Raw genomic sequence first — 144,179 nt, 5'->3', positions numbered from 1 at the left:
AGATTAAAGTCAAAATAATTACGAGATAAAAGTCAAAATAATTACAAGATAAAAGTCAAAATAATTACAAGATTAAAGTCAAAATAATTACAAGATTAAAGTCAAAATAATTACGAGATTAAAGTCAAAATAATTACAAGATTAAAGTCAAAATAATTACAAGATTAAAGTCAAAATAAATACAAGATTAAAGTGGAAATATTATGGCCATAGCCTCTCCTTGTGTTAAAATTTGTTATTCTTTTAAATAAAGAAATCTTCGATCTCCTGCACATCAGCACCAGTTTGTTATTAGTATAAGGAGCTGAAACAGCTTTGTAATGAACTGGGTTTATTTAGAAGAACGTGCAGCACCGGTGCGCTCGGTGTCTGTATCGTCAGCAGTACTTCAACCGAGCTTTATGGACTCGTACGATAAACTAAAGCCGTTCGGCATCGCTGTAAATGGTTGCATTGACATATATAGTCTTCATGTCATGTGGATGGAAGCGTACAATACAAACAGCCATCCAAAAATAATCGCGGGTTATTGGATAACCACAATAACGCGCATTATAAGCGGCCCTCGGTGCTGGCAGGCCGATCCAGGTACTGAGACCCGAGCTTCTCTGAACTGACAAGCCTACAACGGCTGCTCACTCTCTGGCCATAATATTTCAACTTTAATCTCAGAATAATGTCGACTTTAATCGTGAAAAAATGTCGACTGTAGTCTCAAAATCGAAACTTATATGACTTTATTCTCAAAACAAATAAAAAATATATTTTCCTTTAAAGTGGCCCTAATACGCCGTCAGAGTATGTGTGTATATAACAAATAAATTAATTCTGTATTCCTGTACCTGAATTTTACAAGCTCTTTAATATTATGGGAGATTTAATGTTTGACTTTACGTATTACTGCAGGTATGTTTTGCAGAATTCTGCCTTCAGGTACATATTGTGTTAAGAGAAGATTAGAGAAAATACTGAAACATTAAGATGAATTCTGTTTTTCATTATGTTATGTTAGCGCACACATAAACCCCTTTAAAATAAGAAGTAAATAAGTTTCAACTAATCGATTAATTGAAAAAATAATCGTCAGGTGCAGCCCTAAAAATAACCAATGAATTTTAGGGCATTTCTTTTACACTTGGTCAAAAATGTACATACAGGAAGTTCAATAACTAAACTAAGTTTATCACTGCCTTTAACTTCCTCATTACAGATTGAAACAGACTAAAGTTCTCTGTGTAACAATTATATCATTACAGTACATTATAATCGGAGTTCCACTATTTAAGAGTATAAGGGACAGTGATCTCTCAGCAAGGTTAGAAAAAAAAAAAAAACTGATGTCAGTGTTTTAATCATTCAGTCATAACAAGGTTCTCGGGTTTATCTTCCAATCAGAGCGATCGTTTCCTGCTATTGCCACCAGTGTTGCCAGATTGGGCGGATTTCATTGGAAACTGGTGGGGGAAAACACGCTTTGGCGAGTGGACAAAGTCTGATTGACAGGTTATTCTTTCCAGTCCAAAAAACACAGTTGCCATGCCCATCAATACACTGATTCATATGTTAGATGGCAACGGCATCGGCTTTAGTTACGTTTATTCTTATTAACTTGCACAGGGTTGTGAGTCCTATTATAAAAACTTGGTAGGTCACTTCAAAGACATGCAAGCCAAAAATAATTTGTATTTATAATTACTGATCTGTACAGAAATTAATTTGTAGGTCATGATGGTTTAACTGGTTTATTATTTTTGAAATGCTAAACATCATCTGCTTATCCTGATTTTGAGTTTTTTGGCTGGAAACTACTGCTGCAATCTGGCAACCCTGACTGGCAACGAGACAGAAAGTAACAGAACACGTTAAACAGGTCTGGTTATTCAATACTTGTCCTCATTATTCACACATGCAGTCCTCCACACCCACATTCACTAGATACCAACAAGAGATCCTTTCTTTCAGCTGCACCTGTCTGCGGGTCCGAAAACAAGTTTTCACAAGTACACAAATGTACCAAAAACAGGGTCCAAATAGATCTGGATATATATATATATATATATATATATATATATATACACCGATCAGCCATAACATTAATAAAACCACCTCCTTATTCCATTTGATCAGCTCCACTTACATATAGAAGCACTTTGTAGCTCTACAATTACTGACTGTAGCCTATCTGTTTCTCTGCATGCCTTTTTAACCTGCTTTCATGCTGTTCTTCAATGGTCAGGACCCCCACAGGGCAGGTATTATTTAGGTGCTGGATGATTCTCAGCACTGCAGTGACACTGACATGGTGCTGGTGTGTTAGTGTGTGTTGTGCTGGTATGAGTGGATCAGACACAGCAGCGCTGCTGGAGTTTTTAAACACCTCACTGTCACCGCTGGACTGAGAATCATCCACCACCTAAATAATACCTGCTCTGTGGTGGTCCTGACCATTGAAGAACAGGGTGAAAGGGGGGTAACAAAGCATGTAGAGAAACAGATGGACTACAGTCAGTAATTGTAGAACTACAAAGTGCTTCTATATGGTAAGTGGAGCTGATAACATGGACAGTGAGTGTAGAAACAAGGAGGTGGTTATAATGTTATGGCTGATCAGTGTGTATATATATATATATATATATATAAACTTAACAAATTCGTTTTTGGATTCGGTTGGATGAATCTCATTCACAATCCCAAATATACAAACAAATCGCTTTAAATTTAGTAATATTATATAATTACAGTTTAATTTAACAACAATAAACTCAACAGCGATCAACATTACTGTAACAGTTACTGCACACCAATCCAAAATGTATTAAACTTTAAACGGAGTGCACTAGATAGGGAACACCATAAACCCGCCATCTAATCCACTATCTAGTGCACTAGGTAGGGAGGATGTATGCGTTTAGGACACACAGACACTAACCGCCGGCCAAACACAAGTTTCAGTTTAACTTACCCCGTGTATCCACCGCAGAACGGAGTTAAACCTCATCAGATCAGTAGATACGTGTTCGTTATTTATAATTCTAAAGAGGAATAAATAAGTAAATATCTGAAGGAGAGAAGTAACCCGAGTACAGGCGAGCTGCTGTTCCGCTTCTGCTTTGCGCTTGTGGTCAGACCGTCGTGGCTGATATTCAGCTGCATTACCGCCACCTGCTGGACTGCAGTGGCTAGAGCAGCGTGGCTGGATGAGGTCGCACTGTCTCCATCTAGCGGTCACATACTGAATCGTTCATTTATTCAGTTATTAAATCACTCATTCGTTCATGTATTCATTTAACACCACAATGTTTCTATTAGACTCCCGTTTTCCCAGCAGGGATTCGAACTCCAGTCTCTCCGTTATCGTGTATGGAAGATTAAAGTCCCTTTCCTACACCACTTCATTCTGATCAGGGTCTTAGTGGGCCAGGTATCATCAGTGGCGTAACTAGCGGCTCATGGGCCCCAGTGCAAACAAAAACTTCTTATATATAAAATGAAACTTGATATATACGGAATGAAACCTGATATATATAAAATGAAATCTGATATATATATATATATATATATATATATATATATATATATATATATATATATACAGTGTATCACAAAAGTGAGTACACCCCTCACATTTCTGCAGATATTTAAGTATATCTTTTCATGGGACAACACTGACAAAATGACACTTTGACACAATGAAAAGTAGTCTGTGTGCAGCTTATATAACAGTGTAAATTTATTCTTCCCTCAAAATAACTCAATATACAGCCATTAATGTCTAAACCACCGGCAACAAAAATGAGTACACCTCTTAGTGAAAGTTCCTGAAGTGTCAATATTTTGTGTGGCCACCATTATTTCCCAGAACTGCCTTAACTCTCCTGGGCATGGAGTTTACCAGAGCTTCACAGGTTGCCACTGGAATGCTTTTCCACTCCTCCATGACGACATCACAGAGCTGGCGGATATTCGAGACTTTGCGCTCCTCCACCTTCCGCTTGAGGATGCCCCAAAGATGTTCTATTGGGTTTAGGTCTGGAGACATGCTTGGCCAGTCCATCACCTTTACCCTCACCCTCTTCAATAAAGCAGTGGTCGTCTTAGAGGTGTGTTTGGGGTCATTATCATGCTGGAACACTGCCCTGCGACCCAGTTTCCGGAGGGAGGGGATCATGCTCTGCTTCAGTATTTCACAGTACATATTGGAGTTCATGTGTCCCTCAATGAAATGTAACTCCCCAACACCTGCTGCACTCATGCAGCCCCAGACCATGGCATTCCCACCACCATGCTTGACTGTAGGCATGACACACTTATCTTTGTACTCCTCACCTGATTGCCGCCACACATGCTTGAGACCATCTGAACCAAACAAATTAATCTTGGTCTCATCAGACCATAGGACATGGTTCCAGTAATCCATGTCCTTTGTTGACATGTCTTCAGCAAACTGTTTGCGGGCTTTCTTCTGTAGAGACCTCAGAAGAGGCTTCCTTCTGGGGTGACGGCCATGCAGACCAATTTGATGTAGTGTGCGGCGTATGGTCCGAGCACTGACAGGCTGACCCCCCACCTTTTCAATCTCTGCAGCAATGCTGACAGCACTCCTGCGCCTATCTTTCAAAGACAGCAGTTGGATGTGACGCTGAGCACGTGCACTCAGCTTCTTTGGACGACCAACGCGAGGTCTGTTCTGAGTGGACCCTGCTCTTTTAAAACGCTGGATGATCTTGGCCACTGTGCTGCAGCTCAGTTTCAGGGTGTTGGCAATCTTCTTGTAGCCTTGGCCATCTTCATGTAGCGCAACAATTCATCTTTTAAGATCCTCAGAGAGTTCTTTGCCATGAGGTGCCATGTTGGAACTTTCAGTGACAAGTATGAGAGAGTGTGAGAGCTGTACTACTAAATTGAACACACCTGCTCCCTATGCACACCCGAGACCTAGTAACACTAACAAATCACATGACATTTTGGAGGGAAAATGACAAGCAGTGCTCAATTTGGACATTTAGGGGTGTAGTCTCTTAGGGGTGTACTCACTTTTGTTGCCGGTGGTTTAGACATTAATGGCTGTATATTGAGTTATTTTGAGGGAAGAATAAATTTACACTGTTATATAAGCTGCACACAGACTACTTTTCATTGTGTCAAAGTGTCATTTTGTCAGTGTTGTCCCATGAAAAGATATACTTAAATATCTGCAGAAATGTGAGGGGTGTACTCACTTTTGTGATACACTGTGTATATATATATATATATATATATAATGAAACTCGATATAAAAAAAAAAACTTCATATATATAAAATGAAACTCAATATATATAAAAATAACTCAATATACAGCCATTAATGTCTAAACCACCGGCAACAAAAGTGAGTACACCCCTTAGTGAAAGTTCCTGAAGTGTCAATATTTTGTGTGGCCACCATTATTTCCCAGAACTGCCTTAACTCTCCTGGGCATGGAGTTTACCAGAGCTTCACAGGTTGCCACTGGAATGCTTTTCCACTCCTCCATGACGACATCACGGAGCTGGCGGATATTCGAGACTTTGCGCTCCTCCACCTTCCGCTTGAGGATGCCCCAAAGATGTTCTATTGGGTTTAGGTCTGGAGACATGCTTGGCCAGTCCATCACCTTTACCCTCAGCCTCTTCAATAAAGCAGTGGTCGTCTTAGAGGTGTGTTTGGGGTCATTATCATGCTGGAACACTGCCCTGCGACCCAGTTTCCGGAGGGAGGGGATCATGCTCTGCTTCAGTATTTCACAGTACATATTGGAGTTCATGTGTCCCTCAATGAAATGTAACTCCCCAACACCTGCTGCACTCATGCAGCCCCAGACCATGGCATTCCCACCACCATGCTTGACTGTAGGCATGACACACTTATCTTTGTACTCCTCACCTGATTGCCGCCACACATGCTTGAGACCATCTGAATCAAACAAATTAATCTTGGTCTCATCAGACCATAGGACATGGTTCCAGTAATCCATGTCCTTTGTTGACATGTCTTCAGCAAACTGTTTGCGGGCTTTCTTGTGTAGAGACTTCAGAAGAGGCTTCCTTCTGGGGTGACAGCCATGCAGACCAATTTGATGTGGTGTGCGGCGTATGGTCTAAGCACTGACAGGCTGACCCCCCACCTTTTCAATCTCTGCAGCAATGCTGACAGCACTCCTGCGCCTATCTTTCAAAGACAGCAGTTGGATGTGACGCTGAGCATGTGCTCTCAGCTTCTTTGGACGACCAACGCGAGGTCTGTTCTGAGTGGACCCTGCTCTTTTAAAACGCTGGATGATCTTGGCCACTGTGCTGCAGCTCAGTTTCAGGGTGTTGGCAATCTTCTTGTAGCCTTGGCCATCTTCATGTAGCGCAACAATTCGTCTTTTAAGATCCTCAGAGAGTTCTTTGCCATGAGGTGCCATGTTGGAACTTTCAGTGACCAGTATGAGAGAGTGTGAGAGCTGTACTACTAAATTGAACACACCTGCTCCCTATGCACACCTGAGACCTAGTAACACTAACGAGTCACATGACATTTTGGAGGGAAAATGACAAGCAGTGCTCAATTTGGACATTTAGGGGTGTAGTCTCTTAGACTTAATGGCTGTATATTGAGTATCATGGTTTGGGCCTGTTTTGCTGCATCTGGGCCAGGACGGCTTGCCATCATTGATGAAACAATGAATTCTGAATTATATCAGATAATTGTTAAGGAAAATGTCAGGATATCTGTCCATGAATCTCAAGAGAAGGTGGGTCATGCAGCAAGACAACGACCCTAAACACACAAGTCGTTCTACAAAGAATGGTTAAAGAAGAATAAAGTTAATGTTTTGGAATGGCCAAGTCAAAGTCCTGACCTTAATCCAATGGAAATGTTGTGGAAGGACCTGAAGTGAGCAGTTAATGTGAGGAAACCCACCAACATCCCAGAGTTGAAGCTGTTCTGTACGGAGGAATGGGCTAAAATTCCTCCAAGCCGGTGTGCAGGACTGATCAACAGTTACCGGAAACGTTTAGTTGCAGTTATTGCCGCAAAGGGGGGGTCACACCAGATACTGAAAGCAAAGGTTCACATACTTTTGCCACTCACAAATATGTAATATTAGATCATTTTCCTCAATAAATAAATGACCAAGTATAATATTTTTGTCTTATTTGTTTAACTGGGTTCTCTTTATCTACTTTTAGGACTTGTGTGAAAATCTGATGATGTTTTAGGTCAGAAATATAGAAAATTCTAAAGGGTTCACAAACTTTCAAGCACCACTGTAGGTGCTACATGTCAAAGTAACGTCCACATGGATGGCAGGACCCAAGGTTCCCCAGCAGAACGTCGTCCAAAGCATCACACTGTCTCCACCGGCTCGCTTTCTTCCCATAGTGCATCCTGGTGCCATGTGTTCCCCAGGTAAGTGACCAGATGATGTAAAAGAAAACCTGATTCATCAGACCAGGCCACCTTCTCCGTGGTCTAGTTCCAATGCTCACGTGCTCATTGTTGGCACTTTCGGCGGTGGACAGGGGTCAGCGTGGGCACCCTGACTGGTCTGCGGCTATGCAGCTCCATACACAACAAACTGTGCTGCTCTGTGTATTCTGACACCTTTCTATCAGAACCAGCATGAACTTCTTCAGCAGTTTGAGCTACAGGAGCTTGTCTGTTGGATGCCACACGGGCATCAATGAGCCTTGGTCGCCCATGACCCTGTCGCCGGTTTACCACTGTTCCTTCCTTGGAGCACTTTTGATAGATACTGACCACTGCAGACCGGGACACACCCCACAAGAGCTGTGGTTTAGGAGATGCTCTGACCCAGTCATCTAGCCATCACAATCTGGCCCTCAGATCCTCACGCTCGCCCATTTTTCCTGCTTCTAACATCAACTTTTGAGGATAAAATGTTCACTCGCTGCCCCCACTAACAGGTGCCGTGATGAAGAGATAACAAGTGTTATTCACTTCACCTGTCAGTGCTCAGAGTGTTATACCTGCTCAGTGTATGTTTGGCTGTAAAATAAATTGTTCAAGCTATAAATGTTTGCAAACAATCCAGATCTTTTAGTGCTGTACCTTCCACCACATTCCCCAGGTCTAAATTCAATAGAAGAATTCCTTCCAGCATGAACATGTCGGAACACAGACCGCACGAGCATGTGCCACTGCTCCAGGCATTAAAGGAAACATGCATACCACCCACGCAGATGAATGTCAGATGAATGTTTTTCCCCTGCTGCTTGGGCAGTATTAAAACCACAGTTTATGTGGATGAGGTCCTCCAGCTTCACCAGGATCAGAGGCGGGATGCAGAGTGATCTGTTTCATCCAGCTGAACGTGTATTGCAATATCAAATAATACTGTAATACTGTAAATGCTATTTTGCATGAGGCTTCTTTTTTGCACAGTAAAGTGTTAAGTATCATTTGTGCAGTAACTCTGTACTGTAGAGCTGATAAAGGTTTGATAAACTAATCCCTCACTCATGTGGTTATATCAGCTAGTGTTGAGTGGAGGTTCTTGATGCGGCGCCGTCTGAGGGATGGAAGATCACGAGCGTTCAGATTAAGCTGCACCCTCGACCTTTACACACTGAAATTCCTCCTGATTCCTTGAATGGTTTAATGATATTCTGCACTGTAGAGGGAGAACATGCAAATCCCTTCCAATCTTTCTTTGAGGTTGATTGTTTTTAAACATTTCAATCATTTTCTCACACATTTGTGGACAAACTGGATCTTCTGATCATCTTTACTCATCAGAGACTCTCAGCCTTTCCTGGATGCTGCTTTTCTAACAAAAAACATGATCACAATCACCTGTTCACATCACATCATTATTTAGTGTTTTCACATCATTATTTGGCCCTAAATTGCCCCCGTCCCAACTTATTTTGGAATGTGTTGCAGGCCTGAAATGCAGGAATGGATATTTATTAATAAATGAAATGAAGTTGAGCAGATAAAAGATGAAATATCTCAGCGTCATCCTGTCCGACATCAAATAAACGTCAAAGTAAATGTAAGGACACTGTTTTTATTTTATTTGTATTTTCCATGCTGTCCCAACTTTATCTGATTTGGGGTTGTAAAATCTATTGAACTATATTTAAACAAATTCATGGTTGTAAGTCACATTTGAAGTAAAATAAATGGGCAGCATGCTATATGCATCTCTTCACCTACACTTTGATGAGTGCTAAAGCGGATCAGCGTTGTGTACGGAGAGACACACCCTAACACACTCTTTTCTCATCTCTGTGTAGGCGCCATCAATCAGCCAGCAGAGGTTGTAATTGCATTAGTTATGAGAGAGAGACCCCATCTGGGTTAGTCCCGCCCCTATCTGAACAACAGGCAATGTATTCGAGATCCAGCTCTGGTTCCAGCGTGTGTTTTTACCGCTGCGCCACCTGAGCACCTGTGGACAACCCTCTTGATATCTCACTGGACGTTGCTGTAAAAGGGGATTACGGGTCAGGTAAGTGGATTAGAGGATGGTGTAGGAAGTCTTATAGCAGCAGGAGTGTATTTTAAAAATTGTGCTCACCTTTAAATTAATGTGTTTAATTAGTTCATTTGATTTGGGGATCTATAACCTCATTACTGCACAGATGGAACATGCACACAACCTGCCAGCAATATACTTGCTGTGGCATTTTGAAACAGAACATGCCAGTACATGCCAGTAGATGCCATGCTTTACCCACTGATTTTGCCATTAGAAGGCGGTGGTTCCTGATTATTTCTTATAACTTCAGAGATCTTTGGATAGTAAAGACACACCGTCCTCATTCATCATCTCTCTGCTGTTGTACAGGTTGGTAATGTAAATAAGTTCATTCACTAACTAAAAAACTGTTATATAACACTTTAACACTTGGTTAGGGTAAACCATTCAGGACCTGAACCCAGTTTGTTTTGTTGTTTTTGGTCTTTGGTCATTGTCCAGCTAAACTAAACTAAACAAGTTTTTATGCTATTTTATGTTGTAAGATTCTAAAGATTATATTGTTTATATTCATGGGTGTTAGATAAACACTTAGTGAACGCAGTGTATGAAGAAGAGAGCAACACGGAGGGTGTGGCTGCACCAGCTAAAAGGAAACCAGGTAGATTAAAACAAAATGTGTCAATGTTTTTATCTTTAGTTTAGCTGGTATTGTTTAAAAAGTGAATTTTAAGTTAATTAATGGACTGTGTGACATTTTTATAGAACATTTTTATGTAACAAAGAACAGCATCTCTGGTTTCTTAACAAACAAGCCAAAATCAAACACCTAGTTAAAAACTCACATTTAAAACATTGTTAAATAGTTAAAACAATTTTTTACTAGATATTTACTAGCTACCAATCTTATTTTTCATTTTGTCAATTTATAGTAATAGAAATATTTAAACAATGTCAAAAAGATCAATAGTAATGGCTGTACTTATGTTGAATAAATAAATATTAAGTGAAATAACACAATTACTACTATTGTAATTAACCATTGTGAATGAGAAATGAGCTGTTGTGTTTGGGTGAGAACCCCGTCCAAACTGATTGCTTGTTGGATTTCTAATTCTAATTTCTAAACTAATTTAATGATTTATTTATTTATTAATCTTTTATTTATTTTTCTTAAATTTATTTTTCAGGACTTTAATAGTGGGAAAACTTTTTAGTGGGAAGATTTTTAGGGCTATTTGACAATAAAATTGTTATATTTCCAGGATAAGGTCAAAATACTATATAATATATAATAATATGAAATACACTATATTGCCAAAAGTATTCACATCATTGAATTCAAGTGTTCCAATCATTCCATGGCCACAGGTGTATAAAACCGAGCACCTCGGCATGCAGACCGCTTCTACACACATTAGTGACAGAAGTAAATGGCATAACTAAGTGGTAATAATACAAGTATAAATCTGTAGGAAACTTTTACTGGGAAATAACATGATTATCTAGAGTGGATTGAATGTTGGGAAGAACCAGGAGGTTTAGAGCCTGATTGAAGTGTATGCTATCGATTAATAGTGGAAGCGAATAAAAACATAGAGACCAACACTTCACCACGAGCACATGATAGCATGTACCTGTCAGCTGAGCAAGGAAGACTCTGCAGGGAGAGGCTTGTAGTCGAGTCACCTCACGTCTGTTGGTCTTTCTCTTGGGCCCTGGTTCAGCTGAGAAGTGGCTTTCCATGCCTCAAGACTACGCTCAGGTGCCTCGACCCAATGACTGTTTAAATCTGAGGTGTTTAAATCTGAATGAAGCACTCTCCTTTACTTCGGCCCCGAGGATGTGTAGATGTGAAGCACACCGGTCAGCACACTCGGTGCAGTTTAATGAAGAGTCAGATTCTCTAAACACAGCCGAATAGAAACTTTACTGTGGTAGAGTTCAGAAGCGGATAGTTTACGTCCAATCCAAAATTGCAAAAACACAAAATGAACAGTGAACTACTGAATCAAATGTCAGCTTGTTTGGCCTATATGTATATATATGGCTCACGAGTTAGCCAGGTACAGTTAGCAAAACAGTGTTAACTACGGTGGCAGAGAAGTGCAAAACAAATTAACATTTCAGAAAACAAAATTACAAAAAAAACAAATTTACAAGAGCTTGGGTACCCAGTGTTTGTAAATTTGTTTTGGCATATGTAAAAATGTTTCAGCAATTGTAAATTTGTTTTCGGCACTTGTAATTTTGTTTTCTAAAATGTTAATTTGTTTTGCACTTCTCGGCCACTGATTTTTGACGGAAAAGGTAGGTACAATACACCGGAAGTGAGTGTTGCTTACCTGCTGTCAATCAAACTGTTTCTCCGCGGTAAAGTGAACGGAGTTTACATACATCATAGGTACACTTCAACTATGAGAGACAAAATGAGAAAAAAAATCCAGGAAATCACATTGTAGGATTTTTAAAGAATTTATTCGTAAATTATGGTGGAAAATAAGTATTTGGTCAATAACAAACAAACAAGATTTCTGGCTCTCACAGACCTGTAACTTCTTCTTTAAAAAGCTCTTCTGTCCTCCACTTGTTACCTGTATTAATGGCACCTGTTTGACCTTGTTATCTGTATAAAAGACACCTGTCCACAGCCTCAGTCAGACTCCAAACTCAACCATGGCCAAGACCAAAGAGCTGTCGAAGGACACCAGGAAGAAAATTGTAGACCTGCACCAGGCTGGGAAGAGTGAATCTACAATAGGCAAGCAGGTTGGTGTGAATAAATCAACTGTGAAAGCAATTGTAATAAAATGGAAGACATACAAGACCATTGATAATCTCCCTTGGGGTTAAAAAAATATATATACAGTGGAACTTCGATATACATCTGCTTTGGTATAAGTCCAACTTGGTATACGTCATGTTTGGATAAGAAAAATGTATCTTGTATACGACCTTTATTTGGAATACGACTCGGATACTAGAACTTGTACGGGTCAAAATCAGTCAGGGCACCGCACACTACTCTTGTTTAACTCTTGCGAGACCAAGCCACGGGCGTAATTACGCCAGTTGCCACCATTCAGTAAACAACCCGCACTATAACTATATAGCTATAATGCGCTATATAATTTTCAGGTACTGTACTACAGGTACTGTAGTTCCGTTAACGGTGTGCCATGTTGCTAGGCAACATTAGGGCAAACATAACATTCGCAAACTGTTACACTATTTCTTGGACGAAACACTCGCTTAATGATCAGGATTACTGTTTATATTAATCTGGACATTTCCATGTATAGTACATGACTTAAAATAGTGTTCAACCAAGTTTGTACAGTTTCTTTCTGTTTTCTTTTCAGTGGCGTATTAATATGGAACGATGTGAGGTGGTCACAGGTGCGCTTTTATCGGGGATTTAACAGCGGCTTTAAACGCGGCTCAGCCAATCAGATTTTAGGACCGGAACTATCCTTTTTATAAATTATTTTATACAACCCCGTCAACGTATAATATGCCAATAACAATAGGATTTTTTTCATGGGAACGGATTAATTATTTCCTGTGGGAAAATTTCTTTGGTATACGTCCTGTTTGGTATAAGTCCAAGGTTCTGGAACGGATTAAGGACGTATACTGAGGTTCCACTGTATATATATTATAGGTCTAGTATATATATATTATATACTATAGGTCTAGTAACATTAAGCAGATGACACAGATTCCCAAAATCCCTTGCTGTGCACACTCTGTGTATTTTGATTATAAGTATATATATATATATACAGTACAGGCCAAAAGTTTGGACACACCTTCTCATTCCTGTGGTGTTTCTTAATTTTTTTAAATTTTCTACATTGTAGATTAATACTAAAGACGTCCAAACTATGAAGGAACACATATGAAATTATTTAGTAAACAAAAAAGTGTTAAACAAACCAGAATATGTTTTATATTTTAGATTCTTCAAAGTAGCATCTTTTGCTTTAATGACAGATTTGCACACTCTTTGAAATTTTCTCAACCAGCTTTATTAGGTTTCCACCTGGAACGGTTTTCAATGAATGTTTGCGCCTTGTCTAGAGTGAATTTTTGGAATTTGTTGCTTTTTTAATGTGTTTGAGACCATCAGTTGGGTTGTGCAGAGGTAGAGTTGGTAAAATATAAAACATATTCTGGTTTGTTTAACACTTTTTGGTTCACTACATAATTCTTCATAGTTTGGACGTCTTCAGTATTAATCTACAATGTAGAAAATAAAAATAATCAAGAAAAAACATTGAAGAGAAGGTGTGTCCAAACTTTTGGCCTGTACTGTATATATATATATATATATACAGTGTATCACAAAAGTGAGTACACCCCTCACATTTCTGCAAATATTTCATTATATCTTTTCATGGGACAACACTATAGACATGAAACTTGGATATAACTTAGAGTAGTCAGTGTACAACTTGTATAGCAGTGTAGATTTACTGTCTTCTGAAAATAACTTAACACACAGCCATTAATGTCTAAATGGCTGGCAACATAAGTGAGTACACCCCACAGTGAACATGTCCAAATTGTTCCCAAATGTGTCGTTGTTCCTCCCTGGTGTCATGTGTCAAGGTCCCAGGTGTAAATGGGGAGCAGGGCTGTTAAATTTGGTGTTTTGGGTACAATTCTCTCATACTGGCCACTGGATATTCAACATGGCACCTCATGGCAAAGAACTCTCTGAGGATGTGAGAAATAGAATTGTTGCTCTCCACAAAGATGGCCTGGGCTATAAGAAGATTGCTAACACCCTGAAACTGAGCTACAGCATGGTGGCCAAGGTCATACAGCGGTTTTCCAGGACAGGTTCCACTCGGAACAGGCTTCGCCAGGGTCGACCAAAGAAGTCGAGTCCACGTGTTCGGCGTCATATCCAGAGGTTGGCTTTAAAAAATAGACACATGAGTGCTGCCAGCATTGCTGCAGAGGTTGAAGACGTGGGAGGTCAGCCTGTCAGTGCTCAGACCATACGCCGCACACTGCATCAACTCGGTCTGCATGGTCGTCATCCCAGAAGGAAGCTGACGCACAAGAAAGCCCGCAAACAGTTTGCTGAAGACAAGCAGTCCAAGAACATGGATTACTGGAATGCCCTGTGGTCTGACGAGACCAAGATAAACTTGTTTGGCTCAGATGGTGTCCATCATGTGTGGCGGCGCCCTGGTGAGAAGTACCAAGACAACTGTATCCTGCCGACAGTCAAGCATGGTGGTGGTAGCATCATGGTCTTGGGCTGCATGAGTGTTGCTGGCACTGGGGAGCTGCAGTTAATTGAGGGAAACATGAATTTCAACATGTACTGTGACATTCTGAAACAGAGCATGATCCCCTCCCTTCGAAAACTGGCAGTTTTCCAACAGGATAACGACCCCAAACACAACCTCCAAGATGACAACTGCCTTGCTGAGGAAGCTGAAGGTAAAGGTGATGGACTAAACCCAATTGAGCACCTGTGGCGCATCCTCAAGTGGAAGGTGGAGGAGTTCAAGGTGTCTAACATCCACCAGCTCCGTGATGTCATCATGGAGGAGTGGAAGAGGATTCCAGTAGCAACCTGTGCAGCTCTGGTGAATTCCATGCCCAGGAGGGTTAAGGCAGTGCTGGATAATAATGGTGGTCACACAAAATATTGACACTTTGGGCACAATTTGGACATGTTCACTGTGGGGTGTACTCACTTATGTTGCCAGCCATTTAGACATTAATGGCTGTGTGTTGAGTTATTTTCAGAAGACAGTAAATCTACACTGCTATACAAGTTGTACACTGACTACTCTAAGTTATATCCAAGTTTCATGTCTATAGTGTTGTCCCATGAAAAGATATAATGAAATATTTACAGAAATGTGAGGGGTGTACTCACTTTTGTGATACACTGTATATATATACTCTGATATTGTATTTTACTTATTTTAATATCTTACTTAACGATAAATACTGTTGTGTTTTTACTTTCATTATCGCTACACTTTACCACTAGCATTAGCCACTTGCTACTGTACAGGGTCGGCTCACCTAGCCTTGTCCGGCGGGGATGCTACGGGTCTTTTGCTGCGTGCGGTGCTGGAGGTGTGGGAATAATAGGCACACGACAAGGTAGAGTCACTTTAACTGTTTAGTCAGGACTTCAATGAGCGTTACAACACTTTAGACTGCCTAGCTCCAGCAACCGAACTACCTACTGGGTTCAATATATATCGTTCATATACAAAACTCACTGCAGAAACCAGGTGCTGCATTCTGATTGGCTGAGGTGAATGTCAGTCACATATCGCCACTACAATATTGTAATAGATTAAAGTTGGTCATAACAACAACAACATTAATAATAGTAATAATAATAATAATAACAGGTTCCTATATGCTTATATTCAACAGGTAGTTCTGACCTTCCAATCTGATTGGTTGAGACGCGTTGTAACCGTGCTGATATTGGTGATAACAGCACGGCCTTTTCACACCACGACTGTATCACTCCGCTGACGCGTTGCCAGTAACGGTGAGCGAGCCGGACAGTTTGATGCCGATGCTCATCCTACAGAGCAGCTTTTTTATTCTAACTGCACAATGAAGTGTGCAGATTAACATCTACAGATAACACAATAACTCTAAATAAATAACTCAATTCTTTCTTTTAATTCTTAATTACATATTTTTTAGCTTTTTCTCCTTTTCCTTTCATCTTCGCTTATTCATATTGGCTTATTGTTTTTATTCCAAACTAGCATTACTTTGTGGTGTTAAACTAGACGCCTGTTTTAGCTGCTGTGTTAAGGCAGGGTGGCGAATTTCTTCCCTTGGCAGTCAATATTAAAACATATTCAGTATGAAATTCAGGGCTTCTTTGATGATTTTTTTTTTTTTTTGTAAAAACTGCTGTATAAAAGCAATAGAACACTTGAGGTTGTGTGTTATCGTGAATAACATCACGGCTCTGATGATCTACGAGACTCGCCTCGGCTCGTGCCTGCAACCAAATCACAGCCGTGATGTTATTCACGATAACACACGACCTCAAGTGTTCTATTGCTTAAATATGACTTTTGTTTTATTGTGGTCAAAGGTTGTTATAGGTTAAGTATCATTCAATGTACAGATACATCAACTGTGCCATAGTATTTTGGCTATAGCTGCATTGTGAGACATTTGCACACAAAAGATGAACGGTGATGCATGTAGGTAAAAAGCTAAACCCGTCAGGTGGGTTTAGCTGTTTCTCAGAGACTTGATGTCTAAAGTTTACATACACTTCTGAGGGACATTTCATCAGTTTATTTCATTCACTCATTTTACAGATTTCTGCAGAAACACACCATGAACGATCCAGTTCACACCAAGACTCAAGTGGCACAGAGGTAAAGTATGTTAGCCCAGTACTGCTGAGATCTGGGGATTCAGGGTTCAAACCTCAGTGGTGCTATCAGCTGGACATGATTGACTAATGTCTGTTAGGGCTTTTCCACCAAAGGAACCCTGGTTCTGGTTCTTGAACCGGTTCTGTTCAGGTTTCTTAGAACCTCGGTGTTCTGTAGAGAACCGACGCGCGTTTCCACCAGTTTTTGAGAACCAAGTTAGCGTCATCATCGGTGGGCATTACTTAATGAAAGTAAAGAGTAACATGATGGTGGAGCATGGAGATTAGTCAGTTGTTGTTTTCTTTAGTTCGTTGACGTGAGAAGTGTTTTGCGTTTCGCTCTCACCGAGACTCTCGGCACTAATAACCGATTTGCTCGGCGCTCGACTCGAGAGATAAAACATCATTAAAGTTCCACGACACGAACAAACATCTGTGTGAAATAACCATCTGCTCTAAAATACAACATCTGTATCTGTGAGCTGGATTTACTTCACGTGTGTTTATGCAGCTCGGGGTTCTGAATCTTCTCAGGAGAGTCGAACAAGCGCAACGTAAAAAATAAAACATAACGGGGCTGAATGTATTAAAAAAATCACACAAAAACACCAAACTTCTTTCCGTTATTACTGGTTATAAGCGCTCTGTACTGGTTAAAAGTGCTCAGAAACACAACATTTCTCTCCGTTATTAAAGGTTATAAGTGCTCTGTACTGGTTATAAGCGCTCTGTAGTGGTTATAAGCACTCTGTACTGGTTATAAGTGCTCTGTAGTGGTTATAAGCACTCTGTACTGGTTATAAGCGCTCTGTAGTGGTTATAAGCACTCTGTACTGGTTATAAGCGCTCTGTACTGGTTATAAGCGCTCTGTAGTGGTTATAAGCACTCTGTACTGGTTATAAGTGCTCTGTACTGGTTACAAGCGCTCTGTACTGTTATAAGCACTCTGTACTGGTTATAAGCGCTCATAAGAGCTCTGTAGTGGTTATAAGAGCTCTGTACTGGTTATAAGTGCTCTGTACTGGTTATAAGTGCTCTGTACTCCCCAAATTAATCAGTCGTTGCCACATTCCACTTTATATTTCACGTTAAACAGTGTTCGTTCTTCCTGGGTCGTGTTTACCGCATCATATCACACAGTTCATCTTTTTTAAGACGCTTTGAAAATATCAGCAGCAAATATATCAGCGGTTTAGCAAAGCACCCAAACCTCGACACTCTGACACGCCCACAGATGACATCACGGTTCGCTCAGAAAAACCCAGAATTCTGTGGTGCCAGATTAGACGCTAGTTCGCTATCTGGAACCTCTTTTTTTTTTGGAGGAAACACGCGGCGTCAGTGATGAGTGCTAATATGGATCAGCACTGTGTACGGAGAGACACACCCTGAGAGCACTCTTTCCTCATCTCTGTGCAGGCGCCATCAATCAGCCAGCAGAGGTCATAATTGCACCAGTCATGGGAGAGAGACCCCACCCGGCTTAGTCCCGCCCATATCTAAACAACAGGCCAATCGCTGTCATGTGGCCGCTTATCCTTAGCCGGCAGGCAGAGCCGAGACTCGATACGATGTATTCAAGATCCCAGATCTGGTGGGTTTTCACCGCTGCACCACCTGAGCGGCCGTGGACAACCCTCTTAATATCTCACTGGACGTCTCTGTAACAGGGGAATACGGGTCAGAAAAGTGGATTAGAGGTATAGGAAGCCCTATAGCAGCAGGAGTGTATTTTAAATTGTGCTCACATTTATTTTAATGTGTTTAATTTGTTTATTCGATTTGGGGATTAAATACCGTCATTACTGCACAGACTGAACATACACACAACCTGCCAGTACTACTGTATACTTGCTGTACATTTTGGAACAGAACATGCCAGTACACGCCATGCTTTATCCCCTGATTGTTTATTCCCCCCATTAAAAGGCAGTGGTTCCTGATTCTGATTCCTTTTTCTCGTAACTTCAGAGATCTTTGTATAGCAAAGACACACCGTCTTCGTCCATCATTTCTCTGCTGTTTTACAGGTTAGTAATGCAAAATAAGTACATTCACTAACTAAAAACTGTTATATAAGAGCTTTAACACTTGGTTAGGGTAAATCTGTTAACTTACACAGATTCAGGACCTAAACGTTGTTTTGTTGTTTTTGGTCATTTTCTACATCTGTTCATGTCCAGCTAAACTAAACTTATCGAGGTTTTGTGTTATTTTATGTTGTAAGATTCTAAAGATCATATTGTTTATATTCGTGGGTGGTAGATGAGCCACTTTTATTTTTTTTTTTATAGAAACACTATAGAAAGAAGAGAGCAACACGTGGTGTGACTGCACCAGCTGCACCAGCTAAAAGGATTTGATAATTATTAGATTTGCTCATTTTATTAGCGCTCTAAAATGAATCTATAACAATTACACTTGTTCCACTCTTTAATGGAATTTTAAAATGATCCATTTGCATAATTTTACCATGGTATGTGCTATGTAGTTAAAATATAAATAGAAAGATGTGTAACAAGTAGGTAGGAAAGTGGTTTTAAAAATGTATAGATTTTATTAATAACAGAAGGTCTGAATGTAATGTTTTAGATCTACATGTAGGTTGTAACTTTTCTTTCTGGTAAATGTTTGTGTATCAGAACTCCGTAGGTTTTGTATATTAAGCTGTAAAGAGCTGATTTATCCTCTTATCCACAACTGTATTACCGTAAAACGGGGTTTAGATGCACCGTAAAACTTTTAGCGCAGATAGCATGACCGCTGTAGAATTTTAAAACTGAGGGTGTTATGAATTAACTAAGAGGACTCAAGCGCGGGCAATCGGCCGCCGCTAGACAACAACGTGGTAAACCAAACTTAGAAATAAACTCAACGGAAAAGGACTGGGCCAGCCCAAGCCAACTAAAAATAATTAGTTAGCTTAATCGAGCGTGCTATAGCACCACTGGTGTGACGGGCGCCGGCTGGTAATTTAAGGACAGAAAAATGGGTTGCAAATATATTTTATAGTCCCCTACAGTCTTTATATCGATAAGTATTTAAATAGATTTCATTTAAATAAAGTTTTACAGGGTGCGCCTCTGTAAAAAGAAAGCAAGCCTGCACATGCAGCCCTTCGAGAGCGTTGAGCTCGGTTATATGCTTGCGTAACTTTTCTTAGCGGCACTTGAATTGGCAACCGCGACACCTTAACAGAGAAATAGAGAATAAGGGGTCCGGTTGTCCGTGCCGCAGAAACAAGCGCTCTTAACTCTAGATCCCCGCAGGGAGTGACGGGGTGCCAGGGACTGGCGGAAAAAACCCTTCTCCGAACAGAATGCCGGAGAGGGAAAAGATTTCAGCTCAGCCTCAGTGTGCGAGACTGAGCTAGAGAGTGTTGCTGGTACTCCAGCAACGAGAAAGGCAGAGCGAAAGAGGAGAACGATAAAGAGGGCGATTCCCCTGGTTAAATTAGGAGACCGCAGAAAATTCTCTCCCTGAATCGCTTTTATTACCTCAGCCCCGGGGCTTACCGCAAACTCTCTATGACACCTTGCGTTATTGTTTTCCCTGACCTGCCGTGCAAGAGAACACAAAAGAAAGGATGTGACGAGGAAGCCTGACTGAGCGCTTTCTTAAATACCTGCTCAGCCAGGTGTTCCTCGTCGGCGCTGATTGCCAGAGGGTGATTTGGGAACTGTAGTTCTTCTACCTCTGGTCGGTGCATGAACTGTGCGCCCTCGGGTGGCCACCTGGGGAAGTTCGCGCAGTTGGCTCCCCCTAGTGGGGGCCGAGGGAGTCGATCGGCCTCCAGCGGTGGGGAAGCTGGGAGCTGCCAAGTGAGCCGCAGGTTGGTTCCCTCCAGTGGCCACGGATATGTACCCAATCTGTGGGTACAGATTACAAATCCGTGGTACAGATCACAAAACTGTAGGTACAGATTACTACACTGAGGGTACAGTTTACAAATCTGTGGGTACAGATTACAAATCCATGGGTACAGTTTACAAATCCATGGGTACAGATTACAAATCCATGGGTACAGATTACAAATCCATGGGCATGGACATCAATTGTTAAATGAAAAAAAAAAAAATTTTCAGTTCTACCTGACTGTGTGAAAAAGTAATTGCCCCCTGAGCTACTAAATCAACCATTTGACCAAACATCCAGACATGATGACTGTCAGACCTCCTGAATCTAAACATCACTAAAATAGAACCTGTCTGTTTGGTATCATGGAGCAGAACATGATGCAACATTTCAAACAAACTTAACCCTGTTAGAACAAAGTATACGTAGATTTATTTCAAAGTCAATTTTATTTGTATAGCACTTTTTACAATACACATTATCTCAAAGCAACTTCACAGAATCCAGGACTGACAGACCAAAAGCCCTTGTTGAGCAGCCGAGGGCGACAGTGGCAGGAAAAACTCCCTTAAAATTGCAGGAAGAAACCTTGAGAGGAACCAGACTCAGTGGAGACATCCTTTCTTCTTGAGTGACCTGGAGGAAACTTTAAATAAATAGGATTTACACAAATCATAATAACACAAAATTAAACTGAACTAAAAGTTACAATTAGCAAAATAACTGGAGTTTCAGTCCAGTCTGTGATACCAGAAGAACGTTGTGTTTTTGTGCAACAGTAGTTCCAAACTTACTGGACTAGCAGTTAGAAGGTGGCTGGTTTAAGCTCCACATTTGCCTAGTCACCACTGCTGGACCTTTGGGCAATGCTCTTGAACCTTGATGGCTTGGATCAATCATCATCCAAAGTGGTCTTTCAGTTGGAGCCCAGCATTTCTTTTCTTCAGTACACCACACATTCACATTTTAAGCGACTTACAGGGGTAAGGGCCTTACTCAAGGTGGGGCTTGAACCAGCGACCTTTGGATTAGTCCTAGTCCAGTACCTTAACCACTAGGCTACAACTGCCCTCCAACCACACCTGTTTTAATTTCCACATAATCACTTCTAATCATTTATATGTTTTATAAAAAGCACATTTTCAAATCTAACCAATCAAACAAATGAAACAATTAATCTCATGTCATGGACATTAATAAAAAGACAGCAGAGTCTGCATAGTGGTGAACGTTCTTGTAACTCCTGACTTTCCTGAACGTACTTATTCCTGAAACAGTACAGTGCAATAGTGAAGTTTTTTTAATAATAATAATAATAATAAGTTAAACTTATATAGCGCCTTTAACCATGATCAAGGACGCTTTACAACAACATCAACAACAAAAAACAAATAACAATACATGCAACAAACAAATACAAACTAAAACCTATGAAAAATGCTCAGTGAAGAAATGTGTTTTAAGTAAAGATTTGAAATGTGTGAGGGAGGAAATTCCAGAGGCGAGGGGCAGCACAGCTGAATGAACGGCCACCCATAGTAGCCCACTTGAACCTGGGTGCAGCCAATAGATCGGAGCCAGAGGACCTAAGATTGCGGGAGGGAGAGTGATAAGTGAGTAAGTATACCAGGGCCAGGCCATGTAATGCTTTAAAAGTGAGTATGAGTATTTTATATTTAATCCTCAAGGAGGTGGGTAACCAGTGCAATTTAGCCAAGACAGGTGTAATGTGGTCACATTTTTTGGAGAAGGTTAGGATCTGAGCAGCAGCATTTTGGATGCGTTGAAGGGAGCGGAGAGTTTTGGCAGGAAACCCATATAAGATTGTATTGCAGTAGTCAAGCCGTGAGGTAACTAGAGCATGTACCAGAGTCTCAGCAGAGTCTTGCGAAAGCAGAGGACGTAGGCGAGAGATATTGCGCCAGTCAAAATAGGCGGATTTGGAAACCGATGCTAGATGAGAGTCAAAAGACAGGTGTGAATCGAAGAGGACACCAAGATTGCGAGCACAATTTGTAAGACAGATGACAGTGGAACCAATATTAAGAGCAGCATCTGAGAAAGTAGAGATGGCAGATTTGGGGCTAATATAAAGAAGCTCAGTTTTGTGTGCATTAAGCATTAAGTAATTGTTATGTAGCCAGGAATGTAACTTTTGTATGCAACTGGTAAGTGAGGGAGGAGGCACGGGGTCAGAGGGTTTGAAGCTAATATATGGCTGAGTATCGTCAGCATAGCAATGGAAGCTCAGACCATACTGGCGTACAATGGGGCCAAGAGGGAGCATGTAGATGGTGAAGAGGAGGGGTCCAAGGACTGATCCCTGGGGTACACCTTGTAGAAAAGGAACGGTAGCTGATGATTGGTGACCAATACGAACAAATTGACACCTGCCGGTGAGATACGACTTAAATCAGGAGAGAGCTGTTGTCCATGAGACCAATCTCAGACAGACATGGCAATAGAATGTTATGATTAATTTGGATCTTTGAATTTGGATATTTGCATCCAGGTAGTCAAGCAGCTGGGAGGCTACAACTAGATACATTCTAGAATTTTAGTGAGGAATGGAAGGTTGGAAATGGGCCTAAAACTGCTGAGTGTGGACTGGTCTAATCCAGGTTTCTTGATGACAGGGGTGACAGCAGCAAGTTTTACGTCACCAGGAACCAATCCAGAGCTAAGCGAAAGATTGACAATGTGGGAGATGGGAACAGATAGAGTAGAACAGCAGAGTTTGAGAAGGGTTCGAAGAACAAGGTTTGAAGCTCAGCGGTATACCAGGGAGAGGAATGAGAGGAGGGGACAACCCTAGTTTTAACAGGAGCAAGGACCTCAAAAGTGTTCGTGAGAGACTGATTATATATTTTCACAGCCTGATTAACAGAGTGCTGAGACGTGACAGAGATGAAGTTAGAGGTCAGTAGGGTAGCAGAGAAGGACAATGGGTTAACAGAGGAGAGATTCCGGTAGGTGATTACAGTCTTAGGTGAACAAGCGAGAGCAGGCACTGAGAGACTCAAAGTTATAAACAAATGATCCAAAACACCAATGTTGTGTCCTTTAAGATTACTGATAGTATTAGTGGTGGAACAGATGAGGTCCAGGTTGTGATGTTTATGGGTAGGAAAAGTTACATGTTGTTGTAAATCAAAGCAGTGAATTAATGACAGAAATTCAGCAGAGTTTGGGGTATTGGAGTCTAGGTGAATATTAAAGTCACCCAGTAAAACAACAGACAAAGTTAGACCACACACAGATGTCAGAACTTCAGACAAATCCGACAAAAAATCAGTAAAGGGATTTTTAGGTGGACGGTAAATGAGTATGAAAAAAGTAGGACTAGGGCTCAGAATCTTAACCACCATGTATTCAAAAGAAGAAACCTTTGGGGAGTTACAGATACAGAGATTAATAGCCTGGGAGAAGAGCACATCCAAGCCGCCGTCTCTCCCAGAGGCCCTAGGGGACGAAAGAGGTTTAAATCCCACCGGTGCAGCTGTGTTCAGATGGATATAGTCATTAGGCTGTTGCCAGGTTTCAGTCAGAAAGAGAAGGTCAATGTTTTTATGAGTAATACAATCACTGAGTAGAGCAGCCTTGTCAGTGAGTGAACGACGATAGTGCCATAGTGAGCAAGCAATTATGAGAAGACCGAGTCAGAGCAGGTGGGACGTTAGGATGAGGTATCGCACGTAGTACGCCAGGATCAGCGCCACGAGGATGCCAGGACGAACGCTTCCTGGGACGACGATCAGTAGTCCAGATGGGATTGCTGTGGCTGATGTTTGATGGGTGAGGATGGGTTGAGAAGAATGGTGAGCATAACGCCGACTCCTGCGACCACGATGAACATACCACAAACTACGAGAGATGCCAGCTTTATGACAGAGGTTGTAAGTCGCCGAGTCAAGATGATAAAAAGTTCTCAGGTCATGTAGATCAGCAGAAGTATAGCGTAGACAAGGGGAATTGGCATTATCCACGCCACGCGAGGGGCCACAAGTAGCAATCGTGAACCCAAATAATCCAAAAATTACAGTACACAGGACAAGCAAGCACAGCTGAATGGGGAGCAAACCAGTTGGAGCGGGCTCGCAGGCAGCCAGAAGCACCAACAGCGGTAGGTCGGTAACTGAAATAGTTCCTCCACATTTCACAAGTAAGGATGAAAATAGCAAAATAGCACTGATATCGTTGAATAAAAAGGGAAAAAAGAAAGTAGACCGGAGTGGAGCGGCAATCATAACAACCTTCAAAAGAGCTTGAATACAATTTTGTCCAATTTTTATTTTATTCTTATGTCGCATTTTTTTTGTTTGACAATAAATTCCAATAAACATTCAAATGTATTTAACATGTAATCATTTAATTCATCTTTATTTTCCTTCTTACAGGAGTGAATAAGTAAAAACTGCTTTTTCATTAAACACACCAAGAAACTGGAGCTGAGCTACAATAACTGTAACACAAACATCAGAACCGGATCAGTTCATACTGTAACAATGAGTCAAGATTCTGACATAACTGCAATATTAGAGGCTTCAGGAGAGTCCACTTTGGAAAGAGGATATGAAAAAGCACAAGAGAAACAGGACCAGTTGAATAATATCTCACTGGACGTTGCTGTAACTGGAGAATCAGGAGCAGGAAAGTCGACTTTCATTAATGCAATCAGAGGACTGAGTGATGATGATGAAGGTGCAGCTGCAACTGGAGTTACTGAAACCACCACTGAACCAACCCCTTACCAACACCCAACAATGCCTAATGTGACTTTCTGGGACCTTCCAGGAGTTGGAACCACAAAGATTAATGTTAAAAAATATCTTAAGAAGATGCAGTTTGCCAGGTTTGATTTCTTCATCATCATCTCCTCAGGGAGAATTGGAGAGAACGACGTCCTGCTGGCCAAAAAGATCAAAAAGAAGAAAAAGCTGTTTTACTTTGTCAGATCAAAGATAGACGTTGACGTCGCACAAGAAGAGAAGAAACAAGGCTTCAACAGAGAAGAAACTCTGGCAAAAATTAGGAACGACTGCCTGGCACATTTGAAGGACTTTAAAAATCCTAAAGTTTTTCTCATTTCCTCCTATGATGTTTCTGCATTTGATTTTGAGGAGCTTGAGGGCACACTGATGTTAGAGCTTCCAGAGCATAAACGATACGCTCTAATGAAGTCAGTACCGGTCACTTCTGAGGATATACTGAAGAGGAAAGTCAAAAAGTTTAAGATAGCAGCCTGGGTTGCAGCCGCTTCCTCTGGTGGAGTTGCAGCAGCTCTAGTACCTGATCTATCAAAAGTATGTGATGCTGGCATTCTATTGACTTTCTTTACAAGTTGCTACTTCTCGTTTGGCCTTGATGATGAATCAATTGAAAGTCTCTCAAAACGAGTCAACAAGCCACATTTAACATCTTTGATAAAATCTTCACTTGTAGAGGCACTGGTGTCAAAATCATTCACAAGATTAACTGAAGATTCATCTGAGAAGTATCTGCGCAATTTGAAACCTGGTGCAGTAAATGCTGTAGCAGCAGGATTTTCTTTTTATAGTACATATAAGGTCCTGAAGAGTGGACTGAAAGAGCTTGAAGAGGAAGCGCTGATGATATTGAGGGAGGCGGGGTTAGAGTAATGTACTGATGGTACTGAGAGAGGTGGGGTTGGAGTAATGTACTGATGGTACTGAGGGAGGCCGGGTTAGAGTAATGTACTGATGGTACTGATGGTTAGAGTAATGTACTGATGGTACTGATGGTTAGAGTAATGTACTGATGGTACTGATGGTTAGAGTAATGTACTGATGGTACTGATGGTTAGAGTAATGTACTGATGATACTGATGTTTAGAGTAATGTACTGATGGTACTGAGAGAGGCTGAGTTAGAGTAATGTACTGATGGTACTGAGGGAGGCCGGGTTAGAGTAATAAGTGTGATGAGTTAGATTTGCTTTTGTAGGAACCTCTTACAGGTTGAATATATAATCAGAGGAATTGTATCAGCAACACATCATTTTATTTTTCACAATTAGATTCAACAGAACATACTCGCTTTATTAACACATTTGATTTCATGTATTGTGAATTATAATATTGTGATCAGATTTGTTTTGTCTCGTTTGTAGTTTGTTTCAGAATGAAATCTGCTTAAAATGATAAAATAATGGCTGGGTAGCGTTTTAATCTTCTATCAGAATAACGGGATTTTATTTACCATGTTATTCCTTTATATACTTCATATACTTGTTTTAGTTGGAGTCTAGATGTGCGTTGGAGTTTAAATGTACAAATCAGTACAATGTATTTTATTATCAATAAAAATACCTTAAAACGTCGAGTGTCTGGTTTACTGACAGACCACAAAAAGTACATTTCTGATGATTCCTTTTGGTTGCTCCTGTGTTTAGGAGTCACCACAGCGGCTCATTTGTTCACATGTTCCATTTCTCAGTTTTTATGCAAGATGCATTTCAATATGTAACCCTCATACTGATCCAGGCTTGGGATCGGCACTAAAGACGCGCAGATATTTGTCCCTCAGACAGCAAGGTTTACGTAACTCCATGAGTACAAGTCACGTCATATTTGTATAGCACTTTTTATAATACATTTACATCGTCAGCATTTATCCAAAGCAACTTACAGCATTGTGATAGTAAACAATTTAGGGATTAAGGCCCAACAGCAGCAACCTGGCAGGAGTGGGGCCGAACCAGCAACCTTTTGATTACTAGTCCAGTATCTTAACCGCTAGGCTACAACTGCCCAATAGACGCCATCTCAAAGAACCTTGACAGAATCCAGGACCAACAGACCGAGCAGCCAAGAGCAACTGATCTACTGTAGTGACCCCTAAATGTGGCAGCATCAGAAAGTGCAGATACAAAATCGTCAGTGGCTGTGTTTGATATTAAACTTGAACTGATGAATCATGGGTAACCAGTAACTACCTGTCCTGTCATGAATGGAACCAAAGTGGGAACATGGAAACATGACATTAACATTCAAATGTTGGTTCTGTTTATTTAAGGTCATTTAGAAACACTGGGGGGAGAGGGGGGGGGGGGGGGGGTGTGGTCGGAGGAACTTCTAAGATACCAACACGGTTCTGTGTGACAAACATGCAAACACAGGAAATCACCGGGGGCAAATATTTCTTGGTACTGTAATATTGAAAGTCACACACACACATACATACGCGTTTATGTGAAAAATGGGGTCCTGGAAACAAAATAATACTATTTTTTGGATTTATTTACCTCACATGTCTCTCTCTGTTGATTTTTTCAATTTTTTTCTTTTTTCAAAAAGTTTATATTTTCAAGTTCATGTTAAATTTTAGGACTTAGTTTCTGGTTTATGTGAATTTTTAGGACAAAAGCACACACACTTTAAAGTCAGTTACTACTAACATTTGGGACATAAGGAAACTCAGGACCACATAGACAACAATTAAGAGAGTATGATTAAGACACAGCTTGTTCTTTTTCACTACTGCTTTACTACTGTATTATCAAAAACAAAAACCTAAATACTTATGATTTAAAACAGAGTTTTTAATATAGTGCCTTTTATAAACATGTAAAAGACATCACCATTCATCATGACTTGAGAGTAACAGACATATTGACTGCTGTTAACAAAGCTGCTTAGCGTTTAGACTATCAACATTGTAGTATGCATATGTGACGGAGCGGTGGACGTTTGGTTTGTTTGTTTAGATGAAAGTTGCTCGACAACGCCACCTAGGGGAATTTTACTCCTAGGAAATATTTATATAACGGGCACTTAAGGCTTAGAAAGAAAGACACCCAGGTTCGAACACACTTAGAGACCAGAGACGTACTTCCAATACTTAGTTAATTTTATTAACAATTGTTTACAAAAGTTTCCACATGGGACAAGCCACGTTCTGAGACACAGACACAATTAGTATAAAATGATTAGCCACATCACATTTAATACTCTATGGGTCAATTTATAATTTATAAAGACAACCAGGGCAGAAGGAACAGGGCTAATATGGAAGTAAAGGAATCTCCTACACTACACACCACACGTGACCATGCCGCACACCTCAATAACACCCAACGTGCTCTAGACTGCAGGGCAAGTGAAAAGGGTTCCACCACCAAAGTCCATCTGCCTCCTGCTTTGGCTCACAGCTCCTGTCCAGCCAAAGGAAAAGAAAAAAAACCCCAAATAATTCTCCAATACAATAAACCATAAATCAAAATAAATAAAAACAATTACATAAACAGAATGTATTTATACAAAACAATAACTCAAAATACGACTCAGACAAAACAGTAATGTAGACAAAAATGACAAAGTCCGACCAAACAATAGTTTAGGAAAAACAGTAATCCAGACAAAACAGTCGCTCAGGCAAAACAGTAGTTCCAGCAGAACACCAATGAAGGCAAAACAGCAGCACGCAGGAAACTGGAACCGAGCCAGCATGATCCAGGCTAAAAGACCTATAAAATACACAACACTTAAAATGATCGACTTACACGATGACCAATTTAAAACAGATCGTATACCTACCAGGATACAGCAATGCAGTTTTCAGCACAGTGAAGGTCAGAGTACAGACCAGCGGGTACGACAGCTATCGTAGTCACAGTAGTGTAATGTAGCCGCTATTTTCACTCGACTGAAGGCGAAACACGCCAACAGAAACGCAGAGAGAACCTGCAACATAGCACCGGTACTACAAACACGAGCCCACATGGCTTTTAATCGTTAAGAAGCGAATCACCGGGAGACACGAAGCCAAATTCGTCCATGCCGGCACTGACGTCAGGTGCCCCGGAAGAGGAAGCAGCAGGAAGTGTACCACAGGTAGTCAACCAATACCCATACTTATAGCATGGGAAAGGACCCCCCAGCAATTTAAAGGTACCTACAAATCAGCCTCAGATGGAGAGCAATTTAGATAAAATCAACACAAAACTCTATCCTGCTACACATAAATTTATAAAACAGAAACATATCTAAACACGACATAAAAGTGCAAACAAAACATCAACATATGTGCTAATTTATAAAACATTTAATATTCTCTGTATTTATTACTTGTTTTATTGGTCACTGCATTTTGTAGTTCCACTATTAGACTGTTGTCCATCTGTTTCTCTCTTTCTTAGTTCCCTTTACTCTGTTCTGTAACGGTCAGGACCCCCACAGAGCAGGTATTATTTAGGTGGTGGCTGATTCTCAGCACTGTGGTGACACTGATGGTGGTGTGTTAGTGTGTGTTGTGCTGGTATGATGGGATCAGACACAGCAGCGCTGCTGGAGTTTTTAAACACCTCAGTGTCATTGCTTTGTTTATTAGGATTGTAACATCATGTTTTACACGTTGGTTACATTCATGACAGGAACGGTAGTTACTCATTACACAAGATTCATCAGTTCACAAAATTATAACAAACACAGTCGTGGACAATTTAGTATCTCCAGTTCACCTCACTTGCACATCTTTTGACTGTAGGAGGAAACCGGAGCAAACCCACACAGACACGGGGAGAACATGCAAACTCCACACAGAAAGGACCCGGGACCTCCCCACCTGGGGATCGTACCCGGGACCTCCCCACCTGGGGATCGAACCCAGGACCTTCTTGCTGTGAGGCGACAGTGCTACCCACCGAGCCACTGTGCCACCAGCAGCACTACACACACTAACACACCACCACCATGTCAGTGTCACTGCAGTGCTGAGAATGATCCACCACCTAAATAGTACCTGCTCTGTCCTGGTAATTGTAATAGGAAATTGTAAAGCTGCTTTGAGACAATGCTCCATTGTAAAAAGCGCTATAGAAATAAATTTCACTTTGACTTTGGTCTTGTGGTGATCCTGACCATTAGAGAACAGAGTAAAAGGGACTAACAAAGAAACAGATGGACTACAGCCTGTAATTGTAGAACTACAATTAGTGAAGTGACCACTAAAATGTAATTAAAAATAAGCAGAACAAAAAAAAACAAAGAAAAAAAGTCTTTTACACAGTACTGTAGAAACAGTGCTTTCTTTTAAGTGTGGTCATTCTGTTTTTGACATAGTATTTAACAGCTGTCCAGTCCCGATTTCTGAGTGCATTTACTTCTTCATTGCTCCAGTTTTTCATGTCCTTCAGGATACCTGACAGAAAGGAAATGTGTGCTTTGTTAATATCGTAATAATATGGACTTAATTTACAGTGCCTATAAAAAACATTATACCCTATTCAAATTCTTTTCTTTTTTCCACATCATACCATGAAAATACTGAGAAAATAGTACTACCATGACAATAGTACTGAGAGATGAAGCTTATATTACAAATATAACTTTTAAACATACATGCTAAAATGTATTTAACAAAAATATTATTTTATTGTGTGAAAAAAGTTAGGACACCCTATGCCCCAATAGCTGGCAAGCAATATTTCCACCTTTGGCTGAAAAACCTTAATTATACGTTTCCTACAACGTTCTTGCAGTCTCTGACATTGACTGGGAAAAGATCCAGGCTTTGACTTGACTTAGTCATTCTAGAACTCTCCATTTCTTTTTTCTAAACTATTCCTTGGTGGATCTACTGAAATGTCTTGGGTCACAGTCATGGTGCATGGTCCACCTTCACTTCAGCTTCAGTTTTTGGACAGATTGTCTCACATTTTCCCCAAGCACCCTCTAATACAGTGAATAATTCATAGTGGATCCTATGATGGAGAGCTTGCCATGACCTGCTGCAGCATAGCTGCCCCAAACCAAGACATTTCCACCTCCATGCTTCACAGTTGGTATGAGGTTCTTGTGCTCAAATGCTGTGTTTGGTTTGCACCAAACATGTCTTCTGTTACTGTGCTCAAATAATTCAACTTTCTATTCTTCTGTCCAAATAGTCTTTTTGACAGCAAGGGTTTCATCCATGCACACCTCTCTTTCTGATGGTTGATGATTATACCTTGACGTTAACTGTGGTAAGATCTTCCTGTAGGTCCCATGATAACATTTTAGGATTGTTAAAAACTTCTTTATGCATCTTGCAGTCTGCTATTGGGCTGAACTTGCTATGACTGCCTGACCTGACCATGTTGACTGTTGTTTTAAAGGTTCTCCACTAGTAAACTATTATTCTGACAGTGAAATGGCTGACTTCTTTTTTGAGATCTTTCTAAATCCCTTTGCAGACTCATATGTATCTACAGCCTTCTTTCTAAAGGCCTTAGAGCGCTCTTTGGATCTCAACATGGTGATAACACTCGCTTCAACAATCAAGACCAAAATAAACTAATGTCTGAGGTTTAAATAGGACAGCCTCCTCCAATGTTCTCTCTAACTATGGTCTAATCATTTGCAGCTGATTAGGTGCACCTGATTCTAATTTTAGACATTATAAATAGTAATAAATGTACTAGTGTTCTTCTTTGTTTATTACATTTTACAACTTATGTTGAAAAGTATTTTTTCAGTTTTATTTTAGTTATATACATGAGGACAGAATAATTAGCCCCCTATGAAATTTTAAAGTTATTTCAAAATTCCTTTTATAACGGAGAAAGGATTTTCCACATAGCATTTCTAAACATACAAGTTTTCTTTAGAAAGCATACATTATTTTAATTGCGTACTATAACGGAACTGTTTTAAAATAAACAAAAATCACCGGGGTCAATATTATAAGCCCCCTTAAGAACTGACTTTTTTTATTGAGCCATAGCACAACCACTGAAAGCCTGTTAAATCAAGTGACCGCTGAGGGTTATCTCCCAATTTACACAAATTATAAAAACTTCAGTAAGCATTTGAGCTGTCACTTGAGAAATCATCATGCCAAAAAACCAAAGAAATCAGTTTAGACTTGAGAAAAAGAATCATTGATGCTTACAAAGCAGGAGAAGGATATACAAAGTTATCACAGCGTTTCCAAGTGTCAAGAACTGGAGTGAGAAGTTTTATCAAGAAATTCAACATTTTTATCAACAAAGAGAGCCACACAATACAGAACAAACCTGGCAGATATAGGAAGTGCAAGATATCAAAGACCCTGGAAAAAAAATAGTAAAAGATATGTCTAAAGACCCAGGAACAAATGCCAAGACACTAGCAAATGACTTAGTCAGGAAATGTTGTCTCAAAAAAGTCAGTAGAGCCCTGCACGGGAATGAATTGTGAGGTTGCAGACCAAGTAAAACTCCACTTCTGTAGTAAATACATCTTCAAGCCAGACTAAAGTATGCTAAGGACAACCTGGAGAAAGATTATGCATACTGGAAGCATGTCCTTTGGTCAGATGAGACAAAGCAAGTTTTTCGGCCTTAGATAGAGTCAAGGTGTAAGAAATCATAAAGAAAGAAGGAGATTTGGAGATTTTGAAAGAAAACCTTAAGCAGTCAGCAGCAAAACTTGGTCTGGGTCGCTTTCTCTTCCAACATTCTGTGGGGTGAACTGAAGAAGATTCAAGCCAAAAGGCCATCAGATCTGGAGGAGCTTGAGAGATTTGCCAAAGAAGAATGGGCTAGGATTCCTCAGGAGATGTGTCAGAGACTTGTTGAAAACTACAGCAAAAGACTGCAGGCTGTTATCCAGCAAAAAGGATGCACAGTTGACTGTTAGCACCAGGGAGGATAACAATTTTGACAATTTTTTTTTTTGTATAATAATTTCATTTCTGTGGGCAAAATAAAATAATGCAATCATTCAAATTAAAATTGATGTTTGAAAAAGTTCTTTGCTCTTTTTATCATGATATTAATTTTTGCTGCTATGCAGATGATACCCAGCTGTACAGATCAGCCAAACCAAATGATGTCCTTACAATCAGTAAAATTAAAGACTGTGTAAAGGAAATAAAAGATTGGATGTCACTTGACTTTCTTTTTCTTAACTCGGATAAAACAGAGGATTTATTAGTTGGACCCAAGGCTGCAAGAGACAAGGTTATCTATGTCTATCCTACACCTTGATGGCTGTTCAGTACCGCCCAGTCCATCTGTAAAAAACTTAGGAGTTATATTTGATTCTGATCTCTCCTTTGATAGGCACATTAGCAACATTTCCAGAATTGCCTTCTTTAATTTGTAAACATAAGACAAAGAATCGAGAAAACAGTGTCCAAGGACCTTTGAGCAAGCCGGAGGCGACAGTGGCAAGGAAAAACTCCCATAGCTGGAGAGGGAGAAACCTTAAGAGGAACCAAGTCTCAAAAGAGGAACCCATTCTCCTCTGGTTTACACCAATATATATCTTACGTTAAAAACAAGTGGAGTCAATTAAATGTCCAAGCAGTTTAATAATAGAGAGGCAAAGTCATAACCCTCAGACGCAGGGTCAAGAGTGAAAAAAATAAGAATATTAATAATAAATATAAAAAAATAAATATCAGAATTTAACAAGAGAAAGTTGTGCATCATCCAATTTTTGATTTCATTTACACAATTTGTTATTTCATTGAGACATTAATCATAAATTGGTCTAGCTGATATATAAAGCTGGGTGTCATCAGCATAGCAATAAAAATCGATACCATGCTTACAGATTACTACCCAGTGGCAGCATTTAAAGGGTGAACAATAACGGCCGTTTCGGTGCTGTGATTGGGTCTAAACCCCAACTGAAAAACCTCATGAATGCTATTCTCATGGAGGTAGGTGCACAGCTGCTGTGACAATCCTCTTTCTAAGATTTTTGCTATAAATGGGAGGTTTTTGACCGATAGTTAGCCAGCTCATGGGGGTCAGGGTTTGGCTTTTTGATAACAGGTCTAATAATGGCAGATTTAAGATATTTTAGTATATATCCTAAGCTGAGGGATGAGTTTACCGAAATAATGGTTCACTTATCTTAGGTACAGCCTGTTTAAATAATTGTGTCGGTAGGGGGTCCAGGATACAGGAAGATGGCTTAAGGGAACTAATTAAGCTAAGTAGTTCATAGTAGTACTCTAGTTTGGAGCTAGTACACCACCCATCGACATATTCAACTCGGGGGTGAGACTGGCTTTGAATAGTTAGCCAAAGGTTCTCAATTTTACAGTGGGGCCAAAAAGTATTTAGTCAGCCACTGATTGTGCAAGTTCTCCTACTTAGAAAGATGAGAGAGGTCTGTAATTTTCATCATAGCTACAATTCAACTATGAGAGACAAAATGAGAAAAAAAAATCCAGGAAATCACATTTATTTGTAAATTATAGAATAGAATTAAATAGAATCTTTATTAAATCTTTATACACAAGTACAATGAAATTTCGAGTGGCATCTCTCCAATAGAGTAGCAGCAGTAGAAGAAAGAAAGACAGTAGTAGTAATCACAAGTCATTAAAATTATTTACACAGAAAAATGTTTTACACTCTAAAAAATAAAAAATAAAATCTTGTAAAGTGAATTTACATTTTTGCTTTAAATGTTAAATATTAACTGTGTGTGTGCAGATGCTGCATAGTCCGTGTGTGTCACACACGGACATAGTGACTCCGTGTGTTTGTGTGTGTTTAGTCTTTTCCAGTTCTGTGGTGTGTGATGGAGGCCACAGCTCTAGGATAAAAGCTGTTCCTTAGTCTATTTGTGCGTGCTTTTATTGTCCTGAATCGTTTGCCTGATGGTAGTAGCTGGAACAGTGTGTGTCCGGGGTGTGTGGTGTCTTTGATGATGCTGCTAGCCTTCTTCCTGAGTCGGCCAGCATACAACACGTCCAGGTGTGAAAGTTCTGTGCCAATAATCCGTTGAGCTGTTTTCACTATGCGATGCAGATCCTTACGCTCGGCGGCAGTGCAGCTTGAATACCACACTGTGAAATTGCTGGTCAGAATACTTTCAATTGTGCTCTTGTAAAAGTTTACTAGTAGTTTCTGCCGTAGTTTGGCCTTTTTCAGCTTCCTGAGAAAAGAGTCTTTGTTGAGCTTTCTTAATCAGGCGTGAGGTGTTAACAGTCCACGTCAGCTGGTCAGACATGTAGACTCTGAGGAATTTCAGGCTTTCCACCATCTCCACCTTGTCTCCATTGATGTGCAGGGGGAGGTGGTCTATCTCCTTTGTTCTTCGAAAGTCAATGACGATCTCCTTTGTCTTTGAGGTGTTAAGAACCAGGTTGTTTAATCTGCACCAATCAGACAAGTGAGCTACCTCCTGCACTGTAGGCCATCTCCTGATTGTTGGAGATCAGTCCGACTATTGTTGTGTCATCTGCAAATTTAATTATTCTGTTGGAATTGTGAATGGGGGTACAGTCCTGTGTAAAAAGTGTGAAAAGCATAGGGCTTAACACACAACCCTGCGGAGTTCCTGTGTTTACGATGAGGGTGGAGGAGGTGTGGTTTCCAATTTTGACCTTTTGTGGACGTCCAGTGAGAAAATCCATAATCCAGGTACACAATGAGGAAGTCAGGCCCAGGTTCAACAGTTTGCTGACCAGTTTCTTGGGGATGATCATGTTAAATGCGGAGCTAAAGTCCACAAATAGAATCCTTACATAGCTGTCAGGTTCCTCCAAATGTGTTAGTGCGGTGTGGAGTGCTGTTGTGATGGCGTCCTCTGTGGAGCAATTTGGTCGGTAGGCAAACTGATACATGTCCAGGCCAGGTGGGATGAATGTTCTGATGTGTGAAAGCACCAGCTTCTCAAAGCATTTCATGACTATGGGTGTTAAAGCCACTGGACGATAGTCATTCAGGCATGATGAAGCTGATTTCTTGGGTACAGGAACGATGGTGGAGGATTTGAGACACGTTGGGACAGCAGCTTGTTTAAGTGAGAGGTTGAATATGCTGGTAAACACCTCTGTAAGCTGGTCGGCACATGCTTTCAGCACCCGGCCGGGAACTCCATCTGGACCTGCCGCTTTGCTTGCATTGACTTTTCTCAGGGTGGTTCTCACCTGATGGTGGTTTAGAACCAGTGTTGGTCCTCCAGCAGTTGGGTTGCTGGGTGGCGGGATGGGCAGAGCCACATTCTGAGTGTCAAAGCGGGCAAAGAATTGGTTCAGAGCATCGGGCAGTGTCAGATCATCATTAGGCAGGACATTGGTGGTGTTATAGTCGGACAGTGCCTTTATACCATTCCACATGCTGTGTGCATTGTTGTTGCTGAAATGGTCCTCAATGTGCTGTTTGTATTTCCGTTTTGCCTCCCTGATGCCTCTTTTAAGTTTCCCTCGTGCTTCACTGTAGGTTTGTTTGTCACCTGACCTGAATGCTGCATCACGCTCCTTAAGTAGTGTCCTCACCGTGCCATTTATCCATGGTTTTTGATTGGGAAACACCTTTATTGTTCTTTGTGTTAGCACATTTTCTGTACAAAAGTTTATGTATCCTAGAACTGAAGCAGTGTATTCCTCCAAGTCTGTCCCCTCTGTGAACAAGTCCCAATTTGTGCTATCAAAGCAGTCCTGTAGCATTGAGGTGGCTTCCTCAGACCACACTTGTACTTTCCTGATAGTTGGTTTTGTTCTGCAGATCTTTGGTCTGTAAGCTGGGATCAGAGTGAGAGAAATATGATCCGATTGTCCTAGATGTGCAGATGGAGAGGTTTTAAACATCCCTGAGATGTTTGTGTACACTTGGTCCAGGGTTTTGTTCTCTCTCGTCGGGAAATGTACATTCCTGTGGAATTTGGGCATGACCGATTTTAGAGCCGCATGATTGAAGTCCCCTGCTACAATAATAACACCGTCCGGGTGTGCAGTCAGCTGGTTATTAATGCTGTCGTGTAGCTTTTCCAGTGCTAACCTGGCATTAGCGTCTGGGGGGATGTATACTGCCGTGATTGTTATTGTGGTAAATTCCCTCGGTAAAAAGAATGGTCGGCACCTTACCGTTAAAAGTTCCAGGTTTTGGCAGCAGTGCATGTCGCTGATGACTGGCTGTACACCAGTTGTTGTTGACATAAACACACAGTCCACCTCCTCTGCTTTTTCCGGAGTCTTGGGTCCGATCCGCTCTGTAAACTGTGTAGCCGGCGAGTTCAATAGCAGCGTCCGGGATGTTGGAGTTCAGCCAGGTCTCTGTGATGATCTTCGCACAGTGAGGAGTTGTTTTCGCTCTAATCTCGTCCATTTTATTGACGAGAGACCTGCAGTTGGCAAGGAACAAGCTTGGAAGTGCCGGTCTGTAGGGTTTTATTTTCAGCCTTGTGCAGAGTCCAGCTCATTTTCCACGTTTCTGTTTCCTTTCCCTCAGCCGCCTGCGTCGCCTCACTGGTGGGATAGCGATACCGAGAGTCTCTGATGTGTTCCATATCTCCGGTGGGATGAAAGTTGTATTAAATGGAAAAGCGATGTGATTATCCCTTATAAAAAATAACTCCGATCTAGAGTAACTGTTAAGAGCTACTGCTCTGCTGATAAAAGAAAAGGTAAAAACGAAAAGTAAAAGACTAGAATAAAGAGTAGAGAGAGCCGAGCCGCTGCGTCCGTGTGCGCCGCCATCCTGAATCCCAAAATTATGGTGGAAAATAAGTATTTGGTCAATAACAAAAGTTCAACTCAATACTTTGTAACATAACCTTTGTTGGCAATGACAGAGGTGAAACGTTTCCTGTAAGTCTTCACCAGGTTTGCACACACTGTAGCTGGTATTTTGGCCCATTCCTCCATGCAGATCTCCTCTAGAGCAGTGATGTTTTGCGGCTGTCGCTGGGCAACACAGACTCCACAAATTTTCTATGGGGTTGAGGTCTGGAGACTGGCTAGGCCACTCCAGGACCTTGAAATGCTTTTTATGGAGCCACTCCTTCGTTGCCCGAGCAGTGTGTTTGGGATCATTGTCATGCTGGAAGACCCAGCCACGTTCCATCTTCAATGCTCTCACTGATGGAAGGAGGTTTTGGCTTAAAATCTCACGATACATGGCCCCGTTCATTCTTCCCTTAACACGGATCAGTCGTCCTGTCCGCTTTGCAGAATAACAGCCCCAAAGCATGATGTTTCCACCCCCATGCTTCACAGTAGGTATAGTGTTCTTGGGATGCAACTCAGCATTCTTCTTCCTCCAAACATGACGAGTTGAGTTTTTACCAAAAAGTTCCATTTTGGTTTCATCTGACCACATGATATTCTCCCAGTCCTCTTCTGGATCATCCTTATGCTCTCTGGCAAACTTCAGACGGGCCTGGACATGTACTGGCTTAAGCAGGGGGACACGCCTGGCACTGCAGGATTTGAGTCCCTCTCGGCGTAGTGTGTTACTGATGGTAGCCTTTGTTACTTTGGTCCCAGCTCACTGCAGGTCATTCATCAGGTCCCTCCGTGTAGTTCTGGGATTTTTGCTCACCGTTCTCATGATCATTTTGACCCCACGGGGTGAGATCTTGCGTGGGCCCCAGATCGAGGGAGATTATCAATGGTCTTGTATGTCTCCATTTTCTTACAATTGCTCCCACAGTTGATTTATTCACACCAACCTGCTTGCCTATTGTAGATTCACTCTTCCCAGCCTGGTGCAGGTCTACAATTTTCTTCCTGGTGTCCTTCGACAGCTCTATGGTCTTGGCCATGGTTGAGTTTGGAGTCTGACTGTTTGAGGCTATGGACAGGTGTCTTTTATACAGATAATGAGGTCAAACAGGTGCCATTAATACAGGTAACGAGTGGAGGACAGAAGAGCTTCTTAAAGAAGAAGTTACAGGTCTGTGAGAGCCAGAAATCTTGCTTGTTTGTGGGTGACCAAATACTTATTTTCCACCATAATTTACAAATAAATTCTTTAAAAATCCTACAATGTGATTTCCTGGATTTTTTTTCTCATTTTGTCTCTCATAGTTGAAGTGTACCTATGATGAAAATTACAGACCTCTCTCATCTTTCTAAGTAGGAGAACCTGCACAATCAGTGGCTGACTAAATACTTTTTGACCCCACTGTACAATTAAAAACATTAATAAAAACTACCTATAACACTGAAAAAATAGCATTTTTTATCTGTCCCCGCTCTCTAACTATACACTTTACCATAAAATATAATTATTAAAATCCTTCGGAGATGTAATTTTTTTTGCATTGTTGTGTGACTTCTTTTTGCATTGTTGTGTGACTCATTGTTGAGGTGTCTTCTTCTTACTTTTAGAACTTGGATACATCTTTATGGTCGTTTCCGCTTGTCCCATTTCTATTATTTGATCATTCTCATTTCTGATTTGATAGTTACCTTCCTGACTGATCACTGGGAGCTGGGGATAAATATCCTCAAACTTCACATTCTTCTGATAGGGAGGGGGTTTCTTTACTGAGTCCACATGTGAGAAAGGCACATTGATTTCTGCCATTCGTTTTTCTATTTCTTTTGTATGTTTTTCTTCTGCACCGTTATCTCTCTTCTCTTTTGCAGCTTTCATCCGCTTCTGCCCCTCATTCTCAAACAACTAGAGAATGCCAAGCTCTTCTTGTCTTTTTTTTTTAGGTTTTTCACCTTTTTTCCCCTTTGATCAGCTTTATATGTAGACACAAGCACCTGCATTGTATTGATTACATCTGGATTAAATGTTCCCTCCAACGGCCAAGGTTGGTTAATTTCAGGCCAACGCTTATTCCACTTTTCCATCATTTTTGGGATGCCTTTAACTAAAGAATTATTCTTCTGCACCACATCAACAGGAGTAATAACCTTCATAATTTTAGCCTCCTTTTTCGACATTGTAATGACTTCCTTATGTACCCTTATTGTAAAATGAAACTAATTACTAAGACCACTCGATACTATTTCAATTACCACTCCTTTATTTTCCTAAGCCACTGATTTGTCACAGTCAGTAGAAATAAAATAATTTTGCCAATTCCAAAGGAATCTAAAGCTCATCAATGTAACAACCATCCACAACACTAAGTACCCCCTATTATAATAACCACACACACAATGAATCTATCAAATTGTTAAGCAAAATGTTACTCTATTAGTCTATTCCTCCAATAAAAGAAAGTCCAATCCCATATAAAGCTCAAAAATCACACACTCCCACAAGGGACCAACTATCATCCAAATATATTCCTATCCGCAACAAACAATCACCTATTTATCACCCAATACACACATTCATTCACTTCAAATCAACAAATAGTCTCAATATCGAAACCCCAACACAACTCAAATCAAAAATCATGCACAGACAATAAAACTCACATTAGCAATGAAAGCTTTAAACCCAGCATGTATTTTCCTATGAACCGATCAGTCTGTTGCCAAGCTTTACTAAAAAACTATATTATTTAATATAAACAAATGAATATACACTTGTATAAACAAATTAATGTAAACTGAAAAATATTTTTATAATAGCCTATATTGTAAAACCAGACTAAATATGTACTAACAATGATAACCATAAATATACGTTCACAATGCAGGTATTGGATAACAGAGTTTGTGCATAAAAAAAAACAGCACTAGCCTGATTGAATGAATGATGTCAGCACACTTCAGCCCTCTTTGGATAACAGTTCTTCCACTCCACGTCTGCGCACACAAGGGAGGAACTGCCTCTCCTTCTCTTCCCCTTACAGAAACCCTCTCTGTAGTCGTCTCATATGGAATCACATAAGAATCGGAAAACAGGACAGATTTTATAAAACTTTATAAAACTTTCACTTTGTTTTAACTTTTACACAATCACGGGCACTTGCATTCAAGCTACCTTTTACACACACAACCGCTAAGCATTGCAGTTACACACATTTTTTCTTCTTAAATTTACTCCTTCTTAATTAGGTTGTCTTAAACTCCTTTACATTTAATTTTACTCCTCGAACTATAAGTCTCAATTACATGCATTTTATTTTCTCTACTACCTCTTGATTGTAACAAACCTCTCTTTACCACACTTAGCACCATCTGGTTTCCATCATTACTCATATTACACACGACCTCTACACTAGACGGATTCCTCCAATCACTAAAGAAAAAGGGGGAAACACCCCTTCTCTTTTCTCTCTCTCACACACAGGGATCAGGAAAAAACAGAACTTCATGAATTCTTCTTTCAACACAATTTATCTGTCAGCACTTCATCTACAACAAATGTCTACATTTAAACACCAAGTCATAATTTCATAGTTTACTTCATCAATAAAGAAACATTACACTTCAAAATGTCCTCATCATTTCTGAGGCTCATGAATTATTTAATTATGTAATCTCCCAAAGAAAGCTCATTAATTATTTTTAATTAATTAGCATTAGCTGTCCTCTTAAAGAAGCTCATTATCTTTAACATTAATTTATTCAAAAAAAGTCTTCTTCAGAGAGGCTCGTTTGTATTTAATATTAAAACACGACATGACTTTTCACATAAATACCTTATTCTACTTACGATGATTACACAAACACAGACAGACGCCGTACACACACACATAGGCACACACACATGGATCTCCCATGTGTCTATCTCTCTCTCTCTCTGGCACAGATACACACACACACACACACACACACACACTTAATCTCAAATCTAAAGAACATTTAATGCTACAAAGTTGACTAATTCATATTTTCCTTAATGCATGCTTCTTCCTTACACTCATTTACTCATTTTAACTCTTTTAGCGCTATTTCTCTATTTCTCTTTCACCTTTATTTCCTTATTTCCAGTTTCTTCACTGTCCTCTTATTTACCGCTGTATTCTCTATTTCCTCTCTTGTTCCTTTTAACCACAATTTCTCTTAATCCTTAACATTACTTAATTAGCACCTTATTAATTCCTAACAAGAGAGGTTAATGCTCACGTCTTATAGTCAACAAAGCTAACAGGCCTGTGCTATGTCACTCGCATGGCACCAATTAACACTTTTAATCGTTAATAATTAAGGCTATTCCACACAGGAGGAAATGACAGAACGAGCTGAGTGTCATCTGCATAGGAGTGGTAGGAGAAGCCATGGGAGGCTATGACCTTACCCAGAGAGCGGGCGTAGATAGAGAAAAGAAGTGGACCAAGTACAGAGCCCTGAGGAACACCGGTTGAGAGAGTGCATGGGGGAGTTATGGATCCCCTCCATGACACTTGGTAGGAGCGCCCTTCCAGGTAGGAGGCCATCCATTGTCATGCTGAACCTGTTACTCCAAGGTTGAAGAGAGTGGTCAGGAGAATGCTGTGATTCACTGTGTCGAAGGCTCCTTCTTAAGAAGGAGAATGACCTGAGCCTTCTTAAAAGCAGTAGGGACAACACCTGATGTCAGGGAGTTGTTGATGATGGGTGTGATGAAGGGGATTAGGTCCTGTGAGATGTCTTTGAGGATGGTGGATGGTATAGGGTCGAGTGCGCATGTGGTGGGATTGCTGGATGAGAGGAGCTGTGTAACCTCATCCATTGTGAGTGGGGTGAAGCTGGTGAGTGTGTTGGTGGGTTGACGGTCAGTTGAGAGTGGGTCAGTCGGAGAGAAGGATTGACTGATTTTGTCGATCTTGTCCTGAAAGAATGTTGAAAAGTCAGTAGCAGTGAGAGAGGCAGATGGGGGAGGAGGAGGAGGAGGGTTCAGAAGAGAGGAAAAGATAGCATGAAGCTTACGTGGGTCAGCAGCAGATTGTTCAAGCTTGGCTTTGTAAAAAGATGTTTTTGCAGCAGTCACGTCAGATGAGAACCTGGACAGCAGATCGTGGTAGGAGTGGAGATCAACACCAAGCTTAGATTTCCTCCACTTTCTCACTTGCCCTTAGTTCTTTCAGAGGTTGAAAGATGAAAGAAGAGGAAGAAGACAGGAGGACTGAAGTGTTGGGAGATTAAAGTCACCAAGAAGAGTCAGAGGAGTTCCATCTGAAGGGAAGAAACTCAGAAGAACATCCAGCTCTTCTATGAAGTCTCCCAGTGCGCCAGGTGGTCTGTAAATGACAATGACATGAAGAGTAATTGGAAAAGTAACAGTAATAGCATGAAATTCAAAAGATGAAACGTTAAGGTGAGAAACATTCACAGTAGTGAATTGCCATTTCCTGGTCAGGAGCAAACCTGTACCACCACCCCTACCAGATCCTCTCGGTGTATGAGAGAAGGTGTAGGCAGAGGATAAGGCTGCTGGTGTTGCTGAGTTCTCGGTGGTGATCCATGTCTCAGTCAGTGCCAGGAAGTCGAGGCTGTGAGAAAGTGCAAAAGCTGAGATGAAGTCAGCTTTCTGGATGGCTGATTGACAATTCCAGACCCCACCTACCACCACTGTTTGAGACTGTTGCAACAGTTGGGGGTAGATGAGGTTGCTGGCGTTGCTGTTCCTGTAATGTGACTTCTGATGTCTGCAGGGTCTGTGAGATATAAGCACAGGAATGTTTGAGTAGCATTGAACAATGTCAGAGACTGATAGTACTTACCCAAAGTTAGTTTAGTTTAGATTAGTAGTAAAAGTTAGATAGATTGAACAATGTCAGAGACTGATAGTACTTACCCAAAGTTAGTTTAGTTTAGATTAGTAGTAAAAGTTAGATAGATTGAACAATGTCAGAGACTGATAGTACTTACCCAAAGTTAGTTTAGATTAGTAGAAAAAAACCTAGTGATAGAAAAGACCAGATTTAATTTTATACTAAGCTTAGCCCTGCCCCTCAATTCACACCTAGGCCTCTAACAATAGGCACCTGAAGCCACTTTAACCAATCAGCAAAACACAGATTAATGCATCAACAGACTATCTTATACTGGCTGTATGTACAGAACACATCTGGAATGTATTAAACTGTACATCCTTACTTCATGTTAAGACACAGGGACCACTACTTCCAGTACATCCCTCAACACCAACCTCCATCTTATCCTGCAGATCCCATACCAGCCTCTCCTAGGGAACCCTATATTTCCCAGACCATACGTTGAAATCAGACTGGCCTCACAGGGATGTATTCCAGATGTGGTGGGCCTCTCATGGAATGCCTTCTACACAATTGTGCTTTCTGGAAAGTTTGAACAGACACGAATAACGCACATGAACTGATATGTTCTAAAAGAGGTTTTCTGAATAAAATATTTTGTATAAAACTTCCAGACACCTCAACTCCAAATCCCATCTATGCGTTAAAAAAAATGTTTTTCATAAAAAATCCATAATATTTAAGTTAAAATACACATTTTAGTTGTGTCCCTAGGTTTTCACTCAGTCCTGTTACCATAACACATTACCCCATCTGAAAAATTTGGAACATTCCACAAGTCACATGTTCAACAGGAAGTTGCATCAGTTGGATCTTCTGAAGGCCATGGGAAGACCAAAAGTAAGTTCCCTCCTTTTTTTCTGTATATTTGATCATTTTGTAAGTATGACTGAGGAGGTAAATCTCAACGATCTCTCCTGTTACCTTAATTAATTCCTAGATGTTATTTGTTTATTTTTAAAATAAAATTTTAGGAAAATCACTAAAATGTGCTTAGTGTCCTCGTGCTAGTAGCATAGCTGCCATGTAGCTATATTTTATGTTTTTGCTAATTTTATGCTAAAAATTCAGTCCTGTCACTTTCAGTCCTGTTACTCATATAAAGAGTAACAGGACTGAGTGCCAGTAACAGGAGTGAGTAGAGTCCTCTGGTTTATTGATCTATTAGTGTGAATATTAGTCAATGTAATACTATTCACCTTTTTTAAGGTTTACAGTTGAAATGACTGAAGTTGTTGAGATTTAATATCAGTTTCACAATGTGGATACCATACTTACAGGGTGCCAATCCACCACTAAGTGCTGCAGAAAAGCAACGACGCTATCGTGCTCGACCTGATGCTGACCCAGAGAGGAGAGAAAGATATTTAGAGAAGGAACGAGAAAAATACAGGGAGGATCTAAAATCAGGCAGGAAGAAAAGGATCAATAACCTAAGTGAGAGAGAAAAGTGCAGACAACGCAAAAAATGGAGGGAAACATACCATAGAATCAAGGACAGGAAAGAAGCTCTACAACACCTCATCACCCCTTCACACAGTCCCCAGTTATCACCAGCACAAGCTGTAGATCCACAACCAAGCACTTCCAGGTGTAGTTTATGAAATGGGTCAAGTGTCAAAGAAAATGTGCAATGGAGTATTCTGATTCAAACTTGACTGGATGTAGTGTGTGGGCTCAGATGCAGTATTGTGGCTGTAGTGAGCAGGATTATAGAAATGATCTGTGCATGTGATAGAAGAATGACCAGTGCAGGAGAGAAATTAAACAACATATAAGTTCCCTGTTAAAGGCTAACTTGCAACTTTGCACATTTCTAGTTTATTCCAGTTAATTCCTATGGAAAGTTTCCAACTTTGAATTTTGCAACCTTAGTTGTGCAATTCCACAAAGTTGAATCAGTTCATCTGGACACAAGTTTGTTGTAGAGATACGTTTCGTCACTCAATACGAATGACTTATTCAGCTTAGTTGTGCAACAACCAAATGTTAGAATTTATTTAGAAGTAGCTGATGGAAATAGACATTATTGCATTATAGTACTAAATTCTGCTTATCGAGTCACAGAGATAATGTAACAGTACATTTAACCAACTGCAATGTGTTATTTAATGTGATGCATGTGTGTTTTAGGCAACACAATCAAGGGCAGAGAAGAAGACGAAAAAAACAAAAGAATCTTCAGAAGAAAATTCAAGAATTACAGGTTCTGTTGAAGAAACAAACCCAAAAAATAGAAAAGTACAAGAAACAAGTCTAGCGCATGAAAAAGAATACTGCTTCTCCGCGCACAAAAGTAAAAAGGCAGATGAGACAGCTTTCATGTGCAGCTATTCAGAAGACTCTTTTGTTTCATGAGGCTCTGATAGAGGACATCCGAAACAAATACAAAGCAGCACAGGGGGGGAGGGAAAGGCAAATAATTTCAAAAATAACAACAGGAAAAGTTCTGAAAAAGTACAGGCTGCAGCGCTTGGCTCAAAATTCATTGGGCTTTTCAAAGAAAAGATGGAAGAATGAGAAAAATGGAAAGGTTAACTACACCTACCAGCAGAAGCGGAACAACAGGGTTGGAGATAGTTTGGTAAGCAGAGTGAGAGCTTTCTACTCAAGGGATGATGTGAGTCGCATCACAACTGGGAAGAGGCAGACCATCACTTGGAAAAAAAACAAAAAGCAAAAACGTTTCCTTTTGGATACCATGAAAAATTTGCACATTAAATTTTTGGCTGAAGAAGAAAGCTCCATCTCTTACTCACTCTTCTGTTTGCTTCGACCTTTTCGGGTTGTTCATCCAACTCTGAGTGACCGGGACACATGCATGTGCAAGGTGCATGAGAATCTGGGTTTTATTGTGCAGAAGCTCCACCACTTGAAAGTGATCAGCACCGTCAGTCTGCATGACCTGGTGAAAGCCATCACATGCGACACAGAAAACATTAAATGCATGTATGGAGAATGTTCTGAATGCAAGGACCTCTCTTGCCCAGTCTCTAGCCAGTACAATGCAGAGAGTCAAGTGACTTATCTCCAGTGGGCAATAGTGGATAAGGAACACAAGAATGACCCCAATGGCAAAACATCTAAAATCACAATAAAAAAAGAGTTCCAGACCACACAAGCAGAACTGCTGGAACTGCTGAACCTGCAACTGCATAGGTTTATGAGACACACTTACAACATCAATAATCAGTTTAGACACTACAGGGCACTGAGACATGGCTTGAAAGCACATGAATGTCTAATTCATGTTGACTTTTCCGAAAATTACCTCTGCAAGTACAGCACAGAAATACAGGCAGTCCACTTTGGAGCATCACACCAACAGGCAACACTGCACACGGGTGTGCTTTATGTGCATTCATCACCCCGCCCAATGTCCTTCTGCACAGTGTCCCCCTCAAGGCAAAAGGGCCCACCAACAATTTGGCAGCACTTGTCACCAGTGCTTAATTACGTGCAGAGTGCACATCCAGAGGTCTCCACGATCCATTTTTACAGTGATGGCCCATGCACTCAGTATAGACAGCGAGGGAATTTTTTCCTGTTTTGTACTGAGCTGTTCAGACAAGGATTCACTGCTGGGACGTGGAACTTCTTTGAGGCGAGCCATGGGAAGGGTGCCCCAGATGGTGTGGGAGGAGGACTGAAGAGAAGGGCTGACAGTCTGGTCAGCAAAGGGACAGACATTCCTAATGCTGCAGAGCTGTATGCTGTGTTGCAAAAGGCAGAAACAACAATCAAGTTGTTTTTTGTCAACGAGGAAGCAGTTGAGAAAGCAGTTTTGGAGATGCCCATGATGTGCCACCAATTCCATCCACCTTGAGGATGCATCAGGCAGTGACCCTAGCCCAAGAAGAACTGACATACATCATTTATCCATTTGTTTAATAAATTACATGATAAAAAATTTGATCAATTTCAGGTTAGGGTCTTCTTGAAAAGATAAAAATGGCTTTGCATCTTTTAGAAAAGTACATCGTGCATGCATATGTAGTGATTTTTTTAGTTAAAAGTATTAATTATTTGAACATGTATTCAACTATTTCTTTAAAATAAACACTTTCTTGAGGGAAAATCAAAGGAATTAGTTGACATGCTTTTACACATGCTTTTTTAAATGTCACATGAGTTTTGGTAACAGGACTGAAAAAAAATGTAACCATCTTCGACTTGTAAAAAATTAAATAAAGCTGCCTGAGATTGACCAATACATGTTTTGAATAGTTCAATATATGTGTTATTACATTCAGAGTTGAAAAAAGTTTTTAAGTTTAATTTGGAACAGTTACAACAAGCAAATGGCACCCATTCGGTGGAATGGCCCGGATACAGTGTGTAAAACTATCAGCAGATCCAGATTTCTTGGGCCTTCTACAGGCCACCAAATGTCCCTTACCCTCATCTGCTACAGCAGTATTATGCAAAAAAATTGCCCCTGCTTTTTAACAAACGTAAATGTTGTCTTCTTGCTTTTGATTTCTTGTCAAAGGCAAATGCTTTTGCCACTTCAGCTTCTCCAGAATGTACAGACTGTAAATGTCTTGCTATTTTAGAATAGGGTCGTTTACAATAAAGGCAATATTGCTTCTTACCATAACGCCAAGTTGGATTTTCTAAGTCTGGCATTGGAGAGACATTAAAAGATCTCTTAACTGAAGGATCATTAATGTCAGTATCTTCTGAAGAATTCTGACCTAAAACATTGTCTGTGCTTCCTGAAGACTTATTTTCTGCTGGTGTCTTTTGCTGGTTCTTTCTTGCTTCATTTTTGCATTTATTTAGCTTTGCTCCTTCGTGTAGAATTGTGTCAGTATGTGGATCATTAAAAGTAACAGAGTCAGAGAAGTCACTGTTGAAGTCACTGGAAACATCTGTTTCTGGTACATAGTCCTTGTCACTGTAGTCAGTTATCTCAGAACACTCGGAGCAATCATCAAAATCAGTAGAAATCTAAAAAAAAACAAGTCATATGCCATGTTTAGATTATTTTGAAATTTATTTATGTTATTTCGATAATATTTATGTTATTATCGAATTTAAGCATAATTATGCCTTATTTATCATTTCAATTATCAAATGTCAGATAAAAAACAAACTTTTAACTGGTAACCAATTACATGGTGAGTAAAAGAGATAAAGGTAATGCCAGAGTTACAGTTTATTAAATAAATGTGCTTGTGCTTTAGCTTTACGAATATTCATACACTCAAATTAAATGACTTAAAATGACTAATTTAACTGGCACAGCTGCATTTAATATAGAAAAGGTTTAGCAAGTTGTGTATTACCACTAGGTAGAAACAACAATTTTACCTCTGCTTTAGTCAGGTCTTCCCTCTCCTCATCAGTATCCAAGAAAGAATCGTGATCAGAAACTGCTCTTTACGGTCTGAAGATCAGCATTTACATTCTAATAGAAGAAAGATATTTAAACTGAACATCAAATTACAAAATATAAAACTTACTATGAACTAAATAGAAGATTGATTTTTTTAATTGAATTTTAATTATGCTAAGCTACAATATCAGGACTCGACACACACACACTTTCTGGTAATGACATTATCAGGACCTTTTACACCTGAAGTAGAAAATCAGCCTTCACCCCAAAAAGTGTCTAAGAAAGTCATTTTCAGGACCTCCGTTTACTGACTGTTTAACTGGTTTAAAGTGTTTATTAAGGTGGAATTATTTACATTGTATGTGTTTAAACTGTGTTTAAATAACGCATGTTTACCTTCACCGCTCTGATTTCTCCTCTCTGCCCATCAGAACAGTCAGGTTCAGCAGGTGACTTGCTGGTTTTTGTCTTTTCCTAAAAAGTTAGAATGAAATAAGACATGAATACATTACAGTAGCATTAATAACACCAATCATATAAAGGGAGGCATATTCATTTCATAATGTTACAGTACACAAAGTGGTTAGAGTTATTCGGTCATGAATGAGTATATTACAAATTATATTTTTTTAATGTATTTCTTTTAATTAATAGCTTCAAGTTGGATTTACATTTACATTTACATTTTCAGCATTTAGCAGACGCTCTTATCCAGAGCGACTTACAGAAGTGCTTCTATAGTGAACATTTCATTTCTCAAGTTTAGGTAAACAACAGTCAAAGAACACAAATCTGCTAAAACCTGTTAGAACCAAAGTGTTTTTTCTTTTTTTTTTTTTGGAAATGGAAAAGAATGGAACAAAATGTTAGTAAATAAGTACAAGTCAGCCTAAGTGTTTAGTAAAAAGGTGATGAAGGTTTTTAATCATTTTTTAAAGACAGCAAGAGACTCAGATGTTCGGACAGACAGAGGAAGTTCATTCCACCACTTCAGCGCTAGAACAGAGAACAGCTTTGATGCTTGTCTTCCTTTAGTCCTGGGTGGAGGCTCAAGTCGAGCGAGACTAGAGGCTCGGAGGTTGCGTGGTACAGAGCGGGGTTTGATTAGACCATGAAGGTAGCTTGGGGCTGGTCCATTTTTGGCTTTGTAGGCGAGCGTCAGTGTTTTAAACTGAATGCGTGCAGCTACAGGAAGGCAGTGAAGAGAACGCAGCAGTGGGGTGATGTGGCAGTGTTTGGGCTGGTTAAAAACCAGACGGGCAGCTGCATTTTGAATGAGCTGTAAGGGTTTAATCGTGGACATGGGAGCTCTGTATTGTATTCTGTATAGTATTATTTTACAGTCTCTTTCTTTAAAGTAGTGGTAAATCGACTAAATGGGTAATATGCCTCCCTTTATCCTTATTGATGATGTGAGTACAGAAGTACACTCTGAACCCCAGTAAACATGCATTACATTTACTGAACAAACAGTGAACACAAATTACTGTATTACCGACCTGACAGGGCGTAAAGATTAAGCATCAAATTTGCAAGGTTTAGGCCCTGTTCCTGCATATGCTTATGTAGCAGGATAGAGTTTTGTGTTGATTTCATCTAAATTGCTCTCCAGCTGAGGATGATTTGTAGGTACCTTTAAATTGCTGGGCGGTCCTTTCCCATGCTATAAGTATGGGTATTGGTTGGCTACCTGTAGGGCACTTCCTGCTGCTTCCTTTTCCGGGGCATCTGACGTCCGTGCCGGCGGTGTTCAGCATGGACGAGTTTGGCTTCGTGTCTCCCGGTGAATCGCTTCTTAACGATTAAAAGCCATGTGGGCTTGTGTTTGTAGTACCGGTGCTATGTTGCGGGTTCTCTCTGCGTTTCTGTTGGCGTGTTTCGCCTTCAGTCAAGTGAAAATAGTGGCCACATCACGCTACTGTGACTACGGTAGTCACTGTGCCTGCTGGTCTGTACTCTGATTTTCACTGCGCTGAAAACTGCATTGCTGTATCCTGGTAGGTATACGATCTGTTTTAAATTGGTCATCGTGTGAGTGAGCGTTTTAAGTGTTGTGTATTTTATAGGTCCTTTAGCCTGGATCGTGCTGGCTCGGTTCCAGTTCCCTGAGTACTACTGTTTTGCCTGATCGACTGTTTTGCCTAAAGAGACTGTTTTGCCTTCATTGGTGTTTTGTTGGAACTACTGTTTTGTCCATCGCCTGGATTAATAGTCTATTGGTTCACATTTAAAGACAAGACTATGTCTGTGCTATGTTTATCTTTTTCTTAATTCGCGCTAAAGCATAGCCTGATATGCTAATGCATGTTAGCCTGCTAACATTCATGTGTATTGCAAGCGTTACTTCGTGACGTCAGGAAGAGACGCCATCTTGTTATCTCTGCAGACCGGAGCCAGCCGTAAGTGGGCGGGGCTTATACCGCAAGTGGGAGGGGCTTATACAAAAAGTGGGTGGTACAACTCAAAACGGGTGTTACAAAACCGTTCCACAAGTTTCCGTTAAGCGTTTTATATTCATATAAATATTCCAATGTTATGTTACCAGTGGTGTATAAAGTACCTGAAGTCCATACTTGAGTAAAAGTACAAGTATCTTACCAGAAATTTACTTTGATAGAAGTAAAAGTCACCTTTTAGAATATTACTTGAGTAAAGGTCTAAAAGTATCTGATATTTAATGTACTTAAGTATCAAAAGTAATTCGATTTTAAATGTACTTAAGTATTAAAAGTAGAAGTAAAAGTAAATGCTGTTAGTATAAACTGAAGCGGTCATTTTAAATATAAAGATTGTTCTTTTAAGACTGTAAACCACCTTAACAATTAACCTGTTTTCTTCCTTTCATCTGAACATGATTTGTGCCAATTCATGATCATAATCAACTGTTGACATCACCTGTTTGAAATCATGACATTATTTAGTTGTTTTTTTTAACTTATTACTCGCCCTAAATGTTCCTGTTCCAATGTTTTTAGAATGTGAGTCGATGTAAGTGTAAGAAACACTGCAGCTCTTTTATTTGCATTTTCTATACTGTCCCATTTTTTTATTTGGGTAGTATATTTCAATAACAAAAAAATAATTTTGGCATAATTAATTTAAAGCAAAACTCAAGTGTGGCACTTTTAACCCTTTAATGATCTGTTGAACCATTATTTTAAATCAAATTATTTGAGTAAAATAAGCTGTGTTTAAATAATCTTTTTGGGCTGTATCTACTCACTGTATGGCATGTGTTCAACTAAAAAAAAAATGGTATTCTTACTTTAAGAAAACACCATTTCTAACTTGAAGCCAACAGCTGAAAAATCATTTATAATAAGTTGGATCAGTTGAGTTCTTGTTGAGATGATTAAAGGGTTAAAGACGTGCTGCATGTTCCTCAGCACCATGAATCTCTCCTCTGCCTGTTAGGATTTTTGGAACTTAATATCATTATTAAACATCATTATTAAACATAAATTTAATACGGGGAGTTTTACGGCATTTTACGACAATTTCCCCGCTTTACGGCAAACATGCCGCATGTTTCTTTGTGTACAATGGCGTCTGCCCTGTTCCCCTGCCGAAGGGGGGAGGCGGAGCTTGGGCCTTTTTTAGCACATTTCATTGGCTCCACCAGTAGCGGAGGAGGAGGAGCCTAGTCTAGTTTAAAAGGACATGCTACCAGACGCTCGGTCTCTTCTCTTTGTTGGTGGTTTTCCAGATTGCAGGAGAAAGGAGTGCCGATCGGCTTAGCTCTGGCATATTTTCACAGATCATTTTACACTTAATAAAGTGTTTTTGAAGAGTACTTTCTGGACTCACTGACTGCTTCTTCAGGGCTCCTTGACAAAAAGATTCGTCACAACACTGTCTAATACAGAAGTGAGTTTTTAAAAATAATGGACGTGTGTTCATGAGTTTTGCAGTCAATGAATTCCAAACAAATGTAATGATTTATAAAACGTTTTATTTGTGGTTGGAATGTAATGGGTAAAAATGGTAGGTAGATATCTGAACAATGTTAATGCTAATAATATTAAAACACCGCTGATGCTGCAGCTTTACTTTGTTAATCATTGTTAACTTACATCAGTGTGTTGGAGCTTCTGAAATCTCCATATTTGCGGGTCTTTGGGTGAACGACGCACTTTTAGAAAACTCCTATAGCATTTAGAGCACAATTGCACATGCGCATTAATGTGTTTAACCACCGTCTAACTTACAGGTGCAGATTCACCAAACCAGTTACTATACACCACTGTATGTTACACAGTATGATTCAAAACTGTCTGTGTGTGATCATAAAATAAACAAGGTGAACATTTTTATTTGAGACCACATACAATGTGTCCTACAAGGGGGGAAATGTCTGCATACATATAGGCTACTACTCCCTTTTTATAAAAAGATTTTTTTATTTTTATTTTTAATAGTTTATTTAACAGGGACAATACAAATAAACATTGTTACATAAAATGCACCAGATGTATAAGAGGCTTCTAGCATAAGCTAATTTGCAGCCCAGTCCCTGCTTAGGCTTTTATAACAAAAAAGTACAAAATGTAAATACATAAAATACATAAAACAACATACTGATCTGATCTGAGCAATTACATTTATGATGAGTCCATCTTTATATCTGTTTATCAACTAATACTTACAGAGTGTTCACACGTTGGATTCTGTTTAAACCATTGCTTTAAATTTATATTAAAAACTTTTAATTCATTTTGGGTTTTAATTTCTGAAGGTAATAAATTCCATAATCGTACACCTTTAACTGTAAAACATGACTGACCAAAAGTTGCTCTATAGACCGGCATTCTACAGTTGCCACTTACTTCTCCCCTGGTCGTCACTCCTTTGTTTTCCTGCTTTGTAATAAACTGGCACAATATTTTTGGTGCAAGATTATTTACGCACTTAAAGACAAGCTTTAGGATAGAGAATCTTATAAAATGATCAAAACTCAGCAAGTTGTGTCTTTTTAGAATTTCACAATGATGCCATCTCATTGATTTTCGATCCATCACTTTTAACACCTGTTTATATAATGACATTATAGGTTTAATTGTTGTTTGGGAAGTTTGACCCCATACAGTTGCACATATGACATGAGATAGAATCATAGCATGCACATACATCTTTGCAGCCTTCAGTGAAATGCAAGGTCTTATCATTCGAAAGCAGTTTAAGTTAGTTTTAATAGTTTTGGATAATTTCTTTATGTGAGTATCATATTTTAATTGAGAATCCAAAGTCACTCCTAAATATTTGAACTCACTAACTTTCTCAATTTCCTTTTCATTAACATATATCAAAAAATCTTTTTGTTGTTTTTCTTAAGGTGAAACACATCGATACAGTTTTAGTATGATTTAAAGACAAACAATTGTTATTAAGTCCCTGAGAAACACCAGTCATTTGCCTATTTAATATTTCTGCTGCTTTCTGTGGAGTCTTTGCCGACACATAAATGATTGTATCGTCAGCATACATTTGACACTCTGTGCCTTTGCATATTTCAGGCAAATCATTTATGTATTTTTTCGGTTAATATGGGTGGGGAGGAACCCATGGGAATTGCCTGTAAATATATGGAAGTGTAACAGTGTACACGTTTTCTCTAATGAAAGCACAATGGACTCACTAATATCAAGTAGAGCTATAATAATCTATTATTTATACAAAAGTTATATACACTCAAAAAAATGAATCATTGAATTTAATTAATATTATCATGTCAACAGGTTCCACGTAATTTAATTAAGTAAATGGTAATTAAGAATTATATGTTTTGTTTAAATTATTAAATTATTTAATCCCAACCACATTATGTGCCATATTCATGTAGATGTAACAAGATTTTTTCAGTTACTACTAATGAAATGTATTTGATTAAAATAAACACAGTTTAAATTAGTTGTCTCAAATTAATCAAAATGTGTTGTGTTAAAATAATATATACGAACAATTTTAATTTAATTCTGTATTTAACTAAAAGTTACTGTAATTAGTTTAACTGAACTTGAAACAAATATGTTCCACTCATTTCAATTAAGTAGACCCAACAAAATATAACTTTTCTTTTTTATTGAAACAAGATTGCTCTGAATGATGAGCTGGTTACTTAACCATTTCAACAACCTTCTGACAAATGTTTTACAACATTCTGTAAAATCTTACAGTAGCAGACTTAACAGACCTATAACAGCAAACATGTCAATCTGAATGCACAGAAATCAATCCTTTGTAGAAAGGTAGTAATCTAAAATAACATTATACATCTTTAAGTACGCATAGATCTGCAAAGGCTGTTCTTACAAAATCAAACCCTGGATGTCCAGCCTGGTTACATGTTTACTTCAGGTGTTTAATGCAGTGAAATAAACCCTAATTTCAATATTTCAACACAGCATTTGAAAACACAACTGGGCCTTATTTTAAAAAGAACTAGGTAAATTAACAACCAATGTGAACTTTATATTGTTCTCAATTATAAAAAAAGGGGTAGAAATTAACTGAAAGTGGATAACATCTAACAGTTTTATTCACAGAGTTTCGTTTTCAGTGCATGAATCTTAGGAGAAAGCCGGCCGGCATCCAACTCCATGACCACCTTCTGAATCACCTCAAAGGTGAATTTCAGGTCCTTTGGATAACTAAGGTTCAGTGCATATATTACACCAAAGAGCATGGCACATGCACAAGCTACATTACCCAGATTGTGAATCACATCTGTACCTTCAACAATAATTCCAACATCTTCAGGGGGGCGTGTTGCATCGGCTCCCTCTCTTCTTATGACGTAAATGCCAATGACAGTTTGTTGAAGGTTCTTCTGAACTTCAATTCCTTCTGTGTCCTTTAATGAATAATTAGCATAACAATATAATTGTTAATAAAGACCATAAATGAATAATTAACAAATCATTTGTGTCTAATGGACCAACAGATATTCTTCAAAATGACTTATAATTAAATATTTTTACATCGACCTTTATTAAACATTAAAATGTCAACTGTAAAAATTGCTTAGTTGGATACACCCATCTTGTACTAAACTGCAGTCCCCAACGTACACTTTCTGCAGTGTTCCTATATTGTAGGTGTAACATGAAATTGTCAGTTTACACACTAATTTCTTATTAAAATAAAAAGTAGGCCAAAGAAAAACATTTGATTCTCTAATGACATTTTAATGCAAAAGGCTGCAGGTAAAATTTACACCTATGCAGAACATTTTTTTCTGCCTACGTTAGTGGTACTTGTAGTAGTTGTTTCAAGTTTGTTTTTGCAATACACTAAATTGCCTGCATATTATGTTCATCTTCCTTAGAGCCATACTGTAGCCATTTTAACATGAATACCAAGCACATACTTGTTACTTTGTAGATTTACAGTTTTAGATTGCAGCTTATATTTTACTGCACAACTTAACAGCACCTTCCAGCAAATTCATTAGTGGAAAGGGACATTCAGAGGAATATTTGGAAGATATCTACACACTACCATGTCAGTATTACCACTGTCTTAAAAATGTTCCCCCACCTAAATAATATCTGGCCAGCAGTGGCCCCAAGGTTCTTTTCCATTTAAGTATGTTGTAATGAGTGGCTGAAAAATTATGTAATACAGTCAATATTATTGGATGAGCTTTTACAAGTGCATATGTACCAACTACACTGACAACATGGGGTATACAGTACTAGCCCCTTACAATGAGTAAAAAAACAACTGCTATTTAAAGTACATACCAGGTACTCTTTGACAAGCTTGCTGGGGTCTTCATTCAAGTAGATGCAAAGTCCTTTCAAGACACATTCTCTTTTGTGTTCAATGCTGTCATCCTGAAGGACACACACCACATTTTTACATAGACATTACCCTTCACAATTATTGGTTTAAATTTTTCTTCTCAGCATAAATGTACTTTAATTGTAGGGGACATATGGAAAAGGTTCCATAGTTTTTGTTCAGTTTTTGTGTACAGTCATTTGTGTATCTGGACAGCCTAACAACCCACAGACTATGAACTAAAATTACCCAGTTAATTTTGTGTGGGTTGACTAGAAAAGAAAACATGGGAACCAGTCATTCTGAGTTTGCAGAAATTTCTACGTCACACAGGGCCCTCATTAGAGCAATCCTACCCCTCTGAAAATCACCTTTGTGAAAAAGTCAATTTGTTTTTGTTTATTTATGTCATGGGTCGCAGATGCTCCAACTTTAAACACATACCTCCCTTATGCCTGCCAAGATGGTCTTGAGTGTCTGTCCTGTAGAGCCACCTTTCTTTTTGAACATCTTCATAAATCGATCAGAATAACTGTCAAGCTGAGACAGGAACCTTGACTGGAGAGGAACTGTTGTGATTCTTTGAAACTCTGTATTCAGCTGAAACAGCAAAGTTTACCTTATGAATAAACGGCTTTATGCTTGATTTATACAGTATACTAATTTGTCTGATGAACATTTTGACATGTAAATATAAGACTCAACAATAACCAATGTGGCTGTGAACAGGAGTTTTATACAGTTATATGTATAACTTACCTCACTCAAAGTGAACAATGCTGGCCATCTAGCCTTGAATTCTGCAACCATGGGTTTATCTTGTACCACTTCCTGCCTTCTATAAGCAAAGGTTTTTGCCATCTTGTCTTTGACAACTCGTTCATTGTTTTTTTTCTTGGTTTCAGTTATTAGTTCGAGTCTTTCCTGTTCAAGACTGTCTTTGGTTTGCCCCAGTGGGAAACTGGGAAAAAAATGTACCTCTGCCTTTCTTGGTTTTTTGACATCGTGGGCAGCTTGGCATTTATCAGCAGGTTTGTGCTTGAGGGAATTGATGCTTAACTCAGGGCATCCTAGGTTTCTTAACTTCGTTCTATAATTAGCCATCTTGTATTTCAAGCTTATTTTCCACCCATAAAAACCGCAAGCAGAATTCCGTTCTCTTAAACATGGGTGTTTTTTGATTAATGCTTCTGCAACAGCCTCCAAATCTAAATTTGAAGGATATGCCCGAAACTGCATAATCTGCTCAGCTAAACTTTCCAAGATTTCAGATTTAAGCTTTGGACTGGGAACCAGGAGCGTTCCATCTGTTTGAAATGCCTGATTTCCTCTTTCAAGCTGCATCTCTGCATCAAACGGGAACCGTGGGATCGGGAACTCTCTAGGCCAAGGAGATCTGGTTGTAGTGGATTCAGGGGATGACAACAACACAGTGTCAGCAGATGAAAGTGAAACAGAGTCCTCAGTGATATGGCTGTCATTAGGACAAGTCATCTCCATACTTGCCAAGTAGAGTACCTTCACTGTGCTTTTGTCTTGAATATCACTTATTAAATTCAAGTTAACAAAATCATTTCCAAAATCACTGTCCATGTACTGGAGTCTTATGTCCCCATCAATAGTGAAATGTCTTTTGATCTCTTGAGACAGGTCATCCACAGAACTAGGCATTCCAGAGTAAAGAACCAACTTTTCAACATTGTTTTCACCAAGTATCACACGCAGTTTAACTGGATCAGCCATCTCCAGAATGTTTTAGTCTGAGAGAAAACCAAACAAAACAGGGTAAGCATAATCAGGAATGACACTGTAGAAATATAAAAGTGTTCAGAGTGAATTGATGTATTGATTCTAGAGAAGCATACAGAAGCATACTGTTTAGTAGCAACAGTAACCAAAAGCTTGCATCACTTACAGTACTGTTTCTCAACCCAATTCTCCGTGCCAACCTGGTGTTTCCACATTTTTGCTCTAGAGCTAAAATGTGGAACTGTGTGGTGGATCCAAGGACTGCTTTGAGAAACACTGGTTTAAAGGAATGTAGTTTTAACCAATTAGCCAAGTCACGACTGTCCAAAAAATGTTTAATCTTTATTGTAACCTTGATGCTGTGGGGCTAAATTAGCAAATAAAGAGTAGAAGAATCTGCTAAAAAATACATCCCTAAAACATCCCACAAGTCAAACTGCATCCAGATCTTAAATGAGAGTTTGCTTGTATTTTGGGACAGTTCAGTTTTACTGAAGACCACTCACCTTTCAAGTGAGGATGTCTTTTGAGGGTTACCATCCGAGTGGGTCCAACGAAATAGTCAGCTAGTGGATACCTATCGGTCAGCTCATTCAGGTCAATCAGAAACACCTCACTGGTTGGACATGGGTGTAGTTCAAAAGCCTGGTAATGCTCCCTAAACCAGGAAGAGAATCTCCTGACAATAAAACTTAAGGTACCCTCCAAAATGCAGATCCTGATTATCTCACCATATTCAGGCAGTCCATCAACAGTTCCATGAATAACAACCATTCCATTTCTATAATTAATACCATTGCTAGACACGTTTTTGGCCAAATTAATTTCTGCCACATTTGGGTATTTCTTTCTAATAGCCAGTGTTATCTCATCTTTCATTACTTCAATGGGAACTGTTGAGACACTTGAGGCTTCAAATGCAGCCTCTTTATGATTTGATGCAAACAAATGATAACCAATCATTAACTGATGTTTAGTTGCTAACGAAAGAGCAATGTTTTTAAAACACTTTGTGTGGCAAACTACTTTGTGGCAAACTAAAGCTGTGTTTTGCCTCAAACCTCATTGTCCAAAGACCAGAAAGAGGACCAAAGAATTGTATCATCTGCGGATAATGCTCTAAATAATGATGCTTTGGCATCAGCTTTTGGCCTGGATATAGCTCTTGGTATAGCTGCCTGTGATCAGTGATTTTACAGTCAAGGTATGCAATGGACTCTTCAGTGTGAATGTGGGCAACTACAAGTTCAACAATCTCTTTTAGAATCGAGATTAACTGCCAAGCAGGTTCACCTTCAGGTATGAAGGGCCCAACCAAGAATGGTAGTAATCTCAGCAGAGTCCAATTCTCAACTGCATTGCCACCTATTGACTTTTTGCTCAAAAATGTGCATGGAACCACATGTGGCCGATTAGTCTTATCATCCCACTTGTAAGGAAAGTGCAGAATTCTCTCATTTAAGCTGTCAAGCGAGAAATATTTCTTTGAAATAAGCATTCCTAGGCAGAGCGCAAGCTCTAGTGGTACAATACCTTCAAATAAATATCTGGGGGATAGCCTGCTGTAACATCAAAATGTGAAAGTCTTTCAGTTAAGACACAGGAGCGTTTTACTCCAAAGCAATGCACTCCATTTTCCTTGGCAGTTTTTACATGAAGTTTGTGACTTTCTTGGGACCTAAGGGTAAATGCACCGGAAGAAACATGCTCACACTGAATTTCACATGCAAGGCCAATACAAAATCGACATATGTATGCCCCAGAAAAATTCTCCACAAATCCAGCTAGCCCATGGGCACCAAGATTATCAGCCACTACACACTGCACTGTACCTTTAACACTTTGTCCTAACTGTGGGATGAAAATTCCATGGTCTTCCAAGGTCACAAGGTCCTGAACAAGAGGTTCCAGCACTTTCTCATAGCCATAGGTTTTCACATAGACACTGTTGCATAAGACACTGTTGCCAAATAAATGGATGATAAAGATGAATGCGACCCTGGTGGCAAGTTGCTTAAAACCCAGTATATTCCACAAAGCTTGTGCTTTTTGCGAGATGTACCTAGTGGGTTACAAATCTCAAAATCATCAACATACAAAGTCACAGAAATTCTTAATTCTCCTTCAGACAGAAATTTATTTCTTTTAAAATGTAGCCCATCCTCATATGACTTGTACTGCTTTGGTTCACTTACATCTTGCTGTTTTCTACAGTTTTCAGTGACTTTATCAAGTACTTGTTTGTGACTTAAAAGCTGCTGCAGCAACTGCAGTAAGGGTACATACTGATATGTGTGTTTGTTTTTCTGATCTAACATATATTCTATTGGTTGAACAACTCTGAATGTCTCTATGTAATATTTCTTACGTTTAAAAGCAGTGTTAAGTATCCCATCATCACCTACTGTTTTTATCAAAGGATTAGAGCACACTGCAACAGCAATTTCATCAATTACTGACTGTTCAAGATGGAGGTTATTGTTTTGGCAAATTTCACTAATAATGCTTTTTGACACTGGTACAGAGGCAGAGCTTACTAAAAAGTGCAATTCTTGGAGAAACTCGTCAAGAGCTGTGCTAGGGGTATGGAAAATGTTTTCCAACTTCAACAGAAGTGCTGCAAACTTCTGTTCTATTGTTATTTGCAAATTCTCTGTACATTCTATATATTGCTGAGCACTGTTTTGGACATCTAAATGTTCAGCAGGAGTTTCCTCAACTGAGACTTCTGATACAATCGGGGAATTTTCAGTGAATGAAATTACTCCAGGTTTAAAGTCACTGAAACAATGCGAATAGTGCTTTCTGTTTTTATGCGATTTAAATGTTCCATAAATGTTAGTTTGGAAAGCACAGCCCTTGAACATACAAATTACAGTTTCATGCCTCTTGAGATGTGCATTTATATGGCCAAAATAATCTCTTTCATTACCAATTTCACGGCACAAGCACACATGACAGTTAAAATTAGTTAATTCTGTCGATATCTGCTTTGCATGACCTCGACAAAGATGAGAACGAAGTGCATTCCATGATTTAAAAGTACATGGACAATCTAAATATGTACATGGATATGGCTGGTGACGGCCAAAATGAGGATGTTGTAATCTATAATGTTTTAATAATTGAAACCTTGTGGTTGTGGTTGTATTGCAGTCTTTACAATGCCACATGCCTACCTAGGGAAGAAAGAAAATACATTTTCAGTTACACATTTTACACATATATTCAGTTGACAATTTTAATTTGTTGAGATTTTTCATATTGTAATTAACTTACCTATTTCACTGGCCTAGACAGTAAACCACATGTCCAACAGGTGAATGATTTTTGAAGAGGTGCCTTTAAGAAAAACGACAGCAACTTAAGTTTATAAAAAAAAAAAGAAAATGGGATTTGCAAATCATTGTAGGCTGAGCAAAGGAAACTTTGGTTATGCACCTTTCTATCTTTCAATATTATTAAAAAAGATCCTGTGCTTTATTTGACGTTGACATGTCTGGTATTCATCTTGGACACTTCAAGTTCATGCGCATGCTCAGCATGACTCCTGAAAGCGCGGTAGCAGGAGAACGTGCAGGTCCGAAGCTGCAGGCGAATAACACTTTCTTATTGCGCCTAATACCACACTGTGATAAAATCACTACACACGGCGTCAAGTGACATTGTTTTTATAAAACGGGGATAAAAACAATAAGACCAGTGCTTAATAAATAATGAAATGTATTATTAACAATTTATTAAGCAACACAACTCCAATGATTTGTCTGAGTAATGGTTTTTATTGTTTAATAGTTTTATAAGTAAAGTCATCACATTTTAGGACCGGAACTATTTGATAAGGTGCTAATTCACTTCCCAAACTTTAATAATATTTTAGAGTATAGATATTTTATAGAGACAATGAGCCTAGCTTTGATACAAGCGAACACGATATTTAATAACATATCCAAGCTCTTTCTAACTAACTAATGTTACTGAACACCTAGGGGCATGAAAACATGTAAAAACATACCATTATGCATTTTTAAAAAAATTCTCAACTTTTAGGTAATTTAGTTATGCATTGACACATTGTCGATAAGTATTGCTAATGTATAACGTTACATACATTTTATTTTTTTAATTGACTCAAGTTATAACGTGGGTCTAACAGCTTAGCTAGCTAGCCATCTAGCCACCTTAAATAATATATTGCTCACTCATAACAGAACTTAATATGACAGACATTACTAACAAACTGAGCAATATAAAGTTTTTACTGTAAGATATGAACGGATGGCAATAAAATTATACAAATACCTGTTTAGCTGACTGGAAGAAATGGTAGAGAACCGAGAAATCCGAATCCTTTTGCCGCCAGTACCATGACGTCATCACGTTACGTTCGTCCCCACGCACATGAGCAGACGGCTGATTTAACTTAATTAAATCACTTCGTGTGAAATTAAATTTTACATAAAGGTAGACGTACATCAGTTCAACTTGAATAAAACAATTTAAATCAACAATGACATTTATTGTAAGTTAGTTGAACATGATTTAATTGATTAAATTAAACAACTTCACTGAATCATTTTTTTGAGTGTAATACTTTAACACACTGCAATTAACTTATATCTGAAATGAACTATATGAAAGCATAATCATCAAAACCCTAGTCCAACTTAACCCTTAAGAGCCATTTTTTTATTCAAACCATTTTGGCTGTGTTGAATAAATACAGCCCATATTTGCCAGAGGTTATTCATTATTAAGAGGAGCTGCTCAGATGGAATCTATGCTCATCAGCTGCTGCAGGAACAGTAATTTATCTTACTTGCTCTCTCTCTCTCTCTCTCTCTCTCTCTCTCTCTCTCTCTCGCCCTATATATATTTTTACAGCAGCTTTTGGGAAGTAGTCATTTTTTGGCCTTGAGTGTGAGTTTTTCTTTTAATCTGACACTGCAAAAAAAAAAAAAAAGCACCAAAATCAATGTTGCTGCCAATCATTGACCCATCTCAGGGCCTAATAACAGTAAGAATCAAATGCTCCTTGAAATGTATTTTATGGAAATTATTTTAGTTTTTTTTTTTTTTTCAATAAAAAACAATGGTGCTATGTAACATACCAGCATTTAAAAGGTTAAAGAAAAGTAATATTTGATATGTATATTTCAGGCAGAAGTAGTTTAAAAGTTTTATAGTCATGCATAATATTTTTACAGCAGTTTTGCAAAGAGGCAATTTTTTGTCCTTAGGGACAAATGCATTAGAATATTAAGGACCTCTTAAAGGTTAATTATTTGGGTTTTAGATTTACAAGAAGGGGGTTATAATGTTATGCCTGATTGGTGTATGCTATTACTAATATTGTTTAGTAATACCTCTTATCCAAAATCAGAATGTAAATGCATTTTATTTAACTTTTACCTGTAACCTGTACCTGACAATGATATTTGAACAATAACAGGTAACATATACTATTTTAATTGTATTTTTATTATGTTTCCGATGTGAAAGTTATTAAATAGTGGGTTAAGACCGGAAATTCATTGAATCCTACTCCTTTTGCAAAGATGTTCTTTCGCTGATATCCGCCCACTTGCGGTATAAGCCCAGTTCTCCGGTCTGCAGAGATACATACTTGTGAAGTGAGGTAAAACTTTTTCGAGCGTCCACTAGTTGGCGTGCACACTCGTGAGCCAAAAGTGCCACACCCACATTCCAGTATGTTTCAGCAACGAGGGAAATTTTAGGACATCAAAACAAAAAAAAATCCCTCAGAGCAGATACGTTTTAGAGCATTCTGAACACGATAGCGTGGTCAGAAAAATCAGGACCTCATTTTAGGTCCTAACATGCGCCGAGGTCCTGATAGTGTTGGTGTGATTAAAGTCCTGACTTTTCACAAAAACACACACACACACACACACACACACACACACAGAGCTTTCTTCGTATTTTTTTTTTTTTGTGGTCAAGACTCGAGGCAAGTAAAGCAGAAAACAATAGGAACTGAAGACAGTCTTTGTTCAGCAGTAAAAGAGGTAAGTGCACGTTTACTTATTTACTGAAAAATGTCAAATATAAAAATACAGTTAAAAATATTTATATTAATATAAATATACATAAATATGTATAATTTATTAATAATATTAATGTACATAAATGTTAATTTCTGTGTATAATGGCAGTGCTGAGATATCAGTAAGTTTCCTGTGACTGAATGGTGATTGTCTGAGTTCTGAGTTGTTCGATTTTTAGAAAACTCACAATAAACGTCTAAAAGAACCAAAAAAGAAAGAAACAAAATGCTGTAAAAAGTATGATTGTATTTGCCCTGTTCTATTTTTTCTATTCTTTCATGTATATCACTCTTCTATGTTTCAGATCATCAAACTAGTGTTAATATCAAATAAACCTCAATAAACCCAAAGTTTATACTGATTTCTACAGAGGGGTCACTAACAAAAAAAATATGTGAAGAGCAAAATCCGTACCCACGGTTTAGTAATCTGTACGGTCCGTGTACCTTTGGTAATTCGTTTTTCATCTCAAATCCCAAAGTTGAAAAGAGAAAAACAAGAAAACGGGTCGTTTTTCGTTTCAAAAACCAATAAGGGAAAACGGGGCGTTATTCGTTTTTCGTTTTAAGATCAAAAATCAAATAACAAATAAGCAGAAATTGAAAAACGGGTCGTATTTTAATTTTCCAAAATCAACATTTTTTATCAGTTCAACCAGAAATAAAAGTGCGAGCGCGTGCACGTGCTGACGTGCGTATACATGCTTCATATATAAAGTTTAAATCAGGTACAAGTGTTGAGAAGACGGAGCAGAAAGTCGTAATAACGTTACACCGCGTCCCCTGTTATATTACCGTATAGAACTCAATTCTGTAATACAGGCATGTCGCACATGTCACGGTGAAACTATTACAACATCTAATGCTTTTTTTTAATCAGCGTTCTGCTTATTATTTACCAAAAAACTTTTTGAAATATATTTGATTGTTGTTGCTCCTTGTTTACTGCAGAGTTAGTTAGTGCAATTTTATTAATTTTTGGATGTTTATTGGCCGAGAACAAGAAATATTGATTCGCCTCGGTTAAGGATTCGAATCTTCGTACTGAATCAGGAATCACGAGTCAGAGATCTGAATGAACCCGGATCCTATGAGTCCTCTGATTGGCCCTGGCTCTAAGAGCATGGAAGATAAGAGATATCTGGATGCATTTTCATGCAGTAAATCAATCGCAATCAAGATGTACAAGAGACTCAAGTGAACCGAATCACATTACTGAGTGACTCAGACTAACCCGAGTCCACAAAAGAACCGAATTTACCACCACTATGTGACATGTGACGGCGTTGATATCTCAAACTTTCAAAAAATTTATGGAAGTGAATGGGGACAAAAACCAGGCGTGGCAGGTGGGCGTGGGTTAGAATCCCCATGCTGTATCTGAGTCAGGGTTATATCAGTGGGCTTTACGATTTAGAGTTGGAACGGCGTTGATATCTCAAACTTTCAAAAAATTAATGGAAGTGAATGGGGACAAAAACCGGGCGTGGCAGGTGGGCGTGGGTTCAAATCCCCATGCTGTACCTGAGTCGGGGTTACATCAGTGGGAAGTGAGCGTATCTAAATGCTGTATGTGAGTGGGGTTACATCAGTGGGAAGTGAGCGTATCTAAATGCTGTATAGAAGAGCTACAGTGTGTGTTGGGGGGGGGGTAAATACTTTATCTGTCTAAATCCTAGCTCTCGATTTGAGCCGAGGGCCGGTATAGGAAAATGGCATGCTAAAAATGAATGGAAGTCAATGGGACCAAAAAATGCTACAAAAGCGGGCGTGGCGGGCAAACGGGCGGGCGAATCAAAAACCTGTATACAAGCCGTCCATTCCCGTATGGGCCGGACGATTTGGCGTTGGAACGGGGTCGATATCTCGAAAACTGCGGACCAAGAAGCGGAGACAAAAAACGGGTGGAATAATAACTAGAGTGCATTTCCGGAGAAAATGCGAGTGTGATTGCCGAGTGCAGGTCGGCGGGCCGGACGTTTCAGAGTCGGAACGGTGTCGATATCCGAACGTCTCAGAAACGGGCGTGGCGGGTGGCCGGGGGCGCCTATCCGAAATCCGCATCCGCGTCCCGGTGTCATGGACGGGCCGAACGGTTCAGAGTCGAAACGGCGTCGATCGCAGTGCAGCGGATGGACGGGCGTGCGCAGGTCGGGGGTGCGCATGCGTTTAGAAGTGGTGCGGTGCGTGGGGAGTGAATACTTTCTCCCAGACAGGCCACTGTATCACAAGCTGTGGTGTGAGCACAAGTTCACTCTGGGTGTGTTTGAAAAGCCAAACCTGTAAATAAATGCATTTCTGCATGTTTCTACTGCTTACAAATCAGTACTCATTCATTTACATGTGATTATCACTGTAGGGGCCATGGTATTGCGCAATCTATGACCGGCTGTGTCTCATTTACAGCTTTCAGGCACAGTGCACTCACACTTCGGTCCCTACTTTAGCATATTAGCCATTCCCATTGATTTTAATGCATTCGTTAGCCTTAAAGCTAACGGATATAATATCTTTTTTTCTGTTGCAACGTGAACTGTTCACTGTTAAGTGTAAATGGACTATAATTTCATTCTGTGCAGGGTTTTCACCTTAAAAATCACTAATACTTTAGTTATAGACCAAAATAAGTCAGATATTTTGACGGCGGCCATTTTCTGCTCTCAGAACGGCCTGAACAGGTCGGCTACGTCATCACGTTGACGTTGTGTGGAAAGCCAAAGGTGTCAAGATTTTTGTCCAAAAATTCGGGCAAAAACGGGCATAAATGCCACACTGATGGGCGTATCCGGATGTTTTTTTGGATTTGGGTGCTAATTAATGACCCGGTCGATCAAGAGTTGGAATGGCGTTGATAGCTCGAAATTTTTTTCAAAATGAATGGGAGTCAATGGGGCAAAACGGGCACCTTAAAACGGGCACTCTGGGCACAGTGTTGGTTCGATCCAAAAGCTGTATACAAGCAGTCCATTCCCGTATGGGCCGGACGATTTGGCGCTGGAACGGGGTCGATATCTCGAAAATTGCGGACGAAGAAAGGGAGACAAAAAACGGGCAGAATAGTAATATTTTATTGAAAACGAAAATAACAATATCAATAGTGTGCTTGCCTTTAGGCAATCACACTAACTAGAGAGTGCATTTCCGGAGAAAATGCGAGTGTGATTGCCGTGTGGCGGTCGGCGGGCGTGCGCAGGTCGGGGGTGCGCATGTGTTTAGAAGTGGTGCGGTGCGTGGGGAGTGAATACTTTCTCCCACACTGTAAACCCTAACATTGTATGTATTTAAAAAAATAAGTTGAAACTAGAGAGTGCATTTCCGGAGAAAATGCGAGTGTGATTGCCGTGTGGCGGTCGGCGGGCGTGCGCAGGTCGGGGGTGCGCATGTGTTTAGAAGTGGTGCGGTGCGTGGGGAGTGAATACTTTCTCCCACACTGTAAACCCTAACATTGTATGTATTTAAAAAAATAAGTTGAAACTAGAGAGTGCATTTCCGGAGAAAATGTGAGTGTGATTGCCGTGTGCCGGTCGGGCGGGCGTGCGTATCCCAATGCTTTATCCAACTTAGGGTGTCATCAGTGGACTTTACGATTTAGAGTTGAAACGGCGTTGATATCTCAAATTTCCAAAAAATGAAGAAGTGAATAGGACCAAAAACCGGGCGTGGCAGGTGGGCGTGGGTTCGAATCCCCATGCTGTACCCAAGTCGGGGTTACATCAGTGGGCTTTACGATATAGAGTTGTAACGGTGTTGATATCTCCAACTTTCAAAAAATGAATGGAAGTGAATGGAGCCGAAAAACGGGCGTGGCAGGTGGGCGTGGGTTAGAATCCCCATGCAATACCCAAGTCGGGGTTACATCAGGGGGCTTTACAATTTAGAGTTGGAACGGCGTTAATATCTCGAACTTTCAAAAAATGAATGGAAGTGAATGGGACCAAAAACCGGGCGTGGCAGGTGGGTTTGGGTTCGAGTCCCCATGCTGTACCCAAGTCGGGGTTACATCAGGGGGCTTTACAATTTAGAGTTGGAACGGCGTTGATATCTTAAACTTTCAAAAAATGAATGGAAGTGAATGGAGCCGAAAAACGGGCGTGGCAGGTGGGCGTGTGTTCGAATCCCCATGCTGTACCCAAGTCGGGGTTACATCAGGGGGCTTTATGATATAGAGTTGGAACGGTGTTGATATCTCAAACTTTCAAAAAATGAATGGAAGTGAATGGAGCCGATAAACGGGCGTGGCAGGTGGGTGTGGGTTCGAATCCCCATGCTGTACCTGAGTCGGGGTTACATCAGTGGGCTTTACGATATAGAGTTGGAACGGCGTCGATATCTCGAACTTTCAAAAAATGAATGGAAGTGAATGGGACCAAAAACCGGGCGTGGCAGGTGGGCGTGGGTTCGAATCCCCATGCTGTACCCAAGTCGGGGTTACATCAGTGAGCTTTACGATATAGAGTTGGAACGGCGTCGATATCTCGAACTTTCAAAAAATGAATGGAAGTGAATGGGACCAAAAACCGGGCGTGGCAGGTGGGCATGTGTTCGAATCCCCATGCTGTATCTGAGTCGGGGTAACATCAGTGGGCTTTACGATATAGAGTTGGAACGGCGTCGATATCTCGAACTTTCAAAAAATGAATGGAAGTGAATGGGACCAAAAACCGGGCGTGGCAGGTGGGCATGTGTTCGAATCCCCATGCTGTATCTGAGTTGGGGTTACATCAGTGAGCTTTACGATTTAGAGTTGGAACGGCGTCGATATCTCGAACTTTCAAAAAATGAATGGAAGTGAATGGGACCAAAAACCGGGCGTGGCAGGTGGGCATGTGTTCGAATCCCCATGCTGTATCTGAGTCGGGGTTACATCAGTGGGCTTTACAATTTAGAGTTGGAACGGCGTCGATATCTCGAACTTTCAAAAAATGAATGGAAGTGAATGGGACCAAAAACCGGGCGTGGCAGGTGGGCATGTGTTCGAATCCCCATGCTGTATCTGAGTCGGGGTTACATCAGTGGGCTTTACAATTTAGAGTTGGAACGGCGTCGATATCTCGAACTTTCAAAAAATGAATGGAAGTGAATGGGGACAAAAACCGGGCGTGGCAGGTGGGCGTGGGTTCGAATCCCCATGCTGTACCTGAGTCGGGGTTACATCAGTGGGCTTTACAATTTAGAGTTGGAACGGCGTCGATATCTCGAACTTTCAAAAAATGAATGGAAGTGAATGGGACCAAAAACCGGGCGTGGCAGGTGGGTGTGGGTTCGAATCCCCATGCTGTACCTGAGTCGGGGTTACATCAGTGAGCTTTACGATATAGAGTTGGAACGGCGTCGATATCTCGAACTTTCAAAAAATGAATGGAAGTGAATGGGGCTCTTATAGGTTAAATAAAGGTTGTAGAAGTAACCATTAAAGAACCATTCAACAAAAATGAATGGTCGAAAAATCGGTATAAAAGCGGGCGTGGCGGGTGAACGGGCAGGCGGATCCAAAAGCTTTTTTCAAGATTTGTTGGCAATAACGGGCTGGACGATTTAGAGTTGGAACGGTTTCGATATCTCGAAAATTGGAAAAAAAAAAAACCCAGAATGATTGTCCAAAACCGGTAAAAAACGGGCGTGGCGGGCGAACGGGCGGGCGGATCCTAAAGCTTTCTTCAAGAAGTGACGTCAATAACGGGCCGGACGATTTAGAGTTGGAACGGCGTCGATATCTCAAAATTTTTCGAAAGCGAATGGAAGTCTATGGGAAAAAATTTTCGGAAAAACGGGCGTGGCGGGCGGACGGGCGGGCGGATCCGAAAACCTGTATACAAGCGCTCTATTCCCGTATGGGCCGGACGATTTGGCGCTGGAACGGGGTCGATATCTCGAAAACTGAGGACGAAGAAACGCGGACAAAAACGGGCAGAATAATAATAATAATATGACTTTCGGATAACGAAAGTAATTATAACTAGAGATGTGCATTTCCGGAGAAAATGCGAGTGTGATTGCCGTGTGCTGGTCGGGCGGGAGCGCGTAACCCAGTGCTTTATCCAAGTTGGGGTGTCATCAGGGGGCTTTACGATTTAAAATTGGAACGGCGTCGATATCTCGAACTTTCAAAAAAAGAATGGAAGTGAATGGAGCCGGAAACCGGGCGTGGCAGGTGGGCGTGGGTTCGAATCCCCATGCTGTACCCATGTTGGGGCGTCATCAGTGGGCTTTACGATATAGAGTTGGAACGGCGTTGATATCTCGAACTTTCAAAAAATGAATGGAAGTGAATGGGACCAAAAACCGGGCGTGGCAGGTGGGCGTGGGTTCGAATCCCCATGCTGTACCCATGTTGGGGCGTCATCAGTGGGCTTTACGATATAGAGTTGGAACGGCGTTGATATCTCAAACTTTCAAAAAATGAATGGAAGTGAATGGAGCCGAAAACCGGGCGTGGCAGGTGGGCATGGGTTCGAATCCCCATGCTGTACCTGAGTCGGGGTTACATCAGGGGGCTTTACAATTTAGAGTTGGAACGGCGTTGATATCTCGAACTTTCAAAAAATGAATGGAAGTGAATGGGACCAAAAACCGGGCGTGGCAGGTGGGCGTGGGTTCGAATCCCCATGCTGTACCCAGGTAGGGGTTACATCAGGGGGCTTTACAATTTAGAGTTGGAACGGCGTTGATATCTCAAACTTTCAAAAAATGAATGGAAGTGAATGGGGACAAAAACCGGGCGTGGCAGGTGGGCGTGGGTTCGAATCCCCATGCTGTACCCAGGTAGGGGTTACATCAGGGGGCTTTACAATTTAGAGTTGGAACGGCGTTGATATCTCGAACTTTCAAAAAATGAATGGAAGTGAATAAGACCAAAAACCGGGCGTGGCAGGTGGGTGTGGGTTCGAATCCCCATGCTGTACCCAGGTAGGGGTTACATCAGGGGGCTTTACAATTTAGAGTTGGAACGGCGTTGATATCTCAAACTTTCAAAAAGTGAATGGAAGTGAATGGGGACAAAAACCGGGCGTGGCAGGTGGGTGTGGGTTCGAATCCCCATGCTGTACCTGAGTCGGGGTTACATCAGTGGGCTTTACGATTTAGAGTTGGAACGGCGTTGATATCTCGAACTTTCAAAAAATGAATGGAAGTGAATGGGGACAAAAACCGGGCGTGGCAGGTGGGCGTGGGTTCGAATCCCCATGCTGTACCTGAGTCGGGGTTACATCAGGGGGCTTTACGATATAGAGTTGGAACGGCGTTGATATCTCGAACTTTAAAAAAATGAATGGAAGTGAATGGGACCAAAAACCGGGCGTGGCAGGTGGGTGTGGGTTCGAATCCCCATAATGTATCTGAGTCGGGGTTACATCAGGGGGCTTTACAATTTAGAGTTGGAACGGCGTTGATATCTCGAACTTTCAAAAAATGAATGGAAGTGAATGGGGATAAAAACCGGGCGTGGCAGGTGGGTGTGGGTTCGAATCCCCATGCTGTATCTGGGTCGGGGTTACATCAGTGGGCTTTACGATATAGAGTTGGAACGGCGTCGATATCTCGAACTTTCAAAAAATGAATGGAAGTGAATGGGACTCTTATAGGTTAAATAAAGGTTGTAGAAATAACCATTCAACAACCATTCAGAAAAAATGAATGGAAGTCAATGGGACCAAAAAACGGTAAAAAAGAGGGCGTGGCGGGTGAACGGGCGAGCGGATCGAAAAGCAAAAAACAAGAAGTGACATCAATAACGAGCCGGACGATTTATAGTTGGAACGGCGTCGATATCTCAAAATTTTTTCAAAAATGAATGGGAGTCTATGGGAAAAATTTTCCGGAAAAACGGGCGTGGCTGGCGACCGGCTAGGCGAATCGAAAAGCTGTATACAAGCAGTCCATTCCCGTATGGGCCGGACGATTTGGCGTTGGAACGGGGTCGATATCTCGAAAACTGCGGACGAAGAAAGGGAGACAAAAAACGGGTGGAATAATAATAATAATAATATGACTTTCGGATAACAATAGTGTGCTTGCCTACAGCAATCACACTAACTAGAGATGTGCATTTCCTGCAGAAAATGCGAGTGTGATTGCCGTGTGCCGATCGGGCGGGCGCGCGTAACCCAATGCTTTATCCAAGTTGGGGTGTCATCAGTGGGATTTACGATTTAAAATTGAAACGGCGTCGATATCTCGAACTTTAAAAAAATGAATGGAAGTGAATGAGGACAAAAACCGGGCGTGGCAGGTCGGCGTGGGTTCGAATCCCCATGCTGTATCTGAGTCGGGGTTACATCAGTGGGTTTTACGATATAGAGTTGGAACGGCGTTGATATCTCGAACTTTCAAAAAATGAATGGAAGTGAATAGGGACAAAAACTGGGCGTGGCAAGTGGGTGTGGGTTCAAATCCCCATGCTGTACCTGAGTCGGGGTTAAATCAGGTAGCTTTACGATATAGAGTTGGAACGGCGTTGATATCTCGAACTTTCAAAAAATTAATGGAAGTGAATTGGGACAAAAACCGGGCGTGGCAGGTGGGTGTGGGTTCGAATCCCCATGCTGTATCTGAGTCGGGGTTACATCAGGGGGCTTTACGATATAGAGTTGGAACGGCGTTGATATCTCGAACTTTTAAAAAATGAATGGAAGTGAATGGTGACAAAAACCGGGCGTGGCAGGTGGGCGTGGGTTCGAATCCCCATGCTGTACCTGAGTCTTGGTTACATCAGGGGGCTTTATGATATAGAGTTGGAACGGCGTTGATATCTCGAACTTTCAAAAAATGAATGGAAGTGAATGAGACCAAAAACCGGGCGTGGCAGGTGGGCGTGGGTTCGAATCCCCATGCTGTACCCAAGTCGGGGTTACATCAGTGGGCTTTACGATTTAGATTTGGAACGGCGTTGATATCTCGAACTTTCAAAAAATGAATGGAAGTGAATGGGGCCGAAAATCGGGCGTGGCAGGTGGGCGTGGGTTCGAATCCCCATGCTGTACCTGAGTCGGGGTTACATCAGGGGGCTTTACGATATAGAGTTGGAACGGCGTTGATATCTCGAACTTTCAAAAAATGAATGGAAGTGAATGGGAACAAAAACCGGGCGTGGCAGGTGGGTGTGGGTTCGAATCCCCATGCTGTATCTGAGTCGGGATTACATCAGTGAGCTTTACGATTTAGATTTGGAACGGCGTTGATATCTCGAACTTTCAAAAAATGAATGGAAGTGAATGGGGCTGAAAACCGGGCGTGGCAGGTGGGTGTGGGTTCGAATCCCCATGCTGTACCTGAGTCGGGGTTACATCAGTGAGCTTTACGATTTAGATTTGGAACGGCGTTGATATCTCGAACTTTCAAAAAATGAATGGAAGTGAATGGGAACAAAAACCGGGCGTGGCAGGTGGGTGTGGGTTCGAATCCCCATGCTGTACCTGAGTCGGGGTTACATCAGTGGGCTTTACGATTTAGAGTTGGAACGGCGTTGATATCTCAAACTTTCAAAAAATGAATGGAAGTGAATGGGGACAAAAACCGGGCGTGGCAGGTGGGTGTGGGTTCGATTCCCCATGCTGTACCTGAGTCGGGGTTACATCAGGGGGCTTTACGATTTATAGTTGGAACGGCGTTTATATCTCGAACTTTCAAAAAATGAATGGAAGTGAATGAGGACAAAAACCGGGCGTGGCAGGTGGGTGTGGGTTCGAATCCCCATGCTGTATCTGAGTCGGGGTTACATCAGTGGGCTTTACGATTTAGAGTTGGAACGGCGTTGATATCTCAAACTTTCAAAAAATGAATGGAAGTGAATGGGGACAAAAACCGGGCGTGGCAGGTGGGTGTGGGTTCGATTCCCCATGCTGTACCTGAGTCGGGGTTACATCAGGGGGCTTTACAATTTAGAGTTGGAACGGCGTTGATATCTCAAACTTTCAATAAATGAATGGAAGTGAATGGGGACAAAAACCGGGCGTGGCAGGTGGGTGTGGGTTCGAATCCCCAGGCTGTACCCAAGTCGGGGTTACATCAGTGGGCTTTACGATTTAGAGTTGGAACGGCGTTGATATCTCGAACTTTCAAAAAATGAATGGAAGTGAATGGGACCAAAAACCGGGCGTGGCAGGTGGGCGTGGGGTCGAATCCCCAGGCTGTACCCAAGTCGGGGTTTCATCAGGGGGCTTTACGATTTAGAGTTGGAACGGCGTCGATATCTCGAACTTTCAAAAAATGAATGGAAGTGAATGGGGACAAAAACCGGGCGTGGCAGGTGGGTGTGGGTTCGAATCCCCATGCTGTATCTGAGTCGGGGTTACATCAGGGGGCTTTACGATATAGAGTTGGAAAGGCGTTGATATCTCGAACTTTCAAAAAATGAATGGAAGTGAATGGGACCAAAAACCGGGCGTGGCAGGTGGGCGTGGGTTCGAATCCCCAGGCTGTACCCAAGTCGGGGTTACATCAGGGGGCTTTACGATTTAGAGTTGGAACGGCGTCGATATCTCAAACTTTCAAAAAATGAATGGAAGTGAATGGGACCAAAAACCGGGCGTGGCAGGTGGGCGTGGGTTCGAATCCCCATGCTGTACCCATGTTGGGGCGTCATCAGTGGGCTTTACAATTTAGAGTTGGAACGGCGTCGATATCTCGAACTTTCAAAAAATGAATGGAAGTGAATGGGGACAAAAACCGGGCGTGGCAGGTGGGTGTGGGTTCGAATCCCCATGCTGTACCTGAGTCGGGGTTACATCAGGGGGCTTTACGATTTATAGTTGGAACGGCGTTTATATCTCGAACTTTCAAAAAATGAATGGAAGTGAATGAGGACAAAAACCGGGCGTGGCAGGTGGGTGTGGGTTCGAATCCCCATGCTGTACCTGAGTCGGGGTTACATCAGTGGGCTTTACGATATAGAGTTGGAACGGCGTTGATATCTCGAACTTTCAAAAAATGAATGGAAGTGAATGGGGACAAAAACCGGGCGTGGCAGGTGGGCGTGGGTTCGAATCCCCATGCTGTATCTGAGTCGGGGTTACATCAGTGAGCTTTACGATATAGAGTTGGAACGGCGTCGATATCTCGAACTTTCAAAAAATGAATGGAAGTGAATGGGGACAAAAACCGGGCGTGGCAGGTGGGTGTGGGTTCGAATCCCCATGCTGTACCTGAGTCGGGGTTACATCAGGGGGCTTTACGATTTATAGTTGGAACGGCGTTTATATCTCGAACTTTCAAAAAATGAATGGAAGTGAATGAGGACAAAAACCGGGCGTGGCAGGTGGGTGTGGGTTCGAATCCCCATGCTGTATGTGAGTGGGGTTACATCAGTGGGAAGTGAGCATATCTAAATGCTGTATAGAAGAGCTGCAGTGTGTGTGTTTGGGGGGGTGAAGACTCACACAGGCGACTCTGTCTAAATCCTAGCTCTCGATTTGAGCCGAAGGAATGGAAGTCAATGGGACTCATTGGTTACATAAAGGTTGTAGAAATAACCATTCAACAACTATTCAAACGGTAAAAAGAGGGCGTGGCGGGTGAACGGAAAGGCGGATCGAAACGCAAAAAACAAGAAGTGACGACAATAACGGGCCGGATGATTTAGAGTTGGAACCGCGTCGATATCTCAACATTTTTTCAAAAATGAATGGAAGTGTATGGGAAAAAATTTCCGGAAAAACGGGCGTGGCCGGCGACTGGGCGGGCGGATCGAAAACCTGTATACAAGCAGTCCATTCCCGTATGGGCCGGACGATTTGGCGCTGGAACGGGGTCGATATCTCGAAAACTGCGGACGAAGAAAGCCGGACAAAAAACGGGCAGAATAATAATAATAATAATAATAACTAGAGAGTGCATTTCCGGAGAAAATGCGAGTGTGATTGCCGTGTGCCGGTCGGCGTGCGTGCGTGCTTATCCGAACGCCGTATCGAAGCTGGGAGCAGCGTCGACGGGCCGGACGGCTCAGAGTCGGAACAGCGTCGACGTCCGGACGTCTCAGAAACGGGCGTGGCAGATGGGCGGGGCTGCGTATGACCATGCTGTATCCAAGTCAGGGTGTCATCAGTGGGCTAAACAAATTAGAGTTGGAACGGCGTTGATATCTCGAAATATTAAAAAAGTGGGCGTGGCAGGCGGGCGGGGCTGCGTATGACAATGCTGTATCCAATTTGGGGTGTCATTAACTGGCCAGATGATTTACAGTTGGAACGGTGTTGATATCTCGAAATATAAAAAAATGGGCGTGGCAGGTGGGCGGGGCTGCGTATGACCATGCTGTATCCAAGTTGGGGTGTCATCAGTGGGCTAAACAAATTAGAGTTGGAACGGTGCTGATATCTCGAAATATTAAAAAGTGGGCGTGGCAGGCGGGCGGGGCTGCGTATGACCATGCTGTATCCAGGTTGGGGTGTCATTAACTGCCCGGATGATTTACAGTTGGAATGGCGTTGATATCTTGAAATTTCCAAAAAATGAATGGAAGTGCATGGGGCTGAAAACCGGGCGTGGCAGGTGGGTTTGGGTTCGAGTCCCCATGCTGTATCTGAGTCGGGGTTACATCAGTGGGCTGTACAATTTAGAGTTGGAACGGCGTTGATATCTCGAACTTTCAAAAAATGAATGGAAGTAAATGGGGCTCTTATAGGTTAAATAAAGGTTATAGAAATAACCATTAAATAACCATTCAAAAAAAATGAATAGGAGTCAATGGTATTGCGCAATCTATGATCGGCTGTGTCTCATTTACAGCTTTCATTCATAGTGCACTTACACAGTGCTCACACTTCGGTCCCTCCTTTAGCATGTAGCCATTGCCATTGATTTGAATGCATTTGTTAGCCTTGAAGCTAACGGATATAAATATCTTCTTTTCTGTTGCAACGCGAACGATTTGACGCTCACTGCTAAGTGTTACTGGCTTATAATTTCATTCTGTGCAGCGTTTTCACCTTAAAAATCACTAATACTTTAGTTACAGACCAAAATAAGTCAGATTTTTTGGCGGCGGCCATTTTCTGTTCTCAGAACGGACTGAAGATGCCGCCTACGTCATCACGTTGACGTTCTGTGGAAAGCCAAAGGTGTCAAGATTTTAGTCCAAAAATTCGGGCAAATACGGGCATAAATGCCACACGGATGGGCGTATCCGGATGATTTTTTGGATTTGGGCGCTAATTAATGACCCGGTCGATCAAGGGTTGGAACGGCGTTGATAGCTCGAAATTCATTTCAAAATGAATGGGAGTCAATGGGGAAAAACGGGCACCTTAAAACGGGCACTGTGCCCACAGTGTTGGTTCGATCAAAAAGTTGTATACAAGCGCTCTATTCCCGTATGGGCCGGACGATTTGGCGCTGGAACGGGGTCGATATCTCGAAAACTGCGGGAGAAGAAGCACGGACAAAAAACGGGCAGAATAATAATAATATATTGAAAACGAAAATAACAATAACAATAGTGTGCTTGCATTCTGCAATCACACTAACTAGAGAGTGCATTTCCGGAGAAAATGCGAGTGTGATTGCCGTGTGCCGGTCGGGCGGGCGCGCGTAACCCAATACTTTATCCAAGTCGGGGTTACATCAGTGGGCTTTACGATTTAAAATTAAAACGGCGTCGATATCTCAAACTTTCAAAAAATGAATGGAAGTGAATGGAGCCGAAAACCGGGCGTGGCAGGTGGGCATGGGTTCGAATCCCCATGCTGTACCTGAGTCGGGGTTACATCAGGGGGCTTTACAATATAGAGTTGGAACGGCGTTGATTTCTCGAACTTTCAAAAAATGAATGGAAGTGAATGGGGACAAAAACTGGGCGTGGCAGGTGGGCGTGGGTGTGAATCCCCATGCTGTACCTGAGTCGGGGTTACATCAGTGGGCTTTACGATTTAGAGTTGGAACGGCGTTAATATCTCAAAATTTTCAAAAAATTAATGGAAGTGAATGAGACCAAAAACCGGGCGTGGCAGGTGGGCATGGGTTCGAATCCCCATGCTGTATCTGAGTCGGGGTTACATCAGTGGGCTTTACCATTTAGAGTTGGAACGGCATTGATATCTCAAACTTTCAAAAAATGAATGGAAGTGAATGGAGCCGAAAAACGGGCGTGGCAGGTGGGTGTGGGTTCGAATCCCCATGCTGTACCTGAGTCGGGGTTACATCAGTGGGCTTTACCATTTAGAGTTGGAACGGCGTTGATATCTCGAACTTTCAAAAAATGAATGGAAGTGAATGGGGACAAAAAACGGGCGTGGCAGGTGGGCGTGGGTTCGAATCCCCATGCTGTACCTGAGTCGGGGTTACATCAGGGGGCTTTACGATTTAGAGTTGGAACGGCGTTGATATCTCGAACTTTAAAAAAATGAATGGAAGTGAATGGGAACAAAAACCGGGCGTGGCAGGTGGGCGTGGGTTCGATTCCCCATGCTGTACCTGAGTCGGGGTTACATCAGGGGGCTTTACGATATAGAGTTGGAACGGCGTTGATATCTCGAACTTTAAAAAATGAATGGAAGTGAATGGGAACAAAAACCGGGTGTGGCAGGTGGGCGTGGGTTCGAATCCCCATGCTGTATCTGAGTCGGGGTTACATCAGTGGGCTTTACGATTTAGATTTGGAACGGCGTTGATATCTCGAACTTTCAAAAAATGAATGGAAGTGAATGGGGCCGAAAATCGGGCGTGGCAGGTGGGCGTGGGTTCGAATCCCCATGCTGTACCTGAGTCGGGGTTACATCAGGGGGCTTTACGATATAGAGTTGGAACGGCGTTGATATCTCGAACTTTCAAAAAATGAATGGAAGTGAATGGGAACAAAAACCGGGCGTGGCAGGTGGGTGTGGGTTCGAATCCCCATGCTGTATCTGAGTCGGGATTACATCAGTGAGCTTTACGATTTAGATTTGGAACGGCGTTGATATCTCGAACTTTCAAAAAATGAATGGAAGTGAATGGGGCTGAAAACCGGGCGTGGCAGGTGGGTGTGGGTTCGAATCCCCATGCTGTACCTGAGTCGGGGTTACATCAGTGAGCTTTACGATTTAGATTTGGAACGGCGTTGATATCTCGAACTTTCAAAAAATGAATGGAAGTGAATGGGAACAAAAACCGGGCGTGGCAGGTGGGTGTGGGTTCGAATCCCCATGCTGTACCTGAGTCGGGGTTACATCAGTGGGCTTTACGATTTAGAGTTGGAACGGCGTTGATATCTCAAACTTTCAAAAAATGAATGGAAGTGAATGGGGACAAAAACCGGGCGTGGCAGGTGGGTGTGGGTTCGAATCCCCATGCTGTATCTGAGTCGGGGTTACATCAGGGGGCTTTACGATATAGAGTTGGAAAGGCGTTGATATCTCGAACTTTCAAAAAATGAATGGAAGTGAATGGGACCAAAAACCGGGCGTGGCAGGTGGGCGTGGGTTCGAATCCCCAGGCTGTACCCAAGTCGGGGTTACATCAGGGGGCTTTACGATTTAGAGTTGGAACGGCGTCGATATCTCAAACTTTCAAAAAATGAATGGAAGTGAATGGGACCAAAAACCGGGCGTGGCAGGTGGGCGTGGGTTCGAATCCCCATGCTGTACCCATGTTGGGGCGTCATCAGTGGGCTTTACGATATAGAGTTGGAACGGCGTTGATATCTCGAACTTTCAAAAAATGAATGGAAGTGAATGGGGACAAAAACCGGGCGTAACAGGTGGGTGTTGGTTCGAATCCCCATGCTGTACCTGAGTCTGGGTTACATCAGTGGGCTTTACGATATAGAGTTGGAACGGCGTTGATATCTCGAACTTTCAAAAAATGAATGGAAGTGAATGGGGACAAAAACCGGGCGTGGCAGGTGGGCGTGGGTTCGAATCCCCATGCTGTACCTGAGTCTGGGTTACATCAGTGAGCTTTACGATATAGAGTTGGAACGGCGTCGATATCTCGAACTTTCAAAAAATGAATGGAAGTGAATGGGGACAAAAACCGGGCGTGGCAGGTGGGTGTGGGTTCGAATCCCCATGCTGTATCTGAGTCCGGGTTACATCAGTGAGCTTTACGATATAGAGTTGGAACGGCGTCGATATCTCGAACTTTCAAAAAATGAATGGAAGTGAATGGGGACAAAAACCGGGCGTGGCAGGTGGGTGTGAGTTCGAATCCCCATGCTGTACCTGAGTCTGGGTTACATCAGTGGGCTTTACGATATAGAGTTGGAACGGCGTCGATATCTCGAACTTTCAAAAAATGAATGGAAGTGAATGGGGACAAAAACCGGGCGTGGCAGGTGGGTGTGAGTTCGAATCCCCATGCTGTACCTGAGTCGGGGTTACATCAGTGAGCTTTACGATATAGAGTTGGAACGGCGTTGATATCTCGAACTTTCAAAAAATGAATGGAAGTGAATGGGGACAAAAACCGGGCGTGGCAGGTGGGCGTGGGTTCGAATCCCCATGCTGTATCTGAGTCGGGGTTACATCAGTGAGCTTTACGATATAGAGTTGGAACGGCGTCGATATCTCGAACTTTCAAAAAATGAATGGAAGTGAATGGGGACAAAAACCGGGCGTGGCAGGTGGGTGTGAGTTCGAATCCCCATGCTGTACCTGAGTCTGGGTTACATCAGTGGGCTTTACGATATAGAGTTGGAACGGCGTTGATATCTCGAACTTTCAAAAAATGAATGGAAGTGAATGGGGACAAAAACCGGGCGTGGCAGGTGGGTGTGGGTTCGAATCCCCATGCTGTATCTGAGTCGGGGTTACATCAGTGGGCTTTACGATATAGAGTTGGAACGGCGTTGATATCTCGAACTTTCAAAAAATGAATGGAAGTGAATGGGGACAAAAACCGGGCGTGGCAGGTGGGCGTGGGTTCGAATCCCCATGCTGTATCTGAGTCGGGGTTACATCAGTGAGCTTTACGATATAGAGTTGGAACGGCGTCGATATCTCGAACTTTCAAAAAATGAATGGAAGTGAATGGGGACAAAAACCGGGCGTGGCAGGTGGGTGTGGGTTCGAATCCCCATGCTGTACCTGAGTCGGGGTTACATCAGGGGGCTTTACGATTTATAGTTGGAACGGCGTTTATATCTCGAACTTTCAAAAAATGAATGGAAGTGAATGAGGACAAAAACCGGGCGTGGCAGGTGGGTGTGGGTTCGAATCCCCATGCTGTATGTGAGTGGGGTTACATCAGTGGGAAGTGAGCATATCTAAATGCTGTATAGAAGAGCTGCAGTGTGTGTGTTTGGGGGGGTGAAGACTCACACAGGCGACTCTGTCTAAATCCTAGCTCTCGATTTGAGCCGAAGGAATGGAAGTCAATGGGACTCATTGGTTACATAAAGGTTGTAGAAATAACCATTCAACAACTATTCAAACGGTAAAAAGAGGGCGTGGCGGGTGAACGGAAAGGCGGATCGAAACGCAAAAAACAAGAAGTGACGACAATAACGGGCCGGATGATTTAGAGTTGGAACCGCGTCGATATCTCAACATTTTTTCAAAAATGAATGGAAGTCTATGGGAAAAAATTTCCGGAAAAACGGGCGTGGCCGGCGACTGGGCGGGCGGATCGAAAACCTGTATACAAGCAGTCCATTCCCGTATGGGCCGGACGATTTGGCGCTGGAACGGGGTCGATATCTCGAAAACTGCGGACGAAGAAAGCCGGACAAAAAACGGGCAGAATAATAATAATAATAATAATAACTAGAGAGTGCATTTCCGGAGAAAATGCGAGTGTGATTGCCGTGTGCCGGTCGGCGTGCGTGCGTGCTTATCCGAACGCCGTATCGAAGCTGGGAGCAGCGTCGACGGGCCGGACGGCTCAGAGTCGGAACAGCGTCGACGTCCGGACGTCTCAGAAACGGGCGTGGCAGATGGGCGGGGCTGCGTATGACCATGCTGTATCCAAGTCGGGGTGTCATCAGTGGGCTAAACAAATTAGAGTTGGAACGGCGTTGATATCTCGAAATATTAAAAAAGTGGGCGTGGCAGGCGGGCGGGGCTGCGTATGACAATGCTGTATCCAATTTGGGGTGTCATTAACTGGCCAGATGATTTACAGTTGGAACGGTGTTGATATCTCGAAATATAAAAAAATGGGCGTGGCAGGTGGGCGGGGCTGCGTATGACCATGCTGTATCCAAGTTGGGGTGTCATCAGTGGGCTAAACAAATTAGAGTTGGAACGGCGCTGATATCTCGAAATATTAAAAAGTGGGCGTGGCAGGCGGGCGGGGCTGCGTATGACCATGCTGTATCCAGGTTGGGGTGTCATTAACTGCCCGGATGATTTACAGTTGGAATGGCGTTGATATCTTGAAATTTCCAAAAAATGAATGGAAGTGCATGGGGCTGAAAACCGGGCGTGGCAGGTGGGTTTGGGTTCGAGTCCCCATGCTGTATCTGAGTCGGGGTTACATCAGTGGGCTGTACAATTTAGAGTTGGAACGGCGTTGATATCTCGAACTTTCAAAAAATGAATGGAAGTGAATGGGGACAAAAACCGGGCGTGGCAGGTGGGTGTGAGTTCGAATCCCCATGCTGTACCTGAGTCTGGGTTACATCAGTGGGCTTTACGATATAGAGTTGGAACGGCGTCGATATCTCGAACTTTCAAAAAATGAATGGAAGTGAATGGGGACAAAAACCGGGCGTGGCAGGTGGGTGTGAGTTCGAATCCCCATGCTGTACCTGAGTCGGGGTTACATCAGTGAGCTTTACGATATAGAGTTGGAACGGCGTTGATATCTCGAACTTTCAAAAAATGAATGGAAGTGAATGGGGACAAAAACCGGGCGTGGCAGGTGGGCGTGGGTTCGAATCCCCATGCTGTATCTGAGTCGGGGTTACATCAGTGAGCTTTACGATATAGAGTTGGAACGGCGTCGATATCTCGAACTTTCAAAAAATGAATGGAAGTGAATGGGGACAAAAACCGGGCGTGGCAGGTGGGTGTGAGTTCGAATCCCCATGCTGTACCTGAGTCTGGGTTACATCAGTGGGCTTTACGATATAGAGTTGGAACGGCGTCGATATCTCGAACTTTCAAAAAATGAATGGAAGTGAATGGGGACAAAAACCGGGCGTGGCAGGTGGGTGTGAGTTCGAATCCCCATGCTGTACCTGAGTCTGGGTTACATCAGTGAGCTTTACGATATAGAGTTGGAACGGCGTTGATATCTCGAACTTTCAAAAAATGAATGGAAGTGAATGGGGACAAAAACCGGGCGTGGCAGGTGGGTGTGAGTTCGAATCCCCATGCTGTACCTGAGTCTGGGTTACATCAGTGGGCTTTACGATATAGAGTTGGAACGGCGTTGATATCTCGAACTTTCAAAAAATGAATGGAAGTGAATGGGGACAAAAACCGGGCGTGGCAGGTGGGTGTGGGTTCGAATCCCCATGCTGTACCTGAGTCGGGGTTACATCAGGGGGCTTTACGATTTATAGTTGGAACGGCGTTTATATCTCGAACTTTCAAAAAATGAATGGAAGTGAATGAGGACAAAAACCGGGCGTGGCAGGTGGGTGTGGGTTCGAATCCCCATGCTGTATGTGAGTGGGGTTACATCAGTGGGAAGTGAGCATATCTAAATGCTGTATAGAAGAGCTGCAGTGTGTGTGTTTGGGGGGGTGAAGACTCACACAGGCGACTCTGTCTAAATCCTAGCTCTCGATTTGAGCCGAAGGAATGGAAGTCAATGGGACTCATTGGTTACATAAAGGTTGTAGAAATAACCATTCAACAACTATTCAAACGGTAAAAAGAGGGCGTGGCGGGTGAACGGAAAGGCGGATCGAAACGCAAAAAACAAGAAGTGACGACAATAACGGGCCGGATGATTTAGAGTTGGAACCGCGTCGATATCTCAACATTTTTTCAAAAATGAATGGAAGTCTATGGGAAAAAATTTCCGGAAAAACGGGCGTGGCCGGCGACTGGGCGGGCGGATCGAAAACCTGTATACAAGCAGTCCATTCCCGTATGGGCCGGACGATTTGGCGCTGGAACGGGGTCGATATCTCGAAAACTGCGGACGAAGAAAGCCGGACAAAAAACGGGCAGAATAATAATAATAATAACTAGAGAGTGCATTTCCGGAGAAAATGCGAGTGTGATTGCCGTGTGGCGGTCGGCGGGCGTGCGCAGGTCGGGGGTGCGCATGCGTTTAGAAGTGGTGCGGTGCTTGGGGTGTGAATACTTTCTCCCAGACAGGCCACTGTATCTGTGCACAAGCTGTGGTGTGAGCACAAGTTCACTCTGGGTGTGTTTGAAAAGCCAAACCTGTAAATAAATGCATTTCTGCACGTTTCTACTGCTTACAAATCAGTACTCATTCATTTACATGTGATTATCACTGTAGGGGCCATGGTATTGCGCAATGTATGATCGGCTGTGTCTCATTTACAGCTTTCAGGCAGAGTGCACTCACACTTCGGTCCCTACTTTAGCATATTAGCCATTCCCATTGATTTTAATGCATTCGTTAGCCTTAAAGCTAACGGATATAATATCTTTTTTTCTGTTGCAACGCGAACGATATGACGCTCACTGCTAAGTCTAACTGGCTTATAATTTCATTCTGTGCAGTGTTTTCATTTTAAAAATCACTAATACTTTAGTTACAGACCAAAATAAGTCAGATTTTTTGACGGCCGCCATTTTCTGCTCTCAGAACGGTCTGAACAGGTCGCCTACGTCATCACGTTGACGTTGTGTGGAAAGCCAAAGGTGTCAAATTTTTTGTCCAAAAATTCGGGCAAAAACGGGCATAAATGCCACACGGATGGGCGTATCCGGATGATTTTTTGGATTTGGGCGCTAATTAATGACCCGGTCGATGAAGAGTTGGAACGGCGTTGATAGTTCGAAATTTTTTTCAAAATGAATGGGAGTCAATGGGGCAAAACGGGCACCTTAAAACGGGCACTGTGGGCACAGTGTTTGTTCGATCCAAAAGCTGTATACAAGCAGTCCATTCCCGTATAGGCCGGACGATTTGGCGCTGGAACGGGGTCGATATCTCGAAAATTGCGGACGAAGAAAGCCGGACAAAAAACCGGTGGAATGGTGATATTTTATTGAAAACGAAAATAACAATATCAATAGTGTGCTTGCCTTTAGGCAATCACACTAATAACTAGAGAGTGCATTTCCGGAGAAAATGCGAGTGTGATTGCCGTGTGCCGGTCGGCGGGCGTGCGCAGGTCGGGGGCGCGCATGCGTTTAGAAGTGGTGCGGTGCGTGGGGTGTGAATACTTTCTCCCAGACAGGCCACTGTATCTGTGCACAAGCTGTGGTGTGAGCACAAGTTCACTCTGGGTGTGTTTGAAAAGCCAAACCTGTAAAAAAATGCATTTCTGCACGTTTGTACTGCTTACAAATCAGTACTCATTCATTTACATGTGATTATCACTGCAGGGGCCATGGTATTGCGCAATCTATGATCGGCTGTGTCTCATTTACAGATTTCAGGCATAGTGCACTCAGACTTCGGTCCCTCTTTTAGCATTTAGCAATTCCCATTGATTTCAATGCATCCGTTAGCCTTGAAGCTAACGGATATAAATATCTTTGTTTCTGTTGCAGCGCGAACGATATGACGCTCACTGCAAAGTCTAACTGCACTATAATTTCATTCTGTGCAGCGTTTTCATCTTAAAAATCACTAATACTTTAGTTACAGACCAAAATAAGTCAGATTTTTTGGCGGCCGCCATTTTCTATTCTCAGAACGGCCTGAAGATGCCGTCTACGTCATCACGTTGACGTTCTGTGGAAAGCCAAAGGTGTCAAGATTTTTGTCCAAAAATTCGGGCAAAAACGGGCATAAATGCCACACGGATGGGCGTATCCGGATGATTTTTTGGATTTGGGCGCTAATTAATGACCCGGTCGATCAAGGGTTGGAACGGCGTTGATAGCTCGAAATTCATTTCAAAATGAATGGGAGTCAATGGGGAAAAACGGGCACCTTAAAACGGGCACTGTGCCCACAGTGTTGGTTCGATCCAAAAGTTGTATACAAGCGCTCTATTCCCGTATGGGCCGGACGATTTGGCGCTGGAACGGGGTCGATATCTCGAAAACTGCGGGAGAAGAAGCACGGACAAAAAACGGGCAGAATAATAATAATATATTGAAAACGAAAATAACAATAACAATAGTGTGCTTGCATTCTGCAATCACACTAATAACTAGAGAGTGCATTTCCGGAGAAAATGCGAGTGTGATTGCCGTGTGCCGGTCGGCGTGCGTGCGTGCTTATCCGAACGCCGTATCGAAGCTGGGAGCAGCGTCGACGGGCCGGACGGCTCAGAGTCGGAACAGCGTCGACGTCCGGACGTCTCAGAAACGGGCGTGGCAGATGGGCGGGGCTGCGTATGACCATGCTGTATCCAAGTCGGGGTGTCATCAGTGGGCTAAACAAATTAGAGTTGGAACGGCGTTGATATCTCGAAATATTAAAAAAGTGGGCGTGGCAGGCGGGCGGGGCTGCGTATGACAATGCTGTATCCAATTTGGGGTGTCATTAACTGGCCAGATGATTTACAGTTGGAACGGTGTTGATATCTCGAAATATAAAAAAATGGGCGTGGCAGGTGGGCGGGGCTGCGTATGACCATGCTGTATCCAAGTTGGGGTGTCATCAGTGGGCTAAACAAATTAGAGTTGGAACGGCGCTGATATCTCGAAATATTAAAAAGTGGGCGTGGCAGGCGGGCGGGGCTGCGTATGACCATGCTGTATCCAGGTTGGGGTGTCATTAACTGCCCGGATGATTTACAGTTGGAATGGCGTTGATATCTTGAAATTTCCAAAAAATGAATGGAAGTGCATGGGGCTGAAAACCGGGCGTGGCAGGTGGGTTTGGGTTCGAGTCCCCATGCTGTATCTGAGTCGGGGTTACATCAGTGGGCTGTACAATTTAGAGTTGGAACGGCGTTGATATCTCGAACTTTCAAAAAATGAATGGAAGTAAATGGGGCTCTTATAGGTTAAATAAAGGTTATAGAAATAACCATTAAATAACCATTCAAAAAAAATGAATAGGAGTCAATGGTATTGCGCAATCTATGATCGGCTGTGTCTCATTTACAGCTTTCATTCATAGTGCACTTACACAGTGCTCACACTTCGGTCCCTCCTTTAGCATGTAGCCATTGCCATTGATTTGAATGCATTTGTTAGCCTTGAAGCTAACGGATATAAATATCTTCTTTTCTGTTGCAACGCGAACGATTTGACGCTCACTGCTAAGTGTTACTGGCTTATAATTTCATTCTGTGCAGCGTTTTCACCTTAAAAATCACTAATACTTTAGTTACAGACCAAAATAAGTCAGATTTTTTGGCGGCGGCCATTTTCTGTTCTCAGAACGGACTGAAGATGCCGCCTACGTCATCACGTTGACGTTCTGTGGAAAGCCAAAGGTGTCAAGATTTTAGTCCAAAAATTCGGGCAAATACGGGCATAAATGCCACACGGATGGGCGTATCCGGATGATTTTTTGGATTTGGGCGCTAATTAATGACCCGGTCGATCAAGGGTTGGAACGGCGTTGATAGCTCGAAATTCATTTCAAAATGAATGGGAGTCAATGGGGAAAAACGGGCACCTTAAAACGGGCACTGTGCCCACAGTGTTGGTTCGATCAAAAAGTTGTATACAAGCGCTCTATTCCCGTATGGGCCGGACGATTTGGCGCTGGAACGGGGTCGATATCTCGAAAACTGCGGGAGAAGAAGCACGGACAAAAAACGGGCAGAATAATAATAATATATTGAAAACGAAAATAACAATAACAATAGTGTGCTTGCATTCTGCAATCACACTAACTAGAGAGTGCATTTCCGGAGAAAATGCGAGTGTGATTGCCGTGTGCCGGTCGGGCGGGCGCGCGTAACCCAATACTTTATCCAAGTCGGGGTTACATCAGTGGGCTTTACGATTTAAAATTAAAACGGCGTCGATATCTCAAACTTTCAAAAAATGAATGGAAGTGAATGGAGCCGAAAACCGGGCGTGGCAGGTGGGCATGGGTTCGAATCCCCATGCTGTACCTGAGTCGGGGTTACATCAGGGGGCTTTACAATATAGAGTTGGAACGGCGTTGATTTCTCGAACTTTCAAAAAATGAATGGAAGTGAATGGGGACAAAAACTGGGCGTGGCAGGTGGGCGTGGGTGTGAATCCCCATGCTGTACCTGAGTCGGGGTTACATCAGTGGGCTTTACGATTTAGAGTTGGAACGGCGTTAATATCTCAAAATTTTCAAAAAATTAATGGAAGTGAATGAGACCAAAAACCGGGCGTGGCAGGTGGGCATGGGTTCGAATCCCCATGCTGTATCTGAGTCGGGGTTACATCAGTGGGCTTTACCATTTAGAGTTGGAACGGCATTGATATCTCAAACTTTCAAAAAATGAATGGAAGTGAATGGAGCCGAAAAACGGGCGTGGCAGGTGGGTGTGGGTTCGAATCCCCATGCTGTACCTGAGTCGGGGTTACATCAGTGGGCTTTACCATTTAGAGTTGGAACGGCGTTGATATCTCGAACTTTCAAAAAATGAATGGAAGTGAATGGGGACAAAAAACGGGCGTGGCAGGTGGGCGTGGGTTCGAATCCCCATGCTGTACCTGAGTCGGGGTTACATCAGGGGGCTTTACGATTTAGAGTTGGAACGGCGTTGATATCTCGAACTTTAAAAAAATGAATGGAAGTGAATGGGAACAAAAACCGGGCGTGGCAGGTGGGCGTGGGTTCGATTCCCCATGCTGTACCTGAGTCGGGGTTACATCAGGGGGCTTTACGATATAGAGTTGGAACGGCGTTGATATCTCGAACTTTAAAAAATGAATGGAAGTGAATGGGAACAAAAACCGGGTGTGGCAGGTGGGCGTGGGTTCGAATCCCCATGCTGTATCTGAGTCGGGGTTACATCAGTGGGCTTTACGATTTAGATTTGGAACGGCGTTGATATCTCGAACTTTCAAAAAATGAATGGAAGTGAATGGGGCCGAAAATCGGGCGTGGCAGGTGGGCGTGGGTTCGAATCCCCATGCTGTACCTGAGTCGGGGTTACATCAGGGGGCTTTACGATATAGAGTTGGAACGGCGTTGATATCTCGAACTTTCAAAAAATGAATGGAAGTGAATGGGAACAAAAACCGGGCGTGGCAGGTGGGTGTGGGTTCGAATCCCCATGCTGTATCTGAGTCGGGATTACATCAGTGAGCTTTACGATTTAGATTTGGAACGGCGTTGATATCTCGAACTTTCAAAAAATGAATGGAAGTGAATGGGGCTGAAAACCGGGCGTGGCAGGTGGGTGTGGGTTCGAATCCCCATGCTGTACCTGAGTCGGGGTTACATCAGTGAGCTTTACGATTTAGATTTGGAACGGCGTTGATATCTCGAACTTTCAAAAAATGAATGGAAGTGAATGGGAACAAAAACCGGGCGTGGCAGGTGGGTGTGGGTTCGAATCCCCATGCTGTACCTGAGTCGGGGTTACATCAGTGGGCTTTACGATTTAGAGTTGGAACGGCGTTGATATCTCAAACTTTCAAAAAATGAATGGAAGTGAATGGGGACAAAAACCGGGCGTGGCAGGTGGGTGTGGGTTCGAATCCCCATGCTGTATCTGAGTCGGGGTTACATCAGGGGGCTTTACGATATAGAGTTGGAAAGGCGTTGATATCTCGAACTTTCAAAAAATGAATGGAAGTGAATGGGACCAAAAACCGGGCGTGGCAGGTGGGCGTGGGTTCGAATCCCCAGGCTGTACCCAAGTCGGGGTTACATCAGGGGGCTTTACGATTTAGAGTTGGAACGGCGTCGATATCTCAAACTTTCAAAAAATGAATGGAAGTGAATGGGACCAAAAACCGGGCGTGGCAGGTGGGCGTGGGTTCGAATCCCCATGCTGTACCCATGTTGGGGCGTCATCAGTGGGCTTTACGATATAGAGTTGGAACGGCGTTGATATCTCGAACTTTCAAAAAATGAATGGAAGTGAATGGGGACAAAAACCGGGCGTAACAGGTGGGTGTTGGTTCGAATCCCCATGCTGTACCTGAGTCTGGGTTACATCAGTGGGCTTTACGATATAGAGTTGGAACGGCGTTGATATCTCGAACTTTCAAAAAATGAATGGAAGTGAATGGGGACAAAAACCGGGCGTGGCAGGTGGGCGTGGGTTCGAATCCCCATGCTGTACCTGAGTCTGGGTTACATCAGTGAGCTTTACGATATAGAGTTGGAACGGCGTCGATATCTCGAACTTTCAAAAAATGAATGGAAGTGAATGGGGACAAAAACCGGGCGTGGCAGGTGGGTGTGGGTTCGAATCCCCATGCTGTATCTGAGTCCGGGTTACATCAGTGAGCTTTACGATATAGAGTTGGAACGGCGTCGATATCTCGAACTTTCAAAAAATGAATGGAAGTGAATGGGGACAAAAACCGGGCGTGGCAGGTGGGTGTGAGTTCGAATCCCCATGCTGTACCTGAGTCTGGGTTACATCAGTGGGCTTTACGATATAGAGTTGGAACGGCGTCGATATCTCGAACTTTCAAAAAATGAATGGAAGTGAATGGGGACAAAAACCGGGCGTGGCAGGTGGGTGTGAGTTCGAATCCCCATGCTGTACCTGAGTCGGGGTTACATCAGTGAGCTTTACGATATAGAGTTGGAACGGCGTTGATATCTCGAACTTTCAAAAAATGAATGGAAGTGAATGGGGACAAAAACCGGGCGTGGCAGGTGGGCGTGGGTTCGAATCCCCATGCTGTATCTGAGTCGGGGTTACATCAGTGAGCTTTACGATATAGAGTTGGAACGGCGTCGATATCTCGAACTTTCAAAAAATGAATGGAAGTGAATGGGGACAAAAACCGGGCGTGGCAGGTGGGTGTGAGTTCGAATCCCCATGCTGTACCTGAGTCTGGGTTACATCAGTGGGCTTTACGATATAGAGTTGGAACGGCGTCGATATCTCGAACTTTCAAAAAATGAATGGAAGTGAATGGGGACAAAAACCGGGCGTGGCAGGTGGGTGTGAGTTCGAATCCCCATGCTGTACCTGAGTCTGGGTTACATCAGTGAGCTTTACGATATAGAGTTGGAACGGCGTCGATATCTCGAACTTTCAAAAAATGAATGGAAGTGAATGGGGACAAAAACCGGGCGTGGCAGGTGGGTGTGAGTTCGAATCCCCATGCTGTACCTGAGTCTGGGTTACATCAGTGGGCTTTACGATATAGAGTTGGAACGGCGTTGATATCTCGAACTTTCAAAAAATGAATGGAAGTGAATGGGGACAAAAACCGGGCGTGGCAGGTGGGTGTGGGTTCGAATCCCCATGCTGTATCTGAGTCGGGGTTACATCAGTGGGCTTTACGATATAGAGTTGGAACGGCGTTGATATCTCGAACTTTCAAAAAATGAATGGAAGTGAATGAGGACAAAAACCGGGCGTGGCAGGTGGGTGTGAGTTCGAATCCCCATGCTGTAACTGAGTCGGGGTTACATCAGTGAGCTTTACGATATAGAGTTGGAACGGCGTTGATATCTCGAACTTTCAAAAAATGAATGGAAGTGAATGGGGACAAAAACCGGGCGTGGCAGGTGGGTGTGGGTTCGAATCCCCATGCTGTATCTGAGTCGGGGTTACATCAGTGGGCTTTACGATATAGAGTTGGAACGGCGTTGATATCTCGAACTTTCAAAAAATGAATGGAAGTGAATGGGGACAAAAACCGGGCGTGGCAGGTGGGTGTGGGTTCGAATCCCCATGCTGTACCTGAGTCGGGGTTACATCAGTGGGCTTTACGATTTAGAGTTGGAACGGCGTTGATATCTCGAACTTTCAAAAAATGAATGGAAGTGAATGGGACCAAAAACCGGGCGTGGCAGGTGGGCGTGGGGTCGAATCCCCAGGCTGTACCCAAGTCGGGGTTTCATCAGGGGGCTTTACGATTTAGAGTTGGAACGGCGTCGATATCTCGAACTTTCAAAAAATGAATGGAAGTGAATGGGGACAAAAACCGGGCGTGGCAGGTGGGTGTGGGTTCGAATCCCCATGCTGTATCTGAGTCGGGGTTACATCAGGGGGCTTTACGATATAGAGTTGGAAAGGCGTTGATATCTCGAACTTTCAAAAAATGAATGGAAGTGAATGGGACCAAAAACCGGGCGTGGCAGGTGGGCGTGGGTTCGAATCCCCAGGCTGTACCCAAGTCGGGGTTACATCAGGGGGCTTTACGATTTAGAGTTGGAACGGCGTCGATATCTCAAACTTTCAAAAAATGAATGGAAGTGAATGGGACCAAAAACCGGGCGTGGCAGGTGGGCGTGGGTTCGAATCCCCATGCTGTACCCATGTTGGGGCGTCATCAGTGGGCTTTACAATTTAGAGTTGGAACGGCGTCGATATCTCGAACTTTCAAAAAATGAATGGAAGTGAATGGGGACAAAAACCGGGCGTGGCAGGTGGGTGTGGGTTCGAATCCCCATGCTGTACCTGAGTCGGGGTTACATCAGGGGGCTTTACGATTTATAGTTGGAACGGCGTTTATATCTCGAACTTTCAAAAAATGAATGGAAGTGAATGAGGACAAAAACCGGGCGTGGCAGGTGGGTGTGGGTTCGAATCCCCATGCTGTATGTGAGTGGGGTTACATCAGTGGGAAGTGAGCATATCTAAATGCTGTATAGAAGAGCTGCAGTGTGTGTGTTTGGGGGGGTGAAGACTCACACAGGCGACTCTGTCTAAATCCTAGCTCTCGATTTGAGCCGAAGGAATGGAAGTCAATGGGACTCATTGGTTACATAAAGGTTGTAGAAATAACCATTCAACAACTATTCAAACGGTAAAAAGAGGGCGTGGCGGGTGAACGGAAAGGCGGATCGAAACGCAAAAAACAAGAAGTGACGACAATAACGGGCCGGATGATTTAGAGTTGGAACCGCGTCGATATCTCAACATTTTTTCAAAAATGAATGGAAGTCTATGGGAAAAAATTTCCGGAAAAACGGGCGTGGCCGGCGACTGGGCGGGCGGATCGAAAACCTGTATACAAGCAGTCCATTCCCGTATGGGCCGGACGATTTGGCGCTGGAACGGGGTCGATATCTCGAAAACTGCGGACGAAGAAAGCCGGACAAAAAACGGGCAGAATAATAATAATAATAATAATAACTAGAGAGTGCATTTCCGGAGAAAATGCGAGTGTGATTGCCGTGTGCCGGTCGGCGTGCGTGCGTGCTTATCCGAACGCCGTATCGAAGCTGGGAGCAGCGTCGACGGGCCGGACGGCTCAGAGTCGGAACAGCGTCGACGTCCGGACGTCTCAGAAACGGGCGTGGCAGATGGGCGGGGCTGCGTATGACCATGCTGTATCCAAGTCGGGGTGTCATCAGTGGGCTAAACAAATTAGAGTTGGAACGGCGTTGATATCTCGAAATATTAAAAAAGTGGGCGTGGCAGGCGGGCGGGGCTGCGTATGACAATGCTGTATCCAATTTGGGGTGTCATTAACTGGCCAGATGATTTACAGTTGGAACGGTGTTGATATCTCGAAATATAAAAAAATGGGCGTGGCAGGTGGGCGGGGCTGCGTATGACCATGCTGTATCCAGGTTGGGGTGTCATTAACTGCCCGGATGATTTACAGTTGGAATGGCGTTGATATCTTGAAATTTCCAAAAAATGAATGGAAGTGCATGGGGCTGAAAACCGGGCGTGGCAGGTGGGTTTGGGTTCGAGTCCCCATGCTGTATCTGAGTCGGGGTTACATCAGTGGGCTGTACAATTTAGAGTTGGAACGGCGTTGATATCTCGAACTTTCAAAAAATGAATGGAAGTAAATGGGGCTCTTATAGGTTAAATAAAGGTTATAGAAATAACCATTAAATAACCATTCAAAAAAAATGAATAGGAGTCAATGGTATTGCGCAATCTATGATCGGCTGTGTCTCATTTACAGCTTTCATTCATAGTGCACTTACACAGTGCTCACACTTCGGTCCCTCCTTTAGCATGTAGCCATTGCCATTGATTTGAATGCATTTGTTAGCCTTGAAGCTAACGGATATAAATATCTTCTTTTCTGTTGCAACGCGAACGATTTGACGCTCACTGCTAAGTGTTACTGGCTTATAATTTCATTCTGTGCAGCGTTTTCACCTTAAAAATCACTAATACTTTAGTTACAGACCAAAATAAGTCAGATTTTTTGGCGGCGGCCATTTTCTGTTCTCAGAACGGACTGAAGATGCCGCCTACGTCATCACGTTGACGTTCTGTGGAAAGCCAAAGGTGTCAAGATTTTAGTCCAAAAATTCGGGCAAATACGGGCATAAATGCCACACGGATGGGCGTATCCGGATGATTTTTTGGATTTGGGCGCTAATTAATGACCCGGTCGATCAAGGGTTGGAACGGCGTTGATAGCTCGAAATTCATTTCAAAATGAATGGGAGTCAATGGGGAAAAACGGGCACCTTAAAACGGGCACTGTGCCCACAGTGTTGGTTCGATCAAAAAGTTGTATACAAGCGCTCTATTCCCGTATGGGCCGGACGATTTGGCGCTGGAACGGGGTCGATATCTCGAAAACTGCGGGAGAAGAAGCACGGACAAAAAACGGGCAGAATAATAATAATATATTGAAAACGAAAATAACAATAACAATAGTGTGCTTGCATTCTGCAATCACACTAATAATAATAATATGACTAACGGATAACAATAGTGTGCTTGCCTACAGCAATCACACTAATAATATGACTTTCGGATAACAATAGTGTGCTTGCCTACAGCAATCACACTAATAATATGACTTACGGATAACAATAGTATGATTGCCTTTAGGCAATCACACTAATAATTAACTTCAACTGGTAACACATAAATGAATTAAGTTTTATTTAATTAAGTTTGAAAGTTAGATTAACACAATTTTTTTTGTCAGATCAGTGTACTTTTTTGGTTGTTTTCAAATCAATAGTTTGCATTAATACAACTTAAATTTAAAGTCAACCTGAACAAAGTTTTAAAATTTTTCAACTCAATTATTTATTTTATTTAAAAGTGAAATGCTACTCCTTACCAATGCACTAGTATGGTTTCAGGTAATGGCAGTTTTGTACTAACCATAGTGTGTCATTTTAGTTTGGTACATGTAATTAAAAGAAACAAAAAACACTTGAATGTAATGCATTTTTTAAACTTTATTTAGCATTCTTTATATATAGACTTCATAAGTCACCAACATGGCACCAACACATAAGCATAAATGACATAAAAGGATGCAACAAGTTGTCAACAAGTGCACTTTGGTTACATTCATGACAGGAACGGTAGTTACTCATTACACAAGATTCATCACTTCACAAGGTTAATATCAAACACAGTCTTGGACAATTTAGTATCTTCAATTCACCTCACTTGCATGTCTTTGGACTGTGGGAGGAAACCGGAGCACCCGGGGTAAACCCACGCAGACGTGGGGAGAACATGCAAACTCCACACAAAAAGGACCACTCAACCTGGGAATCGAACCCAGGACTTTCTTGCTGTGGGGCAACAGTGCTACCCACTTAGACACCGTGCCACCCAAAAGCATTATATGTAAAGATTATACATGCTATGACATTTCATTTAAATTGTCATCAGTGATGTTACCTGCATACATTAATATTTATGGTAGGACTGTCCCGAATACCAATTTGTGAGTTCAAGTGCTTTATTTAAATCAGCAGCAAATATTTGTAGCGTTGTATGCTGCGCGAACAAAATGAATCAAGCTCTAATTTGTAATTAACAGATATAACCCACAACAAGCATATTAACAACACAGCGAGTTCTTGGTGACACAGTGACTAAGTGGGTAGCACTGTCGGCTCACAGCAAGAAGGTCCTGGGTTTGATTCCCAGGTGAGGTGGTCCGGGTCCTTTCTGTGTGGAGTTTGCATGTTCTCCCCATGTCTGTGTGGGTTTCCTCCGGGTCCTCCGGTTTCCTCCCACAGTCCAAAGACGTGCAAGTGAGGTGAACTGGAGACACTAAATTGTCCAGGACTGTGTTCGATATAATCTTGTGAAGTGATGAATCTTGTGGAATGAGTAACTACCGTTCCTGTCATGAATGTAACCAAAAGTGTAAAACATGACGTTAAAATCCTAATAAACGAATAAACAAACAAACAAACTGAATATAAGATGTACACCAATCAGCCATAACATTAAAACCACCTCATTGTTTCTACACTCACTGTTCATTGTATCAGCTCCACTTACCATATAGAAGCACTTTGTAGTTCTACAATTACTAACTGTAGTCCATCTGTTTCTCTACATGCTTTGTTACCCCCTTTCACCCTGTTCTTCAATGGTCAGGACCCCCACAGAGCAGGTATTATTTAGGTGGTGGATGATTCTCAGCACTGCAGTGACACTGACAGTGGTGGTGTGTTAGTGTGTGTTGTGCTGGTATGAGTGGATCAGACACAGCAGCGCTCCTGGAGTTTTTAAACACCTCAGTGTAACTGCTAGAGTGAGAATATTCCAGCAATCAAAAATATCTGGCCGACAGCGCCCCGTGGGCAGCGTCCTGTGACCACTGATGAAGGTCTAGAAGATGACCGACTCAAACAGCAGCAATAGATGAGCGATCGTCTCTGACTTTACATCTACAAGGTGGACCAACTAGGTAGGCGTGTCTAATAGAGTGGACAGTGAGTGGACACGGTATTTTAAAAATCCAGCAGCGCCGCTGTGTCTGATCCACTCATACCAGCACAACACACACTAACACACCACCACCATGTCAGTGTCACTGCAGTGCTGAGAATCATCCACCACCTAAATAATACCTGCTCTGTGGTGGTCCTGACCATTGAAGAACAGGGTGAAAGCAGGCTGAAAAAAGTATGTAGATGGACTACAGTCAGTAATTGTAGAACTATAATAAACAAACAAACATGCTATATAAACACTTCGCTGCGTTCATTACACGACATTAATCCATTTCTTTTGGCTTAAAGACAATTGCATTAGTGTGGTTACAGCAGGGTTTGAATTCTGCCATACAGATTTTGGACTTTGGGGGACATCTTGTGCTGCTCAAGCTGCATGATGATTTTCTGGAGCACTTCAAAAGTGAAATGAAGGGATTTTGGATAAGCTAGGTTAAGTATGTATATAAGACCTAAAAGCAGAGCACAAGCTGAGGAGACAGAGGTCAGTTCATGCAACACCTCCACTCCCTCAATGACTATGCCAATGTCTTCAGGTGGCTCCTGAATTCCTTCTCCCTCCCTCCGAACAAGAAACACTGCCATGGTGAGCTGCTCAAGGTCCCTCTGAACATCACCTGCACCAGAATTCTAAAGTACAGAATATGATAAAGACTAGCATTACTTTACACTGTAATGCAATAGCTGTGAAATAGGTAAAGAACTGTACAGAAATTTACCACAAGTTCACTAGCACACTAATCAACAAGTTAGCTCATAGGCTAAACAGGACCCCCCACAAGACCACCACAGAGCAGGTATTATTTAGGTGGTGGATGATTCTCAGCACTGCAGTAACACTGACATGGTGGTGGTGTGTTAGTGTGTGTTGTGCTGGTATGAGTGGATCAGACACAGCAGCGCTGCTGGAGCTTTTAAATACCGTGTCCACTCACTGTCCACTCTATTAGAAACACCTGCCTTGTCAGTCCACCTTGTTGATGTAAAGTCAGAGACAGTAGCTAATATGTTGCTGCACAGTTTGTGTTAGTGTGAAACTGAGGTGTTTCAAAACTCCAGCAGCACTAATGTTTCTGATCTAATCATACCAGCTCAACACACTAAAAACACACCACCACATCAAGGTCACTAAAGTGCTGAGATTGATCCACCACCCAAATACCTGCTCTGGGGAGGTCCTAAGGGGGTCCTGATCATTGATGAACAAGGTAAAATGAAACTAACAAAATATACAGAGAGAGAGACAGACAGACTACAGTCTGATATTGCAGGTATTTGATCCAATTCACTATTTTTTTTGTTCCTAAGCATTAGATTTTGTCCAAGACAACTTCTTTGTGGGGAAAAAACTAAATTAATCCAACTAAACTATAGGTGTTATGATTTTTACAGCTGAGAAAAACCTATTTCACAGAATTACTATAAATCTGTGATATTATACTTTTGAAACTTACAACATATTCCTTGATCAGGTCATCTGCATTTTCTCCCAGGAATATGATGAGAGCTTTCAAGAGACACTCTCTCCAAAGATGAATGTCGTTAGTCTAGAACAACATAATCTTGATTAGAAAAGCAGTCTCAGCACCTTTTTAAATCAATATTGTGCAGCACTACAGATATGTAACCCCTAAATACCCCTAATATTTTTTTCGGTAAAATAAAATAGCATATTTTCTAAAAACCTGTTTTCACTTCGTAGTTATTGGGCATTATGTGTAGATGTTTGGCAAAAAATTAATGTACTGTTGAATAAGTCTGTAACATAAACATAAAGTGTGGAGTAGGTGAAAGGGGTGTGCAGACTTTCCGGCTTGACTGTACATTAACAGTTACAGACCTGTAAACCTTTTCTTATAATGCAGAATTACACAAAGAATTACAACTTGTATAGCTTACACCAAAATGAATTGCAAAACAGATATCCTTACTACTACATCTAAACTACATTTGCTTCATTTAAAAACTGATTAACATAGAATTGTAATTTTAAAAAGTGATGATTTTCTGCTTTTGAGTCGCTGAAAACATGCCTTGCATATAAAAGGCACAGTCAACACTATACTCTATGGGTGTAGTCGAAAAGCTAGGAAGCTCTCTACATAGGCAGCATTTTACGTCATCTGAAGCGCTCTCGAGAAGGAGGCTGTTCGAATTCCTAGATGCCTTAATAAGCTGTCTAGTTAGGCATCTTAAAATTTTTATGTTATTTTGACTCAAGAACGATTGAGCATCAGAAGCATCCTTAGTGATCAAGGCAATCCCAGCATTCAGTACGGCAGCTCTTCTCTCCCAGAAAAATAATGAAAACATGGCTGACGGGGCGGAGAAACAAACTGAGTTATTTTAAAACGTAAATAAATTATTATTGTTTTTTAACTTGTATAAACTTGCACAAGTGTTTTTATTTGCAAGTTCGGGCTTGTCAGCGAATGTAACCGTTTTTCGTACACGGAGGAAAATGTTAGTTCACATACTAGTGCACTGTGCCCCCATCCCATAGGTTTGAATGACAAGATGCTAAATGCGAAACCCGATGGAATCGCTGTCTAAGTAGTGCGTTCGAATAACCTGACTTATAAGTCACTGACTTATTAGAATCCTCGCTACTAAGGAAGCTGCCTATGTAGGCAGTAAGACAGCAAGGCAGCTCACTAGGTTTTCAAACACACCCTATAAGTATACAGATAAAGTGACATCACTCTTAGCTATGGAAACTCAGGGTCCGCTTTGACAGATCTACCTGGCCCAGTGCGTCTAAGATATCAGCAGTCTTTTGGCGCGTTGCTCCTCCTCTGATTAGCTGATTTGAGTACAGGTCTAACTGGGCCATGAACTTCTCCTCAAGAGGAACAGCCATGAGCCTCTTGAACTCTGCATTGATCTGAAACAAAACAAATGACACTGGATATAGAATGGACAAAATCTCAGTAAACCAAGAAGTCCTGACAAATATGGAAACTGAAAATGTAAACTGTCAGTAAGCAGTGTTCTACTTAATCTTAATTACATCAACCCATGACCAATTAATAAACGCTCAACATATCAAAACATAGATACAGAGATCTATTACTTCATGAAAGTGACTATTACCTCTTTCTGTTGGAACAATGCAGGCCATCTGTCCTTGAAGTCCTTAATGCTTGGCTCTTGGTTCACCACCTCCTGTCGTCGGTAGGCAAATGTAAGAGCCATTTTGCCTGCAATTACCCTTCCATTGTTCCTTATCCAGATATCTGTCAGCAGTTCCAGTCTCTCTTTTTCAAGGCTTTCCAGAGTCTGGCCAACAGGAAATGATGGATAAAAGTTAGCTTTGTTTCGTTTTGGCTTCTTCACTTTCTTAGCAGGAAAAGCATCTGTAGTAGCTTTGGATTTGAGGGAATTTACTGACAACTCTGGACATCCTTGCAACTTGAGCTGAGTCCTGTAGTTTCCCATTTTGTACTTCAGACGCTGTTTCCAACCGTAGCAGCCATTGAATGAGCCAGGTTCTGCCAAACAAGGGTGTTTCTTTAGTAAGGCCTCTGCAACTAGACAGAAATGTGCATCTTCTGGGTAGGCTTTGTATTGGTAAATTTGTTCTGCTAATCTATTTAAGATATCAGACTTGATTCGGGAGCTAAGAATCAACCTTTTGCAACTCACTTTGTACTCAGAATTACCTTTCTGTAGTTGCAGCTCTGCATCATATGAAAATTGGGGAATTGGAAAGTCATCTGGCCACTGCTGTTTTCTAGATAATAGAGATTCGGGAGATGAGAGGATTATTGTGTCATCTGATGTCAAAGATCTACAGTTGTCAGAATCATGGGAAAGAGAATGGGATAATGTAGTCTCAGTGGCACAGCGCAAAGGTGGATTTGTTTGCTGGTGGATCACCTTGACTGTCCCCAAATCCTGAAGTTCAGTGGTAGAATTAAGATTAAAAAATTCATTGCCAAAATCATAGTCCATGTATTGCAGTCTGGTGTTGCCCTTTAATTGAAAAGTAGTCTTTATCATGCCGAGAAGGTCATTTAGTGACTCTGGTATGCCATTTGGAAGTGTCATTTTTTCAATGTTGCTGTCCCCCAAAATCACCTTCAGTCTTGCAAGTCTTGAACCAGCCATGGTAGTTTGAGAAAAGAAACAACTTAGTAAGACTCAGCATGAGGCAAATCGTCTCAAAACTTCAACTGATTATTTTTTTTAGAGAATTTATGTAGGATTGTAGTAGTAGATTGCAGTAGTTTTATCCAAATTGGCCTAAAACTGGCAACTGAGTAGATAGTAAATGATAATATAGGACTAAACTGTAGCAGACATAGTGAATAATTAATTATTATTCACATGGTTATTTTACCATCTTTTTAACAAATATGTACAGTGGCCTACCTTAAACATTGGATTAAATAAAAATAAATAAATAATAATAAAATTTTTTTTAAAGTGGCAGTAAAAGAAAACTTGGATAAAAATGCAAAAATGAGAATAACAAAAACACGAAGGGTAACTGGTTTTAAAATGCATTTGCTTTTTTTAACTGAAAGTTGAAAACATTAAGTGAAAACTTAACTGAAACATATTCTGACTTTCAGTATTATTTTCAATTATTTTTGAAAGCACAATAGTAGAGCAGTGAATCTAGCTTTTGTTTTCATGCATAATAAAATAACTTAATCATAGAGCTCACCCTTTAAATTTGTATGTATCTCTTCAATGTAACAAGACGCTTGTAACTTTCATTGTTGTAACTTCCATGTTGTAACTTCCATGTTCATTTGTATTCCTCAGTAAGGTAAGCCTCTGGTTGAAGTATATTCTTTGCTGTAACTTGTTTTAGAATCTATCTTTGTAACTTTGACTATCAACTTGCTTAACTGTGCTAGAATTGAACTATTTGTAGAAACTATACCTAGTCTGTTGATGCATTAATCTGTGTTTTGCTGATTGGTTAAAGTGGCTCCAGGTGCCTATTGTTAAAGGCCTAGGTGTGAATTGAGGGGCAGGGCTAAGCTTAGTATAAAATTAAATCTAGCGGCCGGTCTTTACCGTCACTGGTTTTAATGTCTGTCTGAACTGTTTAATCTATCTAACTATTACTACTAATCTAATTGTGGCGAGACGGTAAAAGGGAAGGTCGACAACGCCACCCCAGGTATTTATACCCAGGGAACAAACACCATTACTTAACCCAAAATAGGGCACACAGATTCGTTATACAAGAAAAGAAGGACAGAGACTTGTCTCCAATCAAAACAGTGGGTTTTTATTTATACAATTACTCATTATGAACCAAATTACGAATAAAATAAACACAAAAAAAACACAGACAAGAAAAAAACAAAAAAACAATTCACACAGAATCACTTAACCAGAATCAAGAAAAAAATAAAATAGTAGTAGTACAAAAAAAACCGGATGTGACACTCAAGGACTTACCAGTCAGAAGGCCGACTCACTCACCTATAAGGAGACGCTGATGAAAAGGCAAAGCATAGCACAAGCCACACATACACGTGCTCCACATACACACACACACACACACTAAAGACAATGACAAACAAGTAACTAACACACACACCGTGAAAAACCCCACACTACACACCTATGCATCTCCAGCTAGATGGTGGTCTAACCCGCCCCAGTAGGCCCTCTATCTAATTCACAATACTGATTACAAATAATAAAATAATCCAGTAATAACCAATTATTATAGAATAACCAAGCCACAAACCATACAATACCAATTATAACTTAAATCTACTACTACTACTAACACACTCAACAAAGCAGACAAACAACAATCAAAGCAAAACAATTAAGACAACAATGCAAGAAGACAAAAACAAAACAATACAAACAGAGAAACAAAACAGTACCAAACAATAAGAGTAACAAAACAATACCAAACAATAAAGGAAACAAAACAGCAGGAGCCAGTCGATTACTGTTACTCCGTTTATCCAAACGGAACACAGGAAACACGAAGATAATTCAGCTCACGCTAAAAAGAGAGAAAAACCCGCATTCACATAATCTATTTAAAAAAAATCATGAATTCTTAATACTATTTAAAAACCAACCATACCTGGCAAACATCAGACCTCGTGTCGTAGCGTGAATAATGGCAACACCCACCTAAAAGCAGTCAGTCGCAGAAAGCGCAGACGCCAGTCCTAAACCATAATGCTTACAAAAGTTAAATTATCTTAGTCTAGGCTTTCTTTAACAAAGCGCTTTATCTATACATGACCAAACAACCCGTAACATACCTGAAGACAGTTTATTAGCTCCCAATCCAGCCACCGGCACAAACAATCAGCCACAACTTCACGACCCGGAAAAACAGGAACCAAACCTCGAATGGAACCCCCTCGGCGGAAGTGATCACCCAGGTAACAGACGCCATAGCGTACTAGATCCCCTCTATTTATAGCCACTAAACATACCAATCAAATTCTGATTGGACGGGTGGCAAAACAGGTGGCAGAAGAAAAATAATATAATACCATAATACCACATAAACTAAACTAACTTTGGGTAAGTACTATCAGTCTCTGACATTGTTCAATGCTACTCAAACATTCCTGTGCTTATATCTCACAGACCCTGCAGACATCAGAAGTCACATTACAGGAACAGCAACGCCAGCAACCTCATCTACCCCCAACTGTTGCAACAGTCTCAAACAGTGGTGGTAGGTGGGGTCTGGAATTGTCAATCAGCCATCCAGAAAGCTGACTTCATCTCAGCTTTTGCACTTTCTCACAGCCTCGACTTCCTGGCACTGACTGAGACATGGATCACCACCGAGAACTCAGCAACACCAGCAGCCTTATCCTCTGCCTACACCTTCTCTCATACACCGAGAGGATCTGGTAGGGGTGGTGGTACAGGTTTGCTCCTGACCAGGAAATGGCAATTCACTACTGTGAATGTTTCTCACCTTAACGTTTCATCCTTTGAATTTCATGCTATTACTGTTACTTTTCCAATTACTCTTCATATCGTTGTCATCTACAGACCACCAGGCTCATTGGGAGACTTCATAGAAGAGCTGGACGTTCTTCTGAGTTTCTTCCCTTCAGATGGAACTCCTCTGACTCTTCTTGGTGACTTTAATCTCCCTACACTTCAGTCCTCCTGTCTTCTTCCTCTTCTTTCATCTTTCGACCTCCTCTTTAACCACAGCCCTCCGACACACAAAGGTGGCAATCTTCTGGACCTGGTCTTCAGCCGTCCAGCTTCTGTTCTGGACCTCACTGTCACCCCACTTCACCTTTCCGACCATCACTTTGTGTCCTTCTCTCTCCATCTCCCAACTCTCTCTACCTCCAACCACACATACACTCTTAAAACACGCCCTAATCTTCACTCTTTATCTTCCTCCCTGTTGATCTCCACCATCCTAACGTCACTACCTAACCCTGACATGCTTGCTACCCTTCCACTCAACTCTGCAACTAATACTCTACTCCCTTCTCTTTCAACATCCCTCGATCAGCTCTGTCCTCTTACCCTCAAACGAGGAAAACCTTCTCACCCTGCTCCTTGGCTTTCAGATGCACTGCGCAGCAACAGAAGAGAATTAAGGGCAGCTGAGAGAAAGTGTAGGAAATCTAAGCTCAGTGTTGATCTCCACTCCTACCACGATCTGCTGTCCAGGTTCTCATCCGGTGTGACTGCTGCAAAAACATCTTTCTACAAAGCCAAGCTTGAACAATCTGCTGCTGACCCACGTAAGCTTCATGCTATCTTTTCCTCTCTTCTGAACCCTCCTCCCCCTCCCCCATCTGCCTCTCTCACTGCTACTGACTTTTCAACATTCTTTCAGGACAAGATCGACAAAATCAGTCAATCCTTCTCTCCGACTGACCCACTCTCAACTGACCCTCAACCCACCAACACACTCACCAGCTTCACCCCACTCACCATGGATGAGGTTACACAGCTCCTCTCATCCAGCAATCCCACCACATGCGCACTCGACCCTATACCATCCACCATCCTTAAAGACATCTCACAGGACCTAATCCCCTTCATCACACCCATCATCAACAACTCCCTGACATCAGGTGTCGTCCCTACTGCTTTTAAGAAGACTCAGGTCATTCTCATTCTTAAGAAACCTACACTAGACACTACAGACATTAACAACTACAGACCTGTCTCACTCCTCTCTTTTCTATCTAAAATTCTTGAACGTGCTGTCTATAACCAACTATCTGCCTTTCTTACTCAGAATGACCTCCACGATCCGTACCAGTCTGGCTTCAAGGCAGCACATTCTACGGGAACAGCACTTGTAGCTGTTACTGAGAAGCTTCATGCAGCCAAAGCAGCCAAACTGTCATCGGTCCTCATTCTTCTTGACCTCTCTGCAGCCTTCGACACAGTGAATCACAGCATTCTCTTGTCCACTCTCTCCAACCTTGGAGTAACAGGTTCAGCATGGCAATGGATGGCCTCCTACCTGGAAGGGCGCTCCTACCAAGTGTCATGGAGGGGATCCATATCTCCCCCATGCACTCTCTCAACCGGTGTTCCTCAGGGCTCTGTACTTGGCCCACTTCTTTTCTCTATCTACGCCCGCTCTCTGGGTAAGGTCATAGCCTCCCATGGCTTCTCCTACCACTCCTATGCAGATGACACTCAGCTCGTTCTGTCATTTCCTCCTTCAGACACACAAGTCTCAGCTCGCATCTCAGCATGTCTGCGAGATATCTCACAATGGATGTCAGCTCATCATCTGAAACTTAATCCCAGCAAGACAGAGATGTTGCTCATTCCAGGAGATCAGTCTCCAACCCAAGACCTTCTCATTTCTCTTGATGACTCCCAGATCAGACCATCTGATAAGGTAAGAAGTCTTGGTGTTGTCCTGGATAACCAGCTGACCTTCTCTCCTCATATAGCCAACATGACAAGATCGTGTCGGTTCCTCCTGTACAACATCAGGAAGATTCGTCCATTTCTCTCCAGGGAAGCTACCCAGATTCTGGTGCAATCACTTGTAATCTCACGGTTGGACTACTGCAACTCCCTCCTGGCTGGAGCTCCCATGTCCACTATTAAACCCTTGCAGCTCATTCAAAATGCAGCTGCCCGTCTGCTTTTTAACCAACCTAAACACTGCCACATCACCCCACTGCTGCCACATCACCCCACTGCTGCGTTCTTTTCACTGGCTTCCTTCCTGTAGCTGCACACATTCCGTTTAAAACACTGATGCTCACCTACAAAGCCAAAAATGGACCAGCCCCAAGCTACCTTCGAGGCCTAATCAAACCCTGCTCTGTACCACGCAACCTCCGAGCCACTAGTCTCGCTCGACTTGAGCCTCCATCCAGGACTAAAGGAAGACAAGCATCAAGGCTGTTCTCTGTTCTAGCACCCAAGTGGTGGAATGAACTTCCTCTGTCTGTCCGAACATCTGAGTCCCTTGCTGTCTTCAAAAAACGATTAAAAACCCACCTTTTTACTAAACACTTAAGCTGACATACCTATTTACCAACATTTTTTCTATTTCAAAAAAAAAAAAAAAAACACTTTGGTTCTAACAGGTTTCAGTAGATTTTTGTTCTTTGACTGTTGTTTACTAAAACTTGAGAAATGAAATGTTTACTATGGAAGCACTTCTGTAAGTTGCTCTGGATAAGAGCGTCTGCTAAATGCAGAAAATGTAAATGTGAATGTAAGACGCATCCCTCCAATTTTGTAGTCTGCCAGTGGATATGCGTCAAGCAGTTCTTGTGGCTCAGCAAGTTCCACTTCCTTGCCTGGTGAGGTTTTAAGATCATATGCTCGATAGTGTTCAATATACCATCCACTGAGCTTCTTCACAATATAAATCAACTTGTCCTGCAGAATCACCATATGGATGATTTCACTAAACTCTGGCAGTCCCCCTAGTGAGCCATGTATCAAGATCATCCCACACTTGTAGTTTTGTCCATTATAAGTCACACATTTGGCCAAACACACCATGTCCATCCCTGAAGACTTCTGTCTCAGGGCATTTGAGATTTCCTTGTTAAGAACATCAATGTGAAACATTTGTCATTTCCAATGGAGGTCTGGTAAAGGTACATGTGTGCAAATTATGTGCAATCTGATACTGATGCCTCTCTGAAAGTGAAAGCAGCACATTTTTGAAGCACCTGATATTTCGAACAACCCTTTTAAAAAACCATGTTTGGCTTCAAAACGCATTGTCCATAGTGCAACCAATGGACCAAACTGACGGAACAGGTGTGGATAGTGCTCCAAGAAATGGTAGTTTTGGTTTAAGCTGACAGTCTGGAAAAACCTCTTGAAATCTAACTCTGTGCTCAGATATCTTAAAATCAAGATATGCAATGGAGCCCTCAGTATGAACGGGACAGACAACAAGATCTACAATGTCCTTCAGATCTGTTAAGATCTGCCAAGCTGGCTCATCGCAAGGACTCTCTTTCCAATCAGCAAAGGCGATAATCTAATTAGAGTCCAGTTCTCATGCGCATTTCCCCCAACAGTTTTTTTTTTTATTCAAAATTGAGAGCAACAGGATGAGGTCGGTTAGTTTTGTCAGCCCACTTGAAATTAAAAGATGATATTTGTTCGTTTAATGTAAATAATGTGAAATACTTTTTTTGACAAATACACTGAGGCACAGAGCAAGTTCAAAAGGAACAATTCCTTCAAAAAGATCGTGAATGATATCTGGAGGAAAACCAGTGGCAACAGTAAAATATGAGAGGCGCTTTGACAAACTACAAGTTGATTTCACACCACAATAACTGGGCAGTTCATTTTCTTCAAGTATTTTTAAATGTTCTGCATGAACGTTTTTGGTTCTTAAGGTAAAGACTCCACTGCTGACTTCTTTAGTCTGGAACTCTGACTTTTCTGCAGTGCAAAATCTACATACATAGGACCCTGAAAAATTTTCCACAAACCCAGCAATACCATGTGCTCCAAGGTTGTCAGCGACAACACACTGAACTGTGCCTTTTACTGTTCTGCCCAACTTTGTTACAAATATCCCATGCTGTTCCAAGACTAGAAGATCATTAATTATTGGTTCTAACACTTTCTCATACCCATAGAACTTCAGATCATTACTTTTGACTAAAATAGCCAGAAAAATGGAAGACAAAGCAGAGTTGCAAGCTGGTGGCAAATTACCCAAAATCCAATACAAACCACAAATTTTATGCTTCCTTCTGGAAGTACCAAGGGGATTACATATTTCAAATTCATCAATGTATAAGATCAATGAAATGCTTTCCTGCGCAGACAACAGCCTATTTTCTTTAAAAAAGGCACCATCAAAAAAAGATTTGTATACATGCACAGAAGTTGGCTGCTTATGTACAGTACGTAAATTAACTGTTTGATCCAATATTGCCTGGCAGTCAAGAATTTGCTGCAAAGACTTTAAAATTGAAATATACTGGAATTACTTTTTTTTCTTTTGGTCAAGTATATATTCCACAGGGCTCACTACATTAAAGTGTCTCTTATAGTAAGCCTTTCGCCTCCAAGCACTGGGAAGTGGACCTTTATCATCAATTGCTTTTTTAACAGGGTTTGTCTCACAGAGTGCACTGGCTAGCTTTTCAACGACTGACTTGTCAAATTGGCATCTATGATCTTGTAATATCTGGCTAATAGTCTTTTGAGTAATCAGCAAAGAATGACAACCAATCAAATTGTTTAACTCCTGCAAAAGCTCATCTACAGCTGCATTAGATACAAGATGGACATTTTCTAACTTAAGGAGGACTGAAGCAATTTTAAACTCAATATCCTTCTCTAAGTTTTCAGAATACTCAATGTAACAGAAAAAAACATAATTTAACTCAACATTGCTCTCTATACTTTCCCCATCTGAAATATCACAAGCAGCAGCAGATTCTTCAACAGAATTTATTCCAATCTTGAATACATTTTCTGTGCCAGAGTGTTTATGACTTTTAAAGTTCTCATAGATATTGGTTTTATATTCACAGTTTTGGAACACACAGGTTACAGGCTCCTTATTTTTTAAGTGCTGAAAGAGGTGCTGAAAATATTCCCTTTCTGTAGAAAGCTGATTATAACCACAAACCTGACATTTGAATTTGGATACAGGTTTGGATTTTTGGGCAGGGTGATTTCTTGACAAGTGGCTCAGTAAGGCATTCCAGGTCTTGAATCTACATGTGCAATTTAAATAAATGCATGGATAGGAATGGTTTTGTCCATAATGCCCATGATGCAGTTTGTAGTGCTTGAGCAGTTCAGATCTTCTTGAAAACGCCGTCCCCCAGTTTTTGCAACTCCACATAGAGCACAATGCTGGAAATACAAAGAGATGGATTTTACTGTGCATATCTGGGTAGATATGAATAATTTGGGGAAATGTTGAGCCAATCATTTAAACACAAAAATCCATCATTTTGAACAAAAAGCCAGCCCACTGAAGAGACGATAAGGGATAACTTAACAACAACTTAAGGGATAACTTCAAGTTTGTCTCAGCAATACACAAAATATATACATAAAAAGCATTTTTGGCCATTGCTTCTTGTTACTACTGGTTGTAAAGATTACTCCTTCCTAAAGAAATTTTGATTAATAAAACGGATAGTTCCGGTCCTAAAATCTGATTGGCTGAGCCGCGTTCGATATACACACACCTACCACCTCACATCATTCCATATTAATACGCCACTGTCAGAAGAGAAATACAAAAACAACAACAACCAAAAAAAAAATAACTGTTAAATAATAACGGAATAACTTGGTTAACAGTTGGTTAATAACTATTTTAACAGCTATTTTAAAAACTTTAATATCCAATCCACGTGTATACTTTTATATCTAACATCTAACACACTAACAAAAAAATATATATTTTTTATATCTTGTATTAGACTTACGTTTTTTATGAGAAGCGAGAGAAAATGGCTGCTGGACTGCAGGTGGAAAACTCTGGAAAGGATGATGTCAGGCACACAAGACAAACTTAACTGAAGTGCTTTTACTGGAACAAGAAAAGCGAGTTAGAGGAAAAAAGTGTATTTTTTAAGTTGATTTAATCCACAAAATTACACTGCTATCAGTAAAAAATCTAAATTTAGAAATATCCACTTGTTTGTCTCTCAGACTGAAAGTGGAGCAAATAAAATTGCACACGCGGACTCCCTAACTAAAGTGGCGGCAAGCTAATGTAAAACTTACCCACCTCAACATAAATACACCGCTTTTAGTAATGGGATTAAATAACGACCTAAACTCCCGTAAATTCGCTATAGAACTAAAGTAAAAACTGTTAATAATAACGGAATAACTTGGTTAACAGTTGGTTAATAACTATTAACTATTGGCTACAGCAGATTGTTTCACAAAACAGCAAAATTTAATCGATGATTATCCGGGATAGATGCTCTAAAACTTTAATATCCAATCTACGTGTATACTTTTATATCTAACATCAAACACACTATTTAACAAAAAAAAATTATATCTTGTATTAGACTTACGTTTTTTCTGAGGAGCAAGAGAAAATGGCTGCTGGACTTCAGATGGAAAACTCTGGAAAGAACGTTCACGTCACAGCATTGACGGCATGACGTCAGACGCACAAGAGAAACCTAATTGAAGTGCTTTTAATGGAACTAGAAAAACGAGTTGGAGGAACAAAGTGTATTTTTTAAGTTGGTTTAATCCACAAAATTACACTGCTATCAGTAAAGTATTATTAGATTTGCTCATTTTATTAGAGCTCTAAAATGAATCTATAACAATTCTTTCTATCTATCTATCTATCTATCTATCTATCTATCTATCTATCTATCTATCTATCTATCTATCTATCTATCTATCTATCTATCTATCCCAGAAGAACGTTGTGTTTTTGTGCAACAGTAGTTCCAAACTTACTGGACTAGCAGTTAGAAGGTGGCTGGTGTAAGCTCCACATTTGCCTAGTCACCACTGCTGGACCTTTGGGCAATGCTCTTAAACCTTGATGGCTTGGATCAATCATCATCCAAAGTGGTATTTCAGTTGGAGCCCAGCATTTCTTTTCTTCAGTACACCACACATTCACATTTTAAGCGACTTACAGGGGTAAGGGCCTTACTCAAGGTGGGGCTTGAACCAGTGACGTTTGGATTAGTCCTAGTCCAGTACCTTAACCGCTAGGCTACAACTCATGTCATGGACATTAATAAAAAGACAGCAGAGTCTGCATAGTGGTGAACGTTTTTGTAACTCCTGACTTTCCTGAACGTACTTATTCCTGAAACAGTACAGTGCAATAGTGAAGTTTTTTTATAATAATATAATAATAATAATAATAAGTTAAACTTATATAGCGCCTTTAACCATGATCAAGGACGCTTTACAACAACAAAAAACAAATAACAATACATGCAACAAACAAATACAACAAGAAACCTATGAAAAATGCTCAGTGAAGAAATGTGTTTTAAGTAAAGATTTGAAATGTGTGAGGGAGGAAATTCCAGAGGCGAGGGGCAGCACAGCTGAATGAACGGCCACCCATAGTAGCCCACTTGAACCTGGGTGCGGCCAATAGATCGGAGCCAGAGGACCTAAGATTGCGGGAGGAAGAGTGATAAGTGAGTAAGTCTGCTAAGTATACCAGGGCCAGGCCATGTAGAGCCTTAAACGTGAGTAGAAGTATTTTATATTTAATCCTCAAGGAGGTGGGTAACCAGTGCAGTTTAGCCAAGACAGGTGTAATGTGGTCACATTTTTTGGAGAAGGTCAGGATCCGAGCAGCAGCATTTTGGATGTGTTGGAGAGGACGGAGGGTTTTGGCAGGAAGCCCATATAAAATTGTATTGCAGTAGTCAAGCCAGGAGGTAACTAGAGCATGTACCAGAGTCTCAGCAGAGTCTTGCGAAAGCAGAGGACGTAGGCGAGAGATATTGCGCCGGTGAAAATAGGCGGATTTGGAAACCGATGCTAGATGAGAGTCAAAAGACAGGTGTGAATCGAAGAGGACACCAAGATTGCGGGCACAATTTGTAAGACAGATGACAGTGGAACCAATATTAAGAGCAGCATCTGAGAAAGTAGAGATGGCAGATTTGGGGTCAGTATAAAGAAGCTCTGTTAAGTAATTGTTAATTAGCCAGGAATGTAACTTTTGTATGCAACTGGTAAGCGAGGGAGGAGGCACGGGGTCAGAGGGTTTGAAGCTAATATATAGCTGAGTATCGTCAGCATAGCAATGGAAACTCAGACCATACTGGCGTACAATGGGGCCAAGAGGGAGCATGTAGATGGTGAAGAGGAGGGGTCCAAGGACTGATCCCTGGGGTACACCTTGTAGAAAAGGAACGGTGGCTGATGATTGGTGACCAATACAAACAAATTGACACCTGCCAGTGAGATACGACTTAAACCAGGAGAGAGCTGTTGTTCATGAGACCAATCTCAGACAGGCATGCCAAGAAAATCATATGATTAATTATGTCGAATGCTTACAAGAGATCAAGTAGAAGGAGGATAGAGACAAGACCATTGTCCGAGGCTAGAAGAAGATCATTCATAACACGGATGAGGGCCGTTTCAGTACTATGTTTAGAATGGAAGCTTGACTGAAATATTTCAGATAAATTATTAGCATCCAGGTAGTCAAGCAGCTGGGAGGCTACAACTCTTTCTAGAATTTTAGCGAGGAATGGAAGGTTTGAAATGGGCCTAAAATTGCTGAGTATGGACTGGTCTAAACCGGGTTTCTTAAAAACAGGGGTGACAGCAGCAAGTTTCAAGTCAACAGGAACCAATCCAGAGCTAAGCGAAAGATTGACAATGTGGGAGATGGGAACAGATAAAGTAGAACAGCAGAGTTTGAGAAGGACAGTAGGAGCAGGGTCAAGGAAAGAGGTGGCAGATTTCGATGTGGATATAATTCTCTCAAAGGTACCGGCGTCAACAGTGGAGAAACATGGGAACGAGCAAGAGGAAGGAGAAATGTAAGAACCGGATTTTGAGAAGACAGATTCCGAAACAGAGAGTTCACTATATATGCCAGACACTTTATCTTGAAAGAAAGTGAGAAAAGAGTTACAGAGATCAGACGAGGCAGTGACAGAGTTGGATGGGGGACACAGGATCTTATTAACAATAGAAAAAAGTTGAGACGAGTTATTGCCAGCTTTTTTAAACTCGGAGGTGAGGTAACTTGAACGGGCAGCATTTAAAGCCACTCTATAATTGGCTAAGTGGTCCGCGAGTGCCAAGGCAAGAACATGCAGCAACATTTTTTTATACAGACGTTCAAGCCGGCGACCCTGGGTTTTTAAGGTTCGAAGCTCAGGGGTATACCAGGGAGAGGAATGAGAGGAGGGGACAACCCTAGTTTTAACAGGAGCAAGGACCTCAAAAGTGTTTGTGATAGACTGATTATATATTTTCACAGCCTGATTAACAGAGTGCTGAGACGTGACAGAGATGAAGTTAGAGGTCAGTAGGGTAGCAGAGAAGGACAATGGGTTAACAGAGGAGAGATTCCGGTAGGTGATTACAGTCTTAGGTGAACAAGCGAGAGCAGGCAGTGAGAGACTCGAAGTTATAAACAAATGATCCAAAACACCAATGTTGTGTCCTTTAAGATTACTGATAGTATTAGTGGTGGAACAGATGAGGTCCAGGATGTGACCATGTTTACGGGTAGGAAAAGTGACATGTTGTTGTAAATCAAAGCAGTGAATTAATGACAGAAATTCAGCAGAGTTTGGGGTATTGGAGTCTAGGTGAATATTAAAGTCACCCAGCAAAACTACAGACGAAGTTAGACCACACACAGACGTCAGAACTTCAGACAAATCAGACAAAAAGTCAGTAAAGGGATTTTTAGGTAGACGGTAAATGAGTATGAAAAGAGTAGGACTAGGGCTCAGAATCTTAACCACCATGTATTCAAAAGAAGAAACCTTTGGGGAGTTACAGATACAGAGATTAATAGCCTGGGAGAAGAGCACATCCAAGCCGCCGTCTCTCCCAGAGGCCCTAGGGGACGAAAGATGCTTAAATCCCACCGGTGCAGCTGTGTTCAGATGGATATAGTCATTAGGCTGTTGCCAGGTTTCAGTCAGGAGAAGGTCAATGTTTTTATGAGTAATACAATCACTGAGTAGAGCAGCCTTGTCAGTGAGTGAACGACGATAGTGCCATAGTGAGCAAGCAATTATGAGAAGACCGAGTCAGAGCAGGTGGGACGTTAGGACGAGGTATGGCACGTAGTACGCCAGGATCAGCGCCACGAGGATGCCAGGACGAACGCTTCCTGGGACGACGATTAGAAGTCCAGATGGGATTGCTGTGGCTGATGTTTGATGGGTGAGGATGGGTTGAGAAGAATGGTGAGCATAACGCCGACTCCTGCGACCACGATGAACATACCACAAACGACGAGAGATACCAGCATTATGACAGAGGTTGTAAGTCGCCGAGTCAAGATGATAAAAAGTTCTCAGGTCATGTAGATCAGCAGAAGTATAGCGTAGACAAGGGGAATTGGCATTATCCACGCCACGCGAGGGGCCACAAGTAGCAATCGTGAACCCAAATAATCCAAAAATTACAGTACACAGGACAAGCAAGCACAGCTGAATGGGGAGCAAACCAGTTGGAGCGGGCTCGCAGGCAGCCAGAAGCACCAACAGCGGTGGGTCGGTAACTGAAATAGCTAGCGTAACCAGCTAGCATAACCAGCCGATGCCAAAAAAAAAAAGAAAACGAAAGCAGCAGATGACAGCGTCTCAGAGAATCCAGAGTCGGTATGATCAAGAAGCAATCCTCTGTATTTCACAAGTAAGGATGAAAGTAGCAAAATAGCACTGATATCGTTGAATAAAAAGGGAAAAAAGAAAGTAGACCGGAGTGGAGCGGCAACCATAACAACCGGCGCGCGTCATACCCAAACCGGAAGGTAGCTTTACCTTCAATAAAGCTTGAATACAATTTTGACCAATTTTTATTTTATTCTTATGTCGCATTTTTTTGTTTGACAATAAATTCCAAAAAAGATTCAAATGTATTTAACATGTAATCATGTAATTAATCTTTATTTTCCTTCTTACAGGAGTGAATAAGTAAAAACTGCTTTTTCATTAAACACACCAAGCAACTGGAGCTGAGCTACAATAACTGTAACACAAACATCAGAACCGGATCAGTTCATACTGTAACAATGAGTCAAGATTCTGACATAACTGCAATATTAGAGGCTTCAGGAGAGTCCACTTTGGAAAGAGGATATGAAAAAGCACAAGAGAAACAGGACCAGTTGAATAACATCTCACTGGACGTTGCTGTAACTGGAGAATCAGGAGCAGGAAAGTCGACTTTCATTAATGCAATCAGAGGACTGAGTGATGATGATGAAGGTGCAGCTGCAACTGGAGTTACTGAAACCACCACTGAACCAACCCCTTACCAACATCCAACAATGCCTAATGTGACTTTCTGGGACCTTCCAGGAGTTGGAACCACAAAATTTAAGGTTAAAAAATATCTTAAGAAGATGCAGTTTGCCAGGTATGATTTCTTCATCATCATCTCATCAGGGACACTTGGAAAGAACGATGTCCTGCTGGCCAAAAAGATCAAAAAGAAGAAAAAGCTGTTTTACTTTGTCAGATCAAAGATAGACGTTGACGTCGCACAAGAAGAGAAGAAACAAGGCTTCAACAGAGAAGAAACTCTGGCAAAAATTAGGAACGACTGCCTGGCACATTTGAAGGACTTTAAAAATCCTAAAGTTTTTCTCATTTCCTCCTATGATGTTTCTGCATTTGATTTTGAGGAGCTTGAGGGCACACTGATGTTAGATCTTCCAGAGCATAAACGATACGCTCTAATGAAGTCAGTACCAGTCACTTCTGTGGCTATACTGAAAAGGAAAGTCAGAAAGTTTAAGATAGCAGCCTGGGTTGCAGCCGCTTCCTCTGGTGCAGTTGCAGCAGCTCTAATACCTGATCTATCATTAGCATGTGATGTTGGCATTCTAGTGACTTTCTTTACTAGTTGCTACTTCTCGTTTGGCCTTGATGATGAATCAATTGAAAGTCTCTCAAAACGAGTCAACAAGCCACATTTAACATCTTTGAAAAAATCTTCACTTGTAGAGGAACTGGTGTCAAAATCATACACAAGATTAACTGATGATTCACCTGAGAGGGATCTGCGCAATTTGGAACCTGGTGTAGTAAATGCTATAGCAGCAGGATATTCTTTTAATAGTACATATAAGGTCCTGAAGAGTGGACTGAAAGAGCTTGAAGAGGAAGCGCTGATGATATTGAGGGAGGCGGGGTTAGAGTAATGTACTGATGGTACTGAGAGAGGTGGGGTTGGAGTAATGTACTGATGGTACTGAGGGAGGCCGGGTTAGAGTAATGTACTGATGGTGTTGATGGTTAGAGTAATGTACTGATGGTGTTGATGGTTAGAGTAATGTACTGATGGTACTGATGGTTAGAGTAATGTACTGATGGTACTGATGGTTAGAGTAATGTACTGATGGTACTGATGGTTAGAGTAATGTACTGATGGTACTGATGGTTAGAGTAATGTACTGATGGTACTGATGGTTAGAGTAATGTACTGATGGTACTGATGGTTAGAGTAATGTACTGATGGTACTGATGGTTAGAGTAATGTACTGATGGTACTGATGGTTAGAGTAATGTACTGATGGTACTGATGGTTAGAGTAATGTACTGATGGTACTGATGGTTAGAGTAATGTACTGATGGTACTGATGGTTAGAGTAATGTACTGATGGTACTGATGGTTAGAGTAATGTACTGATGGTACTGATGGTTAGAGTAATGTACTGATGGTACTGATGGTTAGAGTAATGTACTGATGGTACTGATGGTTAGAGTAATGTACTGATGATACTGATGGTTAGAGTAATGTACTGATGGTACTGAAAGAGGCCGGGTTGGAGTAATGTACTGATGGTACTGATGGTTAGAGTAATGTACTGATGGTACTGATGGTTAGAGTAATGCACTGATGGTACTGATGGTTAGAGTAATGTACTGATGGTTAGAGTAATGTACTGATGATACTGATGTTTAGAGTAATGTACTGATGGTACTTGAGGGAGGCTGGGTTAGAGTAATAAGTGTGATGAGTTAGATTTGCTTTTGTAGGAACCTCTTACAGGTTGAATATATAATCAGAGGAATTATATCAGCAACACATCATTTTATTTTTCACAATCAGATTTAACAGAACATACTCGCTTTATTAACACATTTGATTTCATGTATTGTGAATTATAATATTGTGATCAGATTTGTTTTGTCTCGTTTGTAGTTTGTTTCAGAATGAAATCTGCTTAAAATGATAAAATAATGGCTGGGTAGCGTTTTAATCTTCTATCAGAATAACGGGATTTTATTTACCATGTTATTTCTTTATATACTTCATATACTTGTTTTAGTTGGAGTCTAGATGTGCGTTGGAGTTTCAATGTGCAAATCAGTACAATGTATTTTATTATCAATAAAAATACCTTAAAACGTCGAGTGTCTGGTTTAAAAAGTACATTTCTGATGATTCCTTTTGGTTGCTCCTGTGTTTAGGAGTCACCACAGCAGCTCATTTGTTCAGATGTTTAATTTCTCAGTTTTTATGCAAGATGCATTTCAATATGTAACCCTCATACTGATCCAGGCTTGGGATCGGCACTAAAGATGCGCAGATATTTGTCCCTCAGACAGCAAGGTTTACGTAACTCCATGAGTACAAGTCACGTCATATTTGTATAGCACTTTTTACACTACATTTACATCATCAGCATTTATCCAAAGCAACTTACAGTACTGTGACAGTAAACAATTTAGGGATTAAGGCCCAACAGCAGCAACCTGGCAGGAGTGGGGCTTGAACCAGCAACCTTTTGATTACTAGTCCAGTATCTTAACCGCTAGGCTACAACTGCCCAATAGATGCCATCTCAAAGCACCTTTACAGAATCCAGGACCAACAGACCGAGCAGCCATGAGCAACTGATCTACTGTAGTGACCCCTAAATGTGGCAGCATCAGAAAGTGCAGATACAAAATCGTCAGTGGCTGTGTTTGATATTAAACTTGAACTGATGAATCATGGGTAACCAGTAACTACCTGTCCTGTCATGAATGGAACCAAAGTGGGAACATGGAAACATGACATTAACATTCAAATGTTGGTTCTGTTTATTTAAGGTCATTTAAAAACACTGGGGGGAGAGAGGGGGAGAGAGGGGGGGGGGGGGGGGGGGGGGGTCGGAGGAACTTCTAAGATACCAACACGGTTCTGTGTGACAAACATGCAAACACAGGAAATCACCGGGGGCAAATATTTCTTGGTACTGTGATATTGAAAGTCACACACACACACATACGCGTTTATGCGAAAAATGGGGTCCTGGAAACAAAATAATACTATTTTTTGGATTTATTTAGCTCACATACAGTGGTGTTCAAAAAAATAGCAGTCCAACACCATTAACCTGATAAATTACTGTTTTTAGTAAAAATGCTATTTCTACATAGCAAATAATTTACTTGATAGTGTAGTAGAGTAATGAAAACAAAACAAAGCCAACAATTAGGACATGCATGCCGCTCATTCTGAGTAATCGAAGCATTGATTAAAAGGGGCTTGTTCAAAATAATAGCAGTGAGGAGTTCAGTTGGTGAAGTCGTTCATTTTGCAGAAGAACGGGTGTCAATTTTGGCCCTTATTTAAGGTAGGAGGGGGGCAGATGTTGCACAGGTTGGTCATAGCACATGAAATACTGGGTAAAATGGGTTGTTCCAGACATTAATCTGATGAACAGCGTACTTTGATTAAAAAGTTGATTGTAGAGGGAAAAACATACAGAGAAGTGCAGCAGACTGCTCAGCTAAAATGATCTCAAATGCCTTGAAGTGAAAACCAAAACCTGAAAGACACAGAAGGAAGCGTGGAACTACTGTTCGAATGGATTGAAGATTAGCCAAAATGGCAAAGGTTCAGCCAGTGATCACCTCCAGAAAGATCAAGCAACATCTGAAGTTCCCAGTGAGTACAGAAGATGATTAAGTGAAGACAATTTACCAGCAAGAATCCTTACAAATTCCCGTTGTTAAGAAAAAGACGTCCTGAATGGGTTCAAATTTACCAAGGAACACACTGACTGGTCCAAAGAGAAATGGCTCAACATTTTGTGGACTGGTGAAAGCAAAATTGTTCTTTTTAGGTCTAGTGGCCGTAGACAGTATGTCAGACGACCCCCCGAGCACTGAATTCAAGCCAAAGTACACTGTGAAGACAGTAAAGCATGGTGGTACAAAATGATGATATGGGATGTTTATCATACCGTGGTGTTACACCTATTTATCACAGACGAGGGATCATGGATCAGTTTAAATATATCAGAACACTTGAGGAGATCATGTTGCCCTATGTCGAAGAAGAAATGTCCTTAAAATGGGTGTTTCAACATGACAATGACCCAAAACATCTTGGTTACAGACAAACAAGATTGAGGTAATAGAGTGGCCAGCACAATCCCCTGACTTCAATCCCAGAGAGAACTTGTGGGCTGAAATCTGAAACGTGTTTTTTTGAGGCAAAACCCAAAATAACAGAAGAACTGTGGAATGTATCTGATCATCCTGGACTGGATACCTGTTCTGAGGTGCCAGAAGTTGGTTGACTCCATGCAACACAGATCTCGGAAACAATTGTTCTGCCACTAAATATTAGTTCAGTAATTTAAAGTAAATTGAAACTTTAAACATTTTCAGTTTATAGATACAGTTTTTAAAGAAAAATGCTGCACTGCTATTTTTTTGAACAGCCGAATATTAATTTTTCTTAATTTTCTGTAAAGGATGAACACACACTTGCTAAATTTTGTTAATGTTTTTATTTAGAATTGAAAGTGGAGTATTTTCAGTGCATTTGCATTTATGGAAATAAAAGTTATTATAATGATTTTGTGCTTTATTCACTTTTTTAAAATCACTGCTATTTTTTTTTAACACTACTGTATCTCTGTCTGTTGCTTTTTTAATTTTTTTTCTTTTTTCAAAAAGTTTATATTTTCAGGTTCATGTTAAATTTTAGGACAATTTCTGGTTTATGTGAATTTTTATGACATAAAAGCACACACACTTTAAAGTCAGTTACTACTAACATATTTGGGACATAAGGAAACTCAGGACCACATAGACAACAATTAAGAGAGTATGATTAAGACACAGCTTGTTCTTTTTCACTACTGCTTTACTACTGTATTATCAAAAACAAAAACCTAAATACTTATGATTTAAAACAGAGTTTTTAATATAGTGCCTTTTATAAACATGTAAAAGACATCACCATTCATCATGACTTGAGAGTAACAGACATATTGACTGCTGTTAACAAAGCTGCTTAGCGTTTAGACTATCAACATTTTAGTATGCATATGTGACGGAGCGGTGGACGTTTGGTTTGTTTTTTTAGATGAAAGTTGCTCGACAACGCCACCTAGGGGAATTTCACCCCTAGGAAATATTTATATAACTGGCACTTAAGGCTTAGAAAGAAAGACACCCAGGTTCGAACACACTTAGAGACCAGAGACGTACTTCCAATACTTAGTTAGTTTTATTAACAAGCCCCGTTCTAAAACAGACACAATTAGTATAAAATGATTAGCCACATCACATTTAATACTCTATGGGTCCATTTATAATTTATAGAGACAACCAGGGCAGAAGGAACAGGGCTAATATGGAAGTAAAGGAATCTCCTACACTACACACCACACGTGATCATGCCGCACACCTCAATAACACCCAACCTAGACTGCAGGGCCAGTGAAAAGGGTTCCACCACCAAAGTCCATCTGCCTCCTGCTTTGGCCCACAGCTCCTGTCCAGCCAAAGGAAAAGAAAAAAAAACCCAAATAATTCTCCAATACAATAAACCATAAATCAAAATAAATAAAAACAATTACATAAACAAAATGTATTTATACAAAACAATAACTCAAAATACGACTCAGACAAAACAGTAATGTAGACAAAAATGACAAAGTCCGACCAAACAGTAGTTTAGGAAAAACAGTAATCCACAGTAAAAAAACAGTAAAAAAAAGGGGCCAGTGATAGCTCAGTGGTTAAGGTACTGGACTAGTAAACAGAAGGTTGCCGGTTCAAGCCCCACTGTTGGGTCCCTGAGCGAGGCCCTTAACCCACAATTGCTCATCGTGTAAGTCGCTTTGAATAAAAGCGTATGCTGAAAATGTAAACGTAATCCAGACAAAACAGTCGCTCAGGCAAAACAGTAGTTCCAGCAGAACACCAATGAAGGCAAGACAGCAGCACGCAGATAACTGGAACCGAGCCAGCATGATCCAGGCTAAAAGACCTATAAAATACACAACACTTAAAATGAACGACTTACACGATGACCAATTTAAAATAGATCGTATACCTACCAGGATACAGCAATGCAGTTTTCAGCGCAGTGAAAGTCAGCTGTCCAGTCCCGATTTCTGAGTGCATGTGGTTCAGCAATGATGCATGAGACACTGTCTCTCTTTCCGGGGACCCGACAACTCTGAATAAATGTCAGAAGATGTTTCTCAACAGCATTTACTTCTTCATTGCTCCACTTTTTCCTGTCCTTCAGGATACCTGATAGAAAGGAAATGTGTGTTTTGTTAATATCGTAATAATATGGACTTAATTTACAGTGCCTATAAAAAACATTATACCCTATTCAAATTCTTTTCTTTTCTCACATCATACCATGAAAATACTGAGAAAATAGTACTACCATGACAATAGTACTGAGAGATGAAGCTTATATTACAAATATAACTTTTAAACATACATGCTAAAATGTATTTAACAAAAATATTATTTTATTGTGTGAAAAAAGTTAGGACACCCTATGCCCCAATAGCTGGCAAGCAATATTTCCACCTTTGGCTGAAAAACCTTAATTATACGTTTCCTATAACGTTCTTGCAGTCTCTGACATTGACTGGGAAAAGATCCAGGCTTTGACTTGACTTAGTCATTCTAGAACTCTCCATTTCTTTTTTCTAAACTATTCCTTGGTGGATCTACTGAAATGTCTTGGGTCACAGTCATGGTGCATGGTCCACCTTCACTTCAGCTTCAGTTTTTGGACAGATTGTCTCACATTTTCCCCAAGCACCCTCTAATACAGTGAATAATTCATAGTGGATCCTATGATGGAGAGCTTGCCATGACCTGCTGCAGAATAGCTGTCCCAAACCAAGACATTTCCACCTCCATGATTCACAGTTGGTATGAGGTTCTTGTGCTCAAATGCTGTGTTTGGTTTGCATCAAACATGTCTTCTGTTACTGTGCTCAAATAATTCAACTTTCTATTCTTCTGTCCAAATAGTCTTTTTTGACAGCAAGGGTTTCATCCATGCACACCTCTCTTTCTGATGGTTGATGATTATACCTTGACGTTAACTGTGGTAAGATCTTCCTGTAGGTCCCATGATAACATTTTAGGATTGTTAAAAACTTCTTTATGCATCTTGCAGTCTGCTATTGGGCTGAACTTGCTATGACTGCCTGACCTGACCATGTTGACTGTTGTTTTAAAGGTTCTCCACTAGTAAACTATTATTCGGACAGTGAAATGGCTGACTTCTTTTTTGAGATCTTTCTAAATCCCTTTGCAGACTCATATGCATCTACAGCCTTCTTTCTAAAGGCCTTAGAGAGCTCTTTGGATCTCAACATGGGGATAACACTCGCTTCAACAATCAAGAGCAAACTAAACTAATGTCTGAGGTTTAAATAGGACAGCCTCCTCCAATGTTCTCTCTAACTATGGTCTAATCATTTGCAGCTGATGTGGTGCACCTGATTCTAATTTTAGACATTATAAATAGTAATAAATGTACTAGTTGTTATGGTGAGCAGAGAGGGAGGACCCAAAATGCGGATAAAACAGAAAATACTTTATTAAATAAAATTATAATAAACAACAAAAGATGTCAAACAGTCAACAAAAAACAATTCGGGAACCCCGAACGCTGCCGAAGACGTCTTGGCACTGAAAGAGAAAAAAACAGAGAAAAACAAAAAAACGAAACACCAAAACGTGAGCCGCAAACCGCGGTCGCTGGCTCGCCGGTCCTAGACCATTACACCTCGCTATGGCGAAACTGAATGGAGGATGAGAGCAAGCGCTTATGAGGAGCGCCGAACGCTATGTATCTCTGGGGGGAACCCCAAGAGACTGACGACACACATAAAAGAAGAAAAACAGAGTTCCGGGAAAGCCCGGACGGCACTGTCACCAGCGAGGAGCTGGGAAGGGGCCGTTTACAAAAAAAACGCAACACTAAATTGCGGACCCCGGACGCGAACCCGGGTCGCTCCGGTAAAGACGCGGCTCTGAACAGAGAGAGCCAATCGCGCCGTGAAAAGCCGGAAGACCGGAATCGCTATTAAGCACGGCAGTGCGCAAGCAGCGGCGCTAGCATTAGCCAGCAGCTAAGCGGCTGCTGACAGAGAGATGCGGCGCAAATGAACCGCAGCGCGAGGACTGCACGAAATCGCACCAGCTTAATAATACAAAAAAATCTAGACCTATTTACCTCAGTCTTACAACTTACACACCCCACCGCTGTACAGCGCCAGGGGTACCCACTAAGCCCTACGAAAGAAAAAGGCTGGTACGATGCAGCCGAAAGCCGGTTACAAAAAAAAAGGTGCGATGCCGGCAACCTGATGACGCCCACTTAAATAGTGAGCGCGCAGGTGCCGGTCGTACGCACTAATCAGCGGACCTCCTATTTGAGGCCACGCTGTTCTTTGTTCTGTAACGTCTGCGACGCTGAGAACAGGTGGTAAGTTCATCAGACGCCGCAGACACCCTAACACTAGTGTTCTTCTTTGTTTATTACATTTTGCAACTTATGTTGAAAAGTGTTTTTTCAGTTTTATTTGTTTAGTTATATACATGAGGACAGAATAATTAGCCCCCTATGAAATTTTAAGTTATTTCAAAATTCCTTTTATAACGGAGCAGGGATTTTCCACATAGCATTTCTAAACATGCAAGTTTTCTTTAGAAAGCATACATTATTTTAATTGCATACTATAACGGAACTATTTTAAAATAAACAAAAATCACCAGGGTCAATATTATAAGCCCCCTTAAGAACTGACTTTTTAATTGAGCCATAGCACAACCACTGAAAGCCTGTTAAATCAAGTGACCGCTGAGGGTTATCTCCCAATTTACACAGAGTATAAAAACTTCAGTAAGCATTTGAGCTGTCACTTGAGAAATCATCATGCCAAAAAACCAAAGAAATCAGTTTAGACTTGAAAAAAGAATCATTGATGCTTACAAAGCAGGAGAAGGATATACAAAGTTATCACAGCATTTCCAAGTGTCAAGAACTGGAGTGAGAAGTTTTATCAAGAAATTCAACATTTTTATCAACAAAGAGAGCCACACAATACAGAACAAACCTGGCAGATATAGGAAGTGCAAGATATCAAAGACCCTGGAAAAAAAAAAATAGTAAAAGACACTAGCAAATGACTTAGCCAAGTCAGGAATTGTTGTCGCAAAAAAGTCAGTAGAGCCCTGCACAGGAATGAATTGTGAGGTTGCAGACCAAGTAAAACTCCACTTCTGTAGTAAATACATCTTCAAGCCAGACTAAAGTATGCTAAGGACAACCTGGAGAAAGATTATGCATACTGGAAGCATGTCCTTTGGTCAGATGAGACAAAACAAGCTTTTCGGCCTTAGAGCGAGTCAAGGTGTAAGAAATCATAAAGAAAGAAGCATATTTGGAGATTTTGAAAGAAAACCTTAAGCAGTCAGCAGCAAAACTTGGTCTGGGTCGCTTTCTCTTCCAACATTCTGTGGGGTGAACTGAAGAAGGTTCATGCCAAAAGGCCATCAAATCTGGAGGAGCTTGAGAGATTTGCCAAAGAAGAATGGGCTAGGATTCCTCAGGAGATGTGTCAGACACTTGTTGAAAACTACAGCAAAAGACTGCAGGCTGTTATCCAGCAAAAAGGATACACAGTTGACTGTTAGCACCAGGGAGGATAATAATTTTGACAATTTTTTTTGTATAATAATTTCATTTCTGTGGGCAAAATAAAATAATGCAATCATTCAAATTAAAATTGATGTTTGAAAAAGTTCTTTGCTCTTTTTATCATGATATTATTTTTTGCTGCTATGCAGATGATACCCAGCTGTACAGATCAGCCAAACCAAATGATGTCCTTACAATCAGTAAAATTAAAGACTGTGTAAAGGAAATAAAAGATTGGATGTCACTTGACTTTCTTTTTCTTAACTCGGATAAAACAGAGGATTTATTAGTTGGACCCAAGGCTGCAAGAGACAAGGTTATCTATGTCTATCCTACACCTTGATGGCTGTTCAGTACCGCCCAGTCCATCTGTAAAAAACTTAGGAGTTATATTTGATTCTGATCTCTCCTTTGATAGGCACATTAGCAACATTTCCAGAATTGCCTTCTTTAATTTGTAAACATAAGACAAAGAATCGAGAAAACAGTGTCCAAGGACCTTTGAGCAAGCCGGAGGCGACAGTGGCAAGGAAAAACTCCCATAGCTGGAGAGGGAGAAACCTTAAGAGGAACCAAGTCTCAAAAGAGGAACCCATTCTCCTCTGGTTTACACCAATATATATCTTACGTTAAAAACAAGTGGAGTCAATTAAATGTCCAAGCAGTTTAATAATAGAGAGGCAAAGTCATAACCCTCAGACGCAGGGTCAAGAGTGAAAAAAATGAGAATATTAATAATAAATATAAATAAATAAATAAATAAATATCAGAATTTAACAAGAGAAAGTGCATCATCCAATTTTTGATTTCATTTACACAATTTGTTATTTCATTGAGACATTAATCATAAATTGGTCTAGCTGATATATAAAGCTGGGTGTCATCAGCATAGCAATAAAAATCGATACCATGCTTACAGATTACTACCCAGTGGCAGCATTTAAAGGGTGAACAATAACGGCCGTTTCAGTGCTGTGATTGGGTCTAAACCCCAACTGAAAAACCTCATGAATGCTATTCTCATGGAGGTAGGTGCACAGCTGCTGTGACAATCCTCTTTCTAAGATTTTTGCTATAAATGGGAGGTTTTTGACCGATAGTTAGCCAGCTCATGGGGGTCAGGGTTTGGCTTTTTGATAACAGGTCTAATAATGGCAGATTTAAGAGATTTTAGTATATATCCTAAGCTGAGGGATGAGTTTACCGAAATAACGGTTCACTTATCTTAGGTACAGCCTGTTTAAATAATTGTGTCGGTAGGGGGTCCAGGATACAGAAAGATGGCTTAAGGGAACTAATTAAGCTAAGTAGTTCCTAGTAGTACTCTAGTTTGGAGCTAGTACACCACCCATCGACATATTCAACTCGGGGGTGAGACTGGCTTTGGATAGTTAGCCAAAGGTTCTCAATTTTACAGTGGGGCCAAAAAGTATTTAGTCAGCCACTGATTGTGCAAGTTCTCCTACTTAGAAAGATGAGAGAGGTCTGTAATTTTCATCATAGGTACACTTCAACTATGAGAGACAAAATGAGAAAAAAAAATCCAGGAAATCACATTGTAGGATTTTTAAAGAATTTATTTGTAAATTATAGAATAGAATAGAATCTTTATTGAATCTTTAAACAAATACAATGAAATTTCGAGTGGCATCTCTCCAATAGAGTTGTCACGCGTGCCTCTTTCCCTATAGACTCTTCCATCACAACGAACTCCGATTCCCAGAATGCTTCTCTTAACCCCGTGACTTCATCAACCAATCCCAATGCGATTACCAGATCCGATTCACCTGTGTACTGAATTACTTCCTGTATAAATAACAGTCTGTTTGTATTGCATGTTGCGAAGTATTGCCTCTGTTTTTCTACAAGCGTACCGAGCGTTATTTCTGATTGTTTATATCGTGTTTTGACCCGTTTCTTGTATTTCCACTCTGGTTTTTGGATTGCCCTTTTGTACCGTGTTTTTCTGACGATTGCTCTTGGTTATTGATCTTACGTCTGGCCTACGACTTCTCTTTTGGACTGTGTTTTGGTTTCTATGCCGTGGTTTATTGATTTCATGGTTTTGACCCACGCATGGTTTCTGACTACTGGTTTTGGATTTGCGATCTATATTAAAGCTTCCATTTATTTTTACCGCGAGCGTCTCGACTTAATCTGTAACGTTACAGAATACTTCGCCACCATGGAGACGGCGGATTTTGAGGCTTTAAAGTTAGCAGTTAGTAATCAAAGTAAAACCCTACAACAACATCAGCAGCTGTTTGAGGGTTTTCATCAGTCTGTCGGCGCTATGGCCCAACAACAAGGAGAGCAACAGAGACAACTTTCCGAACTCATTGAAGGTATGAAACAATTATCGGCTCAACTTCAAGCTTTGGGTTCCTCTGCTGCGGTAACTTCTGCTACGGTAACTTCAGCTGCGGTTATACCTACTCCTGTCTCTAATATTCCTGTCTGCCATAGTGAACAAGTTTTTCCAGTTAGTATGCCCGATAAGTTTGATGGCTCTCCTGATTTATGTAAGGGCTTCTTGTTACAATGTTCAATTTACTTTAGCAATTCTCTGCCTAGTTCAGACCAAGCACGTATAGCTTTTGTGGTATCTCGGATGACCGGTAAAGCTCTAGATTGGGCAACAGCAGTTTGGTCTCAGTTTCAGACCTATACTTATGATCAGTTTATTAATGAGTTGCGCACTGTTTTTGATCATCCCCATGAGGGCAAGTCCAGTGGAAATTTTTTGAGCAAAATTCAGCAAGGCAACAAATCAGTAGCTGAGTATGCCCTTGATTTTCGCACATTAGCTGCTAGTAGTGGGTGGAATGAGCCAGCATTGTTAATAGCGTTCAGAAATGGTCTTAATTCAGACGTACTAACCGAATTAGCATGTAAGGATGATGAATTGTCTTTGGACGCTCTTATTAAGCTTGCTATACGGCTTGATCAATTGTTACGTGAGCGAAAAACAAAAAAATCAGTTCCAGTGTCTCGTCAAGCCTTTTCAAGAGACTTTGCTACAAGTCAGTCCTCTCGCACTACTGGTGGATTCTACCGGGAGGAGAACGGTACTGAACCTATGCAGTGTGATTCGTCTCGTCTGTCGCAAGAAGAAAGACGTCGTAGATTACATGGTGGACTATGCATGTATTGTGGTAATGCTGATCATCTTCTCCGTGATTGTCCGTCCCGGCCACGTAAACATCAGGCTGCGACCCAGGGAAAGCGCGTGGAGCAGGCTTCACGCGCTAATGTGGTGAGTGTTCCAACTATGGGATTGGTTTCACGGTCCTTTTTGTTACCAGTTATCCTATACTGCCGTCAGTCTGTTTCTGTCTTTTCAGCCTTAATTGATTCAGGAGCTGAGGGAAACTTCATCCACAAGAATTTGGTGGATCAACTTAACATCTCCATTCAACCATTAAAGTCTTCACTAAGGGTGTCCGCTCTGGATGGAGGTCCCGTTGGAGCAGGGACTATTTCATTTGTGACTGAGCCTATTAAAATGGCTACCAGTGCTCTTCACGAAGAACTTCTCAGCTTTCTGGTTCTGGACTCGTCCGAATTCTCTGTTATTTTAGGTCTACCTTGGTTAGAAAAACATGACCCACATATCTCTTGGCCTGATCAGGAATTGTTAGCCTGGTCCCCATTTTGTATGAAAAACTGTTTAAGATCTGCTGTTAGGTCAGTTAGATCCACCTCTATTGAAAGCCCTGAGGACTCAGTTGAAGTAGAAATACCTCTGGACTATCTTGACCTCCAAGAGGTATTCAGTAAGAAGAAAGCTACCCATCTACCGCCTCATCAATCTTATGATTGTGCTATTGAATTGACCGAAGGAGCTACCCTTCCTAAATCCAGGGTTTACCCTCTCACTCAGGCTGAGGAGAGGGCTATGGAGGAATATATTTAAGAAACTTTAACTCAGGGTTTCATACGTCCTTCTACGTCTCCTGCTGCTTCCGGTTTCTTTTTTGTGAAAAAGAATGATGGAGGTCTTCGTCCTTGTATTGACTACCGTGCTCTGAACCTTGTTACCAAAAGACACACATACCCCCTTCCGTTAATTCCTGTAGCATTAGAACAATTGCGTGGGGCCACTATCTTCACTAAATTAGACCTTAGAAGTGCGTATAATCTCATTCGTATCAAGGAAGGAGATGAATGGAAAACAGCATTTGTAACCACTAGGGGGCACTATGAATATACTGTGATGCCTTTTGGACTCACTAACGCCCCCTCTGTTTTCCAAGCTTTCATAAATGATGTTCTCAGAGACATGATCGGTCAATTTGTCATTGCTTATATCGATGATATTCTAATTTATTCTGACAATCTTCATAATCATGTTCGTCATGTCCATCAGGTTCTCAGTAGACTGCTGGAACATCAGTTGTACATCAAGAGGGAGAAATGTGAGTTTCACTTAACTTCTACTTCTTTTCTAGGCTACATAATAAGTCCCTTTGGTATCACTATGGATGACCACAAGGTGGAAGCTGTTAAGAGTTGGCCCAATCCTAGATCGGTTAAAGATCTTCAAAGGTTCTTGGGGTTTGCTATTTTTTATCGTCGCTTCATACGTAATTTCAGTAGTATAGCTGCCCCGCTTACATCTCTTCTCAAAGGAGCTACTAAAACCCTTGTATGGACTTGCCAGGCAGCACAAGCATTCAAAAATCTCAAAGACTCTTTCACATCAGCACCTATCCTCAAACATCCAGATCCCAGCCAACCTTTTGTAGTTGAAGTCGATGCTTCTGAGACTGGTGTGGGAGCTGTATTATCTCAGAGGGTGGGGATTCCACAGAAGTTATACCCTATCGCGTTCTTCTCTCACAAGCTTACTCCCACCGAACGTAATTATGGTATTGGGGATAGGGAACTTCTTGCTATGAAACTGGCTCTTGAAGAATGGAGACATTGGTTAGAAGGAGCTAACCACATATTTCTTGTATTAACTGATCATAAGAATTTCTTACAGGCCAGGATCTCGTAATGGTAAAGCTGATGCTCTATCACGCCTGTATGACGATGACATTTCGCAGAGCACCGCTTCTGAGACCATTCTTCAACCTGGGGTGGTATTATCCTCCATTAGGTGGGAGGTCGATGATGATATTAAGAATGCTCTGAGAGAGGTTGAAATTCCTGTCCAGTGTCCTTCGGATAAAGTATACGTTCCAGTGTTATTTCGTGATCGTCTTATCACCTGGGCCCATTCTTCCATATCATCTGGTCACCCTGGTGAGACACGTACTTTACAACTCTTAAGTAATCGTTACTGGTGGGAGAGTATGTCTAATGACATCCATAAGTTTGTATCCTCCTGTTCTACCTGTTCTCAGTGTAAAACACCTAAAACTTTACCTGCTGGTAAATTAGTACCTCTGCCTGTTCCGGCACGGCCTTGGTCCCACATAGCTATAGATTTTATTACTGATCTCCCCGTTTCACAAACTTATACTACTATACTCACTATAATTGATAGATTTTCACGGGGCGTTAGGTTCATACCATTTTCATCATTGCCTACAGCTTTTCAGACAGCCGAAACCCTGTTTAACTTTGTATTCCGGTTCTTTGGTATACCTGAAGAGATCTTGTCAGACAGAGGTCCCCAGTTCAAATCTCAAGTCTGGTCTGCTTTCTTCGAACATCTTGGAGTGTCAGTTAGTCTTACCTCAGGGTATCACCCGGAAACCAATGGTCAATGTGAACGAATGAACCAAGAATTGGGTAAATTTCTAAGACTTTATTGTTTTGAAAACCAGAAAGAAAACCCGTTTTCTTCCTTGGGCAGAAATAGCACAAAACTCTCTAACCAGCTCGGTCACAGGAATGACACCATTTCAGTGTACTTTGGGTTATCAACCTCCACTCATGCCTTGGTCTGGAGCTCAGTCGGATGTACCAGCTGTCAACGAATGGATGAGACGCAGTGAAGAAGTATGGGAATTTGCTCATCAACGTATTGAAGCGGTCCTACATCGGCAGAAAACTAAGGCAGATCGTCATCGTGGTGAAAACCCCTTGTTTAATCCTGGAGACAGGGTGTGGCTATCGACTCGAAACTTCAGACACACAGAGGGAAGTAAAAAATTATCACCTAAATATGTTGGTCCATATAAGATCCTTAAACGGATCAACGAGGTTACTTATAAGTTGAATCTACCAAACCAGTCTCGTATGTGTAACTCTTTTCATGTCTCTTTATTGAAACCTGTTGTCTCAGGTCCCTTGGACGAGGTCACACCTAGTGAGACCCCCCTACCTCCAGTAACTGTCGATGGCACACCCGTCTATGCTGTTCTTCTGTTGCTGGACTCTAGGAGGCGTAGGGGCGTCCTGCAATACCTGGTTGACTGGGAGGGGTATGGACCAGAGGAGCGCAGCTGGGTTCCTGCTTCTGATGTTCTAGATCCTGGGCTCATAGCCAATTCCATCAACAGCACCCAGAGAAGCCTGCACCTCGCCCTAGGGGTCGTCCTAGACTCAGATCTCCCAGTTCGGCCTGTATTTGCCCGGGTAAACGTCCTAGGGGTCGTCCCAAGAGATCCGGTTCTGTCAGCAAGGTGTCGAAAGACATTGCCGGAGGTCTGGTTTGTGGTGATCACGGGCGTCCTCATTCCTCGGCCTGCCTGGACTCTTCAGGAGAGGGTACTGTCACGCGTGCCGCTTTCCCTATAGACTCTTCCATCACAACGAACTCCGATTCCCAGAATGCTTCTCTCAACCCCGTGACTTCATCAACCAATCCCAATGCGATTACCAGATCCGATTCACCTGTGTACTGAATTACTTCCTGTATAAATAACAGTCTGTTTGTATTGCATGTTGCGAAGTATTGCCTCTGTTTTTCTACAAGCGTACCGAGCGTTATTTCTGATTGTTTATATCGTGTTTTGACCCGTTTCTTGTATTTCCACTCTGGTTTTTGGATTGCCCTTTTGTACCGTGTTTTTCTGACGATTGCTCTTGGTTATTGATCTTACGTCTGGCCTACGACTTCTCTTTTGGACTGCGTTTTGGTTTCTATGCCGTGGTTTATTGATTTCATGGTTTTGACCCACGCATGGTTTCTGACTACTGGTTTTGTATTTGCGATCTATATTAAAGCTTCCATTTATTTTTACCGCGAGCGTCTCGACTTAATCTGTAACGTTACAAGAGTAGCAGCAGTAGAAGAAAGAAAGACAGTAGTAGTAATTAAATTTATTTACACAGAAAAATTTTTTACACTCTAAAAAATAAAATCTTGTAAAGTGAATTTACATTTTTGCTTTAAATGTTAAATATTAACTGTGTGTGTGCAGATGCTGCATAGTCCGTGTGTGACCCGTAGTCCTGTGTTTGTGTGTGTTTAGTCTTTTCCAGTTCTGTGGTGTGTGATGGAGGCCACAGCTCTAGGAAAAAAGCTGTTCCTTAGTCTATTTGTGCGTGCTTTTATTGTCCTGAATCGTTTGCCTGATGGTAGTAGCTGGAACAGTGTGTGTCCGGGGTGTGTGGTGTCTTTGATGATGCTGCTAGCCTTCTTCCTGAGTCGGCCAGCATACAACACGTCCAGGTGTGAAAGTTCTGTGCCAATAATTCGTTGAGCTGTTTTCACTATGCGATGCAGATCCTTATGCTCGGCGGCAGTGCAGCTTGAATACCACACTGTGAAATTGCTGGTCAGAATACTTTCAATTGTGCTCTTGTAAAAGTTTACTAGTAGTTTCTGCCGTAGTTTGGCCTTTTTCAGCTTCCTGAGAAGGAAGAGTCTTTGTTGAGCTTTCTTAATCAGGTGTGAGGTGTTAACAGTCCATGTCAGCTGGTCAGACATGTAGACTCCGAGGAATTTCAGGCTTTCCACCATCTCCACCTTGTCTCCATTGATGTGCAGGGGGAGGTGGTCTATCTCCTTTGTTCTTCGAAAGTCAATGACGATCTCCTTTGTCTTTGAGGTGTTAAGAACCAGGTTGTTTAATCTGCACCAATCAGACAAGTGAGCTACCTCCTGCCTGTAGGCCATCTCCTGATTGTTGGAGATCAGTCCGACTATTGTTGTGTCATCTGCAAATTTAATTATTCTGTTGGAATTGTGAATGGGGGTACAGTCCTGTGTAAAAAGTGTGAAAAGCATAGGGCTTAACACACAACCCTGCGGAGTTCCTGTGTTTACGATGAGGGTGGAGGAGGTGTGGTTGCCAATTTTGACCTTTTGTGGACGTCCAGTGAGAAAATCCATAATCCAGGTACACAATGAGGAAGTCAGGACCAGGTTCACCAGTTTGCTGACCAGTCTCTTGGGGATGAGCATGGTAAATGCGGAGCTAAAGTCCACAAATAAAATCCTTACATAGCTGTCAGGTTCCTCCAAATGTGTCTGTGCTGTTGTGATGGCGTCCTCTGTGGAGCGATTTGGTCGGTAGGCAAACTGATACATGTCCAGGCCGGGTGGGATGACTGTTCTGATGTGTGAAAGCACCAGCTTCTCAAAGCATTTCTTGACTATGGGTGTTAAAGCCACTGGACGATAGTCATTCAGGTATGATGAAGCCAATTTCTTGGGTACAGGAACGATGGTTGAGGATTTGAGACATATTGGGACAGCAGCTTGTTGAAGTGAGAGGTTAAATATGTTGGTAAACACCTCTGTAAGCTGGTCGGCACATGCTTTCAGCACCCGGCCAGGAACTCCATCTGGACCTGCTGCTTTGCTTGCATTGACTTTCCTCAGGGTGGTTCTCACCTGATGGTGGTTTAGAACCAGTGTTGGTCCTCCAGCAGTTGGGTTTCTGAGTGATGGGATGGGCAGAGCCACATTTTGAGTGTCAAAGCGGGCAAATAATTGGTTCAGAGCATCGGGCAGTGTCGGATCATCATTAGGCATGACATGGTGGTGTTATAGTCGGACAGTGCCTTTATACCATTCCATTGTTTTTTGCACAAAGGACTCTAGCCTCTCGATCCCTTGATCCCCCGCTCCCCTGTTGTGAGCCACTTAGTACCCATTATCATGGTAATGACCCACAGCCTGTCTACACACAAACACCTATCATCCCCCTCTGCCCTAATTTTAGACAGGCCTGAGTTACAGGTCTGTGAGAGCCAGAGATCTTGCTTGTTTGTGGGTGACCAAATACTTATTTTCCACCATAATTTACAAATATGGTTTTTAGATACATTTAATGTTTTATTTGCTTTAGAAATATTTATAGAACCACGTAGTCCAGATTAGTCTGTAAGACCTTAATCAACCAATAAAGCTGTAAACAGGTATTACCTAGACTCTGGGTTAGATGGCATTCTTGAGTGCATCTTTCCTCAATAGACCGTTTTCTCTTCGGTCCTTCATTCAGCCGGGCTATTAAAAACAATAACAGATAAAAAAACCCAAAACTTGATGCCACCTTGAATTACTTTGAGGGACACTCCTGTTCTAACTTAATACTGAAGACGAAACTTTACAATATCCAGTCAACCTTAGTGAAATTACCATCTGGTTCAGGTTTTTTTAATTCTGCCTCGTCACTTGAAATCTCCCCACTGGACTCTTCGATTTCATCTGATAATGTTGAAGACAAAAAATCCAATGACAAAACAATCATTACACATGGATTTAATGTTTAGTCCTAAAGCTGTGCCAATAACCAAGCCCTTATATGAGCAAATCTTGTATAGAGACAACAGGACTTCACATACATAGCAATTTATATGCAGTTAGTTATCAGAAAAAGTGGAAAATAGCACTAATAGCTCTTACCTTCAGGATTTATTGCAATGTCATCTAAACAGGCACCCAGGAGTTTTGACAGTGCTCCTTTCTCCATTGCTATAAGAAGTTTGCTCATTTTGGCAAGCTGGAGTGTACTTTCAGGTAGACGATAGAAATGCCGATGAACTCTGATGTCATGCCCCAAAAAATTGGCTAGCTGGTCCATCTCATTGTCTTTCAAATTCAACACTGTTGACAATGTTGCAATTTGTTTTCGTAACTTTGTTGATGAAAGGGCTGTTGGATTTCTTGCACCACACGCTGCCGCATACTCACGGAGAACATCTGAGCCACGATAAGAAGTCAGAGCATTTGGTCGTGCAAAAACGTACACATTTTCTGTTGGAACTTGACATGCTTCTCTTTTTTGGATAAGGAGATCCATGCATCTGATCATCTCGGGTGTAAGCAGCACAGGAACAGCCCTATCCCTCTTGCCACGAATTTCAACTCTTTGGAAATGCTCACAAAGCCTCTTTTCAAATTCACTTAGACCGGTTGCAATGTCTTCATGAGTATTTGACTGTTCTCTTGATACATAGGACTCAAGTTTCATCCTTGCAGTTTCACCACTTCTTCTTCTATTGAAGAGAATGACTTTAGTGAGTGTCAGCTTACACAAGTTTGTATAGCTCTTGATCTCGGACATTTTATTAAGAGCATCATAAAATGGTCATTTCTGAATTTAAAAATGAGTGCAAGGTTTTGACATCTTCTGTGAAGGGTAAAACTTGTGTCTTGTTCATTTTTGCCTCACTGAGGGTTGTACATGCTGCGGCTGAAATTGATTCATTCCATTTGTACTCGTGCAAAACCCTGAAGTTGCGTGCAAATTTTGCAAGGTCATCTCGGCCCGTTATGATGCCATTGCATTCCACTGAAGTGGCAATTTTACCCAAACTGTGACCAAGCTTCAGAGCAAGCGATGGAGTCTTGTAACTGTTGGTCTCTTCACAGTAACCAGCAGTGGCTTTCACAGCCTTAATAAGATGGGGGAAATTTGAGGGCTTGACAAAATCTTCAGTACACCTAATTGGCGTCAGTCTTCTCACCTCCAGAAGCAGGCGTCCCACCTCACGCATCTTCTGTCTAATGTAATCATTTTTAGTGGCACTTGGCTTTAGTTTATTAAACATCTGCTCACCGAGCAAAAGGATGTATTTTTCATTTTTTACCAGAGTACTAACTTTATCGTGCTTACTATCACAGATAATTTTCTGAAATCCTTTAGTGATGTCAGCAGGAAGTTTGTAGTTTAGTGACTGCACTCTTGTTTTGACAGCTGTAGACTCATTACCTTTGGGGTTCTGTGGACAGTTCTTAATGTGCCTATAGAGTGACTTCCTTGCATATAAACCTTGACAGTGGATACAGTGTGTAAAACTATCAGCAGATCCAGATTTCTTGGGCCTTCTACAGGCCACCAAATGTCCCTTACCCTCATCTGCTACAGCAGAATTATGCAAAAAAATTGCCCCTGCTTTTTAACAAACGTAAATGTTGTCTTCTTGTTTTTGATTTCTTGTCAAAGGCAAATGCTTTTGCCACTTCAGCTTCTCCAGAATGTACAGACTGTAAATGTCTTGCTATTTTAGAATAGGGTCGTTTACAATAAAGGCAATATTGCTTCTTACCATAACGCCAAGTTGGATTTTCTAAGTCTGGCATTGGACAGACATTAAAAGATCTCTTAATTGATTGATCATTAATGTCAGTATCTTATGAAGAATTCTGACCAAAAACATTGTCTGTGCTTCCTGAAGACTTATTTTCTGCTGGTGTCTTTTGCTGGTTCTTTCTTGCTTCATTTTTGCATTTATTTGGCTTTGCTCCTTCGTGTAGAATTGTGTCAGTATGTGGATCATTAAAAGTAACAGAGTCAGAGAAGTCACTGTTGAAGTCACTGGAAACATCTGTTTCTGGTACATAGTCCTTGTCACTGTAGTCAGTTATCTCAGAACACTCGGAGCAATCATCAATATCAGTAGAAATCTAAAAAAAGAAAGTCATATGCCATGTTTAGATTATTTTGAAATTTATTTATGTTATTTCGATAATATTTATGTTATTATCAAATTTAAGCATAATTATGCCTTATTTATCATTTCAATTATCAAATGTCAGATAAAAAAACAAACTTTTAACTGGTAACCAATTACATAGTGAGTAAAAGAGATAAAGGTAATGCCAGAGTTACAGTTTATTAAATAAATGTGCTTGTGCTTTAGCTTTACGAATATTCATACACTCAAATTAAATGACTTAAAATGACTAATTTAACTGGCACAGCTGCATTTAATATAGAAAAGGTTTAGCAAGTTGTGTATTACCACTAGGTAGAAACAACAATTTTACCTCTGCTTTAGTCAGGTCTTCCCTCTCCTCATCAGTATCCAAGAAAGAATCGTGATCAGAAACTGCTCTTTACGGTCTGAAGATCAGCATTTACATTCTAATAGAAAAAAAATATTTAAACTAAACATAAAATTACAAAATATAAAACTTACTATGAACTAAATAGAAGATTGATTTTTTAAATTGAATTTTAATTATGCTAAGCTACAATATCAGGACTCGACACACACACACTTTCACCCCAAAAAGTGTCTTAGAAAGTCATTTTCAGGACCTCCGTTTACTGACTGTTTAACTGGTTTAAAGTGTTTATTAAGGTGGAATTATTTACATTGTATGTGTTTAAACTGTGTTTAAATAATGCATGTTTACCTTCACCGCTCTGATTTCTCCTCTCTGCCCATCAGAACAGTCAGGTTCAGCAGGTGACTTGCTGGTTTTTGTCTTTTCCTAAAAAGTTAGAATGAAATAAGACATGAATACATTACAGTAGCATTAATAACACCAATCTATTTAGTATAGATAAAATTATATTTAATATATGGGATTTTTAAGTTAAAATCAGAAAACTAAACTAAACTAAATTTTTGTTTAAAACTACTATAGTGCTTGCTTTACATTTACCTGTGAACGCCATGGCCAAGATGAATCTCCATAATTAAATGTTAATTCTTCCCCTGGAGCAATGTTCTGAACCGCAAACAAGCACAAGTGTGGCCTTCCATTAACGATTATTTTCTTTATGTTACAGTTTGGGTTTCTGTGAGCATCATTTACTAATCTTCCCAGATTCTTCTCTATAGAAGCATCCAAGCTGAAAAAAGTTTTATAATCAAAAACTGTAAACACAATTGAAGGTTTATTTTATGGATAATAAATTGCACAGGTTATTCTGAAAAAAATAAATCTTAATTCACAGCTATATATTTTTAAATGCCTTTCATTTGTTTAAACCTTTGTACAGTATGGTTTACTGTAATGTAAAAGCTCAGAAACAGCTAAACTAAGCCTAAATAAATACTGTAAATAGCAGCAACTTACCAGAAATTCTGTCTATTCCATTCAAAGTCAAACAAAAAACTATTTTGTCTTTCTGAGTATCTTCTTTGTCTTTCAAAGGTCTCCTGTTGCGAAATAAGGTCCCCTCGATATTCGAGGACAAAGCTTCCTTTTTCAATAAGCACAAGAGCAAATACTCCCCTTCCTAGCATAAAAATCAGATATTATTTACTCTAAGAAAAAAAAAAAAACTGTTTAAATGTCATTCATATTAACCATTCAGTCGATTTACCACTACTTAAAAGATAGAGACTGTAAAATAATACTGCAAAACTACTGTAAAGAAAGAAAAATTAGACCTACCTTTATACTCGTTAATAAATCTCTCTTCAAACCATGGTTTATCTGTGCCTGAAAGAATGTGTTCAACAGCATCTTTTGTGGGGCTACGCCTAGTTCTTCTTGACATCGTTCTTCCATACAGAATCCAACTTGAAGCTATGAATTAAAAGAAATACATTAAAAAATATAATTTATAACATACTCATTCATGACCAAATAACTCTAACCACTTAGTGTACTGTACAATTATGAAATGAATATGCCTCGCTTCATCCTTACTGATGATGTGAGTACAGAAGTACACTCTGAACCCCAGTAAACATGCATTACATTTACTGAACAAACAGTGAACACAAATTACTGTATTACAGACCTGACAGGGCATAAAGATTAAGCATCAAATTTGCAAATGGAAACAGATATCCTCAAATTGGTTCTCCCACCCAGCCTATCTGTGTGTGCTGCACTCTGCCCACCCCAACCCTCCAAATCTGCAAAAACTTTTACTGTGTGCTTTACTCAGGCCTTTAATCCACTACCCTCTCTGTACATGTTCCACTTACATGTTTACACATGTTTAAAGTTTAAATACATGTTTAGGTCATGTTAAGTCCCTTCTCTTACTGTGTGCTTTACTCAGGCCTTTTAATCCACATGTTCCTCTCCTACATCACTGACTGATATTCTCCTTCTGCCTTATAAAATATATATATACCATTTTGTCTTCATTCCCTTACAACATTTTTGTCTCCTCCATTTTTAACACAGTTTGTATAACTTTGTTTTACATTGAGCGTTTTCTCTCCTTTCTTTCTATAACGCTAAGAAGTGAGCACACAGTATGCTGTTTCCACTCTTTTAAACAGTCCTAACACCTTATATTTCTTTGTAATTAATAAAACGAAACACTAATGTAAATTATGCCGTTTTAAAACATTTAAAACACAAACTCGTTTGTACTCACCAGAGAACACAGTACACTGTCCCAAAATTACAAACGATGACGTCATTTTCCCGGGAAAATTCTCCTTCATCCAAAAAGATTCAGTTTTTAGGATTCGACTCCACATCTCGACTCTGCCGCTTGAATCAATCGAGTTGACTCTTCCAGTGACTTCCATTCACCAGCATGAATCAGTTTGCAGGAGTCGATTCCGATTCCTGCCGCTGGAATCACTAAAGTTGACTCGTCTACCTAAATTAATTTTAAACCACACCGCACTAAGGTAAAAGATAAAGAGCGATCTATATCCGTATGTGCGCGCGCATGTGTGTGTGTAAAACTGCAAAATGATATACACAAGTAATATACACGTGTTTTAATGTATGAATTTATTTGATGTTTCCATAAAAGTAAAGTGCTGGTGTTAGTGTCGCTTCTTCGCCTGGATTAATAGTCTACTGGTTCACATTTAAAGACAAGAATATTACTGTGCTATGTTTATCTTTTTCTTGATTCGCGCTAAAGCATAGCCTGATATGCTAACGCATGTTAGCCTGCTAACACTGTGTATTGCAAGCGTTACTTCGTGACGTCAGGAAGAGCCGCCATCTTATCTCTGCAGACCGGAGCCAGCCGTGAGTAGGCGGGGCTTATACAAAAAGTGGGAGGGGCTTATACCGCAAGTGGGAGGGGCTTATACAAAAAGTGGGTGGTACAACTCAAAACTGGTGTTACAAAACCGTTCCACAAGTTTCCGTTAAGCGTTTTATATTCATATAAATATTCCAATGTTATGTTACACAGTATGATTCAAAACTGTCTGTGTGTGATCATGAAATAAACAAGGTAAACATTTTTATTTGAGACCACATACATTGGGTGTGTTCGAAAACCTAGGGAGCTGCCTTGCTGTCTTACTGTCTACATAGGCAGCTGACTTAGTAGAGAGGATTCTAATAAGTCAGTGACTTATAAGTCAGGTTATTCGAACACACTACTTAGATAGCGATTCCATCGGGTTTAGCATTTAGCATCTCGCCATTAAAACCAATAAACTGAGGTAGCACAGCACGCTAACGTCAATAACATCTCCCTTCATGTACCGATAACGGTTAAATTTCCTGACAAGCCCGAACTTGCAAATAAAAACACTCGGTACAAGTTTATACAAGTTAAAAATCAGTAATATTTTATTTACGTTTGAAAATAACTCCATTAGTTTCTCCACCCCGTCAGCCATGAATGCTGGGATTGTCTTGATCACTGAGGCAGCGTCGGATGCTCACTCGTTCTTGAGCCAAAATAACATTGAAATAATAAGATGCCTCAGAAGTGTGGATTTTAAGGCATCTAGGATTTCGAACAGCCTCCTTCTCGGGAGCGCGCACAGGATGACGTAAAATGCTGCCTATGTAGACAGCACACTAGCTTTTCGAACACACCCAATGGTTCTACTACTCCCCTTTTATAAAAATATTTTTATTTTTTTATTTTTAATAGTTTATTTAACAGGGACAATACAAATAAACATTGTTACATAAAATGCACCAGATGTATTGTATAAGAGGCTTCTAGCATAATCTCATTTGCAGCCCCAGTCCCTGCTTAGGCTTTTATAACAAAAAAGTACAAAATGTAAATACATAAAATACATAAAACAACATACTGATTTGAGCAGTTACATTTATGATGAGTCCATCTTTATATCTGTTTATCAACTAATACTTACAGAGTGTTCACACGTTGGATTCTGTTTAAACCATTGCTTTAAATTTATATTAAAAACTTTTAATTCATTTTGGGTTTTAATTTCTGAAGGTAATAAATTCCATAATCGTACACCTTTAACTGTAAAACATGACTGACCAAAAGTTGTTCTATAGACCGGCATTCTACAGTTGCCACTTACTTCTCCCCTGGTCGTCACTCCTTTGTTTTCCTGCTTTGTAATAAACTGGCACAATATTTTTGGTGCAAGATTATTTACGCACTTAAAGACAAGCTTTAGGATAGAGAACTTTATAATCTCATTGATTTTCGATCCATCACTTTTAACACCTGTTTATATAATGACATTATAGGTTTAATTGTTGTTTGGGAAGTTTGACCCCATACAGTTGCACATATGACATGAGATAGAATCATAGCATGCACATACATCTTTGCAGCCTTCAGTGAAATGCAAGGTCTTATCATTCGAAAGCAGTTTAAGTTAGTTTGAATAGTTTTGGATAATTTCTTTATGTGAGTATCAAATTTTAATTGAGAATCCAAAGTCACTCCTAAATATTTGAACTCACTAACTTTCTCAATTTCCTTTTCATTAATGTCACGCTTGGAGCCTCAGGGTGATCCTGTGCTCCAGTGTGCCACGCCCTTCTCTCCCCAGTCTCCAGCCAGCCTCCCTCTCCTGATTGGTTAGCTGGGGCTAATTAGCCCCAGCTGCTACTATTTAGGAGAGGCTCAGGGAAAGGCTGGTTGGAGATTATTGAGTGTAACTCTGTCTGTTTGCCCATGGTAACTCTTTCTGTTTGCCGATGGTAACTCTGTCTGTTTGCTCCTGGTAATTTAGTCTGTTTAGCCAGTTAGTCTGTTTAGTCCTGTTTAGTCCTGTTCTGTCTGTTTAGTCCTGTTCTGTCTGTTTAGTCCTGTTCAGTCTGTTTAGCCCTGTTGGTCTGTTTAGTCCTGTTAGTCTGTTTGGTACTGTTTAGCCTGTTTAGTCTTTGTTTAGCCTGTCTGTTAGTCTGTTTAGCCTGTTTAGTCTTTGTTTAGCCTGTCTGTTAGTCTGTTTAGCCTGTTTAGTCTTTGTTTAGCCTGTCCGTTAGCCTGTTTAGTCCGTTTAGCCTGTTTGTTCACCCTGTTAGTCTTGTAAGCCCTGTTAGCCTTGTTAATCTGGTTTAGTCTTGTTCAGTCTGTTCAGCCTGTTTAGTGTGTTTAGCCTGTTCTGTCTTGTTTAGTGTTTATTAATAAATAGTTTCTATCACACATCTCTGCGTTTGTGTCCGCCCATCCTGTCCGTCTAGCCCACATAGCGTTACAGAATAGTCTCCCATATATAGGACACAGCGAGATGTCTTTTGTTCAGGTGTTCCCTGATTTTGACTCCACGGGGTTCCCTCAGACCTTCCCGCTTAGTAGGCCAGCTCCATATGATGGAGGCGACTCATTTGTCGGAGGCTTCCTTCTTCAGAGCCAGCTCTACCTGCAGAACCTTCTGGACCCCCAGCCAGCTGAAACAGACAAGGTTCTGTTCATGATGTCAAGACTGAGGGGTGCTGCTCGTGAATGGGCTAGGCAGCTTTGGTCTGACAGGGGAGCTGAGCTGAACTCGGTTAAGGTGTTTGAGGGCCTCGTGCGAGCAAAATTTCCAGGAAAAAACCCTTACAGGTCTGGTGTTGGGACGTTTTCCCAACCTCCCAAGCCCATTGGAGGCGCTACACGCAGCAAAGCGCCCACTGCAGCTCATACCCGGCATCCAGTGCCCACTGGGGAAGTTCAATTTTCCCCCGTGCCCACTGCTGATGTGGTCCGGGTGCCAGTGCCCGCTACTCATGCTCGTGACCGTCCCATGTCCACGTTAGGAGCCAGCCAAAATTCTTATGGTCCTGTTTCTTGTTTCGACCCCAAGGGCTCCGAGGGTCTCTCTGTTTGTTTGCCGGCTCCAGTCCCGTGTACTCAGGTTCAGCTGAGTCCAGTTTCTCCAGGGTCCAAACAGCTGACTTTTGACGCATATCCAGGGTCCAAGCAGCTGATTTCGGATGCCTCTCCAGTGTTTTCGCAGCTGAGTGACTTTTCTCCAGTGTTTTCGCAGCTGAGTCCAGTTTCTCCAGGGTCCAAACAGCTGACTTTTGACGCCTCTCCAGGGTCCAAGCAGCTGATTTCGGATGCCTCTCCAGTGTTTTCACAGCTGAGTCCGGTCTTTCCAGGGTCCAAACAGCTGACTTTTGACACATATCCAGGGTCCAAGCAGCTGATTTCGG

At 41.3% G+C, this 144,179-nt stretch overlaps 2 protein-coding genes across 2 annotated transcripts; both read left to right on the top strand.

Annotated features, from left to right (window-relative positions):
* Window positions 1-25,166: 25,166 nt before the first annotated feature.
* LOC134317244 (interferon-gamma-inducible GTPase 10-like) lies at window positions 25,167-26,343 on the top strand. The gene has a single exon (XM_062998037.1). The coding sequence runs from the start codon at window positions 25,210-25,212 to the stop codon at window positions 26,341-26,343; it is 1,134 nt and encodes a 377-aa protein (XP_062854107.1). The 5' UTR covers window positions 25,167-25,209.
* A 38,333-nt stretch (window positions 26,344-64,676) lies between these two features.
* LOC134317240 (interferon-gamma-inducible GTPase 10-like) lies at window positions 64,677-117,212 on the top strand. The gene is made up of 2 exons (XM_062998025.1): window positions 64,677-64,943; window positions 115,785-117,212. Exon 2 carries the CDS (start codon window positions 115,893-115,895, stop codon window positions 117,024-117,026), a length of 1,134 nt encoding a protein of 377 aa, XP_062854095.1. The 5' UTR covers window positions 64,677-64,943; window positions 115,785-115,892; the 3' UTR covers window positions 117,027-117,212.
* The last annotated feature ends 26,967 nt before the right edge of the window (window positions 117,213-144,179 follow it).

The sequence above is a fragment of the Trichomycterus rosablanca genome, chromosome 1 (genome assembly GCF_030014385.1).
Source record: "Trichomycterus rosablanca isolate fTriRos1 chromosome 1, fTriRos1.hap1, whole genome shotgun sequence".
NCBI classification, from domain to species: Eukaryota; Metazoa; Chordata; class Actinopteri; order Siluriformes; family Trichomycteridae; genus Trichomycterus; species Trichomycterus rosablanca.
Note: the sequence above shows the minus strand (reverse complement) of the source record. Positions and strands in the feature narration are given on the sequence as shown.

Excerpts from the sequence above, each read along its gene's own strand:
- LOC134317244 (XM_062998037.1), top strand. The coding sequence starts at position 25,210 with ATGAGTCAAGATTCTGACATAACTGCAATATTAGAGGCTTCAGGAGAG.
- LOC134317240 (XM_062998025.1), top strand. The coding sequence starts at position 115,893 with ATGAGTCAAGATTCTGACATAACTGCAATATTAGAGGCTTCAGGAGAG.